The 144,179-nt window shown below is 34.6% G+C and overlaps 1 protein-coding gene across 4 annotated transcripts; it reads right to left on the bottom strand.

The window, feature by feature from the left end:
* Nucleotides 1-52,635: 52,635 nt before the first annotated feature.
* Nucleotides 52,636-141,330, bottom strand: LOC149770913 (uncharacterized). Of its 4 annotated transcripts, none has more exons than XM_089948993.1 (14): nt 141,271-141,330; nt 138,426-138,492; nt 135,135-135,362; nt 124,529-124,774; nt 119,488-119,724; nt 118,691-118,831; nt 112,973-113,095; nt 109,180-110,481; nt 107,037-107,095; nt 104,151-105,084; nt 79,133-79,894; nt 77,754-78,277; nt 66,103-66,320; nt 52,636-55,492 (listed from the first exon to the last, which is right to left on the bottom strand). In XM_089948993.1, exons 2-14 carry the CDS (start codon nt 138,442-138,444, stop codon nt 55,411-55,413), a joined length of 4,875 nt encoding a protein of 1,624 aa, XP_089805119.1. In that variant the 5' UTR covers nt 138,445-138,492; nt 141,271-141,330; the 3' UTR covers nt 52,636-55,410. The 4 variants fall into 4 exon arrangements, 3 of the variants coding, with proteins under 3 accessions (XP_089805119.1, XP_089805120.1, XP_089805121.1); XM_089948994.1 differs by having other exon boundaries at nt 139,181-141,317; XR_016418433.1 differs by having other exon boundaries at nt 66,025-66,320; nt 138,426-141,317.
* Nucleotides 141,331-144,179: the final 2,849 nt, after the last annotated feature.

The following is a 144,179-nucleotide window of genomic DNA, read 5'->3' as shown; positions in this document are numbered from 1 at the left end:
GTGTGTGTGTGATTTGGATTTTTAACATAGCTTTAACAATTTTTCAGTCATATCTCTACGATGTCTGCAGTATGGCGGTTTATAGTGATGTCATGCACTAGGGCATCATGCCGCAGACATGTAGCATGATGTCCCACCCAATCACATTTTCCTGACACCAGGCCAACCAGTCCAAACACTAACCTCTTAATGCTGAGCAGAAAGTGAGGCAGCTATTAATACCATTTTTATGAGTCTTTGGTATGACTCAGCTGGTGATTGAACCCGCGACCTCGCGCATCTGAGGCAGATATTCTAACCACTAAGCCAATGGAGCGTTCCAGATCAATTCTTGAACTCTTCAATTAATATGAATTATCATAATCTTTATCAGCCTTGGTTGTACACCACTTATCAAATAGTCTTTTTCCCATGCAAATTTGAGAGCTTCCCAATTTCTTTTAGACAGTTCCTAAAACTCTGATATGCTTCAGACAACAGCTCATAACCCTTCAAGATACATTTCTTTACCATAATCATAATTATTTTGTTTTTATGACAGTGAAGTATAGACTTACCAAATGTCACAAATAAATACACTTTTTTGTCACAATAAAGTCCAGTGATCTCTAAGCCATTGCATATTTTTAGCAATGTCTCATTAAAAAGTATTGATTTTACTTCCTTTTCCTTTAAAGGGGGTACTGACCTAATATTTATGGTAACATCTAAACCAGAACTTGTGTCTAAAGGGGAAGAGTGCTTTCCACTTGTCAGTTCTTATTCTTTTAATCTGAATTGCATTTCCCTTTCTTCTTTTGCAGTTGCATTTGCCTCGCTTCTCTCTCTCTCTCTCTCTCTCTCTCTCTCTCTCTGCAATTACATTTGTCCTTTTTGATTTTGGATTTCTCTCCCCTCTCTGCATTGGCATTTCCTTTTGAAACTGAACCTTCTTAACTCTAAGTCCTTCTGGTAATTTAACTCTAATTCTTTTAATTTCCTTTCCAAACCAAATACCGACTTACTAATCAAATCTAAACACATTTATCCGGAAAACTCTTTTCCACAAAATAAGAAACAAAAATAGTATGTATCTCTTGCTTTGTTAAAGAACCCTCTACTTCAGAAAGATCATACTGTCTGGCATGCAAATGCAACTTGTCCTTTTTTAAAGATTCAAATCCTTCCATGATATGATTTAAATAACATTCTGTACTGTATATGACAGTGTGAAAGCTTGTTGGTTTCACTAAAGATTTCTTAATATGTGACATTAAAATATCAGGGACTAAGCAAATTATGAAACAAAGTGAATTTAAATTTCAGAAGCAACTGTAATTTCACAGAAATATCTTAACGAAATTTGTATCCCAGAGAGGGGCCCCCAATTTTCTGTTACAGGTCCATGGTCCTAAACTAAGTAACAAAACAAAGTGAAAACCAACAAGTTTTGTGAAATTCAACAATTATTTTATTTCCCTAAAATACAAGGTGAAAACTTTATAAACAACTTACAGTATTATGAATTAAATCTCAAATGGTTCTAAACATTCTATAATGAGTCCAGAATTATAGATTATTCCAAATGAGTTCTAGTGGTGTTCTGAATGAAATCTAATCTATTGCAATGGTGTGCCAGTAGGCTTGATGTATCACAGTGATATAATCCAAAATGTCTTTAAATGAATTCACAGTACATCCAACCAAGTGATTTTATCCTATAGTCTATATGCAGTTTGTAATTCCAGTGACTAATTGAAAGAAATCCTTTCAGATAATAATGAGGGCCATGAGTTCATTTCCAGAACATTTCAACTTGTCCTTCACTGAATTTTTAGCAGCCAACCAATTAGAAATAATGTAGACCATATAATTTCCAAATAAACATGTTTATAAACAAAATGACATTGTCTTAAAATACAAACCCACAGTAATGGACAAAATGACCCTACAATCTATAATCATGAAGAAAAAGAAACACAAGATATAGATTTACTTAATACTAACCCACCGTCCTCAAGCAGTAACTAGCAGGTTAGATAAGGTGTTTTCAATCATGCTTGTAACCAGTATTTTGTTGCATAATTATTATTTTTTTTGTGATTCTATATTATAAGGTAGTACATAATTAATGATTGCATTCCGTTACAGAATGTGTTATTTGACCATGATAATTTGAGATATTTAACATTTTCTTACCACTTTCTCTCTACCCTTGTGTAATAACAAAATATTTGGCAGGGATATTGTTTAATCAATGCATTTTCTTCATTTTTTGCCAAGTAAACGGTCTTCTTGTGTTTTGTCATACTTCTATATTAATTATCAAGAATTATTTTGCTGCTTCTTTGGGAATAATTGTCTCCTTACAGTTTCCCTGTTTTTTTTAATCATAACAGATTTCACTTGCTTTGATTTTCCTTCTTGAAGCCAAATCACGCAGAGCCAGGGAAGTTTTTTGGCGGTATAAGAAAAGTAGCATATCTACCAAATACAGCAGAGGGAAGGAAAGTTTGTGAGTTACTGAAGATTGCATTCAAAAGAAGACTGATCTTCAAATTAGGTAGATCTTCATGGGGAGTAGATGTTGTTCCAGTGTGGAATGATATTCATCACAAGACAGAACTCTCTGGTGGACAGTAAGTATATGTAACTGTATTTTCTTCATATCTGTTGTGTACAGCATTAGCTAAGTGTGAGCTTTGTTTGACAGGCTCTTACACGTGTATAATGTGCATCTTCTGTTTTCAATTTTTCTTTGCAAAGTAAAAGTAAATTGTACTAATTCTAATTAATTTTTATTTTTGTTGAGCCAGCATTGATGGACGCTTGGCATAAGGATAACTCTGGTGTCCATAAGTGCATGTCCATCCATATATGTCATATTTCCTTGTCATTTAAGCACATGGTCAAAAGAAAGTCCATCCATCCCACTTTGAGAAACTTATAGCAGATAGGGGCATCTCCCAAAATGTGGCCAACTCCAACATCTGACTTATGAGTGAATGAACAAAAATGTATATGAACTGTCATAATGTTTATGTAATTTAATACAAGAGGCAAGACATTTGTCCTCTTCCTTGTGAAGGAAAAGTTGTAAAATATGAGTCTCCATATTTCCATCTACTCATCACACTCTCATTTTTGCTTCCTAACTTTCAAATCATTTCTGTTTAAGGTTTAAGGTTAATGAATAGAAGTTATTTTGCCTAGTATATGAGATGACCTGTCTTCAATGTCAAAGTTGCAGCATGATATTTTAAGTTTTCTATTAACTATTCTTTTCTGCTCAATAACTCTACAGTCATTGGAAATTAAGGGATGAAAACTTCATATACATCATCAATAGGAGTTTGTTGCTTTCCACACTGAGTGCAATCTTCAAGGTTAAAATTACATCACAATATTTTACATTTTCCATCACAACTGTCCCTTCCACATACACGTTAACCTGATGCTTTTGGCATAATCGTTATGCTTTTTTCAAATAATTATGTCTTACACTCACCTGTATAAGGATTATGCATTTCTGGTACATTAAAAAATGAAATAAAAATAAACCAATGCAAAGTTTTGTTTGTTATTTATATCATCATCTCTTTAAGCCCATTCTGGATATAAACTAAGAATATTTTAAGATAGAAGACTGCTGCATTAAGAACTAAGAATATTCTAAAATTGAAGACTGCTGCATTAAGAATAGCATGAAAGTACATTTGTCCATCCTAGATGCACATTTGCTTTCCTTAGTTTCTTTTTATAGCAGCTGTATCTGACACATTTTCAAGACCCACAGGTTTCTTCAGTTTGATACTTTGCCTGACAAGTTTGTTATATTTGATAAAATATAGGATGTTAGCAGAGCAGTCTGTGATTTTACAGAAAATGGTGCCAGATGTTAATCAAAACTGGCATTCATGGTGTGACTTGTGGATGTTCTGTGACTAAAAAATGTTTGAGCAGATGAAGCTTTTCAAACTTCAAAACATGTCTCATCAGGAAAAGGAAAAATCAACACTAATTTACAAGGTGGAAAAGAAGAATTTGAGAATGATAAAATACATCACTTCGATTGAGCACATCGTCATGCTCATTGCAGAATTTGTGGACTTCACAATAATTCAGTGAAGTTAGACATGTAGACTAGTTAAAGTGAGTGTTGAATATAAATAATTTGTGAATGTGCTTTTTTGTGTTTGTATTGTTTCTAATCCACTTGGATTTCACCCATTTGTAACAAGAATTTTGACCAGCTGCAGAACCAGGTTAGTTGTACAATGTACTATATGTACAGATACAGATTGCTTTTTTATTCTGAAATTACGCTTTTTGGCCTTTATATTAGCAATAATTACAATTGTACTTTCTATGATATCTAGCTGGTTTTAAATTGAAATGGTGCCAAACTGACTTCCGACATGACTAACATGATGGCCATTTTCAAGCTCTAGTTGCTGCTGCTCCACCTAGATGGATGGTCGTATTGGCATAAGGTTTTCACCAGAGTACTTTTCATGGCGCTTACTTGGTCCTAAATGAAACAGTGCTGATTTGACATCCACTAATATAAAGTATAGCACAGTCTTGTTAGCACAACTGGCCCCCACAACTTATCTTGTCAGCTGTCCCTGATGTTGATATATTTTCCAAATTCTCCCTCCCCACCTGTTGCTAAATAGAAACCTGATGCTGGTATTGACTGTCAATTCCTACCCATTCAACCATGTACATCTTCAACTCTTTCCCAACACTACAATCCCTTTGTTCATATTGGTATTAAATACACTATTAGCACATAATTGGCTGTATCATGATGAGAACACAGAATTGAGTGTATAGGCAAAGCAATGAATATTATGCTATAATCTTGTTCGCCAGCCCATTTGTCTGTCCAGACAAGAGAAGGATAGTTCATTTGGTTAAGTGTCTGACTCATAACCAATGGGTTGCAAGTTAAATCTTCATGCTGAAAGACTGTTTCAGATATCCTTGAGAAAGGTACCTTGCTTCAGCTCAGCTTGTTGGTCAGTTACTTGTGGCAGAAATAAGTGATAGCAGCTAATGTTATATTATGAAGAAATAGAAGTAACATATTGTTATCATTATTTGTCCAGACACTCTTTATTTTCTGGGACAGGTACAACTAAATTAATTGAATGTTTAACCTACCTTTTCATAATATATTATTTAAGTAAAATGATAACTAAGAGCAAATTATGTATCAAGTAATATTATTTAATCTCATGTTAATGAACAGGTCAGTATACTGTTTCTTTTTAATATTATAAGTGTTGTAGCTCCACTGATTTGTTTATCTTGGTAGATTTTGAGTACTGCTGTTCGGTTATGTTCAAGAGATCTTCCTCTTTTAGAGATTTGAAGAGTTTTAGTTTGTAGTCATCCTGATGATCTGCAGGGATTACTGAACTGATGTTGGCTCATTCAAACTGCTTGATAACTCAATTTGTGATACTTTGTTCACTTGAAAAGTCTCGTCAAATTTGGATGGGTAAAAGTTTTCAACATCTTTGTGCATGAAATTTAGCTGATAAGTCAAATTTAGTCAATTCTCCAATTTCTGACATTTTGTTTTCAGCATTAGATACCTATGATACCGTAGACCAGTAACCTTGACCTAGTGCACTTCAAACATTCTCATCCAGATTTTTTTCCAAAACATTTTGACAAAGAAAGAATGATTTTCTTCAGAAAAGATCAGAAAGATCTCTTGCCTTAGTCTTTCAAGTTCAATTTAATCAATTGTTTAAAAAGAAATTGTAAGAATGTTATTTTCCTTTGAAGCTTACATTATAACTGCCTTGACTGGTAGTGTTTACCTTTGCTATACACGTGACTGTATTTATAGAAGTGGGTATTTTTAGAACAGTAGTTTTCCTCATAGTTTATACAGAAATAAATGCAATTCATTTTGATCATGTGTTAACATTCTGACTACTGGAAATCTTAGTTACCTTTACCAACTACTGCCATTACATTTATAAGTGTTTAAATACTTAAGCACTGCGCCCTAAACTTAAATCAATTTCACATTAAGAATTTTAAGTCTCTAAGAAAACAAATCTGTCATCAGGAAAATACAGCAGTATCTTGGATGTTCAAAGGCAAACTTAAAGCCTATCCGCTTGATATACATATAATGTAATAATGCATTTAATAAAACAACTCAATAGTTTTATCTTTTTTGAGAATAATAACTAAAGACCTCCTTGGCATATACCTATCATTAGATAATTCATTCAAAGCTCACAACTATAAATTGTATGACAATATTATTAATTTATGGGATTAACAGATAATAACAGAATAAAAAGGTGTGTACATTTGTCATGGTAGATAAGATGAATTTAACTAAGTACACAATATTTGTTTCTATTTGTCAAAAATGAACTTTATATTTCACACTTGTTAATATCACATCGCTTTTATGCAGAAATAAGAAGATATAGTATACTCAAGGTGCCATTAGATACACTACAATATATGGTTCTTTTGCAATGACAATTGAAGGGAAAAGAACATAGTGCTTAAAAAGAACCTATGGCTTTAGGATGTAAAACGCCCCCACTCTTTGTAAAGGGTATGGGTTGATTGGTGGATTGTACCTTCTTTCAAGTGTCCATTTTATTCGGTTCTCGTTATCTAGGAGATGATCGCCTTCGGTGTTATTGCCTGGTTCAAGTAAACTTATAGGTAGAATAATTAGAGTTCTGAGCAGATATATAGAACAGAACAACTTGAGCCCCCAATCATAGAAAATCAAAATTTAATCAATTACATAAACAACAGTGATAACACAAAACGTTAGGAAGATACACTTCTTTTTTAAATAAATCTTTCACCAAATTTCAAAACACAAGTATATTTATAAAAATGGCTGATATGTGTTACTGATAGAATTAGTTCATCATACGATCGAGTGAACAACCAAAGGCGTTACCTTGTACAGTTGCATAACCTGCTTATCTCTGGTTCAGTCCAATTTCAATGTACCTGAACTCTGTCCTTTTGCCTTTGTTCCTTTCTTTTTCTCTCCCAACCTCCCTACTGTTTTGCCTCCCTTTGGCCCTCCAACTTTCTGTGGGTAGCTGGATCTAAGCATGTAGATACACAGATACGTGGATACATCAGGATGATCGGAGGATACTTCTGAGAATAAGCCTGAAGAACTATTTTCCCCTTTTTGTGCTTTCAAGCGTTGTTCATTTATACCACCAAAATTGTGTTCGTCAACTTTCCAGAATCCATTCTTTTGGACAAATGTTTTAAAAGAAAATTTCTTCCAAATTGGCTCTCGGAGTCCCCTGTACCTTTACTCTTGCAGCAAAGCTTAGGCTTATTAGATCTTTTTATTGCGGGAATATTTACAGCGTGAAAATTTCGTACGGGAAACACGCCCCTATTTAGCGTAACCAATCAGGATGTAATATATTTACTGCCTTTTAATTAGGTGCCAAAATTAGAGTCAACTTGACCTTCCCAGTTTTCGACTAAATGTTTCTGGAAATTTTCCAAGTTTGACAGTGCCACTATAAAATCGAAGTTAGCTGTGTCCCTAATAGTCCGTCTTGTGGTTAAAGAAACGAATGCTTAATTTAAAAATCTCTACCACTACCACTACGATCAGACATTTGCAATCACTGCAGTATAGCGATTTAACAAGCGCCTGTCCCCATAAATCTAATTAATTGTTCTCTGGCCCAAGCTAATGTGCTTTTCGTAGATCAACATATATTTGCCTCATCGCATAGGACAGATCTGTATGTTAACCTCAGGTATATTTACTTTGAGATTATGATATTACTCAAGCATTTCTTATAATCTCTCTAGTGGATAAGATATTGTATTGTTTTGGTTTTTTATTTTTACCACATTATTAACTTTTTTTCAAGAACAAAAAAAAAACTATATATTTTAATGATTAGTATATTTATTGTACTATTTCTTCAAGTACTGGACTAAACCAGATTTGTTACACGCACAAATTAATTTAGATCAATTTTGGGATTTTGGGGGGAGAATTTTGTCTTTTTTTACCCCAGGCAGGTGGGAAAAGTGCTAGGGTTTTAAAACAAAACATGGACAGTCGTCTGACCAGAAACGTATTTTTTCTTAGACCTTACTAGATTTCAAAACTAGTTATAACTAAAACTGTTTCTTGTGCTTCATATGTAAACAAAACAAATATGTGTACTTATAAGACTGCTCAGCTAAAACGTAATTAATGCTTAACATGTATTTCTGTCTTTATTTATTTATTTATAGCTATCTACTGTTCGTCTAAGTTATCTACTGTCTGTCTATTTAAAACTGACTTGATTTGGTTTGATTACTTCAAAATTAGTGGATGGGAAAAGCATAGATAATTTTGTTCATATCAGTTTTGTTTCGATTAGCGTGTACTTTTACAAATAAAACATCTAAATTTTAGCTGAGGATCAAAAACCTGTGTTGTTAACTATTAGATATAAAGAAATTTTCATCAAAATAGTTGTCAGTTTATGATGATGGAATTATTATGATAACAACAAATCAATGTCCATTGACAGTCATGCAGTGAATGTTTTCCGAGTGAGATCAATCAAACCCGGACAAAGGTTTTGCCCATAGTTTTCTAATTGGCCATTTGTTGAAAGCATTTTGCAGTTTATATTTTTAAAACCAGGTTGACATTAGGAAAGACAGAAAATGTGGATATTTTTTTATAACCTATATAATTTTATTTCCCCAGATATTTTAGTAGAAAGTAGAAAAATTTGTTTTTTTCTTTATTCTGTAACCAACTGATCCGATTAGCAGTTTTGGGGGTTTAGGTGTAAGCTTCATGGAACTTGCGCATTACATGTCAATATTTATGATGAACAAGCAAGAATTAAGCTTTACAAATAAAATCTGAAGTTACTGAACATCAGCAATAAATAAATTTTTGACAAATCAATTTGTGTAAGCCATGCTTAGGTATTTGTACTTTTTCTTATGGACACTTGAACACAACAGGAAATACCATCCTGGCAAGTTTGCTCCTTTTTCATTTCTGTAATACATGGAGACCCCCTTTGCATCCCACTATGCCACCAATTCCTTCCATTATGGCTGAAAACTGTGTGAATTACTTGATACATATATATTGGTGAGTGACGTTTGATATATGATAAATGTGCTCTTTTTTTCTTCCATGTTGTTAATATTGGCTAATCTATGTGTTGAAGTACATACAAATATGGTAATTTTTCCTGTATTTTTTTATACCCTGTGCCTGTTAAGATCCATATAATTTTTAAAAGCATGGTGAGGTATATTTCTGTTTATAAAAAAAATATATTCTTGAGGTCAAAAGGTACAAGATCTAAGCTACATATGTTGCTGATGATTTGCTCTTATAGTTAGAAAGAAATTTGGTGGGGAACGGGGGGTGAGGGTACTAACATCATAGTTAAGTTTCACAATGGCTACAAAAAAAGAAAGTGGTTTCCTTGAAACAAGTTGATTCTATATGATATTGTAAGTCTGGAAAAAAAGATATAGCTGGCTTACTGCACCTGGGATAAGGAAGAAATGTATTAATTCTGTTAAAAAGGACAAATGTGATTAGGAGAGGAAAATCAAGTTTCTGCGCCATAGGTTATCCACAGAGCATGCACCTTGGCCAGATTTTGATTTTTTAGTAACATAAACAATAAAAAAGTTCTTTCAAATATCTTTGATTACAAAGCATATAATGGCACCAAACTTTATGGATGGCTTTCTGTTATGGGAAGAATCAAAATCAGATGTTAGGCTAGATGGCTCAAACATCAATAGATCACAAAAACCTTGGAGTCAATGAACCTATTTTGCTTTTAGGGTCTAAAGGTCAATGTCATGGTGACCCATTGGTCAGTTTGTTGGTATTTAACAGCACATTATCTCATGAAAGGTTATATTGTAAAAAGGGCAATCTGAATAAAATGCCTTACCCAGGGACATACCACAGTGACTGACTTTGACTAGTCAGAGTAGATTTTGAATCTGCACCCTTCTGGTCAAGAGTATGGAGTATGGTATATCAACCAGCCACTTTTTCTCCTTTAAGGCTCACAAATTCCAAACATTTATATGACCATTGGAACATGAAATGATTTCATTTAAGTGTGATTAATCCACTTGCATGCTAGAACTGACATGTGGTGCCAAATGTGAGTTGTTTTCATTAAAGGTATTGATAGGAAAAGTAGGTTTCTTAATAAATGTCAAAAATAAACAGTTTGTGTATTAATTCATGACATGATTGGATGATTTACCTATTGACCAAAGCATCTGCTTCACGTTTCACCGAACAATGACTGCTACATGCATCAAGAAACTTCAGCAAGACTTGGGTGTATTATGGAATATTAAGAACTGATTCTTTGCTCAAATGCCTTAAAGATTTGAAATATAACATTAATATTATGAAGATTAAAGCAGTAATCAAACTTCCACATTTACCTGATCGGAATCTCTCTTGGTACATACATTTCCTTAAGCATCAGTTGTATGTTTAGACCAAAGAGTATGAAGTGCGTTTGATGATTAAGCTATTAAAACATGTCAAGTCCACCACAGTATCACCTCAAGACTGAATGCAAATTCATTCACCTAGAATGTACAAGCAAACAATTAGACATTTTCTTTATTCTCTTTCAGTTTTCATGATCAGTCCAGATAAGTAGAAGTCAGTCATCATTAATGCCATTATTTTAAAAAAATAACATTCACAATAACTTTATTCATCAGTATAGTTATCTGTTTGGCTCTCTTCAAACAACAGGGGTCATCTAAAAATTTACCCCATAGTACAATTTCATAGCAGACAAGAATATATTTAGAAACTGTTATTTTCTCAGGGATATGTACTTTGTCCAAGGGGTTTTAAAATCTGATACAAACTTTTAAATCCCTCTCCCACAATACTGAGTGATCAGAGATCACATGCACACAATAGCCAGTGTTTTTAATAGTATCACTGCTACTTCACTGTGAACATTATGTTTACTATTGGTGATCTAAATGTGATAATGGGTGGTTGGGTGTTTATTTTATTTTTTATTAGAGACAATATACTCTTTTTTGACGGACTTCTTTCAGGAGGCTTGTTTCAAGTGATTGGTCACCACACTGGTGATAACCCCATTGTGGGAAATTGCTGTGGAGCATAGGTTGTTATATTTAGCTTCCTGTATCAATGGTTGAGACATATTTCCAAACTGGAGATTATTTGCTATTGCTTACTTTCAGCCACTTTGAATAACACCAGCATAGATAGTTGCATCATTTTCCATGTACTTAATTTACGTTTTCAGTGGAGGGCAGATTTTGTACAAGGGCTGGCATGAAATAATCATGTTTACACAAATAAAAATAACAGCCTTCCCCCCTTCCCCAGACGCGATCTGTCAGGAAGTACAGTCCTAGATATTACTGCAGTAAGACATGCCCTACTAGTGCCTACATGCAAAACTTTTTAAATATGCGGCAGATATATAGCTACTATTTACTATTCTCTTTTAACAGTAAGGTGATGTATATAACAATATTTGCAAATCAAAATGTCCACTTATCTCTGCAAATGGGTATCTCCTGAGCAGTTTGGATCAATGGACTTCCATTTTAAATGATTTACATTCTTTCCAAGCTTGTCAGATGATAAATCATGATTTTGGAACAAGATATACTGGTCAGTCTCCTATACTTTCATTATCTACTTGACCCAGAAGGAGGCTTGTACTTTAATTTGAGTAACGTTTTAATTATGTCATCTTTGTAGGTACGGATATCCAGATCCTGATTACCTGAAGAGAGTTCAGGGGCAACTTGCAGCTAAAGGAGTCACTGAAGCAGATCTTAAACAAGAAACAGCGTTATAGGTCAGGCTAAACTATAAGAGAGAAGTCTGTACACATTTTTGACCAAACTCACAAGGAAAATGTTAAAGTATGTTCTTTTATCTTTAAGAAGACATTTAACTTGGTGCTAAAGTCAAGGATTCAGAGGTTAATTTTATATCATTTAAATGTGAATTAATCATGCCCTGCATGACTGGGTATATTCAAGATCGACTGTTTTGAGGTAGTCAAGGTTTGTATGTTCTTGATACATATATATATATATATATATATATATATATATATATATATATATATATATATAACAGCACAGAGGTGTTTCTTCTTGGCTATTGAACTTCAGGCTGTTTGCTAGCAATGCAAAGGATCTTATTTGGTTTGTTACCCCCAAGATCAATGTAAAAGCAGGTATCTGATGTACTTCTTAACAATAACCCTTTACCTCGTGTAAGCGCCTTTGGACGCTTCTACTTCATTCACATCGAAGCGCCTTCTGACATCTCTACTTGGCATGGAAATGCCCTTTGACGCCTGCTGTAAACATCAGCCATTTTAAGCGGGTTTTCATAGCGCCACCTTGGGGGAAAACCCCCTATTAGATACTACATTCATTTCTGCGAATGACAATTACATCAGATCACGTGGTCACTGTTTATTTTCTGGTCGAAATCTGCTATTTAAAGTAACTGGGTCGTAATCTCCACTCTCCAAAACGGAGGTAGTTGATTTCATTCAGGACGTACGAAGTTTTCACGATTAGAATCACAACTATGAAAGCTTGAATAACTTAGGTAAAGGCTCTGATATTGATGTAGGCAGCAATTAGTTTTTATAAATTATCAAATTCAGATGACTTAGTGATGTAGACGCGGACAAAAAAGCATGTAAATTTCGAGCATGAGAAATGGCAGCTACGGTTGGTTGCACGGCTTCACTGACTTGATGGTGAACGAGTTCTCTCAAGATTTTAAAACACATAAAATATTCTTCCATGAAAAATTACACAGCTATAAAAATCGGGCTTTACCCTTAAATTTGTCCACACGTAATACATGTGTACCAAAAATATAAAATGGTTAAAATTGCTGTTAAACGTAACATACACTACATTGCTTAACAGTTAACAGGCAGGCTTATGCGTATGGAGTCGAATAGGTAACAGGTATTCTATTTATAGCGCACTGCACTGGGTAACTTTTCTCCACGAGGTAAAGGGCTATCATATAGCTCAGTTAATGACTTGCCATTTCTGTCAGCTTGCTAGCTATATAAAAAATGATCGATTCAGTTGAAATTTTCCTAAATGGCTGCATTTTTCATTTATCAAAAGTTGTTACAGTAATGGTCAACACAAATTAGCAGCAGATCAAAAATTTTCGCTTGTAGTTAGTGGATATATACCAATAGAGATGTATATTTGCTACACCATACATTTGCACCTGATGTGCAGTGCATCTTGTTTAGGTATCCACTGCAGTTTGATATAGTTTCAACGTTGGTTTTTTTTAAAGTTGCAGATAGCATCTTAAGAATTCATAGAAAGCTATGGACAGATTCAGATGATTATAGCTATCAGGAGGATTCTAAAAGCTCTTTGTTTATATTGCAACAGAATGCATATTTTTTATCACAAATGTAATGACTATTGTCCTTAATTCAGCTTGCATAGAATATGCATATATCAGAATGTATTCAATATACATTATTTTGATGTACATGACTTCTCTGAGTATAAAATTGATACAAATCAAGCTTGAGTCGGGTTAGAAACACACCGTTGTATATTGCCATAATTCCAAACTTTGCCATCATGGTTGTGACCTGTTCCAAAGGCCAGTGTTGCAATATGGGGTTGATGCCTTTTCATATCCAGTATATATCGTTGTAGAATGGGGAATCCTGATCATTTTGAAGATATGACCCAGGAACAGATCCCATACCCCAATGTTATGATCTGTGCTCTGTATTAAAATTGCATGTAAATTTATCTCCTCATGCCATTTGAGTGATAGAATTTCTTCTCTGTGCCAAGATGTAAATATATATTGTTGTAAACATATCACTTTTTTATGCGTGTTTGTCTCTGTGTATTTCTTTATCCCCAGAGAAACGTTGCTTTATATTGAAACATTGGGAAACTTTGTTCTTTTCTGTGCCATTTTCTAACTTCTGTGTTACCATATTATATTTTTAATGATGATTTGCATTTGCATTCCCATTTCATTTATTTTAAAAATTCTTGGGAATATGGTGCCTATAAAAGCCTTGGTCATCAGCTGTCGGTGTCTTTATATATATATATATATATATATATATATATATATATATATATATAAAGACACCGACAGCTGATGACCAAGGCTTTTATAGGCACCATATTCCCAAGAATTTTTAAAATATATAGAATATTTAGCTGTGTTTTGAACTTTTTGAAGTTTCTGGAGCAGATATTGAGATGAACCAGATAGAATTGATTACAATAGTCCAGTCTTGAAAGTACTACTGAACATGCAAGTGTTTTAGTGGCATCAACTGAAAGATATTTGCGAACTGAGCTGATACGTCTCAGGTCAAGATATGCAGCCTTGCATATGTTCATGATATGTTGGTGCAATGTGAGATTACTGTCCAGAGTAACACTTAGGTTTCGCACTGATTGTGTGAATTTAATGTTGGTGTTGTTGATATTTATTGTTACATGTCATCCATGATTTCACATCAGAAATGCACCTCTCTACACCTCAGATGGTAGCATCAACTTCACTTGGGTGGCTAGATTTGTATATTTGTGTGTCATCAGCGTACAATTGGTGAGACACTGGATGATGTTCTATGACACTTGAGAGCGACTGAGTGTAAAAATGAACAGAACAGGTCCAAGAACAGACCCCTGTGGAACACCACAACATAGATCAACTGGGCTGGAGTGTATTCCATTTGCAAATACAATTTGTGTCCTGTTGACCAAGTAGGACTTAAACCACAGTAAGGCTGTATCATGAATGCTAAATACATGCTGGAGACGGTGAAATAATATATCATGGTCTATTGTGTCAAATGCTGCAAACAAATCAAGGAGGGTTTGGAGTGTAATCTTTCCGCTATCCAACGCAGAGAGAATGTCATTAACTACTTTAGAAGAGTAGTTTCAGTACTGTGGCAATGGTGATATGCAGATTGTACATTGCTAAAAAGACTCTTTGAAGTTAGATGAGATACAAGTTGTGATAGGACGTTTTCTAGGATTTTTTATATGAATGGTTCATTAGAAACTGGGCGGTAGTTCTTTGAATCATTATGGTCTAGTGTTGGTTTCTTCAGCAGAGGCTTAACAATGGCAGTTTTAAAAAATGATGGGAATTCCCTGGATGAGAGAGCAGTTAGTGAAGGCAATACTGGATCTAAGCACTCAAGCAGCAGTGATGTTGGAATTGGATCAAGTTCACATGACTTTGGGGCACTCTTCGTCAGGATTGTACTTACGAAATCCATAGAGACAGGTTCAAATACTGCTAATGGTTGCTGCTCAAATTCTGTATCCCAACTGTATGGTGATGATGAGTCAATTGAAATTGTGGTGTCAAGCTTATCTCTAATGGTTTGTCCTTTGTCACGGAAGAAATTTGCAAACATGTATGGAAGGTTGACTGGAGAGAAGGTAGTTGAAGTGGTGTAGATTTGTTCTTTGACATTAGCTTGTTAGTAATCTTGAAGAGCTTTCCATGATCTTAGTAGTGTAGTGGGCTGATATATATATATATATATATATATATATATATATATATATATATATATATATATATATATATATATATATATATATATAAGATGACAGAGGTATACTCTACCTTAAGCACCATGAAGGGTTTTGAAGATACTGTGCGGGCGCATGTATATGGTACAAAAGGACTTAATTTGGTAATATTATAAATATATGTAGATTTATTGGGTTGTATGCAAATTATTTTCCACAGTGTAAACTTCATCCATATCTGTGGCAAAAGCTGCAGATGCAGTATGTTTGATCAAAACTCAGTATGTGGTACACAAATTATGTATATGTTACTTATTTATTGGTGGAATCTGAAAGCACCTATATTCTCAGAATTTTTATACATACAAATCTGCATGTTGAAAATTATGCTTACTAGTATATTAATATTAGACTCACTCAGAAATGTCTGACTTTTATTTCTTCCTTTCCAAATAGTTCAACAAACTCTCACTTGTAATCAACACAAAGTTTTAATTGTTTTAACTGCATCTTTTAAAAGATTCTTACATAAAAAATGTCTTCAAGGTATTGATTTTGGAGTACTTAAATTTTTTAATGGTTGTAGAGTATATTCACTTTATTTTTTAACACTACTATGAATACTTAAAGTGTATGTGTTTGCAAGAGAGAGAGAGAGAGAGAGAGAGAGAGATAGTTTCATAAATGTATTTATGCAACAGTAAAGTGTACATGCCCTTGTTAATAAACAAGAAGTAGGAAGCAAGCCGCAAAATTTATTGATTTTATTAAGAAAAGGAAACAATGATTATAGATGTGGCTAACACAAATTGCACTATAATTGTAGTCATGAGGTGTCAATGTTACGTATCCAACAAATAAATTTAATGCTTATTAACAAATTAGAGCATCTCCCAAACCAAAATCACAAGCTTATTTTTAAGGTTGCAGCAAGCTTGTTATGTAAGCTTGCAGCAAGCTTAGATTTAAAACCGTGGCTAGCTTGCCTAATTGCAAGCTTGCGTAAGCTAGTAATAGGGAAGCTTGCAATAAGTAAGCTTGCGCAAGCTTGTCATGTAAGCTTTCAGCAAGCTTGTGGCAAGCTTGTCATGTAAGCTTGCGGCAAGCTTACTAATTACAAGCCTGCAAACAAAGCTGACCTGGCTTGCTGCATCAAAAGAACTGATATGGCATCGAAAAAATTATTGTATTCATGGTCACATACCTCAATTTTTCTAGCCCATGATGTGCAAAAAGAATGTAATATTAAATATTAAAATGAAAATGTTAATATATGGTGAACATTAATTAGCATGAGATCTTACTGTCCAATGGAAAAAAAAAAGAATAAAGTCATCAAATCATTTAATATTTAATCAGATAAAAATATAAGAGCATATGAATATGTGTGAGGAAACTCTTTATACTTTTTGTTCTGTATGGCTGTATAAATTTTCTACTAATTTACTTCCATGAAGAATTCCATTTGGGGGAGGCTGGTGTCAAATGGTTAGGTTCCCTCTCTCATCTGTCAAAATGATAAACTATTAGGTGAAAACAAGAAAGTTTGCCATTTGAATTACTCTGAACAACCTCTTATAAACAAACTCCTCAGAATACAATTCTGCATCCTCCTCTGCTTCTGGTGTAATTCCAGAATCATCCACTGAAACTTGTACAGCAGCAGGTACTATGCAACCGGTGGGGGGGGGGACGAGCATTTACCTCTTTGGCAAAAGCATTTCATTTTTAGTTCCAAAATCACTTATGAAGTCCAAAAATATCAGTAAATGTTATTCATGATCATCCTTTAATGAGCTCCTAAATTTTAGTTTTACCATCCATTTTGAAAGGCACATGTCAAACGAATGGCACTTCAGAGCTATAAACAACCACAAAAAAATCCGATGAAACTGATTAGGTATCTTATGAAATTTTGGAATAAAATAACTGCCATCTTATTTTAGAATGAAAAGAATTAACTGTAACAACCTCTGAACAATTGTTGAATCTGATATGTGAGAGGAAATAAAGACCCTAAAAATAACGGAAATGAGATTCATAAGCGTGCGTTTCATTTTATCTCATAACCCTATTGTCGATAACTGCCAGCACTGCATCGATTACTGCAGTTTATTAAGCACAGCAATAAATAATAATGATCTTCAGAGTTGTCATCTCAGTCATTGGATGAAGCAACATTACAAATTCATTTTTTGACGTATTTAAATCGTAAATGTCAAACAGAACACTACCGCCAACCTACAGTCCCAAAAACTGGCAAAATACAACACACTCAGGTTTACTCACCAACATGATAACTCCGTGATTTCAAATTGTTTCTCGGGTTATAGGATCGATTACTGCACAACTATTGCTTCAGCGGGCAATGAAATTTACAGAATTAACATCATAATTGTGAATTACAGTGACCGTTCAACTTTGAAAATTGCTCCTGATTTTTGAACGTGACGTTACAATGGTTGTTTTATGTTCTTGCGACTCAAATATGTTGTGTGCATATTTAGAGTTCGTAAACCAGTCTGCTGACCGTAAACAGGGTAAGTAACCGCCTTTAATGACTCAATACCGAATTAAGTCTATGTCGCGGAAAACCACGTTTCATCGTCCATGCATGGTTTGATTTGATTTCTTTTTAAACAAGCAAAATTCACAAAGCTCAATTCTTTAAAGAATGTTGACAGAATGGGTTGCATCTCTCTCTCAAAGAAAACAAATATAGTATATATTTTAAAATTTTTATTTAGTAAGTAAATAACTGACAACTTTTTGTCTTCTTCTGGAAGCAAAATGTCATTGAAACAAATATATGACGATTCTTTCAAAAACTCAATGCCACAAGTTAATATTACAAGAGACTATATTTGATGGTGCAGTTGGTAGCATTTACAAGTATTTGACATAAAATATATTGTTGTAATAACTTTGCAATCAGCAGTTATTATCTATTTTACAAGATTTTACTAAATGGAATTCTCTATTCAGTCTTGACCATATATGTTCTCCGTTAAAGTTTATCCACTGTGCTGCTGCTTGATGAATGACTGCAGATGCTTTCCTTCATTCTTTGCAATTGTAAATAAATTCACAAAAGATGACAAATGTGCATTTGTAGATGACACCACATTGGTTCATACATGTTTGATTCACATTTATGCCGGGAAATTGTCAATCATTTTTTAGCCATACCTCTTGAAAACATTGTTGATCTGGGTTTATTTATTAATTTTTTAAAAGATAAGAGCTGTATCATACTAAGAACTAGTACTGTGGAAAGTGACTGAATTAGTTCTATAGTAAACATTGTATGGGATGACTTTGATAATATACTGTGGAAAGTAACTGAACTAGTTCTATAGTAAACATTGTATGGGATGACTTTGATAATATACTGGCTATGTGTATTTGTAAAGACAAGTTTTTGTATAGTTTAAAACTGTTTTACCTGTAGATTGAAATATTTTGATTTTTAGGAACATAATCAGATTAAAGACAACCAATGGTTATTTTATGATTATAATCCATGTCACTCACTGACAAAATAGCCAATTTAGTGTACAATCACTTAAAGAAATTCTTTTATATGTAAAAAGTTCAATTGTTTATCTAAAATGGCTAATATTTTAAACAAGATGTATCATTAAATTGGAAAAAACGATATTTGTAGAAATAAATTACATTTTATATCAAACAAGGACAAGAAATCAGTTTAATTTGAAATATATATTAATAATATTCCTATTTAAGTTCAGACAAAGAAATGTTGGAATAATACATTTTATCATGTAGCAGCTAAATACAAATGTTTAGTGCTTGTGCAAGAATTGAAAATATACATACATACATATATTTATAAAGAGTACATTATCAGATGCTATGAATCAAACACGAAATAACGTTTAAATTTGACTTGTTTCTTACTGCACATTATATATAGTGAAAATGTATATTCACCATTTCAACAGGTACTGCATGATCTCATGCAGGTGCTATAGCTAGCTGCAAACTTTCAACTTTCATAACTTATTAAATTATACTGCAAGCTTGCATGTAGGCTTATGTAGAATTTTAGATCTTGCAGACTTAATGAGAAAAATTCCTTTTGCAAGCTTGAATTTAGATTTTCCAATCTTGCCAACTTGGAAAATTTCCTTCTGCAAGCTTGAATTTTAGATTTTGCAAGCTTGCAGACTTTGAGAAATTCCTTTTGCAAGCTTGAACTTTAGATTTTGTGAGCTTACATCAAGACTTGGAAAAATTCCTTTTGCAAGCTTGTATATATATATATATATATATATATATATATATATATATATATATATGAAGGATTTATTTATTTATTTGATAATAATAATAATTATAATAATAATAATGATAATAATTTAAATATGAGAAGTTATGCATGATGGGTTGATTTTTAATAATAATATAGATTCAGTCTATAAAACACACAAACATGTGTACACTTATTTGTTAATTCAGGTACTCGAGTTTTTGAACAGACCTACAGTGAATTTCAGCTATACAACTTTTTACTTTTAGATAAACATTTTTATTTTTTATTTTTTTAAAAATTATTGTTAACTTCTTTTAAATTTGAGCCAGATCTTGAAAAACAGTGTGACCATTTTCGTTTTCATCTTTGGCATCAGATGGTATGATCTATACATTTAGAAACAGCATATAGCATATAGTTATAATTTATGACTTAATAAGAATCAGAACCTAGGTAACAGAAAAAATTCATTTTGGAATGTACGTTTTTAATTCAGTTTGGAAAAAGTTAATTTTTGAAGACACTATCATTATATTCACATGGTTCATAAACAGCAATTAAAACATAATTTTCAATTTATTCAAAGAAAACAAAATATATAACAAGCCTCTTAATTTGCCATTTAAAGCTTTAAAGTTGTTAAAGCCTATATTATGGGCTGTTACTATAATATGCACATTTAATTATTTTTGTCCTCATATAGGTTAAATGACATTTAGCACACCTTCATTTTCTGATGTAAACCTATTATATTTACTGTGGCAATACAGATAATTGAAAACTATGAATGTTTTCTTATTAAGGGATCACATACTTAAGATTTAAGAATTGCTAGCAGAGCTATATATTGTGGAAGATACAGTTTGCTTACCCAGAGCAAACTTATGATGAATGATAAATTTTTTCTGATCAGAGAAGGGTAATACATTTCTTATGGTCCTTGTACAAGACGTTGCTTTATAATATTTTCTGTGATGCTGCTTGAATTCATTGTTGGGGGAATCAGTGGCTTACCATGATTCCTGATTGAAGGAATTTGTTTTGTATGATTAATATTTTTTTTGCTTCTTCATTCTTTGTATATGTGAATCGTTCTGATCCCAGTAATTAAGGTTAACTTTAATCTAATTTGCTCTTATTTCCTCTCAGAGTTTAGAGGTGTGTTTAGTTTGTATCTCATATGTGTTTGTGTGCTAATTTGGTTTATATTTAATACGTGTTTGTGTGGTAACAGAAGTTTAGCTGCACTTAGTTATTTACATAAAAATTTAACTGGACAAATTACAAAGCAATCAAAGAATGTTCATTTGGGTGTTTGGGTCTTATGAATCAAACTGTAGTTCTACATAATGAGAGAGTGGCCATAATGCAGAGCTTACATAGATTTGTGTAATTGGTATAGCCATAACAGAGGTACGAGTTACAGTTTAACAAAAACAAGTTATCTTTTAATAAATGTCAAATATTGGATACAGATAATTTAAGGATAACAGTAGTTTAGCAGATTTTAAATGGGTGTTTTGGGCGCATCAAGGTTACACAGGACAAAGTTATTACAGTCCTACCCATTTAGACCAACATCATTTATGTCATCAGACTGTCTATGTCAACAGAAAAGCAAAGTTTGGAATCCTGGGTTCTTGGTCTTTTGTTACAATCAAATTTGTCATGCTCATGTGGACATTAAGATTAAAGTCAGAAGCCCTACTTTTTTCTACAATTATTTGATGTTGTCACCAGGCTTTAATCATGGTGTTACACTTACAAGCCAGCATTTGTTTGGTACTCCAAAGCTGGCCATTCTTGGCAACTTCAATATAATGCAAAGACCCATTGTCAAAGCAAGCTAGCTACAATCTTCAATACAAACAATGCATCATTCATCAAAGGAGGGCATTAGCAAACTCGAATAAAAGCAGTTGATTATGCTATAGATAATAATCTTAGTCATATGTATTTCTCTGGAATTCTGGAATCCTGGAATATTTTACAACTACTACTTCTGCCTGATTAAGATTATTTTTAAATTTGTCATTAAATATTTTGGAATCTTATGTCTTAATGATTTTATTGCTATTTCAAGAGAATTCATAACTTTTTGGCCAGTTTTCATTTCCCCCTTGTTAGCCTCATTAATATGATTGTGTATGTTACCTCAGTCAGACCAGACTCTTCAATTAGAATGTAAATGTTACTGGCAACAATAAATATCATAGTGTGTTGTTTAGTAATGTTGGTTAATAATAGGATATAGATCATTATGAGGATTATAAGTTTGTATGTCTTTTTTAACAGGATGTGACCAATACATGAATCTTCTAATATGTAACCTATATGCATATTCATTGATTTTTTTCATATACATGCACTAAATGCATAATAAATTTTATTACACATAGGTAACAAAATTATAAGTTGTCAATATAAAAGTGTATTTCATTTGTCTTTTTTTTATTTAGTCAAAATTTCCATTTTTTACTTTCTCAAAGAATAAAATCATACTGACGACAGGTCACCCCTTACATACAAATTTCATTTATTTGTGGGTCAAAGTGAGATTTGTTTTCTAAAGCATACCACTCCTCATACTTACCTGGACATCTGCTTATGTTGACAATATTATCTTGGGCCCAAGGATGTCAATATAAGTGGGTAGGACTGTACACGTTTTTACTTTTGCTTTATTTATCTCAGTATGTTTTATCAGAATTAAAACAATTTGTTTGTAATGCTAGTTTCCATATGCTATGTAGGAGAATACAAGGTTCTAATGAGCAATGACACACACTGGATTTTTTAATTATCAGTTAATGTGCAGTTGTTGATATGTATTAAATATCAGAACCAGTCAATGTTCATGGAATCAGACTCTGGCAGAACAATGGAGAAGTGAATTTAACATTATTCAAATGAATTGTTTATGATGTGTCTCAATGTTTATAATCTGAGCCTTTCAAATATGCTGAAATATTTCATTTCCATGTTAATTATTTATGCTATATTGGTATGTATATGTTTGATTATTTGGATATTTTGTTTTTTAAATGTATTAATAACCAGCTTTTTAAAAACAGTTACACTTGATCATTAATTTATGACATTCAAGAAGATTAATAGTGCAAATCAATATTATTTGATTTTGAATGGATACAACTTAATGTTTATAAAATTGATTAGGATACAGAAGCAGTATATTTATTCTTTGCTTTACTTGTCTGCAACTTATAGGAATTTATAAATTGTGAAATATTCTAAAATATGATTGAAACATATCCACCATTTGTAAGTGCAAACTCAATAGTAATAATCTTGTATAATTCTGTCACTTGTACTGAACTTCATGTTCTGCTTGAATGTCATTACAGGGATTTCACATAGTTAATTCACATAGTTCAAAGAGTATCATGTAAATAGAAGTTCAAACACACAACTGAGTTTTAGATATCACTGTAACAGGTCCTTATTATAGGTATATTCAGTGCATATAGTTGGTTTCTTTGCTAGATTTATGATTCTCATCTTGCTTAATAGCTTCTTTTTATGACATAATATATGGTATTTATTTTAACATTATGGATAGAATTAGTTTGGGTCATGGAAAGAAGATAAATCATTCCAACATTTCATTCTGCAGCTCAGAAGATGTTAATTGTGATAGTCAAACCTGTCAGTATCAGCAACCATTATTATTATTATTATTATTACAGTTCTGTACACAATTCTGCATATATGTTTCACACAAGATTACCGGGTCATACTCATTTGAACTCATTCTATAGGGATCCCATGTGGCCGAGTGGTCTAAAGTGCTCACGCTATGGATCATTGCCATCTCACCTCTCTCTGCATGGGTTTGAGTCTCAGGTTCAGCCAATGTGGGAATGTGAGAAAACTTGCCAGTAGCTTCTTGTGGGTCAGTGGTTCTTTCTGGGGTTTCCCCAGGTTCTTCCTCCACCATTAATACTAGCTGCCATATACAGCCTATCTTATGTGCTGAAAAATGGCATTAAATCCTACAACAACAACTCATTCTATAAATTCAATCATCACTGACTCTGATTTTGAATCATAGGAATGACTCTATTTGGCCAACTTATATAATTTGGCTTAGAAACTGCTGTTCACACTTCAAATAATATTTGGATTAACCACTATGTGAACTCACCAACAAAATGAAAACAAGTCTTACATGGCTGTAGTTATTAACAAGAATCAAAGTTTCATCTGCGTTTTACAGACTAGTTTTTAAATATTGAATGGCCAAATAAGAAGGCATGTAACTCATGTCTCTCCTCAAAGATGAACTTTTTCACCTGGGATAGTCTTAATTCACAAGCTAAAGGATATGGATATTGAAGCATAACTCTTTCTTCTTAAGGATGATGATATTATAATATACCTGTCACACTGGCACAAAAGGCTTTTACTGTGACAAAATATGTGATTATCCAATCGTCCAGCAAACTATTTGCTTAACACTCTCCCCTAATGATAAAACTGTCTTGTTTTGAATTTGACACCATTTAGTTACATAGACAAATTGACAGGAGTACAGGAAGTACAAATGAAATAAAACAGGAATGTGGTAGTTGTCAATCACAGTATCAAAGTTTTAGGCCCCAGGATAGTAATGATGTCCAAAGGACATTTTTTCCTGAATAGAGAAAGTGTATGATATACCAAAATATACTGTATTTCAATGAATAGTTCCTTGGCAGGAATTTGGTCTTTGTTATCTATTGAACCCTTAAATAAAGTCATAAAATATTATATGAAAACACTCATATCCTGACTTGTAAAAAAGAAATAAGATTGCACATGACAGCACTATATGTTTATGAAGAGTTTGTAAAACTGCATTTCCTTATTAAAAGTCATTTTACTACAGATGTCTGTTTGCCAGAAAATTAAAGTATCAATCTTTGCTATGCAATTTCTTATTCTATAGTTTAAAAAGAAATATCCTACAAACAGAAATGTACCATCATGATTTACAAATTAGATATATAAATTCTAAGATGTCTTTGAAAATTATAATTTATGGGTTCTATAATAAATGTGAATATATTTATATCAAGTGGAGGTAGTGTGTGCTAAAATAGTGGAGCCTCTCATTCTTTTAATTAGTATTTCAGTAATTGAGCCAACAATATGTTATTGCATCTTATTGTATTCCCTAAGAAAATCAGTATTTTTTCTGTCATTTTTCCTTCAGATTTGCTAACCAGTGAAGAAAGTTAATTGCATTTAACAGAAAGTAGCATTAAAGTTATTTAGGTTAACATGGGAAATAAATTCATAGCACAGCTCACAATGCATCTTAGATATGATTAAAAATACAAATTAAAATCATTATTGATGTAGTAATGAGGTTTTAAAACAAGGAACTAAATAAGATGTAAAGTTTTAAATTTGGTCATGTGTTTAACAGCATCAGCATATGTTAGACTTATAAAACATATACACCTACCATAATGCAGAACATATCATGTTATGATATTGTCCCTCTTGCTGTTATCAATTTTGTTTTACACATTAACTATTTGTTATCTAACAGCTTCATTTAGAAAACTTTGAGGTTCGCTTGCAGCTGGGGAAGGAAGAAGCTTATTAATTTCAGGATAAAAGAAAACCAAGGTTAAGGTCACTGTGACTGAAAGAAGAAAAATGATTCTTGAAAAATAACATCAGTTCTACTAAGCACACCTGGATCAAACTTGGTGATGGCTTGCACTTGGGACATGAAAGAAAATTGTGTTCAGAGGTTCATGGATGAAGGTCAAGGGCTTCTTTGTAATAATTTTATTTATTCAGCATATAACGGCACAAAAGTTTAAAGAAAGCTACTAAATTGGGCAGAAAATGTGCTTGAGCATAATTTTGCATCTGTACGGTCAAGGTCACAGTGACAGAGTACAGTTAATTTTATACACCATCTTCTTTCAGTAAGATTCATAAGCATCAAATGAGGAGAAAGTTTAAAGGTCATAGTCAAGATCATTGAGAACATACAGTCACTATAATCCAAAGTCAACCATTCCCAGCTTGTACCTATGTGCAGGACTATTAAACACTAGGCAGGCGGTTCATGACACTCTTGTTAAAGTTAGCAAGTATAATGCTATACACTTCTAAATCATAACATATTTCAAGGAAATGCAAGATTACATTTTAGTTACTGTAAGTATGATTGGAGTAAATGTACCTTTCAGTGTTGTACTAATTAGATGTAGTAATTTCTTAAATACAGTTTTCTTAAAATGAGTACATTTTCCTATCTTTTTTTCCAATCCTTCATGTTAATTATCATTGTCAGTCATTTTGAGATGCAGGAGTTCTGTATATATATAAACCAGCTGCTTTATGTACTCATCTGCTTGTATGTCTGCTCAACCACACAGTGTAGCCAGGTAATCAGTTGCTGTAGTTTAGTAATATGTTAAAAGAATTGTCCAAAGAATTAAATGTTCCATTTGGAATAATATCAATCATACTCTTGTTTTCTACAAAGTTTTTGCTCTTTCCTAATCTCTTATTCATTTAATAGGCAAATTACATAATTGAATTACAAACAACAGTGCATCTCTAATTTAAGATGCATGATTATCTGCCATTATTTACAACTGAATTATGGCCCTTAATTATAATATTTTCAATCTGACATACTGAAGCCAAACTATTTTTATCACCACAGCCATTCAACAGCGTTGTTTCTAATATAAATAATCAGATGCCAATATGGTGGTTTATGTTGGAAGATACAGATGCAATCAGTTGTACTGAGGGTGTTATAATTGCTGTTTTGTATTTTGTTAATGATTCAGGTGAAATTCCCACATGATTTTGTCATTTTATCATATTCTACTCCTCAAAATGTTGTGTCAGCCTGGAAATGAAAATAGCATCCACATTCCTATGGCGCACTCCCTTATTGCCCAGGATATATAAATTCTTCTTGGTAGGTATTTTTCTTCTCCATTTCCACTAGACGTTTCTCATCCATTACTTGTTTGTGGTTCCAATATTAAATTTATTTTTCCTAGCTATTTACTATATCCACTTGTTTGACATTTTCTGTGACCAATCCATTTCAGTTGGACTCGTAATGCAAGGTTTGTGGGTTTGATACCTGCTAAGGGCAGCAGCCTTAGAGAGTTGTTTTGACTATGAGGTCTTAAACTATGTAACTAAAAGAACAAAACTGACAAGTTTAGTAAAATAGCAAACCTACTACCCAAAATTATCTTATGGATGTTTCATGACTTGAGTAGAGAAGTTGGTCTAGTGAATCATTTTCGTCTGTCTAAAAACTATTTTTAAAAATCATTAACTTGCATCATCTCTTGCACTATTTGCCATAAATAACTTTCAGTCCCATTTTTTTTCCAAACTCAGATAGTCTTCTTTCTGCAAACCAATTTCTTTGGGGCGTCCTTCACATTCATTATTTTTAGGAAGCCATTCTTGAAAAGCACAAACTATCCTTCATACAAGTGGCTATTCTAAGAATAGATATCAAAGCCAAGAGCCAACTTATTTTGAAACCAAATGGAAGTGAATTTCTACGAGGAGAAATTATGTTTCCTTTTCTGATGGGATCTCACTACAATAATCAAAATCAAGACAGTACAATCCATGAAAAGGACAACGATGAAACTGAGAGTAGTAGTGAGTTCGCAGTCCACATCATGCTTTTCAAGATGAAGACGAAAAATGTTACCACATCACCCCCAGCATAGAGAGGTACTTCAGCTTGAACGTGTAGGTATTCACAGAAAACTTGACATCAATACACAATAATGACATCCTCTTCTTTATCCTTCTCGCATCTTACTATTCTCCCCCACACCCTTGAGTGATGATACCAACTAGACCTGATTTAAAATAAATGTTCCCCAATCTGTTGAACTTATGGAAACCCGTCTTCAAAGGGAATCATATACGCTTTTCTTTGTCTTCTGCTGCGGCCAAAATGTTCACTCCCCACTAAGAAGAAAAGTACAAGAAAGATTAGGAATGTTATGATGTTGATGAGATGTGCCTAGACAAGAATTTACACGATTTAGTTGACAACACTTCTTTATCCAGTGATAACCAAAGGTAAGATGGTATGAAGTCCTGACAAATGGAGATGAATTTCAGTGTAAAAAAAGTAATGTTGGACAATAGTCCCTTTAATTCTTCTTCGTCCAAGAGCTGAGAGTGACGAGCATCAACGACATCCAAAGATTCCTCCATTATAGACAAAAAATAACAAGTGTCATTGTTTAGCCAAGCACTTTTATCCCAAAGTGTTGCAACCCTGTTGACATCAAAACAATCATTAAAGTCATCAAAAAGATGTTATCCGCATCTGGATGATCATCAGTCCAAGTTCCTAAACATTCATCTTCAATGGGCAGATTATAGCTTCCACGGTGATAGATATACGTGTATATATTTGTGTCAAAGTAAAGGACTCAATATTGTAAAGATTCCAATATGAGCAACCCTCACTTCCATAATTACTATAATGAAATTATGTAATATTAATTGAAGTGGGTTCAAGAAACAAAATGGAATGATGAATTTGAATTCCAAGTGGCATAAACTGAAATAAAATGATTTGAGGAACGAATGGAATGATGACAGATTCTGAATGACATGGTATTAAATGATTTGAAGAACAATACGAGTCGATGAACTCAGATTCCAAATGACAGACTGAAATTAAATGGCTTGAAGAGATTACAAATGAAATAACACATATGATATAAAGTATAATAAAATTAAATGCCATAAAAAGAAAGTTCAGAAAAGAAAACGTAATGTAAATAAATCTTTAAAAAAAAAATTACTGTTGAAATGATATGACAAGAAAGAATGTAAATTGATGCAAATTGTATGGAAAACAAATGGTTTAATCAATTCTCACTGGGAACAGAACAACAGTTTAAAGTTGAACTGCATATTATTTGGCAAAAAAAAAGAATACACAGAGTGTATTGCTGTTAGTATGGGGTCAGCACACCCAAACTTATAATCTTCCAAACTTAATAAGTTTTCATTTTTTTTAAAAAACAGATCACTTCTATTTAGGCATTTTGATACTCCGAATTACAAGGAAGATTTACTTACATCCGAAATTGAAGTTTTACAACCTCCAAACATGATGGAGATTTGACAACAGAAGTGCTCCGATAAACATCGGCAATTTTATGCTTTGCAAAAGCATGTATTAACACACTTTCTTTGAAAGAATTTTGCTTAGTTTAAAATTGATTCCAAGAGATGTACTAGTTCTATGGATCGACTAAGGGGAAATTTAACATGGGTGATGTAATCAGCTTTATAGGGACAGAAGAGTTTATAGGACGGAAGGTTTTATAGGGACAGAAGTGTATAGGGTCAAAAGGGCTTATGGTGATAAACATACACATACCACATACACAAACAAACATATACTAATACAACATAAAGGCAAATTTTATTAGCAATGATTATATCTTTTCAAGGCAACTGAGTGTCCCTGAAAAGGGTTGTTTGATTCTTTTTTTATTTCCTCCATTTCTTCAATATCTCCTCAGTTTGTCTAGGATTCTTCCTTTCTTTTTCTCTTCCTCAGGCATCCAGTCTGGATGACCCATAGCTCTGAACTTTTCTTGTATCTTAATCCAGTTGTTATTTAACCTGTCAAAGTTTTCGTTTATCTTTATATTTTCCTTTCCGTCCTCTCATTTGCTTAGGTAGCCCTGATCTTTGTCACTTCTTCCTCACAAGCATATGTACCCCATCTCACACTGCTTATGGTTTGGTAATACCAATCGATGCTGGCCTTTATCTTCTTTAAAAAAATACCTAGTCTATACCATTAAATCCACCCCTCCATCAATTTTCTCATTCCACAAATTTGAAAAGTGAAGAATCGTTTGATCTTTATTTCTTTTCATCCATCAAGTCTTTCACCAGACCCATAGCTCTTTTTAGGGCTGAAACTTCCTTTGTCACTTTGTGCATGGTGACTGGGTAACATCAAGACTACTTTATCTTTTCTTAAACATACTTCGCCTCCACCACCCAATGCCAAGCTACTTTCAGATCATTAACGGAGTTCATTCAATATGCATTGATGAGTCAACGATGGTGGCCAGACTAACTTTACATTTAAGTCGATTGCGCCCATTTGGACATGTCCAACTGGTTAATGACCACACCACGGACTCCTTAATTTATCGTAGGGTCGGGGATCAGAGCCACCCATCCCCCCATGAGTGGTAATGCATACATAGTATCATGTTCAACTGTGTCCGGATTCTGGGTAATAAAGTTCCACAGGACATAAGATGAGTGTGGAATTGAACCACGCACATACTCATCTTGACACAGTCTGTATCAACTTAAGACGCTCAGTGGGGATTGATACCCCACTCAAGACAGCATCCCGGTTTCGCGCTTACATGCACTTCAGAGCATTAGATATGTCCCACACCCTCATCTATGCATGTCCGTGGAGGAAAGGTAATGAAGGACCCGGACAGGAGGCACGATGCCACCAAGAATGTTAACTGAAAAGCTATGGTTATACAATAGTCAAATTCTGCCTAGTTGTTCTAAGCCAAAATGTAACCCGTATAATGATAAGCATTTGGTTAGAGCCCTGAAAAGGTCTGTTTTATAGCGTCAGACAAAATGCATTGCGGCATTCCTCATCTTTGCGTTCTGACGCACTTCGTGTTTCTTCACATTGCTGAACTGGGAATGCCTCTAAACCAAAAAGTTCAGTCAGTTGTTCCGCTGCTTCAACCAGACTAGATGGAGGCGATGATTGGAGGCATCTTTTTTTGTATTGGTGGAGCATCCTGTCACCAAACTACCACTGTTGCAACCTTGGCTTATGGCATTCTCCATGGTAGATTTTACAGTGCGGATGTAGTGGTTTGATTATTTAATATCATCTAGTATGGGTCCTAACCCCAGATCCAGGAACCGTTGATGGTCCGAGATGCATTTCTTTCTTCTATATTCTCCTCTTCTTCTGCCCCTTCTTCTGTCTTTTCTTCTTCTGCTTAAAGCTGATTTCAGTTTGAGCCTCACAATATGTTGTAAAAAAATTGGCAGTATTGTAATTGAGGGGTGGTGTGGGGTAGTGGTTCTTGTCTATTCTTGTGTTGAAATTTGGGTAATTAGTCCCTGCTCATTAACTGGAATAGCTGGAGAGTGGTCACTATCTCTGACCTAGAACTTTCGTTACCGCTTACTGCCTCACTCGTATTTTCCCACACAAGTAATAAAGTGGTTCTCTTAACACCAGCTCTCAGGCTCCAGCTACTTGCCAGTGCTTTACCTAGGGCCCTAATGACCCGTAATGCTGGCGTTGTTATAACTGCAATATTTGGCAGTCTGTGTGGTGCCTAACCTTGCATTATAAAGTTAGAGTCTCTCCAACCGCTGATGTGCTACTAAGCTAGGTCTCATGAATAGTAGCCAGACTGATACAATATGATGTGAATTAAAGTCGCCTTCACTCATTGGGTATTTGCGTCTAGTTTATTCTCACAGTTGCTAGATATTTAATTGGTCGTACGAATGGTATGGAGCCTTCCTTGCATAAGCGTTATGCATACATTGTATGCTTTTTAATTGTAGTCATCTTCTGGGGTCATTGGCCCCCAGTGACTGTAAAAACGGGTATGATTTGAACCAACACTCACTCATTACAAGCCGTATTTACACATTATCAAACGTCAGGTCAGAAACCCAGACCCGAATGATGCCACTTCGCGGCACTTGGTTGGTAGAATGCATGGAAGGGGTTCGGCTGGAGGCTCCAAATGTCTACTGGGATGCTGTACCTGTACTAAAATCAAATCCAGTTCAGTAATAAAAACGGGCTATAACCTATTACCAATTTTGTTTTAGTCACAATCGCAATTATAGTCACGCAATAACTGAGTTATAAGTTTTCCTATGCAATCAGTTGTAATTAATTTGGAATTTCCTACGCAATATGTGCATAACATTTTCTGGAAATAACAATACAAGTAAGGCCTCAGAATTTCCAATCATGTTAGGTAACTGGAGTTTTTAATTTTGAACAGTGAATAAAAAGATCTCATCAGGTTAAATGGAATTATCGAGTGGGGCTATCACACAAAAGAGATAGCACTTACTAACCGAGGCAATGTTGGTTAGCCCTTAAAAAGGCTGAGGTTATCCCTCATGTGGAAACAGGAGCCCCTCCAGGTGCTCAGGTGGTGCATACTTTTTCCTGATGCGTCCGACGGTTTTACTGGGGGTGATTAGGTCAGCTATCAGTAATTCTTCCCACTTTGACCTTATCTTGAGTTTTTCAGTCTCAAGTTTATGTACTGAAATTAGTTCGTTGGACAGTAAAATGGCTAGCGGAAAGGTATCATGCTATACCGTTCTTCCAGTGAACACAAGTGTTCCCTTGCTCTCGCCAAACTTTTTTGATCTGCTTCACTGAGCTTCCCCTCGCAAAACTCCCGTTACCTTATTTCCAATATTGTACGTAAATTTTTCTGTATATTGATATGAGTGTTCTCCATTTACAAGGAAATACACCTTATCTCTTTGTTCATAAATATAATCGACCAGAGCAGCTCTTTATTGATATGTCTGTTGGCTAAAGATCTTTCGTTTCTAAGGTCTTCAGATGTCGATATGCTTCCATTTTTGCAGAATCGAGTGCTGGCTGCTGTTTCGCTTTTTGTCTTGTTTTTATTGTTGACGTGACAGCGGACGCCGGAAGTTTCAATGTAATTGTAGTTGAAGTAGTTGTTTTTGGTTGTGTCCTCTGCTTTGTTTCAGCCTTTTCTTTTGATTGTGCTGTGGTTATTGTTGTTGTTGTAGTTGTCTTTTCTACTGTTGTTATGGTTGTAGTCAATGTAGCTGATACTGTCCATGGTTGTGTAGCTACTTTTGTTATAGTTTTAGGTCTTTCATCAGGCATTGTCGATGAAGTAGATGTAGAGAAAGCTGAGGGCAGTTTTTGTTGTTTATTATTTGTTGCCTCTGACTGCTCCTGTCATATTGCTGTTAACACAGACACGAATGCTCTTCATATTACAAACAACGCATGTGATTGGTCCCCTTTAACTAATATTGTCTGCGTGGCTTGTGATGTTTGAGTTGGATCAGTTGTTCCAGTGGGAGTATTTCCTGTAACTTTAGTGTGGCCTATGTATCTGCTCTCTCATTTCCTGAGATATCAATGTGCCGTGACATGCACATGAATTCTACTGCTTGTTGGTTTAGGCCAAGGATTTTTAGTAGTAGATTTCTTTCTGACAAAATGTTTGTTCTGCTATGTCAGTTTTTTTTATTCGATTTATCGTAGTACAGTTAGTGCGTAACTTAGTATGAATGCTTTCTTTGTGTTGAAACCTCACTTATCAGACCATTTACCTATCATATTTTTGCCCTTTTGTTGTTCACTGATAATTCCAATTTCCGTATTATCTAGTTTGACCTTGACCGATTGGTATTCCAGACTTTCTGGTGTATCAGTTTTGGTTGGCTGTTCGGTAATATGTCACTGGTGTATATAGCCAGTCCTCCTCCCTTTCTCGCGTTAGGAGGTAGGGTAACCTGGGATTGGGGGTATGAACTTGGTGTTAGGGGTGAGTTGAGTTTCCTGTGTGCATAAAATATCAAGTTTGTAAATTTCATTGTTTAATTTGATTATTAATTCTGGGACATTTATTATAAGTCCCTTGCGGTTCCACTGCCAAATGTTAAAATGCTTACGGTTTTTTGTGTAAGTTCCTAAATCAGGGGTTTAAAATTGATGTCTGGGAATATCACCACTAATTTGTGGCTATGATATATTCTATGATATATTTGTTCAACAGGTGATATAATAGTTGACATATCTGATGGATGGAGATGCTGTTCTCTGTGATCAACTTAATTGCATCATCTAGTAGATCTCTAGTGTATAAGATAAAGTTGATTAATGGAAGAAAGTTTCCAAGTGAGCGTCTGTTGCTGTGACGGATTGATTTCTTGCATTCTTTGATCCTTCTTTAGTTGACTTCGTAATAAGATCTTCTTGTCTCTCAATAGTCCTTGGTCTTTGATATTCTTTATGCTTATTCCACGTCCCTTGATGGACTTTACTTTCCAAATTAGTACTTTTCTGTTTTCATTGCTATTTTTCCTCCTGTGATTGTTATTTCTTCTATTGCTATTAATGTTACTGTTTCTATTGTTACTAGTAACGCCAGTTTCACTACTTCTATCGCTGGTGTGGTTCTTTTGGATACTATTTCTGTTACTACTGCTGGTATTGCATCTTTCCTTGTATCCTGTCTGGTGGGATTCGCCTTTGTGAGTGTTTTGTTCGCAAGCGGTGTTTCCCTTTTAGCCTTTCTATACTCTTCATTTGACAATAGTTTGTCTGCGGAGGTACTTACTGAGCTGCTTATTTTCTCTGTTGGGCGTGTTGCTTTACTTGTTTCCTTGGATTTATGGTATGTCAGGTGATTGGAATTCATTGTGTTATTGCTCTTTTCTGTTTTGACTAGATGCCTACTTACCGTGACTGAGATGGACCCAATTCTCTCAAGCTCCAAATAATTGAAAACTTGTTGACTCGTACTACACCAGATAATGATGTAATTCGATTTTGGTTTTATTATTTTGGTTCCTCTCCCTTGGATTTTCGGCAAGGTTGTCATTATGCCGATATCGCCAGTATTGTATCGCTAGGGATTTCTGCTCCTGATGTAAAGGGTCAAGTCATTCTAAAGGTATTTTAATTGTTTTTTTTCATGATTTTTCATATAGGGTTGTGGTCTGTGTCATTAGTCGGCTTGGAGCTCGAGCCTTGTTACAGGTTTTGTTTCTCACCTGTTGGATGTTTACTGTTTCGTTTATCCTCTTGTTGTTTTAATTCTCCTCCTTTGCTTTTACCTGTTAGCTCTGTTGTCTTTTCAGCTTTGTTCTTTCCTTTGAGTGGTTGTTTTCCTTGTTTTCCTTTTACTTGGGTTTCTTTCCAGGTTCTAATAGATGTATGAAACAATGGTCTCAGTGATCTTGAATATCTTTTCTCCCCGTTAGATATTTGTGGTATTGGCCGGTGGTTTTAAAGTTATATTACGTAAATTTCCTATTACGTGTACCAAGAAAAGCATCCCAGCCAGAATGGATGCTTACAAATATATTTTTGTAGCCCTTTTTAGAACGTTGTTCTGACAAAAGTGAAATATCATTTTAAACTGTTTCCTTTTTTGATCTTAGTTTTCCAGGATCCAAAAGGTCAGCAATAATTAGTTCCAACAAGCAATCAAACGACCAGTAGTCCTAGGGGTCATCACGGACATTATGTACAGGCCTCTCCCAATTGCCTGGTGTTGTTGACTGCTTTACGCTAACCTTGTTGTGTTACATTGTCCTCCTAATTCCCTCTAAGACGAGTCTTATGATCCTCTATGAATTGTTTCACAGATTTCTCATTCAGCACGATGTCGTTCAGACCCAGCTGGGTTTCGTCATCAATAACGTATTAAAAGGCTTCCTGATACAGCTCCTTCTTCTCAGCCTCTGCTTCCTTCTTCTCTTTGATGTGGGTTTTCGGGGAGGGTGGTATCGTGATTGTTCTGGTTATTGGCGTCATGAGAAGTTGCTGTTTTCCTCCACTCTCCTTCTCCTTCTCCACTTTTTTCCACCGCTCAGTTCTCTTCTCTTGTGCTCTTAAGCTCTAGCCTTAGGCCAAGAAGTCCTCCAAGCAGAGGAGCAGCCACTCCTTTGAGCATGGGTCCAATCAGCATGGACACAATTCATCCGCGTTGCAACCATATCTTTTGATTTATTGACTGATGGTATTTTCTTTTTTGATCATTTGGCGAAGAACGTTCCTATGTTTGCCTAAGCGTTCTTTCTGGTGTTTGGGCAGATTTACCGTTCCGTTCTAGACATTCAAACAACATTTGCACATTTGCGCATTCAGTGATTTCTTTCGGGGCTGTTTGATGTGTGATGTGATGTGATTTGGATTTTTAACATAGCTTTAACAATTTTTCAGTCATATCGCTACGATGTCTGCATTGTGGCAGTTTATAGTGATGTCTAACACTGGGGCATCATGCCGCAGACATGTAGCATGATGTCCCACCCAGTCACATTATCCTGACACTGGGCCGACCAGTCCTAACACTAAGCTCTTAATGCTGAGCACCAAGCGAGGCAGCTGTTAGTACAGTTTTTGTAAGTCTTTGGTATGACTCGGCCGGGGATCGAACCCACGACCTCTCGCATCCGAGGCGGACGCTCTAACCACTAGGCCACCGGAGCGGTGTTCGGGGCTGTTTGAATGGGATTTTTTCGTATGGGAGAATGAGCTTTCGAAAGTGCCAACAACACGTCTTTTAATGTTTGTCTAAACAAGGAGGCAGTCATTTTCTTTTTCCTTTTCTGGCAGGAGAGTGGTGGTAGTGGTGTGCACTTCTTTTGGTTGACATCTTTCTTTTTTTGAGGAGCAAAAAGCACCGAAGCGAATCGCCTGACAATGGTGTTTATACTGGAATGCATCTCCATTGATTGTTGGTACGCCACATAATCTTCATGACGGGAATCACTCGACATTGAGGGGTTTGCAATTTTGACAGGTTTGACAGTTCTTGTTTGGATAAATCCAGTAAACTCTGTAGCACTCCCGATCTGTCTTGTACTTTAATCTTAGGTGAGGGTACGTTTTTTTGCAACTGCTGATGCCAGAAAAGAACAAAAGAAAGGTCGTCTCTGCTGAATACGTTACTTTAGAAACAGGTTTCAATTTTTTCACCAAAGGGGGAAAGACGCATGTCGAATTGGGTTTGGCTGGCATCACGAGCAACAGCAAAATGGAAGAAGCTAATGGAGACAATGTCAATGAGAGTCGTGGTTTAAGGGGGAAGGGTTTGTTTGAATAGCATTGCTTCTCTTTCGGGTAGAAGCTGTTTTCCTGTGACTTTTCTTTCTCTTGGGACTTTTCTTTGTCTATGGAAATGACTTGGTGATACCACTCTATCTTTTTGCAACGTCTTTTGGAGAGGCTTCTTTCTTGGGGCTGGCTGCTGCTGAGGCGTTTGGATCTCGTTTTAAGAGGGAATGAATGATGACACCTCATAGAGAGCTGCTACCTCTGGGTCTCATGATTATTTGCTTTCTGGTTTTGAGTATCAATAATGGGATCTACCAGTTGGGACAAGCTACTTTATGTTTGTCAAAAAGCATTTGGTTTCAATGATGCCTTGATGTAATCGACGCACTGTCACCGTAAACCATTGTAAAACTTCCTTGACATTGGCTTCTAAGACATGAGCATGCACTTGTGGAATTTGTTGCGACTAATGCCGTACAGGGCTTGAATCAATCTGCTGGAAGATGAGACTGAAAGTAAGTCATGTTGACGATTTGCGAGACAGACAATAAGTGTCGGAGGCTTTTATAGTTTTTTTAAGCTGACGGGGACATATAAACGACTGGCCCGCCTTCTTGGCACCAGTCGTGAAACAGATGGGTATGAAATTGCAAACAATTGGATGTGATGGGTTTTAAATCCACGAGTAAATAGATGTGAGGTGTTTAAGTGGCATAGTCTTATGCATAATTTAACTGAGCAGTTCCTAACTGTTCGCTAACACTTGTACTTGAGATTTCTCTTTGGCACTTTTAAACGAAACCACGGAATGAGCATTGATACTGATGTATGATGGACTTTACTTTGTTTAAACAAATTTTGGGGAATGTAAATGACACTGGCATTATTGTGATGCACATTGCTTGTAAACCAAAGTTGAATTTCTTCTTCGTCTTATCCTAACATGTCACCGAATATGACCAGATATGTTCCACTCATGTCATACACAATCACGTCGTCTTTGCTAGGAATGCCTCGCACAAAGACGAATGATTCTCTTTGACTTTGTTGAAGGATGTGATATGCCGATTTCCACTTTTTGTCACACCACGTGATGCGTTTGGGATCGATTATACGTTTGATAGTCTCTAATTGTTCTTCCCAGAATGGCTTTCCATTCCTGTTGATGTCAACTACAGTACTGTGTCCTGAATTTGGTTTTGCTCTGTGCGAGTTTTGCTACCACTATGATTAATACGGGTTTTAATGTCACATTTATCGCTTGACGTTTTAAATCCAATTTTTTTCTGGGATCAATTACAAATGGCTTAGGCAAAGTCAGCCACTTCTTGTGTCCAGGGATTGAAGCCAACATATTTCCAGTCCAATACTGTTACGTGTTTAGGAACGAATAAACAGTAACACAGTGTGTGTGTGTGTGTGTGTGTGTGTGTGTGTGTGTTCGTGTGTGTGTGTGTGATTTGGATTTTCAACGTAGCTTTACAATTTTTCAGTCACATCGCTAGGATGTCTGCAGTGTGACAGTTTATAGTGATGTCTAGCACTGGGGCATCATGCCGCAGACATGTAGCATGATGTCCCACCCAGTCACATTATCTTGACACCAGCCCGACCAGTCCTAACACTAACCTCTTAATTCTGAGCGCCAAGCTCGAATAAACAGTAACACAGAAAGAGCGAAAACAACAAGCTTTTTAAAATTTTACAAATAATTTAGTTTCCTGGACAATTTTGTAAAAATGAAAAAAAAAAAAGAGAAGAACTTACGGTTTCAAGAATCAAATCCAAAAATAATTTAAGAATATTCCACGAATTAAATTGGAAAAGTCCTAGAAATAAATGTTCTAATAATTTCAAGTTCGAATCCTGATGGAAAATCCAAGATGGATGACGACTTAAGCTGTAGTCAGTGCTGTGCTTATCTACAGTTCCTTGTAGAATTACAAATTATGGCACTCCGGTGTTAGAAATTCAAATTAAATCTGTAAGCAATGTCTTTCCAAATATTCTGTGTGAGCACTCCTCAAAATATTTCTAGAGAATCAAAAATTAATCCTTTTGAAATCCAACTGATCTGAAGAATTATTATAGCTCAAATCTGGCTACAACAAATTAACTTGACATCAGTATGACAAGCCCCAAAACTGAGAAATCTCTCTCAAAACAAAGATTATGTTGTATCATAAGACGGTGTTTCGAAATTCCCCCAAGTTGTGAAATGGGGGGGGGGGGTCACATAATCAGACCAATGATTTGATTCCCAGAATAAAAATAAAAAAGTGTTTATTTCTTAACCCGCGTATTCCCATCAGTACCTTGACAACAACCAATCATTTTAAAATAAAATAGAACTTTGATCAACATCTGTTGTTTACAATCTAACAGTAAAGGTCAAACAATTTTCTGAAAAAGTATTATCTCTAGTAAATTAATTTACATTACAATGGCATGTAAGAAAAATAAAAATTTAAAACTGACAAACAATTAAATTAATGTGTGTGTGTGTGTATATATATATATATATATATATATATATATATATATATATATATATATATATATATTAAATCAGACATACGTAGCAATACATCTTTCCAATTGGTTCGTAGGTCACAAGCTACACACACATCTTCGTAAGCATCCAAAGTCGATAAAGGTTTACGAATCCTTTCTTGACATAGTGGTTGAGAATTATTGATATGAGAACGCAACGCTTTTAACAGAGTGACTGTCTTGTGTACATGTACAGGAGAATCCATGATGTCCTCCTAGGTACTGTTCATAAAAAGTCCACAAGGAATCTGCTGGCAAATGAAATGCCTGAAATCTGGTCACTAACACGCACTCCACATAACATCCTAAATTCAAAGGAAACAGTTTTTGTAAAAGGTTTTGTTAATCCTCCAAGTTCTGAATACTATTATCAACTTCCTTCCACGGAATCTGTTGCAACGCTACCGAGGTCGTGACATGTCAATTAGCTTTTATACCCTCTTTTCTATTGGTGACAGAAATAGCATCTTCGAAGAAACAGTCTTGGCAGTGTCATGGCTAATAGCCTCCTTTATATTTGTGACTGAAGTAGTATCCTCCAAGAATCAATCTTCCTATACTTTGTAACATTGTTTTAAAAAGAAATGGATGGATGAGGTTTTGTTTGCGTTTCTTTTATATGTTGTCAGACTCTTTATAAATGCGTTTTCTCAGCTCCAGAGGTAGATTCTGAATGTGCACTTCGATACTAGTCATTCATATCAATGTCTTTCTTTTGGAGGTAATAGATGTACTTTTTACACAGGGTCTCCACTGTCGAACCAGATTTTCTTTTAGTTACTAACTAACACCACATGTCACACAGAAGTTACCTCTTGAAGCAATACTAGTTCTTGTAAACGTTTGTTGTAATCCTCTAAGTCTACCTCTGGAATTCTGTGTAGTATTGTCGCCCTGTAAGTAGAAGCCATAGTATCAAAAGCATTCTGAACCTCTGGTAGTTCATCAATGTCTAACCATTTGAAAACTTTCAAAACAATCAATACTCTTATAACATTCAGGTACCAGTAGCTGCAACATCGGTGACGTAAAGGATGCAAATGTTCTTTGCGTCTCACTTGTACCTTGACAAACTTTGTGTAAATGCATTCTCTCGACTCCAGAGGCAAACCACAAAAGTTCTATTGTAAAGTATCCATGAAGATAGTACTTAGGGAACACTAAAGGAAGACAGTGACAATGCGGAGATCATCTATAATGCTCCAGGTAAGCCGTGTCCATTTGTCCCCACTCGTGAAGTGACATATCGCAACTGAAGCACTTGACTTTACCCCCTTCTCCCAAGTGGATAATTCTTCGGGCATAGGTCCTCCCAGATATTTAGGCCACTTTCCTTTGAACGTTTGGAATCGACTTTTAAGCTAACAATAGCCAGGCAAAGCTGCAGGGAACAAGTATTCTTCTTTCGCGGGTGCATTTCAATGAGGTGGTGGTGATATCCGAAGCAGTTTCCTCAGAAATAAATAAGATCCATAGGAAATAGCATCTTCGAAGAAACAGTCTCACTGTATCACATCGACAATGAAAACCAGTAAGGAGGCAAGGTGTGCGGTAATGAGTGGCATTGCTTTCGTATCCGTAGGGTTTTACACCTGCAGTTTCACTTTCAATTGTAGTAGAGAAGTTGCCATGTCGTACTGAATAGATGATGTCGCAGAGAACGGCATCGATGCAATCGCAAGACACAGCATAACACTCAAATTTATTACTGAACTTCAACACCTCGTTTTCTTGTGTCTGTGTGAAATGGTTCATCTTTCTAGCTATGGGTTTCTCCTCGTAATGTAGTGCCGGTCTTGGATGTCTTCCCCTTTTATTCCAGTCGTAATAAAGTCTTGGTCTTGTAACTCTTTTCCTTTTTATGACTAGTTTTGGAAGTCTTGCTTTCTTTCTTCGTGGACAACAGTACAGCCAGTACCAACTTCTTTTAGATACCGTCACAAATGTATCGTAGTGTGAACCTTGGAAAAGACATATAAGGGTAAGGACAGTGCGGAGACCCTCTCGCATACACCATGATAGCTAAATCTTTATAGATACATAAATCCATATCTCTGTGCATTTGGATGTCCATTTCCTCTTTATGAAAGTGTATTCCCATCAGGTTTCCAAACTATAATTCCATCTGGTTTTTAATTGTAATTCATTCATTTTCCTATGAAACCAGATACAGACTTACGAATCGAAACCCAAATCACTCTTATCCAAACAATTTTTTCCACAAAATACTGAATCAAAACATTCTTCATCTTCATCTCATGCTTCGTTAAAAAAGCATTCGCTTCAAGAAGATCATTATTTATGGCAAGCTCATGCAATTCGTCCTTATTCAAATATTCTAACCCTTCTTCACTTAAGATTTCATTGTAAATCTTTTTGGTTTCACCTAAGATTTCTCAAATATGTGAAATTCAGATCTTTAGTAGGGACAATGAAAATTCTAAAACAAATGTCAATTTAAAGTGGTAAAGCAATTTTAATTTCCATGAAATATTCTAAAGAACTTCTGATCTTCGACAATCGTCCATTCTATCTTTTCCCCTTCCACTGATTCGTTTGGCTGCAACTTTAAAATATCCAATGACATCATCGCATGATGCAGGCGAAAATCTACTATTCCTGTTTTTATCACGGATTTTCGGTCGTATCTTCCTACGATGGTCCAGAGAGAGAGAGAGAGAGAGAGAGAGAAAGAGAGAAAGAGAATTTGCTGACACTTTAGTATTAAATAATCCGTTTTAGAACCTTGTTAATCGGTTTTATAAAATGGGAGGGGACCAAACAAAAAAGCATTAAATAAATTACAGAACTATGTGCCTCCTAATCAAATAATGTACCATACAATCTTGTCTGAGAGAGAAAGAGAGAGAGAGAGATATGAAATTATGTACCTTGTTTAATTTATTTAGAAAACATAGATTACAAGATTACAAATATTTTTCTCGTTATTTTTTTACGTCGCTATGATTAATCAGTGATTTAGAGCATAGATGTGATAACCTACTGTTGAAACATAGCCTTATGTGAAACAATGTTTATATATGCGTAGTAATGCGCCATTGGTAGTTCAGAATTTGATATCCTTACAGTATTCGTATACTGTATCAAATTTATTTATACCAAAACTTTCAAAGCCTTGACATTTTCCTGTTATATATACAATAATTAAAATTTAAATAGCTCTGAGCTCTTGGTCATCAATGTCGACGGTCTAGGCATATAAATAACTCGAAGTGGAAAGTACAAAAGTTTAATAAAATATAACGAATGTATTCAATAATTCCCTTGAGAAACTTCTCAATCTCAATTTCTTTTTAACAATTACAACCAATGACCTTTTAAGAGCTGCCAAGTCTCATCACAGGCATTTAACAGTCTTAAAAGAGTGAGTGTTTCCATTCCACTGTTGTCTCTGTTACTCATCTGTCTTCCTCTTGTCCTCTTCGGCACTTCTGATACCCTTGCCAAAGGACTCTCATGTCACTTGGACATAGTACACAATTAATTTTACTATATGTTCTCTACATTTATTTCTCAGTACTGACCTTTCCACTGTGTGACAATCAATGCAAATCATATGTTAGTCTAAAATACCTTCAAAGATGACTTCACGGTCAAGTTCTTGTCAAAGGTTGACCTGCTCTTTTTTCAGATGATTACTGTCAACATAACAGCATGTAAACAGAACACATATTTCACTTCTGGATCATCACCAAGGCCTTATTACTCACTGTGCACTGTCGCCAAAATACATACAGACAACAACACCCTGAGCTCATATTATCAAGAATAAACAGTTACCTTTAAATCCCTACCAAAAATGCATAAATAAAACTCTTCTATCACCACCAAAATGAGAGAGGAAAAAATGTTCTAAAAATGGACTAGAACTACATTCGTGGGTACTGAACTGGAAGTATTAATTGTGATGTAATTCCACGTGCCCTTCGCGTCTCATCCATGTTTCCACTCTTTGGGTGTCAGGCCTCCAACTTCGACCCAGAGAGGTTCCTGTATAATTAGAATTACGTATATTTTTGTCTCCTTACAATACTTAGGAAAAATTCACCACACTCTGACATCAGAATAGTGGCGAATAAATTAACAGGTCAACTCAGATTGTCACATCTAAGTATTCTATACACGCATTGTTCTATACTAATTGTGCTATAATAATAGTATTATTAATGAATTTTAATGCATACACACATTACTAACTTCTAGATATACAAAACTATCATCATCAATAGCAATTATATGCATTTGCCATCCTACAAATTATAAAAGACACATACAAGTATATAAATACCATATATATGTGTGCATAAGAAAACAATTACTAACTCTGCGTAATTCGTAATCTAGGTATATGTTCATATACTGATAAGCAATCACAAGTTCAAACACAATTTTCTGATAAATTCAGTTTTGCATTACAATGCAAAATAGTAGCAAATGACACAATCCACGTAGATTTCAGTCCAACAATCTACTATATGTAATATTGTATCAATCTTACAAATTCCTATTTATGAAAGTAATATAAATATTCGAGTGGAGATAAGTTACTTTAAGGAACCTTTGTTCTCAAATTCAAACCTAAAATTCCAACGTGAATTCCTTCCTGCCTTTACGAGTGGCAACTTAGCCAGCTCGGAGTACAGTCTAATGGCTCTAAATTTCCTGTGATCCTCCCTTAGTGAGGTTAACACATGCACTGATTTTAAAATAGATTTAGTTCGAAAATAAGCGGCTTGCTTGATTTGAATCTCTCAGTTTTGATTGAATGTGGTCTAGTCTTTTTGAAACTGCCTTGATTAATATAACACTTGCTTGTTAGTCTCTGGTTCTCATTTTCCTACAGCCTGAAATTTGCTTTATGTTGCTAGGAAAGTCATGGGCTGTTGCAACAAACGCCCTGTCTATGCAAAGGAGTTCTTAACTACGTTCTAAGAAAGAGACTTAGACGAATTGACTTTGAAGAGTATGTATACAGGAGGCATGTGCAAATTTTCCCACAACGTACCACACACACACACACACACACACGTATATATATATATACATGTGTGTGTATATATATATATATATATATATATATATATATACACACACACATTGTATTTAGGCTTTTCTCCATGATTATGACGACTATGTTCTGAATATCTGTATTTTGTACCTAACCTTTCCCCTTAATCATGTTAATGGTGTACCTGAACAGAGGCATTTATTTTGAAAGCAACATAATACATAGTTAATATTTCTCTATGAGTGTGGATTGAATATTCAGATCATTAAGAATTTAAAAACTGCTTACGTCAATTTGAGTTAAAAATTTAGTCTTGAATGTGAATTTGGAAATTTCCATAATGGAACTTTTCTATTAAGTGAACACTGTTTCCAGAAAATGGTAATGCCAACCTATGTCAAGTAAATATGTATATGATCTTGTATACCGAAGAATTATTCATTCTCGTCTTAACATTCGAAGCAGAAGCAGTCTTATTCTTCTGTTCAAGTTTTAATTTGGTTGGGTTTACTGATTTATTTAAATTATTATTCACTTGAATTAAAAAGTGCTCAATAATACCCTGAAGATACATACGGATCATCTACAACCTATTCCTACATTTTTGGAAACAGTTTAGCGGAATAATGAAAGACTTTGTCTGTCCCTTACCAAAGACCAAGTCAGACAACTAATACTTGTTGACAATAATGTATCCATCCACAAAGTTTCCCAAGGTAATTCCTTTGAGGAATATTAAAACACATACAAAAAGCTTTGATAAAGTTTTGTACACAATTTGGCCTTCCTAAATCTAATATGATCATGGGTCAGATTACATGTGTGGAACTTTCCAGTAAGTTGAACATAAACTATACATCCAGCAATTTAAATATTCTGCCTATCACCCTCAAAAGTCAATGGGTTTTATAGCGGTTTGATCAAACATTGCTAATATGATTAGGTCATATTGCTTTGATACTGGAAAAGATTGAAACGAAGATATTCATTTACTGTTGTTTGCTTTTAGGAAGTTAGCTTGAAAATTATTAAGATAATAGTCCTTTTGAACAAGTTTTTGTATATAATGTATGTGGACCATCTAAGTTATTAAAAGTGAAACTTCTTTCAACTGAAGATACAGAAATTAATGTTCTTGACTGTGTTCCTTATTTCAAATATAAGTTGTCAAAGGCTTGTGAATTATCAAGAACTGATCTTCACTCTACTCAGTCAAAACTGAAATTAAAGTGTGAGACAAATACAAATGAAAGGAGTTTTCTTCCTGGTGAAAGAATTCTGTCTCTCTTGTCAATACCTCAAAATCCTCTTCTGGCTAAGTACTATGGTTCTCATACAGTTGAAACGAAAGTGACTTAACTTCTATTATCAATGTTCCTGGGAGTCGAAAACAAAAGCATCTTTGCCATATAGATATTTTAAACGAGTGTGTTAATAGAAATATGTATTTTAATATTGCAGTCATTTTAATTGTACCTGTTGCACACTGTGAGGATTTAAGTAATGGAATGCAATCGGACTGTTGTGAGTTTGGTGTAACCAATCTTCAGAATTCAGAAATATGAAATATCCTGTACCTGAAACTATTACAGCTACAGCCACAAGGAAAGAATGAATAAAAACATATATTATTTGAATATGAGCACTTGTTTTCAGATGTTCCAACACGAAAAAATAAAATCTACCATGATGTTGGAATTGTAGATTCCATACCTGTGAAACAGCGTCCGTACAGGATGAACTATCTCAAATGAAAATGTTTAAGAACAGAAATTCAGTATTTGCTGGAGAATGATTTAACAGAACCTAATAAAAGTGATTCAAGTTTGCCATGTATATTTGTGTCGATAACATATAATAATTTTCATATGTACACCTACTATAGAAATGTGAACAGTGTTACTAAAATATATTCATTTCAGTTGCCAAGAATCCCCAGGCCAGTTTGCTGAGTAAGGAAACCAAATTTCATTGATAAGTTAAAGGACATATTTAAAAGTGCACCAGTCCTTACTGCTCCAATTTCAGTCAATCATGTAAAATGTCTATAGATGCAAGTGATGTTGGGGTTGGTAGAATATTGATTCAAGAAGACGAGAATAGTGTAAATCATCTAGTGTCCTATTTTTTGAAAGAATAAACAAGCACCAGATAACTTATTCCACAACTGAGAAGTAACGTTTGGCTTAAATGTTGGCTTTTCAACACATTGAAGTGTATATATTTTCAGCTCCTTCTCCGATTATTGTATTCAGTGATCACAAACCGCTTTCTTTCATTAGCAAGATGAACAAAAAATCAGTGATTATTAAAGTGGAGTTTGATGTTGCAGAAATATAATGTTGGCATCAGACACATGAAGTGAATATGATCCAACTGCAAATGCACTTTCACGTGTATAAAAGTACGATGCTGCTTCATGTATATTTTGTGTCATTCATTTCCAGTAAATGGTAATTGTGACCTAGGTCAAGCAGAGGGGTATATAACCTTGTTTACCGAAGAATTATTCCTTCTTAACATCCAAAGCAGAACCAGTCTTATTGTTATGTTTACTGTTTAACTTGATTGTAATTATTTATTTGTTCAAATTATTATTTATTGGAATTACAAAGTGCTCAGTAATAGTTTTGGACTAAAACAATCATTTGGAATAATAGTGAATTCAGTCAAGTGCATTATTATGATGTATCAAAAGACTGTTAACACATCGTCACATTCCATGCCATAGGTCCATTAGCAAGTTCGAGACTTTTTCAATCTGTATTTTCTTTTTTAACTTGCATTTTTAATTACTGCATGTAAGAACTTGATCTATTTGAGCGGTAAGTTCATTTTTACAAGTTGCTAAAATCTTATGATTTATTAATTTTATTTTATCACTTCAACCAATCATATATCAATGGTATGAAGTTCTAAAAGATCAGATCATATTTTACTACAATTATTTTACTGTTGTTTTTATTTATACTTTTGGTTTTGTGTGTCAAATCATTGTATTTATTTATGCAACTGTAATAAATTATTGGTCTAAGGAGACAGTTTAACTTCTAACTTTATATCACCAGCTTTTAAGTCATCAACTAACTTTTTATTATCTTTCTCGTAATGTTACTTCGCATTATTTATTTCTGTAATTGTGAAATAGAGATGATTTTCCAGAGACTGGGTCACTTTTTTTCCACATCCCTATTTCAGGCAGATATATAACTGTTTATCTTTTGTTCAATTGGTTACAATTATAATGTTTGGTATTCTCAGGGTGAATCTCAGACGGTTTGGAAGCATGTAAAGTGTTTGATATTTTATCGAATTTCCTTGCAGATTAGTCTTGAGCATCTGAATCCTTCTTCTCGTCTTTTTCTCTCTGCAGTTTGAGATTTTATATTTGTTTTCCGTTTTCATTTGAACTTTGTTCTATAGTTATCAATTTACTGTCTACATTTTCCCTCCATTTTTTATATCTCTCAAATAATAATTCTCTAAATTCATTCACATTGGTGAATTAACATGCTTTTAAACAAGCCGCATGCATTAGCTAGTTTTGATGGATCACTTAAATTGGTAATACTTTCGTTGTTTAAGTTTTGTTCACTATTTACTGATTAATCTAGAGACTTCCTTTCTTCTGCAGATAACTTATCGCTTTAATGACATCTTTGTGAAATATCCTTTAGGCTATTTACATAATATGGGACATGCATTTCATGAAGCTCTACTACTGTTGTCTTCATCTCTAATGCTGATATTTAATCTCACTATTGTAAATGTTAGTACTTTCTTCCAATTTCCATTAGTATCGTATGGAACAAAAATGCTGCAAACATATTTCTGACTGATAAATACTCTAAAGAAGTAAACCAATGCCCAAAAAGTAACTTTTTGCTGTTATTGGTTTGAAGAAGGAAATCAGATTCAGCTGATTTTATAAAGATCTAACAGCTATTAAATGTGAGTAATTTGGAGTTATAGTTTGTTGTAATTATTAATCACAATTACCCAGATTTCTGAACTGTTTTAAGTTCTTATTATCAATGCTTTTGACATTACCTTTATTATCCGTCATTCCTTCCGACCATTTAATGTAGATTTAAGATAGTTTGAACTGTTGTTATATCGAAATATTGTTATAACCAGCCACAAAATCTATTTTCTGTGATGAGATTGATAATTTATTAGAAATAAAGCCTTGCTATAAAATTCTTTCATGCAAGAATAAGGGGACTGTGTGGTTTTGTTCTTTTAAGTATTTTAAGCATTATCTGATTCGTCTGAGCTCCGATATGGCTGGTCATTTATTACCAAATTATCTTATATGGTAGTAAATACTGCGCTATCATAATTAATTGTAAAGTTACTTAATGAAACTGGTATAACCAATTTTATGATTTTATTTAAAGAGGTTTGATGGTGACATTTCTGTCATTTTAATTAACTTCTTTAAAATCAAGCTGTAACCAGTTGTACAAGTCGAAAGGTATTGATGCTTTATAAACAGTGTTAATCATTGCCTTTGTCTCACTCTCTGCCATCTGTGTACTAAAATATAAGAACTATTAGAGCTTGTTTTCCCTGATCTAACATTGCTTACGGCATTCTGTTCTCTAAGACATGGGCTTATCTACTTGCTATAGAACATGCGACATATTCACTACAACTTTTTAGCTGTTTATAGAAGTCTTAAAGTTACTCTTCGAATTGAGTAAATTATTTAATTATCGCACAAATCCAAAGATCGTATGTATTTGTTCCCTGGTTTCCAAAATGTAATACTCATCTGTTTGATTTTTTAAAAAAAAAAAAACTTTTCTGCTTGTGCTTTTTAAAAGTCTTAAGAATGTTTTTCAATTTGTTTTCAAGTTCAACTCTCCGCGGACTGTCCTTAGAAATTCATCCACTCTCTACTTCAACATTTTCTTTGTAATTTACAATAAAATAATGTGGTCAAGATCACAAGTCGTTGCTTTAAGTTTTCTTCCATCAATTTTTCTTACCATAAGACAAACCATAGAAAGATCAGAGGTTAAGGGATCAAAATTGCTATTCATCTAGATCATCATTGGGAGTGTAGCATACCATATCAGACAATCTTCACAGTCAATACCACACATTAATAGTTTTAATTTTGCAACACAACTTCCTTTCTGCATCATGAATTTCAAACTGATTGTGTGTATTGGATGAAACTTAACATCACCTTTATGTTTCTTGAAAGCATGAATCCTAATCATCCAGGTCAAGTTCAAGGTCAGAAGTTAATATTTTGATTTCAGTCACTTTCCATTTTGCTCTATACCTTAAGAGTTGTGTTGCATCAGAAATTTAAAAAAAGGGGAAGTTCTGCCTCTGTCACTGAAAGGCATCTATGGAATACAACTTAGTGGGGAGATGGGGCAAAATCTGTTTGATATAGATTCTCCTAGCTGACTGATCATTGACTGAGCCTATGTGGCATATCAACATAGATGTCCTGAGTTTTACAAAGGACAGTAAAGAGGATTTTCTTTCCTGATTTATAAACAAATTCAACATCATGCCATTTTAAAAACAAATATAGTTTCCAGTGGCAGATCTAGGTGGAATTACCTTTTTAACAATTAGTGTAAAACAACCAGAACATTTCCTATAGTACCAGCAAAGTTTTCTTAACAGCTAGAAATTAAAAATGGTATGATACCCTTGAAACACTTAAAATGCACAAGCTTCTGGAGGCTTTACCATTTATGGTTTTCATCACCCAGACCTCTCACAAACTTGTTTGTGTCCCCCTTTCCCCCACAACTTTCTGGATCTGCTGCTGATTTCAACCTTGAAAGTTTTTTGTCCATGTTAACTTTCCTTAGTAACATTAACATCATCTTCATGTTATCTGCCTCAACCACCAGAAGATTTCTGACCAGTGCATTTACATTAGGCATGGACATCATTGGTGGGACATTTATATATTTCCCCTGGTCAGTACTCCACAGGAAAAAAAATGCATTCATTTAAGGAGTTATAGCACTTGAAATATGCTAAGTACAGCATGTACTGTCATGCCCCTGGCATGTACAACATGACAATAATTAATGCATATATATAAATCTTACAAGTTTGAAAACAAATATTACCAGGAAAATCTTTTGAGTTTTCTATTCTTGATTAGAGTAAACATTTTTTTATTTTACAAAGTACCAGCAATCTGTTAGAACTTCCTTAGAAATCTTCAAAGATTATAAGCTCTCAGTTAAAAAATTAAGTCCATGGTAAATATTTATTTTAAAAAAAACTTCCCAGGTTTTCCTCACTGGTTAGCCTGGTTATTGATGGATGTAATTTAGGTTATAGAGCATACAACTTGGCTTCATTTGATTTCAGATGTATACCTGTGAAAAGAATGCTAGTTCCAAATGGTCATTTCCACTTCCTTGATTTCAAATGTAAAATGGAAGAAAAAAATTAACTGATAAAAATTTACAGCTTTGTACAAGTTTTATTATTGATTTATTGCACATTTAGAAGTACTGTCTACTCTGGCAAAATTCATTTTCTCTATTTTAATAATTGCTAAAGTTAGTGTACTTTGGACAAGTTGAGGCTCATTTTTGGAGCACATAGAGCAACCATTTTATCAGCTATCTACTTTAGTGGTAAGTTTCCATAATCACCACATGTAAATAAATTTCAGTCACAATACATGAAAGTAGCACAGAGGTATGCCAACAAATTTTTTCTCCACTGTGCATGTTGCCAACACAAACAATTAAACCTTGTACCAACTGTCTCTCAGACGTACAAAATATCTGACAAGCAGGACCATGTCACTGCAATTTAATCCTTCAATAAAAGTTGATAGTTGATTGGCAAATGTAACAGTAGATTTCTGTTAACAAGGCAGGAGCAAAAGAGTGATTTTATCATGTTCACTTGCTTCCTGTGTTTGATGTGGATTTAGTGAAACTGGTGCAAATATGAAGGATGAATCTAAGTATATTAACTTGCAATGCTACTTACTTTTTTAATTCATTATATGCTATGGGTAATGTAAAATTGTATTGCTGACCTTATCCAGAATCAGTGACAGTTCTGTAAATAATTGTTTACCTTTCTCTGACTGAAGGACAAATATTAGGATTATTATCTTGGTCTGAGTCATGGACATTGAGTTAACCATGTTTTTTTTATAAATTTAGTAACAGACTTTCTAATTATAACTAAGATTTTATTTTATAAACATGTGGAATCTTTTAGGATGAAATTTTCATTTAAATAATAGTTATGTTTAGAAACTCCTAATTGTGACAAAGTTCAAGTAGAGGAACATAAAATCTTGTTTACTGAAAACATTATTTATTTATGCTGTGAGATCTTGAAGCAGAATCATTGTATTCAGTGCTTGATTTCAGCTGAAATTATTTAATTCAAATTAGTATTCTCTGGAAATACAATGTTTTCTATATAATATTATTGGAAAGACACATGAACTGGGAATTAAAGTGAATTTAAACAAGAAAACCTTGGATGATATTTCTGTGATTCAACAAAAGACAGTTGGCACATCATTACAATTCACATTGAGTACATTAGAGACTACAAGCCACTACAGGCATATCAAAACATTCAGTGATGGAATTTATTAGGAATACCATTTAAGATTACTCAAAACTGTATTTATTAGGACTTGAGTTAGTAATTCTAGGATTATTTGGGATTAAATTCACAATACTGTAAGTTTTTAAACTTTCCATTTTGTATTCTTCAGCAATAACTATCTGCTGAATTTTACAAAGCTTGTTGTTTCACACTCATTTTTATTACTTATTTTAAGACCATAGAGTTCTAATAAGTGATCAAAGGTAAACATCCATAAGTTATCATTTTGCATCTGCAACATGAATAAATCTTCTCTATCTGTACCTAATGTGCTCCATTTGTTGTGATTTCTTTTTCAACATACATGTAATGCTCTGATGGAGAATTTATGATTTAAAAACATAAAACATAAATAAAAATTAATAATTTCTCAAATTTTGATAACTGAACAATAACTGGTACAAATATGATCAAAGGTAAACATCCACAAATTATCATTCTGCATCTGGAACATGGTCAAATCTTCCTTATCTGTACCTATTGTGCTCCAACAGTTTTGAATTTTTTTTTAACATAAATGTAATGCTCTGATGGAAAATGATATGATTTTTAAAAATTACATAAATAAGAATTCATAATTTCTGGCACAAGAAAAATATTTACTTGCATTTAAATAATTATATGCAATTTATTAATGCATAAAGAATGAAGACAAAATGTTCACAATACACAATCAATATTAGTTTTATTTATTAAGCCTTCTGCAGTTACAAGTGGGTTTATTTTTTTTGCAAAGTGCTAAATGAACATTAAAGTTAACATACATAAATGTATCAGTTTTTCAACTGAAGAAAACAATAATATAGACTGATTTTGGAAAACATAATTATTATAAGTATTATCACATAAAAAGGTCATTTTATGTTTGACCTGAAAGGCAACTTAAAGCCATTTTGATTGGTCTGAATTTTTGCTGTTAAAGGAACATCAATCTTCCGCTCATCTTTGCTTTTCATGTCAACATGTAATGTAGGTATATTTACTCATCTTAGAATAACTACTAATTGTGCTAAATTTTAGTATGGTTTAAACAAAGACTATTCAATTCAGATTACTCAATGTTCTCCACATTAAAAGAGTTCCAGCTGATAATTATTGATCACTATGGACTTTTACGATGGTGGCCAGATACTTGATTGGATCATGAAAAGGAAATGTCAGGTCAAATAACAGCAATTAACAAGGTAATACATGTATGAACTTTTCAATACATGAAACTTTCAATGTGACATCAGAGCATGCGACACTGAATCTGGTTTATACTGGAAATTAGGCTGACCTCATCCAAAAATATCCACATACTTCAACATTGATATTTCCATTTCCATTTCTCAAGGCATATATAAAGACCTTCAAAGGAATATAAATCAATGAGGATTGATATAAAGTGAATAATCACCATTTAAATGCACATGTAATCAAATTCTAAAAAATGAAATAGTTGGTATGAAATGCATGCGTAACCTGCATGACGTACTTTATCAAAGTACAGAGCATGCAAAACATGGTAGAACAACCATCTATTTATTCATAGGGGTAGAACATTTAATCATATCAGCTTGAGTTGATTTTATTATTGCCTTCCTCCCATAATGTCATCTGGTGGTACAGTGCCAAAGTTAAAGACAAGGGACAAAAATATGCATGCAGACAATATTAGAAAATGAGGACAATTATAGCATTATAAACTTTAAATAATAATGGCCACAAAACAATGACATACTAGTTAATAATACTATAAGGCTCTCACACCAGTTCTTATGCAAATGTGTGTAAATGAGGTGATACAAATTAAGACACCTGTTTTCCAAAAAGATTTTGAGCAACAACTGGTAAAAGGATTATTGTTCTTGCATGCAAAGTCTGAAATAATGAACATGACCTTCTTTGTAAGCCAAGGTTCTGATATGTTTACCCTATCTACACCTTGGCAGACTGAGCAAATATTTTAGTGAAAAAGGTAAAAGTTGGAAAAATACCAGTGTTGCCAAATCAAAATATATCATCAACAATTAATTTGAATTTTTTTCTGGTGCCCCTGTTGGGCTATTGCCCTAATCATGTACTTAGCGTGCTTAATGGGTAATCTGGCCCTGATCATATCAATCGGATGAAACAATATTTACAATGTTTCAAAATACCAATGTCATATGCATCGTATGGATAAGGAAGAAATCACCTTGCAGACATTGCACACTGGCTTTGTGTTGGTGACAATTCAGGGTATTTTACAGCCCATAGAAAATACAACTGCAGAATACAGTAATGGCTAATTAGGCTTGATGTAATCATTATACAGGTGATCAAATATCAAAATTAATTAGTAAATATCATACTAATATTTACATCACAATTGTTATCCCAGATTTTCATTAATTAGTGACAATTTATAAAAGATACGACATAGTCAAAAATATACCAGTATTGATGTGAACCTACAATGAATATGTTAAGACAAAGTAAAGCTCATGTGACTACAGCTATTGAATTATTTTGTTTGTTCAAAATATTAGCTAGACTTGAATAAATAAAAGAACCTAAATATTTAACAACAAAAATTTAACTGGTCTCCAAAATGTTTTGAACACTTTATAATTAGTATGAAAATAATGCACACAAAACAGGCAACTCCGCTATCAATTGTATGCAGGCTAAATATTCATTGATGAGAAGCTTATATATGTGGATGGCAGGCAAGATATTAGGATTCATTCTGTTTTAAATTTGTATCCTGGGTTATTGTTCCATTAGGGGTCATTTCAGTAAGACTTATTATGATTTGTAAAGGTTGCAAGGTTTGCATTATGAAATTAAATAAACAAGAAAATAATATATTTCAAATACAACACCAACTAAATTTAACAAACATTGCTGCAAAACTAATAAAGTCATATATATATATATATAGATATATATACACACCAGACAGAACGGTAAGTGCTATCCCTGGATTCTATAGGAGAATGCTTGATAAAAGTAGGCAGAATTAATATTTAATACAAATAATACTATCACACAGGTAAGAGAATTTTTAATTCACATTCTATGGAGATTCAAACCCATGTCTGCAGGTAGATGGCACACACACACACACACACACACACACATATATATATATATGATAGTTTCAAGTCTAGTGTTAGTGTTAACTTACAAGTACATTAAAATAAACAATAACATGGACATGTATGCAAAGAATGATTTCCCTTATGATGCATACAAATCATGTATCTATTGTTGCATTCATACTTTGTTATTATTATGAATGACTCTATGTTGTCAGTCATCTGTTCATTACCAAGTTATTTTTCTCCCCCCACCCAAACACTGTATATAATGCTGCAAGTCTGCTTTTAGACTGCATGAGTTTCGCAAGACATGACTGCATATCAGTTCTGAAACCATAAATGATACACATCTGCAATGTCTGATTCACATCCATCACAAGCTTTCCTCTGTGACTCCCTTCACAGCCAATTCCTCCATTACACGATCCAGATAAGTTGCATCAGGATAGCCAAATCTGTAAACAGAATAAAAAGCCACTGACAACTATGTCATATACTGTATGCATGTAATTTTACACATTTCTCAGTGTTCATGAAATTTCAGATGCACATACTTCTAGAAAAACAAGTTACTGAGCAAGTGCATCTTCACTCAGAATACAGCAGCAATAATATACTTCATGAACATTTATAATCTCTGCCCTTTAATTTTCATACCATATTATTGTCTGGATCTGTGCCTATATGTCTATTTTTGGTACAAGATATAGATTGTTAGCTTCATTTGAATGAACACCTTTCATTCCTAATATGTATGTTATCTGCAAAATGACAAGAAAAATGGAAATCATGCATCCCAAATAAAATGCTCTCTCTATAATGCTTTTCATTAGATCCATAAAATTTGGAAGTTTATAGTGAGATAAAACATTTTTAATCATACACAAAAATACACAAATGTGTATCTGCTGATGTAAAATTACATTATAATTCTCATTTAGGACCAGCTAGACATCATCTCTTTTGGTGAAAACTCCATGTCAATATTACTTTTCTCTCATGAGCAGCAGTGGTAACAAAAGTTTGAAAATAGCAACTGCAATGCCAATATTGGACATCAGATCCACACCATTTTTATTTATAACCAACCAGACATCATAGAATGTCATTCAGTGAAAATGCTATATTAATATGATCATACAATTAGGAAGAGTAGCAACCACAATCATAAATATGATCAAGAGAAATGAGTGATGAAGTACCAGAAATCCTTGAAAAATGAATATAATTGGCTGAAACATGACTCAGAAAAGCATGTGGTGTTGTGCTGCTGTGCCTATCTGGCTGGAGTGTAGAGATTAGTGAATTTAGACAGGATCAGTAGAAAATTTATCATGCTGATGCAGAAGATTGGTGAAAAAATTAAAATAATAAAAACAGAATAAGATATGGTAATCTACTGAAAAATGTGAAGCAATCCATGTTCACAAGATTCTGCCATACACTACATCAGACTCCAAAAAGGTCAAACCAAAATAATAGCAACACATTCACATATTAGCATGTTCATCTTCAGATACAGAACATATATACCATTTTTGAAAACAAGTCATCAAACATCTGTGACTAATTGTTCTCTCATACACTGCATTCTGGCAAAAAAAGGTAATACTCCTAGCAACAAGAGTACAATGAATAGCACATTTCATTGAACCTTTCATACCCTCAGTGACCCCAAGAGATGATGTATAGGCCACATGATTGGCCAGTATGCAAGTCCATGGTCAATTAGTGGTTTTAGCTACTAATGAAGTTTGTGTTGTATTTCCTTTAGTTCAGGGTGTTCCCTCACATTTCAAGATTCCTGTAAAAAAAAAACTGGCTGGACTCAAGCTAGTGCAGTTTCCATTATACTGCCAAGGGATTTCTTTCTACAGCAGTTTCAGTTCAGTGGTCAGTACTGCTACCAATATGCAGAAGATCACTGATGAACAAAAGGGTTTCGTTCATGTGAGAAACATTACAACTATATCTAGTATCAATATGGTTTATGTTTGAGAAAAGCCAAATTAATGTACAGGATATCCAATAATAGAGCTCCTGAATATTTACAATTACTATTCCAGTATAGGCTACCTGGAATACTCCCCACCTGTAATCCATGTCTACCAAACAGTATAAAATTCCCGAACCAAATAAGGAATTATTTTTAAAAAGTTTCCAATACTCTGGAACTTTGCTCTGGAATAGTATTCCAGTTGAGATTAGAAATGCCCACTCTACTTCCTTCTTCCAAACCCAATATATCCAGTGGCTTCAGAGATCCAGCTAAAATAAATTCCTTTGTATGAGGGCCTCAAGGTAGATTAGGTCTTCAGCTAATTGTGTTACCCTCTTTAAATAATGTCATTATGACGCTGAGACTGAGAGTGTCATTGGGATGCATAGCAGTCATCTTAATTATCAGGGATGGTTTCAACCTCTTCATTAAAATTATATCTTGTGTTGATATGGTTCATGACAATGAAATTAGGCATGTTATTATAGCTCATGATCTCAAAGTTGGGCATGTTATTATAGCTCATGATTCCAAACTGGGCATGTTACTGTAGATCATGTCAGATGGCTGCAGAACAATTTTTTCAATCAGTTGGACGAGTAGAGTGACACCAAAATAGTCACTTATGGACCACATAAATAACTAATGTGCTGCAAATGAACAGTTGTATCAGCAACAAACTGATTTCCTAGAAATGACAACATGAGCTGGCAAATAAAGATTAACATCTTAAAATGGCGACCTCATTACACTTGGTACTACTTCTCTGTTTTCCAAAAGAAATTCGTTTTTCTGATGATCAGAAAACCATTATTTCCTTATATGCAAAGGAGCAATAGTTCAACCCATATGGGAGAGTAATCAATTTGTTTTGAACATTTTTATTGTTATCAAACCTAATGGGAAATTCCAGCTAATTATCAACCTAAAACAGTTGAATAAATTTGTTCATTATAGACATTCCAAGCAAGAAACATTTAAAATTGTTTTAGATCTTATCCAGGAAAATGATTTCTTTACTTCTTTTGATCTGAAGGATGGTTACTTTAGTAGTCCAATATATAGAGATTACCCGAAGTTTCTAAAGTTTATTTGGAATGGCAAACTTTTTCAGTTTGTGTGTTTACCTTTTCAGCTTTCCTATGCTCCAAGAGTTTTCACTAAGATCCTAAAACCAATGTTTGCATGGTTTAGGCAGCAGTGCATTAATGTTCCTATTATACTGATGACTCATGGAATTTGGATGGTGACAGTGACCGATTTGCTTACAAAATATGTGGACTAGTATTGAAATATTACAATCTCTTGGTTTCACAATCTAGAAAAATCAGTACTTATTCCATCTCAAAGAATTACCTTTTTGGGTTTTGTGTTAGACTGTGCAGTTTAAGGTTTATCTTAATGAGGAGAAAGTGGAAAAAATTTATGCTGTCTTGAAAGCCACAATGCACTACAGGTGTTTGGAACATGATAAACTATAAGGACTTCATAAAAGCAAATATTTTGATAATACAGTACAATTATCTCCACAAAGTATCCAGGAACTGGAATGGTGGTTCCTAATTGCTGCAGATAGGAATGGAAAATCTATCAGACAAGACAAGATTGCCTTTACTATTCAAACTCCTCACTCTCGGGGTTGGGAGCTTATGAAGTTGGTTCTGACAGATCACTCTTGGGCAGATGGAACAAGAATGAGACCATCTTTTCCATAAATGACCTGGAGTTGTGAATTTTTTATATACCTAACACGCTTTTTATTCAGATCATAAAAAGTATATATTAAGATTCAGTCTCACTATGTGTGCTATCTCAAATATTAATGATATGGGTGGAATGGCATCTATTCAATTGGATCAGCTAGCTAGACAGATTTGGGAATGGTGCTTGGAAAGGAATATATTCATTTCAGCAGTCCATATTGCTGGCAAACTTAATATACAGGCAGCTTTCTGTCCTGGAATTTTTCTGGCTCTACTGAATGGATGCTTGAGAGAAAGTTTTTACAGAAGGTGCACACAGACTTTTGTACCTGACATAGATCGTTTTGCATATCAATTAAACTGTCAATTAAAGATATTCATCTCATGGTTTCCAGAACCAGGTGCTTTTAAAATTGATGCCTTTTCTTTCTCTTGGCATGATTCAATCCCATACATTTTTCACCCTTTTAAGATTATTGGGGAAATATTGAATAAAATAGATGCTGATCATGCAAGTAAAGCACTCTTAATTGTTCCACATTCGACACCACAATCCTGGTTTCCTTTAGTCATGTTTGATTACTCTTTTGCACTGCCAAGGCTTAAGGGCCACTGGGTGTGTATGGCTTCTCATGCAGTTAGATCAGCAGCTGGACATATGTAAATGACAAGCCAGTACATGTTCACTGTGGAAATATCAGCCCACTAAACTTCCTAAGCCACCATGAAAGCACTACAGCTGTTAAGAATCTGTCAAAAGGTCCCAGGAATGAATACAAGCTGAGCAAAAATGCCACAGAATACTCACAATAGCCATTGAGCATCAAATTTGAAGTGTCCTTACACATTGCTAAAATCACTCTTGTACTCCGTGGAACAAATCAATTCATCCCCTCATTTGCTATTGCACTCATGCACTCCAGACTGGTCAACTTCACATTACTCTTTTGGTGTCCCTTGGAATAATCCAGGCAATACACATTGAACTGCTGCATGTCTTTTGTCTTCTAGGCTCAAGCATTTCAATGTTGCAGGCAAGACATAGATAAATTCGCTTCTACTTTATGTGGAGCACACAATAGATCTTCAGCAGTTCTGTGTATGTTACAGTGTAGCTACTGATTGTATGTCCTACTTATTACAGGTATCAAGCTTTGTTTGGATAACCAATCAGATTTCCTGCTCTTTAGATGCATGCATAAACCAGGCTTCCTGAGCCATTGGTGTAAGACACACTCAAGTTGAGACACATGCTAGACATGAGACAGATAAATGAGACTGCTCCACTGGAGGTAGTCATTGGCAATCCACACAATCCAGACAATTTGTGAGGTCAAGACAGAAGTAAGACTGCTTTGGAGATACCAGAGGCAGCATGCTAGGGACCACTCACTCTGGGTACTTCAAGAGTATTATTTAGCATGAGTGCACACTACTCAGCCTCTTCCCCAGGTAGTCCATGTATTGATACCATGATGTCCTGATGCCATGTCATGTGGGTGACATTGGAGGCCCTGTCCTGCACATCTGTCAGCAGGATTCCCCCACTCCTCAAAACAACTCCAGTCACACATATTGTCTCTTGTTCACCTTTTCTGCATACCACTTGTTGCAAAGGCACTCAATGAAATAATCAAACCATTCACTGTGTTTGTGTTGGAACTCAGCCAGCAAAGCTTGGAGGATGTTCATGGCCTTATTGTGACACTCTTTCTCAGCCTTGGTATTAGGAAGTTGTGGTTATAATAGCATGTATGATGTCTTATTTAATTAGCATGTTATGTGTCCTGAGACCTAATATTATGATGGTAATGGCCTTTGTTGCATCTCTGAAGTTCAGTCTGCCAAGGCTGGCCAGTTTAATCTTAAGCAGGCATATGGCAACCATTGTATACCTGACCTTTAGGCTTCCAATTTCATAGCCAATGAGGTTATGAGGTTTTTTATTTGCAGTGGTGCAGCCATCATGTGACCTGCACACTTGCATGACTACTATTCCATTTAAAAGGGTCAGGTGCATTTCTAATAATCATTGCAGACCCATGCTACATCTGTCATTCTACCATATTTTTTAAAACACGATAGTGTCAGGAGGGTTTGGGACAAAAACAAATTGTGTTTTTTTTTGTATGACACATTGTATTATGGTAGGTATGCTACAGACCAAGCAGAGACAATTCCAGAAAAGTATTCATTTTGGCCCCCAGTTTAGCTTAATTTATGGTATAGGTCAATCCTACCTCTTCATCACTCATTGCCTATTTCTTTTAAACCTCCAGAAACCACTAGCTCAGGCAAGCAGTCACATTGATGTGCCCCTGTTTCAGCCATTCCAGCTGCACTTGCATGGGCTATTGTTACCTGTATGTCTTCTGGCCTGACTGTCAACCCATTGAGCACCTCCTTGATCCTCAATTTTGTGGTCATTAAAATTTTTTGTCACATGTTAAGGATTTCTATATTACATATATTATTTTATAATATAGCTCTTATTGAGTCATTTGGTTAAATGATATTTTTTAAATTCTTTAATTCTATGACTGGCTTTTACTATAATAAGAGTACATGTACACACTGTTGCCACTCATAAATCATGGTTGAATTGCCATGTTCATGTCAGCATCCTATGATCTAAGGATACTGCCCTTGGCTGGTGATTGATTCAATTATAAAAAGTAAAGTATTGGCTGCTAAAGTATTTCACAACACATAATAATTTACAAATACCTGCAATTATATTGTAATGAAATTGAGTTGTTTATCTGCTGTGTATATGTTGATTATATAAAGGAATTTTATATGCAATGTTCTCATTCTTAGCTGTACCAGTCTTGTGAGTGTCATGAGAGGAATTTGATTTATTTATTTATTGTGCATTGAAACTGCATAGCTGAAGCACTTATTCCTTACTGGATTATTGTGAAATTATTCAATGACTTGGATAATTATTAATTTTGTTGGATTACTATGAAACAATCAAGGACATTTGTTTCATTCAAATTTCAATGGATTTACGTTGAACAAGTAAACTCTTTTGAATATTAGAACAGTGACTCTTCTGTGGTACAAGCACATAAGCACATCAGAACTTTCATTTGGAATACATTTGGAACATTTCTGAATTATTGTGAAATTGAAAGTAAATTTAGGAAATTCTTGGAATTCATACCATACTGTAAGTTATTTTTTAATTCTTTTACTTTGTTTGACTTTATATTTTGAACTATAGAATGCTTGTTGGGTTTTGCTTAATTCTTGTTGCATAGTTTAAGCCCCTAGGATTTAACACATGGCTCTTATGAAGTTTTGGGTATGGTTCACTGACTGCCTGAATATAAGAAACACATAGCCAATGACCACAAGCATTAAACAACAATGTACACTCAAGCAGGCTGCTCAGATAAACAGTAATTACTGTTATCTTTCATATCATGCACACTGTTATACTCTTCTTCTGAGCGCCTCAAGGGATAATAGTCCTAAACCAAATGAATCACCCTTAGTAAATAAAGTATTACTATTATATTATTATTATTATTGTTGTGGTTGGGCCAAATAGCCCTCAAGATCCACACATGACTGAATGGGGCCCTCTCGTTTTTACTGACTTTTGGTGGGGGGCAATTCAGAACCCCTTGTGGCAGCTATTTTTAAAATTTATGGTGACATGATCACAAAACCAGCCTGGTGCTTTCATACATCTAAATTGCCAGAAAACCAAAAATCTCTGAAACAGATACAAGTGGATGCTATTCAAAATAACACAAAAAATTGTGTTTCCTACCCACTTTTTTGGTGACAATGAAAATAATCTCCCAGGGTCAAGTTATGGGGGTAAATAACTCATATCACTAAATTTGAATCATTCTTGGTTATTTGATCACTGGTTCATTAACATTCCACACAAATGAAAATAATAGTACAATTTCAAAACAAATTCTGAAAAATCAACTAACTCATTATCTCCATATGTGCTGTGCTTTTGTATTATGCTGTAGAAAGCTTGTTCCAGTTTATGTGTCATCAGTACAAGTCATGACAGAATATTGTATGGTATTACAGAAATGGGGAAAGGTGTAGATCTACAATATATAATGCAATGTAGACATCAAACTCACATGAAAAAACAAATAGCTGAGAAAACAAATTTTTCAGACCAGATTTTTGGGGATACAAAATTTGCATGTTATAGAACATATTAGACTTCATGCCATTATTTCTAAAAGCTGACAGAGGCTGGTCAGTACAGCAGAAAGATGAACCATTGCAAAAAGTTGAGTGATTGATATTTGGAGTAAAAAGAGGCATATATATGAAAATCACAAGTCCCATAAGCATCAGAAAATGACAAGAAAAAAAGAAAGTAAAAACAAGAAAAGAAGTCATTTTCCCCTATTAGCTTATGCATAGGACAAATAGCCAATTGTACATATAAGCATCAAACAAATTAAAAATCTGTCAAACAAATGAGGATAGATGCAATCAGAAGAAAGAAAATATGTCTTTTCTACCCCATTTTCAGATAAAAATAAAAGTAATAGAGTGCCTGTGCAATAACATTCCACAGAAATGACAGTCATTTCTTGACAAATTCAAAGAAATTTCTAAAAAATCAATTAACTCATTTTCTTTGTATGCTGCATTTTTGCATCATAAAATGGTACACTTGTTTCAAGCTCAGTGTGACATAATTATAATTCAAAATTGGAAATATATTGCTCTATAATTATGATACCAAGTTTGTGTCCAGATTTTAGTTTTTTTGACATTAGATCTAAACAGACTGGTCTGAATAGACAGATAAACATTTGAGAGCAAGACAAGTTAGTCTGAGATTTGGTACAAAAATGGGACCAATAAGCAAACAAGAAGTCCTTGAAGGGACTTATGATGTACTGGGCAAAAAGAACTTCCAGAAGATATTCATGATCAGACAATTCTTCCTTTTAACTGCTGGGTGTTGAAACCATCTGATATTCTTCAGTGATAAGAAGATTTTCAAATTAGCTACTGTAAAATTGGCACCATTTTCATTTGTTACCAAGTACATATCATTAATAGTCTTTAGGTCAGAACCACATGCCAATATGACAATCCACTTAAGGGAAGTAGTGAAAAAATTCCATTTCGATGGAGAAGAGATAAAAATATTTTTCAAGATAATCACCATGGTGGCCATATTGAGGGTCATTCATTTTCATTTAAGACCAACAAGACACCATAAGCACTCATCTATTGAAAACCCACTTTCAAAATGACTTTACATATAAGAGCAATGATAACAAGATTTTCCAGACTGAATATCAGCATCAGTTTAATTTAAGACATTATAGAAAGTCTTTTAGTGATGCTGAAATGGTCGTTCAGTCAGACGAAGTAAAGATAGCAAGACTTTTAAGCTAGCTACTTGAAAATCTGATCTGGTCTCTTCTGGTGAAAACTCCATGCCAATATGAATTTCCTTACTGGAGGAACAACAATAACAAGGTATTCAAGATGACTGCTGTGGTAGCCATATTGAACATCTTATACAGAAATTTCAGACTGAAATATAAGGGCTTTTAGGAGCTTCTTAGGGCCTATTTACCCATTTTTAAGGCCTCATTAAACAAGCAAATCTTACCTTTTACCAATGTGTTTTTGCATGCTTTTGAAACTGCACATGTGTAAATCTTCATCATTATTACATCTGATTCTCCAAGTTAGTTTCTCCAATGCCCTTTATACACATGAACCTTTTATACTCATGAACATATTTACTTTGTGGGTGTCCACAACCAAAACCAATAAAAGTAATATATTTACACATTTTGTCCACTGTCCAAATGCAGTTATATTACACAACACAACAGTCTTTCACTTTTTCCTCAAGTTTCATGCTTAGCTTATTAGAAAAGACCAATTTTCCTTTGACTTTTGCCAAAGCGTGTTTGAATGGGCACCACAGGTCAGCTAGTGGAAGGGTGGGGGTTAACAGTACACAGAATGAGTCACTTAAACTTACCACCATATTATTTGTTTCCAATTTACACTCTGGCATATTCAAGCTACAGTTTCCACTGCAAATGAATCATATTTTTTGTCACAATGAAGAAATGCCAAAATTTTGTGATTTCCTAGATTTTGTAAGTGTTTTGTGCTTTTCTCATTTTTAATGCAATTTCATTCTGCTTTCAGCCATTTCCTCAAAATCTACATTCTTATGAGAAAAAGCACAGCATGTCTTGTACATTTTGCCCTTTACTTTTATGACCAACTATAGTCAGACAACCATTTCCAGTTGAAAACACTTTCCAGTCATGAAAAAACAGCATAATTTACATTCATGCACATTGGCTATTTTATTATCAATTTGAAAATTGCATGGTTTACTCTGTCACGTCAGAATTTTTTAAAAATTTCTTCAATGAATTGGAACATTTTTACATCATAATTTTTTTATAAAACTAATAGGAATATCACTCTGCTCCCTAGAAAAAGAAATGGCAACAGTGACTGGGTATGTATATCACATTTATGGCAGTTAAAATGTGGACATAGTGGTAACCATGCAATGTTTGTTTTCTTTGCACATTTTGACAAACTATGTTATTCTTTATTTCAGACCAAATACTCACAGATTTGTTTAAAAACAAATACGATTCTTTTTGTAGAAAGAAGTTCTCATCATGGAAAAATGCAAGGGTTTATTTAGATCATTGGTTGACATTCAAGGAAGTTTCAAGAATGGGTTGAATTTAAGAACTTTTAAAGGCTGTGTGAACCGTGGATAAGATTTTAAATACGGCTACCAAAATAGCACCTGCAGTAAGATACAAAAAATCTTTTGGTGAAAAAAACACATGTCAATATGGCTTTCTGTTCGGTAGTGGTAACAAAATTTTTGATATGGCTACCATGGCAGCCATACTGAATGTCAGAGTGGCACCATTTTTATTTAGAACCAATTAGACCATGGGATGAATGTGTGTAAAGTTATGGGAATCCACAGAGTAGTTTAGATGCAGCTTCATGCAAGTGATGTAACAAACAAAACCTATGATTCCTACCATCATCTCAAGTTAAAAAAATTTAAAAAATCTCCCAGGAATAATGAGATATGTGGGAATACTGCTCAGTCAGGGTTTATATACCTTTCCATTTGGTTTAACATTATGTTTATGTAATTTTTAATGTAGCAGTAAATACTTTTGTAAGTGTGTATATGTTTGTAATTGTGAGAAAAAGACAGACCAATATTATCTGCTGTTCAATGTGATGTCTGTTATTGCCTTTTATTACTTGCCTGTAATGATATTCAATAAAACATTAGCTGCTTGATCTCAACTGAAACATTTCACTGTTAGCTAAAATCAATCCCTACTTTTGTGGTCCTCCATCTCTATTTGTCTTATGATGAATGTCATTCCATGTAACTGTATCTTCTAGTCCTGTTGTTCGTGATGTTCCGATTGTAAAGACAAGTCGGCGATGGAATGCTTCTCTCAGCAACCTTAGAACCAAGTTACCCCTTTCATTATTTGGAAGATAGGCTTTGCGTTTTATTCCAATATATGGCCTTCCAGGATGTGGATGTTCTGCCTGTTCAAGGAGAAAAGATAAAACATGTAGTTTTTTATGGAGTGGGGTAAAACTAATTTTAATAATTTAATACTTACCTGCTGCTGATGCACCACTTTTCTTTTCAAGGACACCTAGTTCTAAGTCCAAACTACACACGAAACTATAACTTACAGATCATACAAAAGTTCTAATGAAGAACAATTTCTGGATGACCAAATAAAGATCCATGGAATATAATTCAAAATTTGGATGACATAGATGAAGCTCGGAGGGCATGGACTGACTTATTTATGGATGTTGTCCCTAAGCATGCACCACTGAAAGTACATCAAGTAAAGAATGAAATCCAACCTAATTGATTCACTACTGAAATCTGATGCCATGAAAACAAGAGACCAGTTCAAGGATATGGGAAGCCATGCACATTATAAATGACATCATTGTCTCTCAGATGATACAGACACTGCAAATGTTTTCAATGATTTCTTCATCAACATTAACACAAAATTAAAGGAACCAGTGATAGAAAACAACTTTAATGAACTGAAAAAGTTCTGCATGAGCAAAATCCCCAGGAAGATGTGTTTCTCTATCCCACCTGCATCACAAACCTTTGTTTAAAAAGAAAAGTCTCAAAAGACATGATAGCAGGAAAATTAGAGGGCTTGATTAGATTGGTCTATGACTCATAAAAAACATTGGACTCATCATTTTAAAATAGCATAAAACATGCATAATCAATTTAAGTATTGGAACCTCATCTGTCCCTAAAATAAAGGAAACTGCAAAAGTAATGCCTATTCACAAATCTGATTCTAAGGATGATGCTGATAACTATTGGCCAATCTCAATCCTACCAAACTTGTCAAAATTGATTGAAAAACATGTCCTTGACTCATTCATCTCATATTTAACTAAGCACTTGCTGCTACACCTTAACCAATCTGGCTTTAGCCAGAAACATTCATGTCATACTGCCTTGACCTCCCTAACTGACAAATAGTTTCAATCACTTGATCAAGGCAGATTAATATGATCTGTATTTGTAGATTTCAGGAAAGCTATTGACATGGTGGATCATGAAATCATTTTGAAAAAACTGAAAATATACCAATGTGATTAAAGCACAGTTAGATGGTTTACTTCTAACTGAAGTGAGAAAATACTTCATGTTTATATAAATGATGTTCTGTCTGAACCTGGAACATTTAAATATGGAGTATCACAAGGCTCAATTCTAGGTCCATTACTACTTGTATTTATTAATAACCTACCACTTTTACATTTCCTTACAGAATGCCCTAAACAAACTGGACAACTGGTGCACATGCAATGGCATGGTGGTAAAGACTGGTAAAACTAAAATATTACTTATCTCAAGATGGCAAAAAGCAACAAATCTTGAGAGGCCCCAAGTGGCCAAGTGGTTTAAAGCACTCTCCTTCATGGATCACTGCCATCTCACCTATGTCTGTGTGGGTTTGAGTCTCGGGCTTGACCAATGTGGATATGTGAGAAAGCTTTCCGGTAGCTTCTTGTGGGTTGGTGGTTCTTTCCGGGTTTTCCCCGGTTCTTCTTCCACCATTAATACGGGCCGCCATGTATAGCCTATCTTGTGCTGAAAAATGGCGTTAAACCCAATATCAACAATAACAACAACAACAACTCTTGAGGGTGATGAACTATGTCTGACATGGAAGGATGCAAGTTTGCAAATGGTCTGTCATGATAGTCTGTTGGTGTTTTGATAAATAATAAAACCTATCATGGGCTAACTATATAAAATATATCAGTAAAAAAAGTTAATTCATGTTTATGGCTTCTTGATATCATAAGACACTTTCTCCCAGGAAGGCACATAAAACTATTTTATAACAATTACATATAAACCTATTTAGATTAGTGTTAATTGAAATGATAAAAGCATCTCAAAGCTAACATTTTTTCAAAAAGAAATATTTAGGCTAACATTACTGTAAACAGAAAACAGGGGAAAAGTTTATTACCTATTAAAGACTGAATCCAGTAAAGAAAAGCCAAGTTAATATACAGAATATCCAATAATAGTGCTCCTGTATATACAATAACTATTTATATGTAGCCTACCTGGTAATACTCCACATTTGCGATCCATGTCTACCATTACAGTATAAAATTCCCAAAAGAAATAAGGAATTATTCCCAAAAAGTTTCTAATACTCTGGAACATTGCTCTGGAATCATATTCCAGTTGAGATTAGAAATGCCAACTATCTTTCCTTTGTCCAAACTCAATAATCCACTGGCTTCTGTGATGGAGTTAAAATGAGAATTATGAAAACAAAAGAACAGTACTGGTATTCATGAATGCCCCTTGGCATCATCAAAACACTGCCTGTCTATTTGCCATAATTGCACATTGCATGTATATTGACTATGTGGGTTCAATATGTATAGTTGAGTATCCATTTGGTAAAAGGAAAGAAAGTAAATATATTGTTGTCTAAACATGTACATGCTACTTAAATATGTTAATAATGTATGTGTGTATATATGTGCATTGTATATAAACAAGTTCCTTTGTATGTGCTAATTGTGTTACCATCTTTAAATAAAGTCATTATTATTATTATTTTCTCCCTCCTCCAATTATGTATTGGATTAAACTAGAGCTGAGAAGAACCCAGTCTGACTCCATTAGTGAGAGTCAACATATGGAACATCTTTCTTCATTATTTGGACTGTTGAGCTGGGAGAAGGGAATCTTAGCAGTTATGTATTACATAATTAGAATTAGTTTTACACAAACTATAATTAAACAGCAGTATATCATCTATTACTACTGCACTTCTGAATTTATCAGTAAGGCAGGAGGCTGACAACCTTGATTAAACTGGTATAGAAACAATTGCAGCTACCCTTACCAATTAGGAGTGTCCACTATTGTAGGTTAGTATAAGGTTTGGCCAATGATGTGCCATCAATCTATGACCCAACAATGCCTTTGTTCTGACATGCCAAAGATCAAAGGAAAAAGGAAGTGAAGATAGTGTTAGATCACCAGAATATTCCAATCTGACCTAAACTGAATTGCAATTCTGGCTTCAAAAGCTCAGCCCATTTCATGCAAGATCAGATCATTCATATGCATGGCTCTTCCTCATTAATCAAACGGTCCAAAATCCTGGTATAAAAATATATTCCAAGTTTGGTAAAAACTGGATCAAAAATTAAACCTCCAGAGTGATAACAAGTTCAGCTGATCAGATGCAAAACTACCTCAATTGTATGTGTGGATCTCATAACTACATCCATCCAAGGTCCTGAAGATATTTCAAGTCTGATCAAAATCAAATCAGAAATGTGACTTCCAGAAGGATAAAACACAACCAATCAGATGCAACATCTCCTAATTAGTATGCATGGATCTTGCTTATTATTGAGCCTTTCTGAAACCTTACTGATATAAACATATATGACAAGTATGATCAAAATTAGATCAGAAATACAGCTTCTAGGGAGGTAACAAACTCGTCCAATTAAAAGCAAGAACACCTAATTATGGATGTTACTCATTACTGTACTGAACTTATCCCAGATCTAAATAATATAAGCAAATATTTCAAGTTTGACCAAAATAAGACTTCCAGTGGTAACAAGTGCAGGCATACAGATACAAGATTACATTATTATTGAATCCATCCAAGAGTCTGATGATATAAGCCCGTAAGTTTGGTCACAAATACAAGATTTATAGTTTACAGCATTTGTATGGGAAAATATTAATGAGTTTTTCAGCTGGAAATACTGCACGACCTTGGGAGTGCAGTATCTCCATCCGACAAAATGAGTTCATATTTTCCCATACAAATGCATTAACCATTTTAAGATATGCTCATTTTCTTATTCTACCAAAGGCTTAATGATATAAACAAAATACACTACACGAAACATTAGGTAACTGAATATATGCCATATTCCAAAACTAAATACACAAGCGCAGATTCATCAGTACACAACAAAAGCATTATTAATGCACACATAACTCCACCCAGATAAATTTGAACTTAAAAGCAAGAACACCTAATTATGGATGTTACTCATTACTGTACTGAACTTATCCCAGATCTAAATAATATAAGCAAATATTTCAAGTTTGACCAAAATAAGACTTCCAGTGGTAACAAGTGCAGGCATACAGATACAAGATTACATTATTATTGAATCCATCCAAGAGTCTTTAGATATTATTTAGATCTGCGAGACATAACCTTCAAAAGAAAATGGCATTTTAGTCTATTTAAAATTAAAATTTAGATTCATATTGTGAATGAATGCGCATTGCAACTTTTCCATTTAGTCTGGAATGAATAGATTTTGGTATTTTTGTTGATTCTGATAAATGACTGGATTTATGTGTCAATTCTACATGAAGTACATTGGATTTCTGCAGTGAGGAATCAGTGTGTTGACATCTGTTAGTGTTTTTCTGTTCTGTCATTGGATGTTTGAAATCATAATGTTGGAAAAATATGAAGTCTTTAACTTGCAATTATCAAAAGGATGCTATGGAATTTAATGTTTATTTCATTTATAATGCAGTAAGGAAGATGTAATCGCACTTGGAATATAGTTGAAATTAAAGTAGAATTTGAAAATGTATAATCAAGCTTGAGAACCCATGATATGGCTCATGTAATTTGGATTTGTGAACACTGATGATCCCACATTAGACTGAAGGCATCCTCTGTCTATTCTTATCTAGGAGATGTAAAATGGGAGCTTGTTGTTCAGTCTCATCATGAATACGTCCACCAAGGGTCTCCACCAGTCTGTACAGTAAATCTGCTAATGATTGGTGCAGAGACCATTATATTGGGACTGCCTCACTTCTCCTCGACAGACTGCCTACCAAAATATCCATCTTGCCAGGAATATGAAAAACATAGATGGTAATACTTTTGATGTTTCTCAATGAAGGAGGTTCCAAGCCTACATGCAAAGAAATTGAACTTGTATGCCCCTCTGTCACCTGAGTATGTTTCAATCAATGGAGACCATCACACAGCAATACTACTTAGCTGACACAAGCCTGATGAGTTAAAAATAATGCCCTCTTTTGTTTATGTGGAGCGAGGTTTCTTCCAGGGATCATGAACTAGCCCTTCTGGTTTCAAGTGAGCACATCACTTGGAATCTAATGCAGGTAAGAGATGGGGTTGGGGGCATGCATGGGGACTCTATTCAGAAACCTGTACTGATATGCCCACCAACTCAAGCACATGATAAATATGATTTTGACTCACAAACCTCCTGACATGGTCATGTTTTGAAAAACAAAATTTTCAGTAACCTTAGCAGAGTTTTGACTACCATGATATATTCCTGTAACCCGTAGTATGTATAAACAGTAGACAGTCCTGCATAGATTCATGTCAAACAGTCCTCTGGGCAATTTAGACAGGTAATCTCAAGGTGGTCAAAGATAAAAAAACCACCATTTGACTGACAATTTAACTGGCTGTCATAAAGGCTAGGGTGATGTTATGTGCTTTGAAAACTGTTTTGACAATGCACAATCTGAAAAGTAACAAAATGTTTAAAGAATCAACAAAACATGTCACTTGAGCTGAAGAGCTTTCTGCAGTGCACAGCACAATCTACCATTATCAATTGCAAATCATTTTTAGATCATTGATACCACAAGGGAAAATGTTCCAAGATAGTGATATCACAAAGAAGCCTTTACACAAGAGGACAGAAAATGAGAATAATATAAATAATGCAACTGCACCAATGTTGGACAAAAAGGTTAAGACAAAATAATACAAAATTCTCAGACCTGATTGATTATTTTAATGACAAGGAAGGTAACAAGACCATCACCATCTTGATTTGGGTGTAGAACCATGCTGTGAAGAAAATTTGTCATCTACCTTTAGGAAAACCAGGATTTGATAATAAAATATGGGACACCATTACATGTTTGAAACTAGCTCATAGCAATTTGGATGTAGAAATTCAACAAAATCTTTGGGCAAGTTTGAACAACAGTCCCATCCAGTCTCATATAAGCACAAAGATAAACACAAGTGATACTTGCATGTGATTCTACTGGTGGTAGGCCAAAAATACCACTTTGTTTATTTCACATACTATTTAAAGCTGAAATGTACCTATTTAGAAAATTAGAATTTTGTTAAAAAATTTATTTAAAAAAAACCCAAACAGTAGTTTTATCTGTTCTATTAACACAGTAGCGAAACCACCCAGAACCAATTTACTTCTGGCTGGAAATGTTCCACAAGTGTTATGACTCTATGGTCTTTAAGTAACAGAAAGAAGCAAAACCCAAAAATGTTGTAAAACTTAACAAATAATTTAATTCTTTAAGTTACATAATCAAACTGTAAGTGGAACTTACAGTATTATGAATTAAATCCAAAACAGCCCTAAAAAGCTCTGCACAAGTCCAAAAGAACTGAGTGTTCCAAATGAATTCCAGGCCCTCAAATGTGCTGATGTGCCAACAGTCTTGATGTTTCACAATGGGCTTGTCCAGAACTCCTTTGAATAAATTCACAATAGTCCCAGAATAATATTATAGTTCAGAGTCAAAGAACACTTTCTAATTCCAAAGAATAATCCAAACAAATTATATCTAAACAACATTTATAAATACATCTGCAGACAAATATTAAAACATTAAAACAAGAACATAGGAAATTAGAATGAATTAATTGATTACCTCTTTGCCAGCCTGATTTATTAACTACAAGGTCAACAGAGCATGATATTAAAATTGGTCTTAACTGCTTTCTCAAAACAGCTTTGTCTCAAATGTAAATGTTTTTAATGGAACTGTCATGTTTCAAAATTTGAGAAAAGGATGCATAAAATGAACAAGAAAACCAGAGAAACTTTGCCAAAATCAGAGATGTTCACATCTCTGCTGCTGTCTGGTCACTACTTAGTATTAAGATGACTTCTGAATTCCCTCACCAACACAGAATAAGAAGCAATGAAAGATCTAATTTACACCGAGCTACAGACAGCCTAGATTTCCAAAAAGTAGAGGCATACCTGCCATATTCCCAGATAGTGTTGGTTTGTTTTGAGAATCAAAAGGTGTGTTCTGTGGTCCCAATGACAGTCAGTGTGTTTGACCCTCAAAAAAGCCATGTCAACCAATTCAGAATATGCTATCTTTTCATAAAAGCCCATAGAAAATGATTTTAAATTCAAACCTGAACAAAAAATTAACCTGTCTGTTATCTTCAAAGTATTTAAAACACTAACAAAAGAAACACTTGGTAGACATTAAACAAAAACATATGTCTAGTTTTTGTCTTTAAAAAATCCATCAGATGGAAAATATATGTTTAATTTGATGCAGTCTTTGCTGCTCTCTATAGTTCAATGGGGGGATTGAAGGTAATCCAAGTGTCATTAGTGTACTTCTTTGATTAAGATAACAAATAATAATACAGAGAACTAGGCTGAATGTTCAATTCAGTATGTCAAATAGTCAAATATGCTACATGCAGGTGGTGCAGACCAAATATGATGCTACATGCAGGTGGTGCAGACAAATTTTGACGCTACATGCAGGTGGTGCAGACCAATTATGACGCATGTCATACACTTTAGAATGACATGTTAATATGTTGTTTGCAATATGTGCAAAGAATTAATCCTTCCCCTTGATGCTGTGATGCTGTGCTTGACAAAGTAAAAGCCCATTAACCTGGAGTTTTGACATTTTTTTGGCTGGGCTTAGCTTGCTTTGCTGATAGTGTATTACTTCCTGAATCATTCTCTTCCCAAAAATCAATCACACTTGAACACTATTCGATAACTGAAATGATCCTGTTTTGCATTTTGTATGTGGAGTCAAAGTCCAACTTCAAAGAAATATTGCCCCTGATCACGAACTTTATTAAAGTTGACTTCAACATGCTCATTCAATGCAGTGATGTGTAATAATATATGACCTTTAACATGTCTCTTGTATGTACTTAACTTCAGATGAACCGGGTTGTTCTACTTTTGTGTACTTTACTTATGCAACTTAGCTAAATGAATTCTCCCACAGCAGAGTTTGACATGCAACATCACCCTAGTTATTGTTAACCAATTAAGTAATCTCTGACAGGTGGCTGCTCATCTCAGACCACATTACCTTTTAATTGCCTCTATATCAGCTGTATATCCCAAGGATAGGTTTACCTGAGCTTTAAGCAGGGCTGTTTCCTGTTCATACATACTACAGATTACAGGCATATTATCACAGTGGTCAAAAAGTATTGTTTTGTTGTTGAAGAAACTTGAGGGCTAAGATTCCTGAAAATCATTTTGTTCAAAATCAAGACGAGGTATGGGTGTCCAGAATTGTGTTTTTTTGGGTGTAACAATGCATGTTATGGCAGGTATGGAGACGATTCTAGCATCTGAAGTTCCCAAGAGATCTGGACACAGATTTGAAGAAAAAGGTGAAAATATGACCTTTTATTGCCTCATCAAAGATATAAACACCCTCCTGAGCTATCACCTGACTTGAGGTGTGCAACAAAGATTGAGACCCCAAAACAGGTGATGGGCCAGACATAACTGGGTCTTCTGTATACTCATTTCCATCTTTGTCATCTTGTCTTCAACCTTGAAGCTTTACAGGATTATCACTTTTATCTCCCTCTGGGTGGCTGGATCCTCAAGCCCCATATTGGTTGAATGTGAATGTTGAAGAATGAGAGATGTTGACTTAAATGCTTTCCCAAGACAGGTGATCAAAACCCTGGAGCCCATTCCTCTTAGGAACTGAATGGTAACATAGAGGTGTGTGGAGGGGGATATTGACCTAAGCCCTATTCCTACACTGGTTGTCAAGACATGGTGCTTGGCTCTTAGCATCCTGTGAAAGAGACAAAGATCAGTACCAACCAACATACCTACTAACATGTGAGAACTATACAAATTTCAAGGAAGAGAATGATGAAAATAGCTTAAGAATCTGACTTTGATCATGCCGTTTTTCTCTTCTAGGAGAAAATATTGACTGAACTGAAGACTAGTGCCAAGAAAAGCAATAGCAATGCAAAATAGCAATTAATTATTACTTCTGTTAAGGCAGTTTTTGAAAAGAAGTTTTTATAAAGGATTTTTCATTTCTGACAATAGTGTAGTCCTACAATGTAATACGCCTCCCCAGATATGTTTCTTATGTTGCCATCTTACTGCCTAAATAATGATGCTGTGTAGTGTGTTTCAAGGTTGACTAACATTGGAACAAGAAGGCAAATTTTCAGGATCTGACACACTTGGCAGCCCATATTGACACTTTTCTACAAATTAAAGTCATATTGCTTAAGACATTCTTTACTTACTCTGATGTCTTTTTTCTAATAAATTCAAATTCTGACACAAACAAATGGATGTATTTTCAAGTTCCATTAACCTACATTTCAGTTGTCTGGAATGTGATGTAAACCTGGAATGCTGAAATCAGTTAAAAGGAGATAGGTATCTTGAATGAAACGAAGCTATCTAAACACTTTCCTCAATATTAGTATATTTTTATTCACTTTGTTAAAGAAACATACTTCAACTTAATCCAATTTTGGCATTCCCTGCTTCCATCACATGCCAGCCAACTGAAAATTAGGTTAATGAAACTTGAAAATAAGTTCAATTGCTTGTGTAAGAATTTGAATTTAATAGAAAAAAGATATCAGATTAAGTAAAGTCCTTCTACAGCAATATGACTGTGACTTACAGAAAAGCATTAAATTGGACTTCAAATTGTGTATGAGATATTCATGACAATTAGGCTTCTCATTCCAATGTTATACATCAGAACTCACTACACAGAGCTGTTATTTAGGCAGTAAGACAGCAACCTAAAAACAGAAACACCAGGATGGTGTCTTATGTTGTTGGATTAGTTACAGTGGACACATTTAATTTAAATCATTTGTGTAAATCTGAAAGCCCTTACTACCAGAATGGTTTGCCTTTCCATCATATTTGGTCAATTTCTGCAAAGCAAATTTTGAGGAGATTTCATTTAAAAGTTTTGTCTAATTTTAGTAATGTCAGCCATATTGAATAATAGTTTGGTATTATCTGTACCAATCTGAAGCCCTTTGTGCCAGGATGCTTGCATCAAATTTGGTCCAATTCTCTGAGGAGTGTTTGAAAAGAAGTTGTTTTAACTGAGGTTCATTTTTTTCAGTAACTGTGGCCAGATTGGATGGTGAATATGCATCATATCTACAAAACTGAAAGCCATGTATGCCATAATGGTGTCACATTTTAACAATTATCTGCTGTGTGGTTTTTGATACAAAGTCATTTAAAGGTTTACTGTGTTCAGTAACAGTGGCCATCTTTGATGACATATCAATATTAGATGAAAAAGTTCTAATTCATTTACATTTCCAATCACTATTGGCTAATACAAGTACATAACTTGTTGTTAATCATACAGAACTGTTTATTTTGGTCCTATTCACTGCCCTCCCCTACACACATGGGAACATTTTATTTAATTCACTGAAACATCAAGCCCAAGCTTGTCATTTTCGCCTGAAATTTGAGTAGGAAACACATTTTGAAAGCTATTTCTAAATACATCCTATCACATCAACTTCCAGGTGATCTTCCAATAACATAATGCCTAGTTGTGTTAGAAACATTGTTTTTCATTGGCTATTTGGCTCGCGCAAGAGCAGAAGGGTAAAAGTTTTATTTTTTTATTTTTTTACCTAATGGACCCATTATTTTCCTACTGAGACCACTCATTATTCCAAATGCCCATCTTATCCTACTTTTTGCAAAGGTTCATCTGTCTGTTTGCAGTTTATACCAGTCTGCCTTAGATCTGAGACCAGAAAGTCTAAAATCCGGACACAAAATCAGATTCTGACCACGGGTGAATTTTGGATGGAAAAAATGTGGGTCCAAAAAAGGAGGTTTTTCCCTCTTTATTTTGTAGTGCAACTAGAAATTCCAGATTATCTGGTATCATTGTAGAGCTACATCTGTCATTGTTTTGACCTTGATGCTACAGAGCTTGGCAGTAGGCTACTACTTCCTGCCATGTAAATTCATCACCAGGGGTTAATGTGCTAAGACCAGTTACAGGCACTAGGTTGTGCTGTATATTGTGTCCAGTTATAAGCTGAAAAGGACGCAACATGTAACAAGTTTTGCAGCAAGCCTTTAAATCTGCAAGACTGTCCACAAAATTGTGGTACATGATATCAAGCTGTCAAGTTCAAGTAAAAAGAATATCTCCTACAACAGCATAAAGAAAAGATATTGACCACAGTATATACATATATTCCTAGATCTATCAAAACTGCTGACTAGTTGCATGCAAAAGATTGCAAACACCACAACAGCATGAGGACACCTCTCTCACATAAACAACAATAATTTCAATCAGTCTATGGTAGAACAATTGCTTCTTACCTTTTGTGTACCACCAGTAAATTCATAGAAGATGACAATTGTTGTACACCTTTCAAATCCAGGTAAACAATGCTTGTCATAGAAAACTTGCATGGTTCCTTCTGGCTGACTACCAGTGATTTTTCCATACACCATTCCACAGCGAGGACAAGCTGGCTTGTACAAAAATTGTTGATCAATGCATTCCTCGCAAAAGGTATGGCCGCATTTGGGTAGTACTTTAGGATTTGTTATGGAATCCATGCAAATAACACAGTTCTCTTTGTTCTGGATATTTGATGAGCTTATAATGCTATCTGATTTGGATTGCAATTCTGATGATTTCAATGGTCTTCGTCCTTCAATATCTTCCTTTCTATTTGCAGAAAGTAGATCTGCAAAACACTTGGATGCTACTGGGTTGCCGCAGATTAAAATCACCTCCTTCAACTGATATTTCTGTGAGTGTGATTGTATCCATATAGTGAGACCAGCAATCATAGCATCACAGCAAATAGTCAATGGCACTTCAGACGTTTCATCAGCTGAAGATACAACAATGCACAAGGTTAATACATTGATGAACAGCCTAAGAAATAAAAATGTCTTCCACATAGTTCTACTCTATGTTCAAATGTTCAATGATATGTCATTGATATATTTCATATTTTCAAGTTTTGTTTTTATTTAATAACAAGTTCTATAAAAATAGTTGCCTGTATTGTTTACAATCCAATAATTGGTATTTTTGCTATTTTTGCTTTTGTTTTGCATCCGAGTATTTACTAAATGGAAATTATATCAGCCTTCATCAAACCATCATTATCAGTAATTAATGCTCTTTAAGGCACAATTCCAGATGTTGTAAAATAAAACAAATGCATCTATTTGGGAAACAGGGTTTTACACAATCCTAAGACATATCATTAGAGCTCTAGAAAGAGATGTTCTTTGATCTTTCAAAAATCTACACATTTTATAAAATTTCTGAATATACCTTCTTGTTAGTTTCTTTTTAGAACAAATTCCTGAGTTGTAAGAATTTTATATCTTAATTACTGATTTTCATAAAACTACACAAGGGTCCAAATGTTTCCATTCATATACATTTCTGGGCGAGAAACAGGCAATTTTACTTGGCTAACAAATTCATATATTCATCTTGTGAGCCAAACAACTACAACTATTGAATTTCAAGGTGAGTTATTTAAAAGCTGCCAAGCCAACAGACCCATCTTAAAAATGGCCAAACTGGTCTCTTTTTATCCCTCCAAAACAAGCCTCCAATGTTACCTTTCATCTAAACATTTTCTCCTTGTATCTGAAGTTATCAAAGAGTATGATATGAAAATGTGAGCTAAAGCTAAAAAATGTTTATATGTGATTTTATGTTAACTTACTGAATATTCCAATCAAAGGAACTGCAATACACTTTACTTTCTTCTCAAAGGCAGCATCCATAATATTCATCATTGTTTTTACTACATTTTTTTTGAAAGTTTGATTCTCTCTTGTGGTTTCAAAGCTCCACTCTGGAGCTATAGCATGCAGAATGAACTCACATTTCAGTCGACCAGACCCTGTGACAACAACTTCAGTTACTGATCTTCTTGCCATCTTCACTTTAGAATGCTCACCATCCTGGTATCTGCTGCCAGCTGCAGCTAAAAGAGCTTTAGCAATTCGACCATTTCCTGACCCATTTTCATCTTCTATACTCACCAAAGCATCAGTGTCAATGTCACAAATGTCATCACTAACTAGTTTGATAGTAGTTTTTTCACACTGATAACAAAACATTCCACAACTACCCATTATTCCTTTTCCAGAAGACAGCATGCTATCTGTACTGCTCTCTGCTGAATAAAAGTATTTTCCTGTGGGTATAATGGAGTATTTTGTGTGCACCACGGCATCTTTCTTCAGTGATGGTAAAGATGTGGCAAATGATTCACTACCTTTAATAGGAATGCTCAATAAATTTGTTGTCTGCGAGGGAAAATGCTTTGCAAATGTTGTTTGTATCACTTTTGTGATCCTTGTGTTGATTTCTACAAAATGGATTTCTTTCAAATTCAGCAGACATTTTGCCTGTTGGCTAAACCTCTTCACAGCTTTACAATATTGCTTAGCACATAGTTCAACCCCAAAACCAGAAAGTCCTGTAAAAAAAATGTCATATAAAGTCAGTGGTATCAAACATTAAATGCCAGTACAGAACATAACATTTGCAGTAATCCGCTAGCCTGAAGCTAGTATGTTTCAAATGTCATATACCAGTATTTATATGAGGTGAAGATTCTGCAAGAGTAGTAAATTTCTCAGTCTGCTGGTCCTTCTGGTTACATAAAATAAACCAAAAATAATAAACTTGTGTTAAACGTCACATGCATCCTTCTTTCAATTTCATCTATTTGATTAAAGGCCTTATTATCTTTTTCCCACTTTTTCTCTAAATATTCTGTCTCATATTGGTAAGATATGAATTGTTTTCAGTCCCATTGAAGAATGTAATATTTATCCCAATAAATATCCATTGGTTTAGAAGCTGATCTACTGATTGAACATTTTAAATCTACTGGTTCTGTCACATGTATTGAGTCAATTTTGTCCACTTTTTAAAAAGTAATCTAGTTATTAATTTTAATAAGTTCATAAAACTTGACTGAAAATAAGTTTCTTATGTAGAACATAATATAGAACATAATATACATCTTTAGATTTTCACAAACTTTATGATGTGGGTTAGAATGTTTGCCAGTAACTTCCTGTTGGTCAGTGGTTCTTCGTGGAGAAGATGAATGGTTCCATATGAGAAAAGGGAGACCACCTGAGGTACCTGCTGGTGAAGAGTAGTGAGTAAGCTATCAAATTATTGTTCCTAAGTTGTATAGAAAAGAAACTTCATAGTCAAGCCCATGAAACTCCATTGGCTTGTCATTAAGGGTCAAAAAGACCTATCACATTAGATCCTGAAACATTTTTATTGGCCAAAAATGAACAGTGATTATTTCAATATCCACATCATCACATACTGATTGGTGTCAATATTTTGATAAAATTTCAAATGAAGAGAAAGAATTTTACATTCTAGGTGATATAAATAGAGACCTTCTCAATGATCAAATTAAAGAGAATTGGATGGATTTTATTGCTTCATTAGGATTGGAGCAACTAGTAAATGAACCCACCAGAGTAATATCTACCTCTAAAACACTTTCAGATCATATTTATACCAATGCAAAAGAAAATGTTTTGGAAGTAATGGTTCCAAAGATTGGTATAAGTGACCACTTTGCAACTTTTCTAACACGTAAAGTCATTGGCAAATAAAAAGAAAATAATGTCCTGAAACAGATTCCATGGAATACAGTCCAAATCTCTGAAGATATTGATAATGTTTTAGAAATTTGGGCATAGTGAACAAACATGCCCCTTTAAAAACACACAGGATAAAGAAAGACCACCAGCCAGGCTGGATCTCCCTAGAAATTTTAGAAGCAATAAAGTAAAGAGACCAACTAAAATCAGCAGGAAATCAAACTGTACATAGAGTTTGGAGAAATAAGGTTAACAAAATGATACTTCAAGCCAAACAAGCACACTGCAAAAAAGTGCTGGATGAAAACCAAAATAATCAGAAAACTATCTGAAAAGTGTTTACAGGGTTTGGTGCAGGCAAATGTAAGAGGAAAACTGAGGGCATTTATGCTGATAATCCAACTGACATCTCAAATATTTTTAACATTTTTGTTTAAATTGCTGAAAAACTTAAAGAACCCAGAACTTCATCTGATCATCTGGAACTAAAAAGTTTTGTGCTAAAAAAACTACCAAACAATAAAAAGTTTGAAATTCCTGAAATGAGTCCAAATTTTCTGTTGAAATATATTTAAAAAAATGGATGATTGTAATGCTACAGGACTTGATATAATTGGACCAAGGCTACTAAAGGTAGCTGCACCTGCAATTGTAGAGAGTATAGCTTTCATTTGCAATGAAAGTATTAGGTCTAATAAATTTCCACAAACATGGAAAACTGCCAAGGTTATAACAATGCATCAAGCAGGAACAAAAGATGATGTAAATAATTACAGACCCATCTCTATCCTTCCTTGTCTCTCCAAATTACTGGAAAAACGTGTACATGATTCTTACCTAAACTCTTTGAACACTTATGATTTTATTCATGATAATCAGTCTGGCTTTTGCCAGAATTACTCCTGTGAAACTGCACTTTTACCTTTGATTGATAAACGGCTGAAAGCATTAGATCAAAGGGAAATGGTGGGCACTATTATGGTTGATTTTTGTAAAGCTTTTGATCATGCAGATCATGAAATTTTGCTTGAAAAACTAAAAATCTATCAATGTAGTGAAAACTCCCTAAACTTGTTTACTTCGTAACTGATAGAGTGCAGAAAGTATCTATAAATGGTCAACTTTCTCAAAGCAAAAATATTCACTGTGACATACCATGGGACTCTATCCTTGGACCTCTGTTATTCATTCTATTTATCAATGACTTACCTCTTAAGATTGGAACTTCAGCTTCTTCCACTGACCTCTATGCAGATCATACTACACTGTCTGATATGGGTAAAACCAAAACGGTACTTGAAAATAACTTTATAGGTGCTCTTAATAGACTTCAAGTGTGGTGCAAAGAAAATAGTATGATCATAAAGACAGAAAAGACAAAAGCCCTACTCGTTACAATGCAACAAAACTGAGCAAGGCTAGTTAGTGACATACTCCATGACTTTGTTCTATTTGACAATGCAAGCCTTAATATGACGTCTCATGATACAATTCTTGGTGTATTTGTAGATAACAATCTTACTTGGTCTATTCACATTAAACATGTTTCAAAAAAAGATTAATTCTTATCTGTGGCTACTGAGGAAAATCAAAATGTACATTCCTCTTCGGTATAGGGTAATCTTTTATTAAAGCTATATTCAGCCATATCTGGGCTATTGTAATGTATTTGGGGTAATACCTCTAATTCAAACATAACAATACTTTTAAGACTCCAAAAGAGGGCTTCCCATTAATTCTAGATCAATGTATAGACAGTTTCCAGGATGCAATCGACAATATAAAGATGTTAATAATACAAGAAAGAATATTTCTTAGAAAGGGCCAATATGATGTATAAAGCATCCAGAAAAGCCATTCCTGTCTATCTAAGCAATATCTTTTATCAAAGAGATGCTGATGGTGCTCCAAATTTAAGGTCCATAAGAAGAAAAAAATTACATTATACCAAGGCCACATAAGGAATTGTTTTAAAAAGCAGTTTTTAATATACTGGTCCACCGGTATGGAACAACATTACCAGTGACATTATAAAGGCAGGCTCAAAGTATTTCTTCTTTTCATAATCAATGTAGCAGCAGAGAGGGTGTACAGACTCTAATTGACTTATCTGTCAGATCACAAAATAAGCCTTCCTCTGAAAATCGCAAAAACTCACTCTCGAATCGCAAAAACTCACTCTCGAATCGCAAAAAAAGCCTTTCTGAAAATCACAAATAAATATCGCGGCGGTGACTGGGGGTGCCGAGACAGCACCCTCGCTGATGCTACTGTCCAAAATATTTATCAAGACTCGGTATCTCGACTGTGGATCATGTAAGTTTTTTGTTATAAATCCATGCAGGGTTGACTGAGCCTGACTAAATAAATTCTTAAACTTAATTATATCCATATCCCCACTACAGCAAGTCTGATGAATATTTCATAGAGTATGTGTATCAACACCATTAAATACAGCTAAAATATTACAATTATCTCTGATCATTTTTGGTATTTGTGTATTTTCATGTCTACCGCATGAACATATTCTGGCAGGATTTGACTGTTTATCCAGCATTACATTGTCATATACAACTAAATTATTAATAAATCCATCAATATCATCTACAGATGGTGCTTCATCGATATCAGTAATAAATTCAATAACATCATCATCATTTTTATCCAACAACTTTGCATTTTCATTAAAATCCTTAAGTACTTTGTAACATCTCTGATCATCTACAGAGGGAGCTACTAAATACAACTTGTCTCACTTGAGCCATCTCATTATTAAATTAAGCAGCAGTTGCATTTTACCACTTCCAGATTGCCCAATTACAATCATTCAGATAGATTTTGGTAATGCTGGATGATGTTTGACCAGTTCTCGCTTTTTTGTTGACGAAAAATCAATTATATCCATGATGTAGAAATGTAATAAATAATATGGATTTATGTTGTTTGAAATACAGGACGAGTACTCCCACAGGTGGACTAACTACCACTACAACAACAACAACAAAAAAAAAGATCAGCAGTTACAGGTACGTGTGAACGATGTGGTACAAAAAAAAATTAACTTTATTTCTAATCCAAACAATATAATAAAAAAAGAGGAAGGGATGTTGCCGCTCAGTTAGCAAAACTACCAGGAACACCATGGGCTAAACACCCAGGAGAAAAACACCTTCCCGGGTATAACTATTGCGGTCCTGGTACTCAACTTGATATATGGTATAACGGTACCAATTGCGCAAGTCCAGGTGGGCGGAGCTTAAGGTGTATGGAACATTGTATTCAGAATTAAAGAACAAAACTAGCTGTGATTGGTGCATTATGTAAGACTTGTACTTTCTGTTTGGCTTAAAAAAAAGTTGAACCTCTTGGCAACATGTGAGTTTGTGTTAATTTCTATCTAGATCATATTTTGTATTTTTTATGATTTTTTTAAAATATGGTACACATGACTGAAAATGTGCTTGTTGTGACTAGATAACTCTTACCCCTGTCTAGTTCCAGTAGAGTTATCTCTCTTAAATGCAATGGAGTACCTGGTTATGTCATTGTCAAATTGACAATCTAGCATTGTTCTATATGACAGCATGTGACATGCATGCCAAAGTAGGACAGAAAGTATATTTATTTCACAAAACATTAGCATTGAGGTATATGGAAAAACAATTGGTACCGTGATACCTAAAGGAAAGAATAGCCTCGCAGTGTTTCCATAGAAACGCATACATGTGGGCGGCATTTATGAACTATACTAGTTTGATGTAGGAAAACAAATGTATGCTGAACACTTTTGGTCAAATATTGAAAGTTCTTTAAGAATAAAATGTATGAAATCTTTAGAAAATAGCACAAGATGGCTTTGGATGGGGACTTTTGATAACTATAGCTATGATAGATATAGACTTGTGTTACCTGATGCCTTTATGTATGTGCTGTTACCTCCTAGATTGGAATGCATGCAACAAAATAAGTTATGTAAACATAATATAGTTGATTTTGGCCAAATATTGGCTATTGTACCTGCAAAAGATGAAAAATCATGTGTACAAAAACAACTATCTTGTTCTTGTAAGGCATGCCATAAACCAGGATAGAGAACATTCTAAGTACACTTGTAGATAGATCACTTGTACCATGTGGGATGTTCTGGCATGAGTAATTTTTAGGTAATTTATTAAGGATTTGGTATTCCTTCCCATTTTGATTTGAATTGTCCTGCTCTAATTGTCCCTTTTTTTTTAAAACTCTCCTGCTTTGAAATTGTTCATGTAGTTAATTCAGTTCTCTTGCATTCCCTTTTGTTGAAGTAGCAGTGAATACCAACAAACAAGAACAGTTTCCTTAAGTCAGCATTTCCCATTGGCACTTGTATAAGCCCAATTATAATCTACTATTGACTTTCAGTTAATCCTATTTCTTTCTGTCAAGCTGCTCCTGTGGAATTTCCATGTTTGGTCCAACATTACAGAATGATAACCATTTTAGTCACACAGTGCGTATTCATTCCATTCAAATCCACACTGTTCTTGAAACTTTGCATCCCATCGCAAGAATCCAAATTGGCATGAGATGATATCTGCATGGTTATGGAAGGCTGCACTCTACATGCCGGCATTGTAGAAAATATGAACTATGTGATATGAAAGAGCTGCGTCATCTTAGAAATTAAAATTACATGACTCTTGAGGTCTCCACTAAACATAGGAGTCTAAATGTTAGGTTCTCACTTTGTCAGTAATGTATTTTGAGATAATTTAATTGCAATGAAGTTAATACAGGTTGTTGATGAACTCATCTATATTACATGGATAATGTATTCAAGGTTACCACACCTTATGTATATCATTCAGTTATCTCCCTTACACCAGTCATAACATTTCAAGGAAATAAAATCTCACATTTTCAGTGACTGATTATGAAAATAAAGAGAAGATTTGTGAAATATTATATTAGCCCTCAATCTTGATGCAAATGTAAGTAGAAGCAATTTGGTAATTTCTCACAGTAAAGTTTACAAGTTTAAAAACTGATAAGGTATGTTCTGCTTGGCTCTGAGATAAGTTTCTCTCTATCTTATGCCAATTATTATTAAATTCTTATGTAGAAGAAATATACTTTCTATGTATCTATATTATCTAAATTATTCACCCTTTTATATTAGATGGAAATGAACACAACTTCACTTGAAATTTGGGTCCTGTAAGGGATGTTATAGCACAGTTGCCTTTGGGCTGTCCTTGGACCTGTTGGGCCCTGCCCCATATATTTGTCCAAGGTAAGGTCATCAAACTTTCACTTCTCATTTTTCGCATTGCTGATTTTGCCACCTTTAATTCCTTTATCATAAGCTACCTCTCCCTTTTAGATAAACACTTTCCTCCTGTTTTTAACTCCATTTGATGTGCTATACTTAGTGTTTATATTTGGCATTTTTCTGTACTTTATTCCCCTAATTTCACCTCCCAATCCAAACATAACCACTTAGAAGCTGCAATTTACTATATTTGGTGACTGACTGGCTTATTGAAACAATTTTATTCACATTACAAAGGAGGAAAGCTTACTATTTGTGTTACAAAGAGGATGGGTAGGTGGACCTTTGTGTGAGGACTGGTGGTTAGTGACCTCTTGTATCTGTAGATAGTGTAAAGTGGTCAAAGCTTATACTTTATAATAAGATTGGGTCATGTCCACCTGTCTCTGATGTTAAGTTCTGCACCTACCAAACAAATATAAATTCCTTTCTTTTAGGTGAATTGTACATTTTGAAGTAGGACAGGTGCATACTATTTGGTACATTGACCTTTGACCTAGTTATTATATAATATGATATAATGTGATTTATCCCATATCACCTATGTGAAGTTCAATAATTGCTGATATGAATAAGATACAACTCATAGTTGAAAGAATTCATTTTATTTCAAAAGATGATTTTGATGGTGAAGCAAAAGTATGAAAACAATAGTTAAACAGCTCAATGACATTTCTATACACATTCATATAAGACATAGGTTAGTACCTCATCAAATTGTTTTTCACAAGTGAGACTAAGTATATTTGTTACTTATACAGTCCCAAACTATTTCACAGATTATTGGAAAAATTAAGGTTTGCTATAGGTATAACGGTACCAATTGCGCAAGTCCAGGTGGGCGGAGCTTAAGGTGTATGGAACATTGTATTCAGAATTAAAGAACAAAACTAGCTGTGATTGGTGCATTATGTAAGACTTGTACTTTCTGTTTGGCTTAAAAAAAAGTTGAGCCTCTTGGCAACATGTGAGTTTGTGTTAATTTCTATCTAGATCATATTTTGTATTTTTTATGATTTTTTTAAAATATGGTACACATGACTGAAAATGTGCTTGTTGTGACTAGATAACTCTTACCCCTGTCTAGTTCCAGTAGAGTTATCTCTCTTAAATGCAATGGAGTACCTGGTTATGTCATTGTCAAATTGACAATCTAGCATTGTTCTATATGACAGCATGTGACATGCATGCCAAAGTAGGACAGAAAGTATATTTATTTCACAAAACATTAGCATTGAGGTATATGGAAAAACAATTGGTACCGTGATACCATATGACTTGACAGCCAAGATCAACCAAAACCCGGTGAGTATCCAGTGAATGCTATTGATAAAGCGTGTCACGCTCATGATGTAGCTTATCAAAGTATAAACCAACAAGATAGACATATTGCAGATGTAAAATTAATTCATGCATTAAATTCCATACAAAAATAAATCTTTTAAAGAATCATTGGCTAATTGTTTGGTGAGATCTGCGATGAAAAGTAAGCTTGTATTAGGAGCTGGTAATTATTCAATTGATTATTATTATAATGGAGTCGATTTATTATAGCCCAAGAGGATATTGGAAAGGTAGAGCAGCGATTACTATACTCGCCGAAGCAGCAGGTGTCGAATGTTCTACTACTGAAAAATCGTTAGCATTGACAGGCAATATGGCAAATTTGCCTACCACCACCTAAAACAATTCAGTACGCACATTTTGATGTTAGCGTTCCTAATGAAGTTCATCAGGCTGATATTTTAATTTTACCACATGATACTATTAAAATCGGTAGACGTCGATTAACATACAAATACAAGTTAATTATCATTGATGTTGCAAGAAGATATAAAGAAGCAGAGACGTTATCAACAAAGACAGCAACTGAAGTAGCTTCTTCGTTTGAGCAAATTTATCGACGTGGTTGTCTACGATGGCCACACCTGCTACAAGTTGCTCCTGGCAAAGAATTTTAGGGCGCAGTATCATCGTTAATGAAGCAACATAATGTCAAAATCAGACAAGGACATACTGCAATTCATCGTGATCAGGCAATTGTTGTTGAATGATTTAATTGAACGCTTACTAAGTGGTTATTTGGATATCAATACGCGAAGGAAATAATTCAAGATACAAGATCTCGCTAGTGGGTTGCAATATTACTAAGTGTGATAGCTGCATTAAATAATGAAATTACTCAAACAACTGCCGTGAAACCAATTAATACAATTACAAAAAACATATACCCGTACAACGACGTGATTTTTCAAAACTACCAGTATTGGGTAACGTGACTGTAAGATATTTATATGAACTCTGTGAACCTGAAGGTGGTAAAAAAAAAGCAACTGATTCTATCTGGAGTATTACGGCACATAAAATTTTCAGCGTGGTAAGATCCACGGGTCAACCTGCAATCTACACACTAGTTTCAACTGCTCCTCAACGTGGATATACACGTGAACAATTACTAGTAATTCCTGAAGACACACAATTACCACCGCGATCACCTAACTAGCACCCCTACGTCAATTACATTCAAGACAGGTCAGCATCACATTTTCGCGTGTACGACCAAGACTACTATCTTTTCTATCGATGGTAAATTGTCTTGGATCATTATCTGAATATCGCCACAACATTATACAATTACAACTTGCACAATGATTATTCTGCTGCTGTTTTAGCGCTATGACAAATTCAACATCGAGATCAAAGTCGCGTTCATTGTTTTCATCACTTTGTTTATAACCAATTAATTTCTTTCTTACTATATCACTGTCATCGAGGACATCATTGATGGTTTCTGTAGTGTCTATGATAATTCTCTGCAGTTGAGATATTCTTCTGACTCGAGACACTGCAAAATAAACTAAGTTTGACCACTCGACACGATCATCAACAATCCAAACTAGAGCTTCAGAGATGGTTAACCCCTGACACGAGTGACTTGTCATCGCGTATCCCAGTGTCCATGGAGTCTTATCTGCGCTCAGCGTATCCTCAACAACACTGATATCAACCAACACAACATCATTTAATACAAGATTCTGTACCTCAGTCTGTCCTGTTATATCAACGTCGATATTCTATTGTCAGATATCAGCTGGTCTATAACACAATGGTACACGTAGGTCTGAAATTTTTTTTTATGTAACTGAAATAATCGCTGTTGAAGTGTATCACGAACTATCTTTCTACTTGCCACTATTAAATCATTTGGTCTCCACACTTGCAGAAAGTCGCTCACGGAAGTTTCTGAAATCATTTTACGCATTATTTCACACTGAATTTTATTCAGTTGTAGTCTGATTAATTTTTTTAACTCCCTTGATTCTACATCAAGAGATCTATGATCATCAGTTATCTCCTCGTAATCATCACACAATTCTTTAACCACGCGTGTGGAGATAACCCAACAAACGGCGGTGGTTGACCATGATCGCCGCACATTATCACAGCTGTATTTTTTAATAATAGCTAATCGAGAAACATTTTTAACGTATCTAGCGACACTGTAAATATCTCATCCCAAATAATAATTTCTGGAATATATTTGTCTCCCATTCTACCAGGAGTCCATGCGTCTCCCTTCCATCGAAAAAAGCTATGATAAGTACACGATTTTACTGCTTGTTTTCTCATTTCTCTTGCAAGTCTGTGTGTAGGTGTTAAAACAATCATATCATCCGAACTCTGCTGAAATAATTCAATAACTCTGTTTAGATAGACCGTTTTGTGTCTGGATACTGGACCATACACAGATGCCGCAGATGATACTTCTGATATCTGATTATTTTTGTAATAAATATCTTTGATTTCATCATCTGCGGATTCAAAATAGTTATATAACATTTCTTGTTTTATTCTCCATTCGCCTCATGATGCATCAGTAATTGTAAATTGAGTCAGTAATTCTGTATATTTTTTTTTCGATATAGAATGAATCCGTTGAAACTCTGACCATGGTGTTAGGGAATCTATTTCTCATCGATAATAAATTTATAGAAACATAAGCGAGCATTGATGATCTTAAATGAGGTGAGGTGACTCACCATCAACATAACCAACAACTGTACCTAATCGTGTTCCGTTAGACAAGTAGGCGTTTTCTCGTCTTACAAATATATCTCTCTTTGTTGCATCGGCGATTATGAAGTCATATTCATCATCATCTAGAATTAATCATGCATAATGTCGTTTATGATCATATGTCCCGCCTTGAGTAAATTTATCAATTATTCTTCTACCATCAGGTGGTGGTAACCAAACTTCGGTCTGATGATGGTATGATATAACTGCCTCACTTACAATCAACGATATTAATATTTTATAATCAAGCATATCTCGTACTAAAACTATTGCTGTCCAACGTTTTTCTGAAAAATACCTACCAAACCAAACGTAACAGATTGGATGAAGACCCTTAGCAAACTCGAAAGATACACTACGAGTGAATCCGGTTAGATCAAAATCAGGTAGGGGTCCATTTATCGATACTCTAGTCATCTCGTGTGTGGGGTGTTCAAATCTTTTAAAATATCCAGAACACTCTCCACAAGCAAGAACACTTCCCGGATAACACGCGACCATATCAACTGTGATAACATCGTTGTGGCCATATTTGGTATTCCACAATCCACTGTGTCCATATTCACAGTAACTTAGTTGTACGTCTTCGAGAAATTCAAATCGTTTTGGCTTCCACGAACTTTTCTCTCTTGCAAAATGAGCTGCAACAGATGGAACTGTCAGACAATTATTTAATAATTGCTCAGTATTTTCTGTTGAAAATTTCTGCGCAAGATTTTTCATTTCTTTTGGAGCGATTCTTTACGATATATTTCACCGTTAGGTCATATAAATTGATCATATTTTTCATCACCAGAACTCTTAATTAGCCATACTGATACAGGATCGTTTTTACTTATTTTGTAAATAAAATCATACATGTTTCTCACAGAGTTCTCGGAGGGGGGAGGGGGTAAAATCTTAAGGTTCGAGCTCATGGAAATATTGTTAATGCGCTGGTCCAGGCGTGCGCATTATGATCAATAATTTCAATTGGGGCTCCTCTCGATTTATTCTTTGATTCGTATAAAATCTATCCCGTTACTAATATTGGAAATTTTAATTTATTTCCTAACTCAGCGACATCATTTATTGTAGTTCTGGTATCCTTAACTAATTCAGCCCATTTATTTATTTTGTCCAATCGTAGATCCGTTTACCCATTTCCACGCATCGCGTTTGTAAAATGTCGATTACTCGTTCGGCTACACAGTTCAGCTTTGAAAATCTCATTGGCGCAAGATCATTAATGTTGGGGTTATCATTTAGCTGATAAATTCCATAAATAACCACGGTCATAGGATACGCTCGAGTGTAATATGGTTTATCAATACCAGTCAACATTCCTGGCTTGGAATTTTTACTTAGCACAGCGGTTTTTCCATTATGAAAAACACGATCACGTTTGTCACCGATAATCCAGTCAGTGGAATCTGTTTCTGATAGCACAATAAACTTTATTCTGAAAAATATCTTTGATCATTGAGATAATCAATAATCTTTTTCGCTCGCTCATCGTTCGTTGTATCATTGATGACTTTGTTGACACCTCTGGTGTTGCATATAATTTTGAATGTCGACCATATGTGAGATGCCCATCATCACGAATTTTTTTTTTTAGCATTCCAAATATTATTAATCAGATTATTTGTCGGATCAGCCAGAACTCGCCTCTGCAAGTCAGGGGATATTCTGTCAAGATCGAATCTGGATTCAGTAAACGAAGTTTTCCAGGGCTCGATTGTGGATAATCTCTCAAACTCTTCCATTTATATTTTAGAGAAATATTTATATAAAAAATATAATATGTACAATGACTCAAATAAGGAATCATGCAAGTGGTTGATGATAGGGTCTTCAACTCCTTGTAACAAATCTTGCATAAATGAATTCTGCAGACATTTACAAAGCGTGCATCGAGGAAGTCTTGGTCCTAAACCGTGTTTACGGTGTGGTGTTGAAGTTAGAGGGAAAACGCAGTTGTGTGTGCAATGTGGTAGTAAAAGATATTGAGAACTAAAACGATATTATGATAATAAAATAAAAACGTCAAGGACTCTGCCCTTGATACAGCTATAAGAACCCCTGAAGATTATATAGCAGGATTTGTAAAGACAAATTATAATTTAGGCAAATAATATTACATATAAAATGGAGCAAAAAGAATTTGTCAGACATCCTATCATCAGGAATTATTAAGCATCCCGTGATGATGTAATCAGACACTGTCAGCAGAAAAGGCCAGTTGGTTTTGTCAATAATGTCGGTTATCTAATGTTCACTGCCGAAGGGAAGAAAAAGTATCTCTGTCATAAATTTATATACGGATGTTTCTTTGGGGTGATCAAAGACGGTCTTGTGATCGATCATATTGACGGATAAAAGCACAATAACTCCTTGAATAACCTTCAAGCTATCACACAGAGCCAGAATGATGCACGTGGTAATACTCTAAGATGTAAAACAGTTGCAAGGAAGGCAGTTAAATCCATAAATACTGAGACCGGTGAAGAAATAATATTTCAGTCAATCACTGCAGCTGGCAAGTATTTCAGTATTCACTCGCATGGGGTACAACAAACGTGATGCAGATAAAATACAAAAATCGGCCTTTTTGCAGAAGAATGAACAGTGGATTTTATTTTATTATGTTCCAATCGTGTTAGATATGGACAACATCTTTGATAAAAATCAAGAGTTAACTCTGCCGAGGATATGTAACGTGGTTGATAGAGTTATCGTTGTCCTTGACTCATGGAGATAGATTTCAATATACTTGCAAATAAATATTTTTTGTGGTTAATTCTGTCTTCTGGGGTGTAGCCTGGACTTGCTAAAATGTCATATGGCAATCGTGGAGTTCACATGAGAGTGTAAACTATTTTTCTTTAAAACGTATATTTAGCATATAATGAATTATGAAAATATCAGTGATATTATTTCTGCTATTAAAAAATTAAAAACAGACGGCATAAATATATCTGATGAACTAAATCCTGAAAAAATTATTTCTGGTTTTGAAACATTACAAGAATGTAAATAGGAAGGTGGATACAGACTACCATCAAATACAAATTTGTAAAAAGACTTCAAAATTCCATGTTTCAATCGTTAGCTACAGTAAAAGAAACTGATGTAGAGGAATTCGTTCCTCCCTCTCTCTCGCAATAGAAAAAATTAGATTAGAACGAATATGAGGCAAAAAAGACAATCAATACTCGCATAAGACAATTAAGAAAAAATATGTCAGAAACTGACAGTGGTAATGAAAATGAAAGTTAGAATCATTCGTGGAAATGAAAGTGAAAGTGTCAGATTTTAGTCTGTTTTTTTATAATTATTTTTAATGTGCCTGATCTCTATAACGCCACAGTGGCATTTTTCAGGTATGTACTGTTATCAAGGGGGAAACAACACTCTACGATTAAAAATCATTAAGATTTCATATATAAATTCAGATTCAAAACTTCTCCAAGAAGGTCAAGCAAAATATTGCTCTGGCTAGTTATGTTGAAATTTATTTTTGATAATAGCGAATTATGACATCGTAGATAGACCGGATTGATCGGTTCTTGCACAATTAGATATCCAGGTGGGACTTGTGGTGTAAAAGTATATAAGATATATCCCTGTTGCGCTTGATTTGATATATCAGTATTTGTCTGATAACTTCCATTAATTGCATCACAAATAAGATTGACCGCGATCGTCGAGGATATATTTACAATTCCAGAAGAAATATGATGGCCTTGTCTGCATGGATCATTCTTGTGCCTGAGAATGTTATCCTGCTGTGGTTTTATCTTTCTCCATTTTTCATGTATTTGAAAGAAATACTCATTGATAATATCGTCGAATGATCTAATGATTTCAATATTTGTGTGAATATCAGAGTTTCATGTCAACTTTCAACGGAGTGTCAAAGAATTCCTCTGCATTTTATTAATTTGTCTAAAATTTCTACAAAGATTCGTGAACATATTTGCATGCACGTCGTACTCGTCTCGCAGGGTGCATAATTTACCATCTATGTTGTCCACGTATTTTTTCGTCCCAGGATTCTTCGTCGGATGTTTGATCTCTTATCACGACTATTTTATTTCCGTTCATGCTGAGTTCACCTCTCATTTGTGTCACCGGTATTCTTCAAACGTTTAGCAACGCTTCTTGCAATTTCATTTCTGATTTGCAATATGGATATACTTGAGTCTCTGATCTTACCGTCGCTGGTAAACACAGGGATGTTATCCATGGTAGCACCGAGAAATCTACGAACTATATCATTCCATTTGATACTACTCATTTTTAAAACGCCGTATTTATCCTGAAAAACAACAACTTCATCTTGGTCAACTCCAGAGAGGTTCATAATATCAGCGAATTCGTCTTTAGTCGTGTAATTTGACATATCTATTTCGTCGAATTTTTTTTACTCTTAGTAGTATTGCCGCAGGATCATCCGTAAATATCTGCCATTATTTTCTTCTCTCTTGATCTAAATCAGTAATTTCTCAAACTGTTGACTTGTACAATTAGATACGATTTTGTGAGGTGGCAACGATGGCATCTTTGATACAGCGTCAAGTACCGCAACTGCTTCACGGCCGCATATTGGTGGATCGGTTAATGTTTGTGTTGGTAGCGTTGAGTACCTGATTGGCACTCTGTGGCCGACTTTGTACACAGAGACATAGTGCATAAATTCCTGCGGTGGAGCTAACCCACACGAATCGAAATAAACAATTCCACGTGGATCAATTGCATATACTACCCAATCAGTTCCAACCCCGGTGAAATTATCGAGATTAATAATACCAGTTTCAGTGTTGTTTGGTTGTTGTGGTAATTGATTGTGCATAAAAACACCTCTAAAGTTTTTTTATTTTTAGTTGCCTGGCAGCATCAAGTAAGTCAAAATCTGATATCGGCGAAATTAATGAAATGTTCCTGGAAGTCTCAGACCTTTTCTTCGATGAGTTAACAGAAGTCTTAAGTCCTGTCCCATTGCTTTTTTTAAATGCCATTCCAGCAATGGTTTCAACAGCACTAACACGGCCGCTTTTGCAACAACTGGGGCAGCAGCAGCTATCAGCACTGGTATTGCCGCGAGAAGTGGAAATATACCGCCTGTCTTAGCAGTATCTTTGATGGTGCCAGCAGAAAGTTCAAGTCGTATTCCAGTCCTGGATTGTTTGGCTTTATTAAGATGTTTAAGTTAGCATTCTGTCAGTGATAACTTGTTTTCACCACCTGTCATCTGGCTGTGCTTTAGCGTTCTTGTGGTTCCGGATTTTTTCACTGATGCGGATTGCAGATTTTTAATCTGACCAGGAGTCAGACTGACACTAACATGATGATATGATGACATTTTATGAAAATATTCGTATTTTTAAATCATCGATAGTTACATGTTTTCTACTGGTGCATCAATGACTTTCATTTGACCACCAACACCTTCAAGTAACATTGCTTTGTCACAAAGTATGACCGCAATTGCTCTAGCACCACCAGGAACAGCCGGTGGACCAGCTACTGCTGCTGCTATTCGAGCTACACGAGCTCAGAAGTGTATATCAACGACAAATTGTCTGAATAAATCCAAATGTTCCAGTGAAAAGTAACAGCTTGGATACAGTGTTGTGAAATCGCACTGAGATATTTGCAAACCAGTGTCTACCTTTTGAACACGTCCCATATATGACATTAATCGATAATATGCACGTGCAACATGATTGTGTTCAAAATTCAGCAGTATTTCTTCAGAAGGTTCTTGACGTCCATTTATCCTCAAAGAAACTTCAGAAACTCCAAATGAGTCAAATACCATTGGATTTCCTTGTTGTCTGCCAACTTTTGGTATTTGCCTGAAGCACAACAAATATATGTCATGGTGCTGACACCCCCTGCTGTGATGCTATATACCACGTTTACAAACCAGCGGCATTACCGGGGCACTATCTGTGGTCATTGTAAACCATGATAACATCCATTTACCACCTGTCTTCATGAAAGAAAGTAATCGCTGTTCTTCAGCAAGCGATGGAGTCATTACTGGCATCCACAGTGACAGTTTTGTTAGTTTTACTTCACTATCATCAACTCCAGCAGGATGCCATATTGCATCATCGTCAGTGGGTTTTCTAACAAGTACTACTGTGTGTTTAGCATCGAAAATAACCTTTCTAACATCTCTGCAAAATCCAAAAATATGGGTCAGCGGAATTGCGAATGAAAACTCCTCATCGGCATTTAACATTGCTCGACGCGCAGCAAAACCCAAGTTGAATTCTGGACTAATATTTATGACCATATGCTCTACATCTGCATCATCAGCGGGGTCAGAGTGCTTTTTTGTCGTCTTATAGTATATTGATTACCATTAGGGAAGTCAGCTGTGTCTTTTGCAAACATCATTGTTGGACCAGACGATCTTGTATAGTCGTCGGAGTATATTGCAAGAGCAAGTATCGTCGTGGCAGCATCGACATTGTCAAGGCACGATTCAATATCTTTTCCATCAATCGAGTATGTGGGTCTGTTAAATAATGTCATTATTAACAAAACCAACTCAATCGCCTGCTCAGTATGCTGTATCATCTGCTTTTGTGAGCCTACCTTCAACTTTGATAAATGCCTCAGAGGGTAGGAAATATCTGTTTGTATCCTGAACTTGTAATTCAATTCTTCCACGTGCGTTTGGTTTGCATGCATCATAAGAATAATACTGATAATCACAGACTCGTCTTTGGGAACTGGTGCATCTACGTCAAATGCTGGGTCAGATATGCACTTAAACATTTTATTATAATAGCGTTTCTCCAAAATGGTGAATGAACTATATACCGTCTGTGCTTTGACCTTGTCAAATGAGTACAAAGACCACTTCCAGCTATCAGATTTGCGGATATATTTTTTCTCTTTCTTTTTCTGTTAGTGGCGACACATCTTGATTTATCAAGGCTGCTAGTTTTTTATTTGTGGCCTGGTTTATTATTTTACTGACATCCGTCGGCATAACCTCAGCGGATGGCAATTTTACTAGTTGTTGTGGTTGGACCGTCTGCCGTCTGCATAATAGTCGTGCTATTCTGTCTCTGATCGCCGTGAAGGCTTTCCCAGCAGCACTGGCAAATGCACCAGGAGCTTTTTCACAAATAATGTCGATAGCTTTCATTGTTAATTGTTTTGCAATTGGTCCTGCTTTTGGAGATATTCCTCTGAATAATCCCTGAACAACATCACCAAGTCCGTCTCCATAATATACTTCATAAACAGGTAATTGTGAGTTTACTGCTCTGATCATTACAGGTCTGCATTCACCATCGTGTATGATCATCTTATTTACTTACCATTTCTCTAATCAATTAGTCACTGTAATCAGTGTCATCGATAAGTTCCTGATAAATGTTAATATTCATGACACCACCTGTGAACAATCGTCGACAAATATCAGCTGCTTCATTGATTATTTCTGGAGAATTGTTACTGGCTCATTTTCCTCCAATGAGAACTTCTAGTTGTTCTACATCGGAGAGAATATTGTTAGGGCATTTAGTAACAAGACCACTTCCTGTATTAAAACCGCTCCCAGTAGCACCAGAAAAATCATCTGAATATGTTTCTTCCTCTTCTGGAAAATATTCTTCTTCCATTTGTTGCAATGGTGGAGGAAGTTGATAGGAAGGCTCTTGCTTGGGAGGTTGTCGCTGCAATTTTTTTTGTTCTTTATCTTTTTGTTGTTGTTCTCGTCTTTGTTGCCTTTCTTTTCGCTTCTGTTCTTTTTCATGTTCAATTTGTTCTTTTAGTGTTTTATTATCAACTTTTTACTCCTTCTGAATAAATTTTATAATTAATATTGTCTTTGTCTATATGATCAATATTTTGACTTATTTTAAACACCCAATCGTTCTATCTGTCACTATCTACTTTTTAGTGCATTTGGGTTTTAAAAACTTATCTCTTGAATGATAATTTTCAGCAGCAAACTCACCAAACTTGGCATTTTCCTGTCTATTTTTCAATTTAAGTTTTTGTATTTCTTGTATACCCTCTTTAGTAAATTTTTCCCTAAAATCAACTCTTTTCCTCTTTTTTGGTTCTTCACCAACAGCACCTTCAAGTGTTTCTTCACCTTCTTCTTCAAATTGAGGAAATGGTTGAGGTTGAGCTGCAGCTATCTTTGCAATTTGTTCAGCAGTTTGTATGACTGATGGAAGAAGACCCTTTCTAATGACTGTTGTAACTACATCGGTAGCTTTTGTAATGGGTCTAAATAATTGTTATGTGCCTTCTACATATTCAACTTGAGATTATTGTCATGCTTGTAGTTTTTCCTTAACAGCATCTCTCAGTGTTAGATATTTATTAATTGCTTCTAGTCACTCTAGACATGTTGTATAAGCTTCTCCTATTGTCATTATTTGATATAACTTTTTTTAATTGATAGCAGCAATGAAGACTCTGTTTCTCTCCCCCCATCACAGCTGTGATTATTTTTTTTTTGTTGCGATTTTCAGAGGAAGGCTTATTTTGCGATTTGACAGATAAGTCAATTGAGTCTGTTCACCCGTTCTGCTACTAATGTCTCAAATGGATGAAAACTTTATACAACTGAACAGTTCTTAGGCTAGTACAATAAACACTGCCTGCTTTTCTGTAATTTTGCATCATTTTCACAGTTGAATTTTTCAATGCAGGATGACATTTTATATTTTATATATGTTTATGTGTTCACAGATGCCTGTGCATGTGTTAAAGGCTTGATACTTTGATTTTTAAAATCACTTAATTATCTAGCATCAAGCCAGATTCTTCAAATCATGTTGTATATACTGTACATACTGTACATAACAGAAAGACGGCCTCAAGGTAGATTAGTTCTGTAAATGAGTTCCCTTCTCTAAATAAAATCTTTATTATTATTATTATTATTATTATTATTATTATTAAATACTCTAGATCTTGTCACACTTGTCAAATGTTAGGAAAACCCAATTACAAGATTTTTAAGGCTCATCTTCAACCTATTCCTGCATTTGATTAACCATTTAGCAGGATAGTGGCAGATTGTATTGGTTATTGGCCTAAGACCAAGTCAGGTAACCAACACTTATTGACTATAATGACTGCACTGACAACACCTGAAGAAGCGATTCCTCTTAAGACTTAATGAATAGACCTATAGTAAAATCTTTGTTAAATTTTTGTTTTACACTTTTTGGCCTTCCCAAATCTGTCCAATCGGATCAAGGGTCAAATTTTATTTTTGGAAGTTTACAACAAGTTATGTAAGAATTAGGCATCCAACAATTCAAATATTCTGCCTATCTCCATGAAAGTCAAGGGGCATTGGAAAGATTTCATCAGATTTTCAAGAACAGGATTCTGTCAGATACCAGAAAAGATCGGGATGAGGGTGTTTCTTACTCTTCTTTGCAATTAGAGAATCAGTTAATCATCAACATGGAGGCAGAAACAGAAACAACTTTGCTATATAAATATGTTATAGTATGCTAATAAAGATATCCCTTTCAATCATTCAATCAATTTAGTTTTACCTGTCCCACACATGGAGGATTTAGACAAGGGTGTGCAATTGGACTGTAGTGACTGTGGTTGTTGTTGTTGTTGTTGTGGGGTTTAACGCCATTTTTCAGCACAAGATAGGCTATGTATGGTGGCCAGTATTAATGGTGGAGGAAGAACCTGAGAAAAACCCCGGGAAGAACCACTGACCCACGAGAAGCTACTGGCAAGCTTTCTCACATACCCACATTGGTCGAATCTTAGACTCGAACCCACACAGACAGAGGTGAGATGGCAGTGATCCATAACGGGGAGTGCTTTAGACCACTCAGCCACTCGGGGCCCCCAGTGACTGTGGTGATTCTGGTTTAACTAAGCTTTGGAATTCAGAAACTACTGAATCTACAGCCACAAGAAAAGAGTGAATTAAAACAAATTTTGTGTGAATATAAGCAATCATTCCCAGATGTTCTAACATGAACAAATAAAATCTGCTGTGATATTGATACTGTAGATTCTACATTTGTGAAACAGCATCCTTACAGGATGCATCCTCTGAGACAGGAATATTTGAAAAGGGAAATTCAGTAGTTGTTGAAGAACGAAATTTTAACCAAGCGAATTTAACTGGAGTTTGTGGTGTATTCTTGTGCTGAAACCAGATAATACTTTCCTTATGTGTACTGATTATACAAAAGTGAACAGTGTCACAAAGAAGATTCATTTCCAATGCCAAGAATTGATGACTGCATTGACAGAATTGGAAATGCAAAATATGTCACCAAGTTTGACCTGTTTTAGGATTTTAGCAATTTCGCTCATGGAAAGAGCAAAAGAAATGTCAGCATTTGCAATTCTGTATGGACTTTACTAGTATAAAGTATGACAAATTCTACCTCAAAATTTCAACATTTGAGGAACATGTTAACAGTTGGTATAGATGGTTGTGATGCATTCCTCGATTATGTCATTATATACAATGACACTTGGAAAAATTACCTTGAAACCAGTTCCTTGCATGATTTATTTATGCAAATTTGACAATCTCGAGTGAGTTTATCTTGTGTTACACTTTTTTGGGTTGTGTGCGAAGTCTGGGATAGACATCTCGCTCGCCAAAGGAAACTGAAGCGTCTCTCATAGCCTCTCCTTTCCCGGTGTAGTCATTGCATGGGGCCACTGTCTGGCTCTGCTGGGCAGGAGGCTACTTGCATATTGCCTCTCCTATACTATTGTGTCCACAGCAGCACCTTCATGTGGGGCCCCCTGTTTTCACAGAGCCTGCTGTGTGGCATGACCAAGTGCCCAGCAGTATAACTGGGTGGGCAGACTGGCCTCGTTAGCCTTGGCAGGCAGCCAGTCTAAAAGAAGGAAAACTCTGACTCCAAATCCGGGCAGATGGAGCTTGTTAGCCTTGTCAGGCAGTTCATGTAGGAGAAGGAAACTCTGATGCCAAAACCACCAAGTCCACTGCCTTGTGGATATCTTCGAGAGAAGGAAAGGCTACAGGAGTAAATCCAGACAGAAAATCCAGAGCAGAGCCCCTAAGGCATCTGGGTGCCAACTACAACTTCATTCTGGCAGCTCCCGCATCCAAACTGGTGCCAAATGTCATGCTCAGTATTCCTCTGGACCCCACCAGCAAGGATGAGAGGAGGATCCTGACGTCTGGGAAGCCCAGGATCTCCATACTCCATGTCCAGGCTTGCACCCTGGAGAGTCCACTCCAGCCTCGCTCCTGAGTGAGGAAACAACACAGAAGCTGGCAGTCTATGGGTTATAAATCCCACCCGATTGGTGTAGGGAAGGGGCGCCACGGGTCAACTTTGACGGTGGAAGGGATCATTGTGTTCCACTGGCCGACTACCACCCACCTCAAGCCAGGCAGCCCCTGGTCAGTAAGGTGTTGGCCCACCAATGTCTGCCTGCTCCAGTGGGTACCTAGAGCTCAGTGTGTTGCTCAGTATGACAAGCAGATGGAAATTCCGCACCAGACCAAAGAAACAAGAGACCAACAAAGAAGACTCCAGCTCTTCGATTTGCAAGCTGGAACATATGCACCATGTGCACAGGTATCTCTGATGCCCTCAGGGAGGTGGACAACACCAGGAAGATGACCATCATCGACAGAAAGTTCACCAGACTAAATATCAGCATAGCTGCCCTCCAGGAAACCAGGCTGGACTCCAGTGGCTCCCTCAAAGAGGAAAACTATAATTTCTTCTAGAAGGGTTGAGAACCTGAGGAGCCCTGCCAGCATGGAGTGGGCTTTTTCATCAAAAACACCCTCCTGGCCTCAGTTGAGTCTCCCTCAGTGGGGCACTGAGCATCTCTTGTCCATGCAGGTCCTGTCAACATCCTCAGTGTCTACACCCCACCCTCATGTGTTCAGAAGACACAAAGGATTAGTTCTATGGGCAGCTGGATGAACAGATCAAAGGATGCCCTAAAGATGAGCCAATATTCCTCCTCAGCAACTTTAATGCCAGAGAAGGTGTGAACCACAATTCATAGCCTACCTGTCTCGAACATCATGGCACTGGAAAGACCAAAAATACGGACAAAGACTGTTGGAGCTTTGTGCCTACCATGACCCATGCATTACAAACACCTTCATCAAGTGTAAGCCACAACACAAAGTGTCATGGAAACACCCCAGATCTCATCACTGGCACCAGTTTGACTTGGTCATCACCAGGCACACTGCCCTGAACAGCATCATATCCATCAGAAGCTACCACAGTGCAGACTGTGACTCCACCACGTCCCCATGATCAGCAGGGTGTGCCTACAGCCACACATACTACACCACTCAAAACCAAAAGGTCACACTTGCATCAACACTGCACAGATGTCGGTCCCCACCAAGGTGGAGGAGTATGTGTCTGCCTTGGACCAGGCTCTCCAGGACCTGCCAGAGCACAATGCCACATCCAAGTGGAATGCCATGAAGGGTGCCATCTACAACACAGCTATTTCCACGTTTGGCAAGAAGGAATGGCCCAGTCAGGACTGGTTCAATGCTCATCTCTCAAGGATATAACCAATAACTAAGGACAAATGAAATCATTCATAGCTTACAAAAAATACCCCAATGAACAGATATTTGCTGCCCTCAGAAGTGCCTGAAGCATCCCCCAATGCATCGCTAGAGAGCACGCGAACAAGTATTGGCAACAACTGTGTGAAGGAATCCACCACAGTGCTGAGTCTAGAAACATCCAAGGTATATATACAGTGGCATCAAGAAGGCTTTAGACCCTACATTGAAAGGGGTTGCCCCCCTGAAATCTCTGACTGGAGAGAAGATCACAGACCATGAGCAACAGTTGGCCAGATGGGTGGAGCACTACTCAGATCTATACTCCCAAGAAACATCAGTCACTATTATTGCCCTTAGCAACATATGGAAACTGTCCACCATGGTGGAGCTTGACAAAGTGCCCACCTTAGAGGAGCTCAGCAAAGCCACTGACTCCCTCCCAAACGTCAAAGTACCAGGTAGTGACAGCATCCCACCTGAAGCTATCAAACATGGGAAACCGACATTGATTGTGGCAAAAAGGTGGATACTTTTACCCTTATCCCTTTAAAAGTAGTGACATCATTGAGATTATGATGTCATAACATACATGGCAAAAAATATTATGTCAGGCTGATATACAAGTAAATTATTCTTACAGTCATTTTCCCAAGCATTAAATGTGTGAACTAGATTGGTTTGCTTTGATTATTAATCTGATTTACCATATATGGCAAATAGATATGTAGGGAAGAGGAACAAACAGGGAAGCATGGGGATAATTTATCACAAAAACTGTCTAGTTTCTTTATTTTTTAAAAGAAGCCATAGAAGGGATACCAGAATTCTACTTTTAGTAATGCTGGTAATAGTTTATCATGGATTGCCATCATTGAAATTAACATGGGATTGTATGCCATGATGGTCTCTTTCAAATTTGGTAAAATTTTATTCAGAAAGTTTCAGAAGTTGTGTTCTGGCATTATAAAAATCATTAGTAATATCAGTAGTACAGTAAGATGTGGCCAGGCTTATTTAAAGTTAAACCACAACAAATATTGATGGACAACATACAACAGAAGACACTTGGTAAATGAAAAGAAAAGTGCACTTGAGACTTAGTTTTAGGTACTTACTCTAATCTGCAATTAAATAAAGGCAAACAAAAAATGGGACAGATTACCTGAACTAATTGCAGGCAATGCAATTGATGAAAGTCCTTTTTTTTCAGCTTCAGTGAAACATCCATAGACAGTTGCATACAAGTCTTCCTCACAATCCTTGACCTTTTGGAGGTTATGAGGTTGATAGTCTGACCAGCATGGAAACACTGTGTGGATTACATATTTGCATGTTAGTCTACCTGCAGTTGTAGTCACCGGACAACCAACTTCAATATTTCCCCTTTTCCTAATTATTGCATCTCCTTCCTGGACCAGTTCCGGGCCCGCATTATCTGCTGTGATCCTGGAGATCCTAGGACCATGTTGCAGATTGTCATTTGTAGCATTCACAATACAGTCGACTGGAAGTGTGAGAATATTTGCTGTGTACACAGCCACTTTAATATTTTCCTTGGTGTTGAATACTTCTAAATCAGATGCATCCATAGACCAAGAAAACTGTTTTTCTATTCCTGCCGCTGGCCTAAAATTTTCCTGAGACACCTCTGTTAATTTAAATTCACTGACAGCAGTGAATCTTTTCCTTCTCATTCCACTTTCCTTGAATTTTCCACTCCTAATTTTGAGCTTGTGTTTAAATCTCATGATGTCATCTTGGTCGTCACTGTAAACCACTACCCGACTATTCTTTTCATCAAAAATGCACACTGTGTCCTTGGACTGCACTTCTTCTATCACGTCTCTCACAACTTTCTTCTCCAATTCATCTATGGAAAACTCCTCAAAATGTTTATCCCTGTAAGCCACTAACAAACTACTTATGACTTGTCTGATAAATGGTTCAAGTGTCGCTGGTGCAACTATTAAAATGTCATTGTCATTTCCTGAAAACTGTATGTTTTTCATCCAATCATTTTCAAGAATCTCTAAAACCCTAAATTCAACTTCTGACAGATTGTGTATTGTTGCAATGCAGATGGATGATTCCTTTTTCTGTAAAACCAGAAAGAACTGTATTTAATAATAAATCTGGATAATGTATAAATACTTATTTTTCAAATGAAAACTGTATATGCTTAGTATGCTTATTGATAGTGACGTAGGTAACAAAACAACAATATATAAAGTTTAGCCGCTCTGGTGACCTAGTGGTTAGAGTGTCCGCCTCAGATGCAGGAGAGATTGTGGGTTCGATCGCCAGCCTAGTTATAACAAAGACTTATGAAAATGGTACTAACAGCTGCCTTGCTTGGCACTCAGCATTAAGAGGTTAGTGTTGGGACTGGTCAGCCTGGTGTCAGGATAATGTGCCTGGGTGAGACATCATGCTACATGTCTGCGGCCATTTAGAGGTGGATGTATTCACATGAAACAAATGGTGGGTTATTCAGCATGGAAAGGAAAGCTAAACAATAATGAAATGAAGAAATCTACCTAGCAGGCTTAAAAAAGATGAATGATAATAAGGTTAATTTTTAATGTAATCAGTCACTAAAAAAGGCATAGAACAGATGTTGCAGTTAATTTTGATAAAAGGATACTGGAACTTCAATGTCTATGTGCACACTTATTCTACATTCATGTATGTTAATTTTCATGTATGCACTTCATCCTGACAATACATAAGAACCATTAAATATTTGCTCCTTCAGTAAACATTAAGCACATTTTTCACAAAACAAGACAACTTATTTACTGGCATTATACACATTGTGTAACCATTTTATAAATGTGAATGGTAGTTTGGCCAAAACATATTTGCTGCACAAAATTATTAATAGATTCATGGTCATACATTTTTCAGATTCAAATTCTGTCTACATGACTTTTTTATGTGGTCCATTGGAGACATTAATTATAATCAAAATCAGAGCTAATTAATGAGAAAGGGTGCAGGGTTGATTTTGCTCAGACTGGACCTGATTTGCTGTCATTTTGTGTGCCTGAGAAAGCTGCTTTAGTCCAACTACCATAGGATTATACAAACTTTTATGTGTTTCTGTTCAATTAAGTGTCAAACAACCAAACAAACAAAATGATAGAGTGCATATTGGGAAAACATCTTACATATCTGTATAAATTTCATTCTTTCAAGAGATGAAACATCTTAAGACATAAGGATGGGAATATTTTTAAACAAGTTTTTCATAGTAAAATCTGAGCATAAACTTAGTAACATATGGACAGTATCAAAGTAAATACCAAATAGAAATTTATTTTCAGATTCAATTTTGTTGTAGGCAATAGGAAATTATTAACTACTAACAATATTTACTGCAAAAATAACAGAATCTCTTGAATTGTACTACATATCAACCTGCACACATGAGATAGTCTATTATATTGTACTACCTATAAAACCCCTCTTGTTGCCTTGTGGTTTGAGCATCCGACTCGGATGGAGGAGGTCGTGGGTTCGAACCCTGGCCGAGTCATACCAAAGACTTATAAAAATGGTACTAACAGCTGCCTCACTAGGCACTCTGCATTAAGATGTTAATGTTAGGACTGGTTGGCCTGGTGTCAGGATAATGTGACCCAGTGCTAGACATCACTATAAACTGCCATACTGCAGACATCATAGGTATATAACTGAAAAATTCTTAAAGCTACACTAAAAAAAAAATCACACATACACACTGTACTACCTATATACCTGCAATCATGACAGATTCTCTTGTATTGTACTACCTAAATACTTGTTTACTGCAATCGTGAGAGATTCTCTTGTATCATACTATCTAAATACTTGTTTACTGCAATCATAAGATTCTCTTGTATTGTACTAAAAGAATAAATACTTGCTTACTGCAATCATAACAGATTCTCTTGTATTATACTACCTAGTAAATACTTGTTTACTGCAATCATGAGATTCTCTTGTATCATACTACCTTTGTACCTGCAATCATGACAGATTCTCTAGAACTGTACTACCTACGTACCTCTTTATTTTTTGTATCTCCTTCATATTGTTTGCATTTTTGCTCCTGTAGTGTTGTACCTGAAAAGATAAACAATAGTACTGTTACTACAAATGGCACAGGGTACACCCAGCTTGTGACCTTTCCAGACTAATTACCATGATCTTTGACTAAAGGACTTTATCATAGCAACATAAGGCATTTACACTGGTAAAGCTTCATCTGTGGTGGTTAAAAAGTGATATCCTTGATACACTATACATGTATCTTGTTGTGACCTTAACCTTGAGGAAATGGTGACTATGACTAAAAACGTAATTACACTGTAAATTCAATATGAAATATCTTAATTGGTACAAAAGTTATACTCCCGTGAAGCACACAAATCACTGAATTATATTTTCTCTTGACCCTTACCTTGAGGCAGGGAGATGGCTACGATAATAAATACATTATCTATTCATGATATGTACTTAGGGAATCCCTTAAACTGTTACAAAGGTATGGCCTGGACAAACCATTGTTAATGAATGGATAGTGCACATTATATCATTAATGATCAGGTAAAAAGAGAAGTTACTATCTACTATTTTTGTATGTCAGTAAAACATGTATTGCAGTAGCTGATCTACTACATGTGAAATATTATTTAAATGGATTTTCTAAGTAAATGACATACACATTTCTAAACAATTTAATTTCATATAAGCAAACTATTAATGGAATTTGAGACTACAATAGCAGACTTTATGAGACTACCATCAGTTTTTAAAAGACTTAATAAATAATAAATAAAAAAATTCTGAACTAGACTGTATTTGTGCTTGTTAAATACCTTCTAAGACTAAAGGTGAAGTATGATTCTTGCATCAAAAGCTGACTATAAATATCTTCAGCTGCCAAAGTCAATGTTGGATACTTTAGTCACCCCAAATCCCTGGCTTTTAACATCTCAATGCTTTTTGGACAAATAAATATTGGATACTTTAGTCACACCAAATCAATGGCTTTTAACTCTCAATCTGATGTGTTTCAGAAAAATAAACATAGGATACTTACTCACACCAAATCACTGGCTAACACTCAATTCAATGCTTTTTGGACAATTAAATATTGGATACTTTCGTCACACCAAATCACTGGCTTTTAACACTCAGTTTGATGGTTTTCAGAAAAATAAATATAGGATAGTTACTAACACCAAAATCACTGGCTAACACTCAATTCAATGGTTTTCAGATAAATAAATAATGGATACTTTACTCACACCAAATCACTGGCTTTTTACACTCAATTCAATGCTTTTCAAAAATCCAAACCTGAATGTGGCAGCCATGGTAGCTCAGTTAGTTCAGAGAGGTGGACAATGGTCACTGGTTCAATATTTAACAGTTTGGTTTAGGATTTATTTACTTTAAATAATATTTAAGTACAAAGTAAACATATTCAATCTGCAACAGTTTGCATAACAACAATCATTAACAATACCATACATACCCAGTTTTACATGATCATGTGAACCAGTTCAAGTTTCAAGTTTATTCATAATCATAATCAATACATGAATAACAATGTTTACTGATATATAATAAATTGACCAGCACTTTTAACAATTTTTAGCAGTACAATGAGATTTTAATAACAGTGCTGTACAGTTTAAGATTACAATTTAGCTCTTTAAAAAGTATTTAAATAAACATAAAAAACTGAAAGAATTTGAGAGAAAAATGCTTCAGCAAACAATAACTTTTGTGTTTCTTGTATGAACTTTCAAACCAACACTGAAATTAGGTCAAATGGTCATGGTGACAAAATAAACAGAATTGTATATCTTACTGTAAACAGACACTACATTTGAATATTCCATTAATTTAACTCAACAAACTAAATTTACAAATTTTAATGCAGTTTTTTTCTTCTGACTAACAGTTGTTATCTGTAGCTGAGGAGGCAACTGTCTTAGCTGTATTATAAAAGCCACTGTCATGTCAAAGACACTATTTATTAAACAGCCTATGTAAACCAGGTAGCCAATCCCACATGCACCATCCCTCTCTCTCTCTCTCCCTCTCAATTTGTAAAACCCAAGAAAAAGGTACCCCCCCCAAAAAATAACAAAAATATTTTTTACACTAAACCCAAAGATGAATATGTTGCCACTCACCAGGCATTTTCTTTTCATCCGCTGCACTGATAGTACTTTGCTGAACTGTTGTCTCTTGAGAAACAATCTCTTTCCTTAAATTTAGTTCCTCTTTTTCCTTCAAGCTCTTTGGGGCTTTGAGGTCAGGCTGGGTAATCAACTTCTCTAGTAGGCAAGCAGACTGACTGCTTTGAGCTTTTACATTTTTAATGATTTCCAGTATTTCTGCATCAAGACTTTCAAATATATCATCTGCAGCAGTTACAACCAGTGTGTGTCTTTCCACTGCATAGATAATAGTCTTACCTTTGTATTTATCTTTCAAATCTTGCACTGATTTGCTGTTCACTACCTTAATCATGTCATCCTCTTTTGCAAAAACATAGACTTTTTCTTTGATGCAACCCTTAATTAATTTATCTAGACCCCTTACCACCTCAGATTTTCTGTAAAATATGTGCACATTTTTGGTCTGAGGATTCGGCATCCAGATGAAACTTGAGGGCATTGTGATGCAATTATTAATGTAGTCCTGCATTGCAGGATAAGTCAGGATTTCAAAATGACAACCTGGTGAGAAAATGTCCTCTTGTACCTCCATATGTGCGGTTTCCAACAGTTTTGTAAGGTTATCTGCAGCTAACTTGGAATCTTCCCTCAGACCCTTCAACACAAAGGAAGGTGATGTTTCAACAGTTGTGATTGTCAAGTGTGGAAACTTGTCACTTATGTTCTTAACATATCCAAATTTTGTCACCACTCTATGCCATACAAGATCCATAAAGACTACTTCCTCATGATTTTCAAAGCATTTCTTGGCATCAGCTATGATTTCTGTCACAACATGAAGAACCGCCATTTTGTTTTTATCTGTGCACACAACACACATGCCATTTGTGCCATGTTCACCAATTAACTCGATCCAAGCACAGTCCAATTCTTTTTTCTGTTTTACTCTTAGTTGGACATCCTCTTGTATTCTATGATCAAATAAAATGGCATCAGAGAACAAAGACTGTTGTGCACACTTGTACACACTGTACAGCACAACATTAATAAAGTCTTCAAAATCAGATTCTTTTTCAAAACATGTGCTCTTGACTTCAAACAGGAACATATCATCCATTTCACAAGATACAGTCACTGAGCAGCAATGAATTTGGAGAATCTCATTCAGCATTTGTTGTCCCTGCTTTTTTCTTGTGTAGAAGTTCCAGAATGAAAGAAACTGTAAACTGCATGGAACTTTTTTCATGTCTCTGACAACCTTCTTTCCATGAGTTTTTCTATACTGAACCAAGAGAGAGATGACACAGTCTTGACCTGTGGGCAAATTTTGAAAAAGCATTGTTAAAGAAATATCATTTCAACAGAAGTATTTTGAATAGAAATGCAAGTAAACTTGACAAAATAGTCTATCAGAAACAATCTTCACATCTTATTACAAAACAATCACTTTTATCAGCATCATGAAATGATATCATAACAAGACACCAATGTGGATCTGAGATGGCTCATCTGGATGACACCTGCCTAAACACCCAAATGCAAGAGCAATTGGATAAGAAATCTGGGTCCGAAGAGTGCTTTCCATAGAAATTTCCATCATTTCTTTTGTTGCACATCTTATTAAAACAACTCTTTTAAGGTTTCTCTTGGCTTTCAAACTTGGTTGCTTTCTGTCAAAGGGCAAATTTTGTAAAGTTGTTTTAGAGAAAAAGTTGCCAATATTGTTTTTCCATGTTTAGTAACATAATTTGAAATTGCAGGCAAACTGGCATAATTTGTACAAACCTAAAAACCCTTCCTGCCAGGGTGCTTTCTTTTGCACATGATAAAATTCTGTTTAGTACTTTTGAGAAGACATTTTATGGATTTTCTTTTGTAATAATAGTGGCCATATTTGGGATCAAATAAGCATAATTTGTATCAAATTGAAAAGTGTCATGCAAGGATGCTTTCTGTCAAATATGGTCAAGATTTCCAGAGTGACTTTTGAGAAGAGATCATTGAAAGGCTTTCCCAGTTTTAGTAACATTAGCTCATTTTGATGCTGGACTGACATCACTTGTAAACAAACTGAGAGGACTTAATGCCAGAATATTTTATACCAAATTGGATAAAATTCTGTTGAGTGTTGCTTTTTAAAAATTCATTTAAAGGTTTTCTATTTTCAGCTGCTTAAATAAGTATTATTTGTAGACAGTTACAATATTTGAAATGCTAAAAGTAAAAATGCTTTGTAAACACTGTCATGCAGAATCTCTAACATCCTCCTCACAGCTGATCTGAATCCTAATTAACCACATGTTAGAAAGTCTGGAAGACCAATAGTAAATTGGAAAATTTGATATTCTTTATTCATTTGTTCACCTTGTCCCTGACAGCTGACACAAATTATTCATGTGTACTCAGTATCAGTCTGGTTCTATGCATATGTCCTGCTTCATCATTACATCTACATCTATGTTAAAGGAGGACAAAATAATGACAAGTAAAGACCATAGGCAAACAATGAATGAGTATTTGAATGGAATAAATGTATATTTGATGCCTACAAAAAAAAATTGCAGCATTTGAGAGGGGGCAAAAATCAACCCAAAAGGTCTGTCATTCATTGTCCTTTCATATCAAATGAACACTTGTGTATTTACCAAATGAATACATGATTGACCCAAGAAAAGTAAGTGGTCAAACTTAAATATGATTAAAATCTGACATCAAATATTAAAGTTACTCACTGCTGAAGAACCTGACAATTTATATTTATATTTTGTGATTTTTTTTTAAAGATCCACAAATTTTGGATATAACCATAATTGTTTGCAGCTACGTTTATATAAATATTAAATAAAGTGTGACCCTACTATAGCATGCTCTGTTATAACATGATTTTGCATATATCACAATTGTGGCATAGCTCCTGAAATTTCACATACATGTATTTTCCTCATACACATTTATATAAATAATAAACATTGTGAATTTCTTTAAGATCATGTGTATTCACTTTCATTGTTCGGTTAAGAAATTCATATTTATAGCTACTTAATTTTATGAATTTGTTCTTTACCCCAAAAAGCATGATAAAATAGTTAGCAATGATTTATATATCTCTTTAAAGGATTATGCTGTCATTCAATTCCATGCATTTCCAAGCATTCAGGCTTAATCCCTGCTGCACAAATGTAGGCTGACTCAAAACACTTATCATAAATCTGAACATTGAATAAAAAAATATGCTGACATCTGTTTGCATGTGAGTAAGAAGCAAAAAAGTTACATTTCACCACTGCAATTATGATTTTTGATGTTTTTAAAGACTCTATTAAAACATAAAGGTTTTGACAATTAAAATTTGGCACAAGTACAAAAGCCAATAACAGTTAATCAGGCTTTTTCAAAACAAGCATCTATCTTTTCCATACATAAACAGTTCAGTAAAAATTGAGTTTCACTCTCTCTCAACTATCACAACACTGCTGACACAGTGGTCAAAGCATGGGAAACTTTAAGTAAAATCTACCATTACAAGCCTGCCTACTCCTAAAGAATCCTGTTGGCTGACCAGTTTCTGATACCATGTGAAATATGTACATGGCTCATTGCCAATTAATGTCAACCTAACATGTTAACAATCTTTCATGTTTTCAAAGCACAATAGACAGAGGCTGCAGACTCATTTAAAGGAAAATGGCATCATATCATTATTCGAGCCACATACATGGATAAAATGTGACCCCAGATTTATCTCTTAATAAACTCTACAAGAACAAACTCGAATTATGCTTTCATGAGTGGTGTAATAGTATACCATCATTTATTTGCCATTCTGGCACTTCAACAAAGTCACTCTCTTTATCATGGTCACTGGAAATACTGCTTGAGGTCCCCTTTATGGAGCTTTCAGTTGTTTTGTCATCAAGTGTTGCAGTGTCTGAAATTGACAGCAAAGTTTTTATTCAAAAATGCATGTATCCCATGACCCACAGGCTGCATGCAGCCCAGTCCTTTAAATTTTGCTGCCCACTGAGCCATGTAGACAGTCCTTTTGAAATTATAATTTTAATTAATATACATAATTAGTAATAAGGAAATGTTCTTACTCATGCAGCCCATGACCTTAAGCATTATATTGATTTTGGCCCCAGCCAAAAAAGGTTGGATACCTCTGATATAATGATATCAGGCAATACAAAATAGTTCAGGTCATTAATACTGTAAAATTTATTCAATATATCATATTGATTGCACTCTTTAATTTTCCATGTACCATCAATCCCAAACAGATAGTTACCATCAGTTCTGCAACTTCTTGCATACAGCATTTTATCTGTATCAAAGATTTGCAAATTGTACATATTTAGAATTTGGAAAAGGTTTCCTAACATAAATATACCCCACCTCCTGCAGCCCACTCCCAACACAATGAAGTAGATGAGACTAGAGAAAAGTTTCAACAGAAAACAACTGAGAGCTTTGCTGTTATTTATTGACTTTTATTGAAAAATAAATGTATATCCAAAGGTTTAAAGATAAATAGAGAAATGATCTTAATGAACTTAAGTGAGTGCTTTTATCTAGAAGAACAAATATTTATTGGTACCTAAGTACACAAATGATCCTTATCTTAAATAATTTCAATTTATAAATTTCCATAGAATTCTCCCTACAAATGTTCTTTTACACAAAATGGAAATGAGAAAAGACAAGTTATGTTGTTTTAGAAGAATCACTATTTGATTTGTTGAATGTTCGTGCTATAATTACATATAATTACAACTATTCAGGTGGCTGCAAAAAAAGCATACACTTTGTAATTTTAACTGCACAGCATTAGATACAATATTAGGAACAAATAAAAAAAAAATTCTAATTAATGTTAAATTTAGAAAAGAACTACATATTTAAATAGCATGTTCATCACAAAGCACCAAACATGGAAACTTGTAAGAAATATCATATAGGTAAATAATAGAAAATAATAAAGACTACAAAATTTGTTATTGGGGGAAATTCAGTCATAGTTGGGCAGCTTATCAAAGTATAACTGATATATCACTTTTGTTTAAATCATTTACAAGCTATTTTAACATGTAAAATATAATACATGTATCATCATACAAGAAATATGAGGAAATGTCTTCAGTTATCTGTATTAACCTTCAGACATTAAGATACTTTGATATGAAACTGCAAATAGAATCCAGTTGAATTCAAACAATCCAAGGTAAAATTATGCTGAGGAAACTACAGTAGAGAATTCTGTAAAATCAGGGACCATAACTCTGCAAATTAAAATAATTAAGGCTGAATATTAAACTCATCTGAGGTCTTATTACTATAAAGCTGCATAACAAATTTAAATTCAGCAGTCTTTGGTATCATGCTACAGAAACTCAAAGTTTAGTGAAATAAGTCATCAGGGATGATAACTCTTGTAAATGATGCTTTGGAAGGTAAGAAAACTTTTGGACATTTTTTTTCATTAACAATCTGCAATGCTTGGTAATGTTATGTTGGGGAAGTAAAGTAAAGAGAACAGTCTATAAGGGGCCATAACTCCTCTAAATACATAATACACCATAAATCAAATTCATTCAAGTCATAGAAATATAAATATACATACTTTTTATGGTTTGAAATAAATAAAATAAAATAAAAACACTTGATGAATTTACGTTGCATAAACCAAAGTTAGAAGATGGGCAATCAAGGGCCATAACTTTCTATAACAAATGTTGTGGAATGCTGTAAATCCAACTCAAGTTCATCAATATAAGGGTACATATAAAACAGACCTTTCTGACATGTCTATAAATCATGCTTAGCACCTAATTATCAGTTTAGAACTGCTGTGAGTAAATTCATCATGTTACATAATTTGGGATATACATGACATGTTCCACAACATGGACAATAAAATATATGATATATATAGTAACTTTAAGCCAATTTATTTCAAAGCATATGCTTTGATTTTGCTTCAATTTTTGATACGTCTTTCTATAAATTCATCTGGTAAGTCTGTAAAATGTCAGCATTTGGCATGTAAGTAAAGATCTTTGATGCAAAAGAGCATAGGCAGGGCTTGCAGAAAATTGAGGAATGATCCATCTCATTGAAATATTAAAAAAATCTGCTGCAGAATCAAAATGAAGACAATAAAAATCAACTAAGGTCTCATTGAGATATAGCTCCAATCCAAATTTGGTTAGTAGAGTTTGACACCTGAAATAAGCAATCAGGGGCTGCAACTCCCATAAATGATGCTGTGGAATGCTAGAAATTGCTCTTTTAATGTCTAGTCAATATATGAATGCAAACCAGATTTAAATGAAATCCATCAAACCTTGGTAAAATGAAAGTGGAAATGAAAGTCATGAAATGGACAGTTAAGGGAATAAATGAAGATATAAATGTCTGAAACTTAAATTATCTGAAGTCTTATAATCTGCATTCCAAAATTTGGTAAATGTCTATCCATTCCAAGTAACTTAACTTAAGGAGCATTTTACAATCTTAACAATGCCAGACATATTCTGTAGTTGTGGATGTGTCTGTATAATTGTACATGTGACAGCTATGATCTTTATGTTTAAAATATTTTTATATTTTATAACTTAATTTACATGTAAAGACTATGCAGTCTTATATAAAGAATTCTTATCTTATCTCTTACCTTTTATTCTTATCTTACTTTATCATAACTTGTAAGAAACACTGAAAATAAAATTGACCTAGAACTGTTGAATTCGATTTGTTTGGTTATTTTAAAGTTATATAAAGATAAACAAGTCATTAAAAAGTGAAAAGTTTAAAAGAGATATTAAAAATCAAAACTTTACCAATAACCTTATCTGTCCTACTACTAATCTGAAACTAGGCTGAAATTCATGCAAGCTTGACAAGCTAAAGAGCAGAAACTAAACATGAATGAACAGAAGATGAACCATTAAAAAAAATCTTTATACCCCACCTTCCCTTAAAATATCCTGGAAACATAAAAAAATACTTTTCTTCTCAATAACATAAATAATGGTGTAAGAAAGTTATTGCAGAAAATTATTGCTACATGAACAATAATTTGTCTTGATCATCAGGACTGATTCACTACCACTGATTATAAGTTTTATTGACATGCACACACACACACACCCCACCAGGTTATGGCAACAAAACTATTTCAAAAGTGAGATACAAACCTTGTCAGCTATCTTTCTTAATTTAAAAAAAATAAGATCCAGCCTTATCTGAAAAAATGTTTACTGATAGCAACTTGACAAACAAACATAAAATAAAATTAAGGCAAGTAAAAACCTTATTCAGCATCAAAATCTTTCAAGTGTTGTAATGTTTCTAATTATCTATATATATTATATTTGCTATCTTCTGTAATAGTCCATTTGAAAGTTAAACTACTGATAAAACATTTTTCATAAATATGTCCTACCTTACACAGTACAGCAAAACCTTCTTTAATAGCACATCTATATAAAGAACAATTATTTCGAAGGATCCTTATTAGTTCCTTGTTAATTAATTCTACTTGCTTATTAATTAATTTTACTTGCTTATTAATACTGCCTATAAAAGACAAAAAATGTTAGTCACTTTTTATTTATTGGTATGTTTCACTGTTGTGTTTTCTGCATGTATAAGTGATACATTCCAAATATAAATATAGGATATTTGCAGTGCTGTGTAGGCAATTTGTGTTTATAATGCATGACATATGCAGTGCAGTGTAGGCAATTTGTGTTTATAGTGCATGACATATGCAGTGCAGCATAGGCAATTTGTGCATGACATATGCAGTGCAGTGTAGGCAATCTGTGTTTATAGTGCAGGACATGCAGTGCAGTGTAGGTGATTTGTGTTTATAGTGCATGACATATGCAGTGCAGTGTAGGCAATTTGTGTTTTTAGTGCATGACATGTGCAGTACAGTGTAGGCAATTTGTATTTATAATGCATGACATATGCAGTGCAGTGTAGGCAATTTGTGTTTACAGTGTATGACATATGCAGTGCTGTGTAGGTGATTTGTGTTTACAGTGCATGACATATGCAGTGCAGTGTAGGCAATTTGTGTTTTTAGTGCATGACATATGCAGTGCAGTGTAGGCAATTTGTATTTATAATGCATGACATATGCAGTGCAGTGTAGGCAATTTGTGTTTACAGTGTATGACATGCAGTGCAGTGTAGGCAATTTGTGTTTGTAGTGCATAATATACGCAGTGCAGTGCAGGCAATTTGTGTTTACAGTGCATGATATGTACAGTGCAGTGTAGACAATTTGTGTTTACAGTGCATGATATATGCACTGCAGTGTAGACAATTTGTGTTTACAGTGCATGATATATGCAGTGCAGTGTGGATAATTCGTGTTTACAGTGCATGATATCTGCAGGATAGTGCTGGAGATTTTTAATCACTTATCAACAAATTCCCAATAGAGCTTGTTGTTACCAAAATTTGAATCAGTTGAAAACTTAAAATGAAAGACAAAACTAAATAAAAATTTATTTTAAGCTATTGATTTCTTTAAAACTTTATGGGGAAAATTACAGAGAAATGAGCAGTGGATTTTGAAATCTATATGGTACTATTTTGTTACTTTATCTAACGCTGTCAGATATCACTAAATAATGACAAATATGAGAAAAATATAACTGTAAGCTACTAAATCTGCATACCCAAGAAAGCCTGATATTTAACTTAAGATGACTGTACATCTTGAAATATAGAAAGAAAACTTTTTGAACTTGTTAAAAAGATGTATAATTTGTAATAATCATTTAGGTCTACATTATTTACTCCAAGAACATCTCAAGATTGTATCTTTTTAACATGTTAGTATTTAATTAAAAAAACATTTATTTTATGTGAGTGGGTGATGGCAACTAATTAATTAGCACAAGTTACAGAATTATAATGGTCAATTTCTTAGCTTGGAGTTTTCAGGCAACCATGGGTGTCACAAAGCTGTATATCTGGCCCAAGCTCTTTGGAAAAGATTTATAACTTCAGATATAATTTAACATCAGCTGGGATCAATTATACACAATGCCATTAAGTTCCTAAATGGTATTCAATGTGTCCTTATGGTTCTGCCAAATGGAATGCCATGTATATGCAAGTATTCCATAATGAGAAGGAAAAAAATGGTAAACAGTATATTTTGGTTCGTAGCATTTAATAACAAGTATAAAGCTGATTACCAATGTAACACATGCATCCCTGAAACTAAACTTTTGACTGAAAGATAAATGTATAGCCTGGTATCTGAGACTTATCTCGTTGCTAAGTACATCTTAACATTTCATAAAATTAATGAAAAAAAAAAAAATGAGAGATTAAGTCTCCCAGGGTTTTACGTCTTTTCCAGGTGACCCCTGGAAAATCCAGAAAAGTTGCATGTATGTATCAAACACATACAATTATTAAATTTAAAAGCACATTATTACAGCTGAATTTACAGACATATTTTTTTATCCCTGAAAAATCGTTTACACAAGATGAGTACCTTTATTTCCTATATTTGAAATCTTAGAGCACAAATGAGACCTCTCAGTCGAAGATCTTTTCCCCAGACACTCATGGTGGAGGTGAACTTTTACATCATCACCATCAATCTTGTGTGTCTGACTCAGCACTCTGTCAATGACTGAAAAATGATTAAGAACCCAATCATAAGCTGGAACTTAAATGATAGATCATGTTGTTTTTGCCATGGCAAAATATATTATTTAAATCTGAAAATAATTATAAAATATTAAAATCTTCAAAATCAATTCTAAAAAATAAATTGGAAAAATCCTTGCTTTGTATTGTGAGATTGTTTTCAGGAACAAATTAGACATTTATCACGAACCTTAGTTACAATCTCTATTAAATTTTTATGATAAATATTAAGGACTCTGCTGCGAATTGACAATTGAAATTTCATGGGGCATCAATTTTCATGAATTTCAACAAACTTCAAATTTTAAAACTCAATAAATAATGATCCTACCTTGGACAAAAGAACCTCCTCCCCCATGAATGAATTAAGGTGTAGATAAAATTTGATTTATTGCAAAACTGCAAAAATTTAAATCCATAAAGATACAAAAATATGTTTTGGGGGAAACTTATAGTCAATAATGCATCTAATTATTATCATATCAGTCCCAGGATCAAGTTTTGTTTCAAGTACAAAAAAGTACACAAGCAATAATAAACTTTGGTAACCAAGATTTTAATATAATTTTTTTCCAATGACTACAAAGAGAGAAAGATGGTAACTCTAGCTCAATAGTTGCTAAATTTATAGAACAGTACCACTATTATCTTCAAAATAAACCAGACAATATCTCTCCTCTGGCACCCTTTCAACCCTTACAACGTCTCCACCACCACTTCTTCTCTTGTTCTCAAAATATAACAGTATGACTTCATTGGATGCTGACAGCTGTATATTCCACACAAGGATGCAATTAGAAATCACAACTTTGGCAACCTGAATAAATGTGCTTTTAATTCTTGTTTCTCTGCATGCTTTTTTAAGTGCATCAAAATCTGGAAGAAATTAAAAAGCAGTAAAACTCACAAAGTCCAGAGAGAACAATTCAGTCCAAATGATAGAACAAGTACTCAGTAAAAAGAAACACAAATTCAGGTAAGTATTGTTAAATTGCCATTCCAAATCTTTCCAACAGCAGCCTAGCAAGAATAAGTAGAATTATGTGCCCCATATACAAAATTTGCCAGATGTGATATTTTTATGTATACATAAATTCAAAATTTAGATTTAAAATCTTATCTGATTATTCCAGTCATGTAAAGTTTATGAAAATAATTAAATTCTGTTTTGGTTATTGATTGACTGGTGTCTGAAGGCAAATCAGTTCATGAATGTCTATTTAGAGCCATGGTAATAGGAATAAAGTGCTCTGCCCAGAAAGGAGCACCATGGCAGCCCACTGGGTCATGTTTGCATTAAACATACATATACTCTAACTCAAACCCTTGATATTTTGATGAATTGGGAAATTTGCTCAAGTGAGTTTTATAAAACGAGCCCATCTCAACCAGTAAACAATGAGTTTCTCTTTTGAGATTTAGGTCAACGTTTGCTTTCTCTAATGAAAAGCAGCTCTCATTGAAGTTGCTTCCATACATTAATTTGGCAGCTATTTCAGTTGCAAAAACTGTTTTTAATCAGCCCAGTTCATTTTGGTTTGCAAAATGCTTTCTTATAATCATGCATAGTTTGGTCTGGCAAGTACATAAAAGTGAATGTGTTTTAGCTTTAGTAAGTTATCAGACAACTTTGCTGCAACTTCTGAGAAGATTTGCCAAAATAAACAATATACATCAGAAATAGTGTCTGAAAAATAATGAATAAAAACTAAAAAGAATAATTAAAACTCAATGTGTTCTGGAGTGCGTGGTAAGAAGAAAAAGAACAAGAAAAAGAAAATGGTGATGAAAAAGGAGAATAAAAGGCAGGGGTGGAGGAGAAAGAAACTGCAATAACAAAGAAAACCATATATATATAGCAATAGAGAAGGCAAACAGAGTACGTTATTTGAGCTAAGCCTGCTGCATCCAATCACCCAGGCCCACTTTTCACCCCCTCCCCATAAAACAAACAGCCAACAAATGAGAATCCTCCATTTTTTAAACATCCTGTCAAAGATATCAAAAAGTAAAACAAAAACAGGCATACCCCCCAGAAAGTGCTAATCTCAGGAGATTACATAGGGATGACCCAAACCTCTGTCGCAAGCAATACTCCACTCTTATTTATATCTTATATATAAACAACCACATTTTTGTTCTGTGTGTAATGGCTACCAAACAACAGGTTACAAATTCAAAACTCAGTGTGGTATCCCAAATTTTTTAATAAATTTTATTTTATTTTTTATCTTCAAACTTTCTTTTAAACTAACTCAAACCAATTTATTTTATGCCTTAATACATGTGTCTGGTTAATAAATGGAAAGACATATCTGTGTAGATGAAGACATTTTATGTTCCAGAAGTTTCTAATCTATTGATTGCATCAGTCAGATGTTTACTGACTTGTACCTGCCTTAATGCAGTATTAAGGTAGATCAGAACTGAAAAAGGGAAAAAGAGATCATATGAAGGAGCTAGAAAATACAGAGAGATAAACAACATGATCAGGAAAAGCATGAAAAAGGCAAAGGAATCCTGAACAGAAAGACAACACTGCAAAGTCAAAGACAGTCTCAGTCGAAATGACAGCTAAATATCATATCAACTGGTGAAAGTTCTCACATCTCATACACAATGGAAAACAACCACCATCCAAGACAAATCAGGAAAATGCCACATAGAAGATCAAGAAATCCTCAAGCGATGGATAGAATACTGCTCAGAATTGTACAATCATAAGACCCAAGGAGATCCAACAATACTAAACTGCCTTCAGGCAGAAGAAATTGATGACAACCCCATTCTTCCTGAGGAAGTAGAAATTGCAGTTAGGTCACTAAAGAAAGGAAAGTCAGCCGACATTGACAACATACTGGCAGAGCTCATTCAAACAGCAGGAGAAGAGATAGTCCTGACAACAATCTGCAACAAGATATGGCAGACAGGAGAATGGCTCACCACATGGACTCAATTCTTGGTCATTGTGTTCCCCAGAAAAGAAACATACAGCTATGCCAAAACTACAGAACCATCGGTCTGATCAGTCACCCAAGCAAAGTCATGCTGAAGATAATTATCAACAGACTAAAGCCTCAAGCAGAGAAAATTATTGCTGAAGAGCAAGCAGGCTTCCGAGCAGGAAGGAGCACCACAGAACAAATCTTCAATCTCAGACTCCTTTGTGAGAAATACCTTCAGCATCAGCAGAATCTATATCACATCTTTATAGATTTCAAAAAGGCCTTTGACAGTGTACTGACATGTGGTCTTATGGGCAACTATGAGAAAGTACAACATCAGCTCCAACCTGGTGCAGATTGTTAAGTACCTCAAATAACAAAGCCAACAGTGATGTCCTCATCAAAAGCAGCAGAGGAGATTGGTTTCAAACAACAGTTGGAGTCAGACAGGGATGTATACTGTCACCTACACTCTTCAACATTTTCCTGAAAATGATTATGGAGGATGCCTTGCATGACCACAAGGGCACTGTCTGCATCAGAGGAAGAACAATCACCAACCTTCGCTTCACAGATGATATTGATGGTTTAGCAGGAGAGGAAAAAGAACTGGCTGACTTGGTTGAGTGCCTTGACACAATAGCGCATGGTATGGAGATTAGCACCAAAAAACCAAACTGATGACAAGCAACACCAATGGCATCAGTGCAGAAATAATGGTCAGTGGACAGAAGCTGGAAAGAGTCACAAGCTTTAAGTACTTGGGATCAATTATCACAGATGAGGGCTCCAAACCAGAACTACTTTGTAGGATTGCCCAGACAACAGCAGCAGTAACAAGGCTGAGACCAATATGGAAAGATACCAACATAGCTCTTGGTTCCAAAATAAGGCTGATGTGCTCGATTGTCATATCCATCTTTCCGTTTGCTTGTGAAATGTGGACGCTCACACCAGGTCTACAAAGAAGGATTCAAACCTTCAAAATGAGATGCTACCACAAGATCTTGGACATCTCATACATTGACCATGTAACCAATGAAGAGGTCCACAACAGGATCCATCAAACCATCGGACCCTATGAAGACCTCCTGACCACTGTAAACAAAGTGCAAACCGAAGTGGTATGATCATGTCTCAAGATCATCTTGACTGGCAAAAACAATCTTGCAAAGCACAGAGCGAGGGTGCAGAAGAAGAGACAGATAGAAAAAGAGAACAGGGAAAGATGGAGAGAATTGGTTGCGAAGTCAACTGTTGTGCCCCAATGACCTCTTGGTTTAAGGGACTGATGACGATGATGAAGCTATATCAGTTCCAGACCAGATAAAGTAAAGTGCTATAGTAAAAATTTACTGAGCTCCATTGTGCCTCAGGTGCAGTCACCAGATAATTAGTTGGTTTGCTCAGCAAATTGTTGTTGTTTTGAGGTTTAATGCCAATGCTCAGCACAAGATATGCTATATCAGCTGGTATAACTGGTGGGGGAAGAACATGGGAAAACCCAGGTAAGAACCACTCACCAATGGGAAGCTACTGGCAGCTTTCTCATGTACCCACATTGGCCAAGCCCAAGTCTCTAACCCATGCAGACAGAGGTGAGATGGCAATGATTAGTAAAGGCATGCAGTTGAGACCACTAGACTACCTAACACACACTGCTCAAAGTGTGAAGCATTGACCTTCTATTTGAATAGCTGTTTCAATCTTTTTGTGTTCATTTAAGACAAATGCAGATTTCTTTTGGAGATCATGCTGTTAAGTAGTGCATCTTTAAGAGTAACCAGGTTCATCTTTAAGAGTAACCAGGTTCTGAACATAAAGGTCATCAAATGTGATTGTCTCAAAGAATGGTAGCACATTAACATATTATCGTTAATAAAAGATATTTTATATACTATCAACATCTTAAAAATTACAGATTTTTCATTAAGCTTTTTATCCATATTTCAACTGTTGTTGCATAACTATGAAAATTTGGAATTGGAAATAAAAATGATTCTTGATGGGTTATGTGGGGAATTTTCCTTGGATGTTTGAGATCAGTCAGCAAGGACTTGAGCTGAGATAAACAAATAGAACAAAGGATAATAACAGTCAGTTGGAATACATTCTAATTGGTAAGTAGTACACTGTGATCACAGAGAAGCCATATGTCACTGGGCAGAAGTCATCAATGACAACATTGGTTATTTTCAGCTATTCAGAAATTGAAAAAGCTCATCCTATGGTTAAATAGCACATATGTCTGTATAAAGCTATCTCTCCAATTACAACAAGGATCAGACATTAGCTTTATAAACATGTGTTGGAAATTGTAAGACAAACTGCTCAGACTTTTTATGATAAACAAGGAACCTATTTAAATACACCTGTGAAAGCTGTCATGAAAACAGTGTACATTCAACACAGCAAACAATTCAAAAAGAAACAGTCCTGAATGATTTCCTAAATAAGAACTCTAGTAGGGATCTTTATTTGAGATCTACAAGTAGAGACTTGTCAGTTTTGTACAATTTTTAAAGTTTAATGCCTCATAAATAAATTTTCAGATTTTTTCAGTGGATCAAACTTTGACTTTTTCTTAAACAACCAATACAGTATGAGAGTATCACTAGATGCACCAGGTATTTTATTTGTTCCTGACATTAAGCAATGGGAGATATGATCAGCCATAATGACAGTACTGAATCAATCCAACAAAAATATTAGAAATGAATTTTAAAAATCGTTACCAATACAGCTTGAGAATGTTACAACAACTCTTCCCACTTCTTCCCCATAAAGGATTTCGGTGACCTTTGCCCCAGTCTTTGTCACCAGGAAGTTTGTTAGAAGTTCTTCAGTCAAAGAACTGTTCATTTCCTGAACAAGGACCCTGTTGTCATAGCAAGGTTTTGTAGGTGGAGGATGGTACAGTGTCACAGTCAATGTCTGGCCTGCCACCTGGTGGGAACTACAGGAAACAACTCTCTGGGCAGCTGAGGGAATAAAGAAAAACATCTCCTTAAAGGCATGATTAATGAACAAAAAAGAAATTTGTCAATCAAATACAAAAAACAAGGAATGCATTTAAAAGGTGTATTATCCTCCCCACAGGCAAAAGTTAAATAAACTAATGTAATGACCTGAAGATCTAATCATATCATCTACATATGAATACAACTATGTACAATAAAATTCAAATGTGCACAATTGTGCTAACAAGCTTCTCAGGACGGACTGATGGTCATTAGGACACACAGAACAAATCAAGACTGTCCTACTGTATACACACTGAATCGGTGAATTCTGAAAAAGCCAGTGTCGTTACAACTAATCCAAAGCACGAAATGTGGCAAAACCAGTGAAGTAGTATACATAAGACTACTGCTGCAACTTCTGCATGTCTTCATGGGCTGGCTGTTTTTGGACTCCAACATTTGTTCACAGAATTAATTTTTAATCCCCGATAACTTTTCTACTATAATTTTTTGAGACCTTAAATTTTCAAGCATATTCCAGGGAAACCTGGTGTCTCATTTTCAAGCAAATGTTTGGCAGCAATTAAACAGGGACAGAATTCGCTTCAATCAGACATGAATACAGTAGGTATATAATTATCTCAGAAAATACTTCTGCTTACAAGCATGAAATATTCAATGTAATCAAAAACTTATTGGATGATCGAAGTGTTTATTATGGACAATCAAACTCTTTCTCTATAAAACATATTACCAAAGTTTCTGGATTGTCAGTGGTCTATTGCTTCCCCTATCACAAAGATATACTTTTGTAAACTGCTACAATTTCAATGTTTCACAAATATGATGAAAAGGAAACTTTAAACTAGATGCCTCTAGACATAAATATTTCTATGATACTGATAATGGTAATAGTATGGACTATACTTTCATTTCACTTTATACAGTATCAATATTTCTATGATACTAATAACTGTAATAGTATGGACTATACTTTCATTTCACTTTATACAGTATCAACATTTCCATGATACTAATAACTGTAATAGTATGGACTATACTTTCATTTCACTTTATACAGTATCAATATTTCTATGATACTGATAATTGTAATAGTATGGACTATACTTTCATTTCACTTTATACAGTATCAACATTTCTATGATACTAATAACTGTAACAGTATGGACTATACTTTCATTTCACTTTATACAGTATCAATATTTCTAAGATACTAATAACTGTAATATTATGGACTATACTTTCATTTCACTTTATACAGTATCAAAATATGAATTGCATTCATTTTCATTATCACTAATTATACAACAGAGACAACATGGCATTTCTCCTGAAAAGTGCACAAGTTATGGCTCTAATACAAATATGGTTGGGTTTTTGTGTTAAATGGACATGTATCAAATGCAACAACTGGGCAAGCAGTGTGTGTTTTTCATTGATTACAAGACATGAAAAAGATAAGATAAGTTCTTCATGGTAGCACATTATTGTCAGTGTTAATTTGATTGTAGGGGCAGAAATTATATTCCTTTTTTTGCTTTTTAGACAACAAACAAAAAATATGAATGAAGTAGATATCTTCTGTGACATAAAAATATATATATATATAGAGAGAGAGAGAGAGAGAGAGAGAGAGAGAGACAGAGTGAGAGACCATTTTGTTTAACTGTGTATTGTGAATCTGTGATTTGTGTTGTTTTTTAGTTCTTGTTTATTCATGTTTTAAAGTTTGCAGAAAAAGCTCATATGATGACTCTAAAGTCCCATTAAGATTCTGTTACTTTACTCTCCAAAATGAATTTCCAGTGATCCAAGAGAAGGCTTTTTCTTTTTGTTAACTGCTGAGAGTTGAAACTAAATCTTTGAATACTGAACTTATCAATAAATTATCTAGGCATCAAGAAATTGACAGTGCATGGTACTTTAATGGATCTGTGTATGGTAAAACCAAATCAGGAAAAAGGATAAAATTTGACATCTATGATGAAATTGATGAGAAAATTAGATTATAAGTGTAATATGCAATTCTGTGAACTTATGAAATTGACCGAATAGGTATGTGAACTTTCGTTTTTATACTCCTTTTCTACTCTAATTTGTTTCAATATTTTGTTTATAAGACACTTCTTTCCCTCACCAATTTTATCCTAATTAATATGTTTGTTTATTTGCTGGTCCACTGTCATATCTCTCCCTAATAAATTCTCTCACTAGTTTAGAAATCATCTTTCACTCTTATACTCTCATATACACATTTGCTCAGTTGTTTACTCACTTTTCTCAACATTACTCATCCACAATAAATCTCTCAGTCTCACATTTTTTGCTCATACATTCAATCACCCACCACTTTCATGTATGCGCTCTTTCACCCTTTCTTTTTCTTCCCTTTTACCCCCTTCTTTCATTCATTAAGTTGTAATTTATATTCTTTTTAATCTGTGCTGTTTGGTTTACAAAACTGTCTTAGCTCCGGAAAGGTCTGTCAGAGGTGCATAAGAGTTATCGCAATAGAGTTGTTTCACTTGTTGTCCATAGTATACTGTATCAATGTTAAACGCAGCCAAAGCTACAGCATTTACTGTAACACCATGGACGATTTTATTATGGATGTTTGTATTCTGTGTGAGTGTGAGTGTGAAAGCCATGCATATGAAAAACTCAAGGTGATAATTACTTCATACATTCCTGTACAAGAATATGTATGTGTAAAATTTCTGCTGTCTTCATGGATAATAACATAAAAATTATATCTGTTAATGTTAGAGGCCTGCAAGGTTCAGTCTTAAAACGAAGGGATATTTTCCACTGGGTAAAACAAAAGAATGTATCTATAATATGCTTGCAAGAAACTCATAGTACAAAGAACGATGAAATATATTGGGCAGCTGAATGGGGATACAAATGTATATTTAGCCACTGCTCTAGTAAGAGTGCTGGGGTTGCAATATTTTTTAGAAATACTTTTGAATTTATAATTCATTGAGAAAGATGTGACAGTCAAGGGAGATTTATTATTTTAGATATTACAATTAATGGCAACAGAATAACATTCGTGAATTTGTATGGTAATAATAATGATAATCCTAGCTTTTTTAGAAAGTTAAAGGAGGAGACTTGATTTTTTGAGAACTCATCAATTATAATGTGTGGAGACTGGAATACTTAGATTTGGATACTTATAATATTTTACATGACAAACACCAACAGTCTAGGGCAGCGATTCAAGACCTGAAAAACGAATTGGAATTAATTGATCCCTGGCGAAATTCCAACCAAGACTTAAAGATGTATACCTGGAGGCAAAAATCTCCCTTGAAACAAAGTAGACTAGATTACTTTCTTGTATCGGATGACATTCATATGAATACAGCAGATGCATGTATCTTACCAGGGTACAAGACTGATCATTCAGCTATTGTTTTGAGTGTGGCATTTTCAACGTTTCCAAGGGGAAAAGGATATTGGAAATTTAATACCCAACTGTTGAGGAACATTGAGTATACTGATTTGGTTAAAAAGTGTATTATAGCTTACACTGTAAATGAATATTATGGAGGGGGAAATAAAGATGACTCTCTCCATGTTTCTCTTTCCTGTAACGACCAAATGTTCTTTGAAATTTTGAAAATGAAAATAAGATCTGAAACTATATGTTATTCTATTAGGAAATCAAAAGAGAAACGGGAAAAATTAAAGAAAATTGAGCAGGAAATAATAGAAATTCAGGGAGGACTGTCGAATAACATAAATGGGGAAATTCTGGAAAATTTAGAGAGAAAAAAAAGCAGAATTAGAGGAATCTAGGAAAAAATACACAGAAGGTGTTATATTAAGATCTAAAGCTAGATGGTATGAATTTGGGAAAAAAAGCACAAAGTACTTTTTAAATCTTGAAAAAAGAAACTATGTTAATAAGACAATAAAGGAAATTATTTTAGATGATGGGACAAATATATCTGACCAAATAGATATTTTAGAAGCACAAAAACAGTTTTATATGGAATTGTTCAAAAGTAGAATTGCTCAGCTTGATGAAGAGGCTACTCAAGAAACTCGAAATAGATTTTTTAATCACAATATTAAACTTAGTCGAGAGGAAAGAGAATCATGCGAGGGTCTGCTTACAACTAATGAATTCGGTATGTCTCTAAAACAGATGGACAATGGAAAAAGTCCTGGCTCGGATGAATTCACTGTAGAGTTCTATAAATTCTTTTGGAAGTCTCTGGGGGGATTTATATGTAGATCAATAAATTACGGATATACTGTAGGAAAACTTTCAGATTTTCAGACTCAAGGAGTCATCACATGTCTACCAAAGGAGGAAAAAGACAGAAAATATTTTAAAAACTGGAGACCTATATCACTTTGAAATACTGATTATAAGATTGCTTTGGGAGCAATTGCAGCTAGGATTAAAAAGGTTCTTCCATCAATAATCAGCGATACTCAGAAAGGATATATGAAGGGTAGATTCATTGGAGAAAACACCAGACTATTATATGATATCATGGACCAATATGAGAATGAAAACAGATATGGTTTATTATTGTTAATAGATTTCGAAAAAGCCTTTGACTCAATTAACTGGATCTTTGTGGAAGAAGCTCTACAATCTTTTAATTTTGGTGATTCTGTTTGTGAGTGGTTTAAACTGTTTTGTAATGACTCTAATAGTTGTGTTATAAATAATGGAAATATGTCATCTTTTTTTAGACTTGAAAGAGGATGTCGTCAAGGAGATCCCCTTGCACCTTATTTGTTTATCACTGGGGTTGAGATTTTAGCTATAACTTTAAAGCAAAACGTGGATGTACGGGGAGTAATCTTTGACGCCAGTGAATATAAATTGGGTCAGTATGCCGATGATGCTTTTATTCTTCTTGATGGATCTAGTTTTTCTCTTGAAGCAACTATGAATATCTTGCAAGTTTTTTTTCTATTATCAGGACTTAAATGTAATATAACAAAAACAAAAGCTATTTGGATTGGAAACAGGAAATTTTCTATTGAAAGAATATGTCCCGAAATGGGCCTAATTTGGTCCTCTTCTAACTTTACACTCCTTGGCATAGAATTTTCTCCAGATTTACAACAGATGGTGGAAATTAATTATATGAAGAAACTAACAAAGGCAAAACGAATACTGGCAAGCTGGAGTCAAAGACATCTGTCAATAGTTGGTAAAGTAATTGTTGTAAAGACTCTTGTTCTGCCCATATTCATACATCTTTTTTCAGCACTTCCTAACCCATCAGCAAAAGTTGAAGCAGAACTAAATCGCACGTTATTTAAATTTGTATGGGGTGAAAAAGTAGAGAGAATAAAACGTGATATACTAGTTTCCCCAGAAAACGAGGGAGGGCTAAATATGATACACATATTTTCATTCATTAGGTATATTAAGATAAGATGGGTTAAAAGATTGCTGGAAAAGGAAAATGGAATGTGGCAGAACTTAGTCAATACAACTATACTCAGAAATAAAAAGGATATTTGGAATTTAGGGAGAAGGAAATTAGAAGAATTTAGTAAGTTGATTAAAAACAGTTTTTGGAGAGATGTAATTTTGGCAGTATCTAAATGGAAAGAAGAACCGCAAAGTCCTAATGAGTATCTATCCATGAGTATTTTAAATTTTGTCCCCCCTAAAATGATCTATCAATACAAATCCTGGACAGAAGCTGGTTTTGAAATTCTGAACGATCTAGTAGAAGATCACGGTAATTTAATACCTTTTGAGATAATAAAACAAAAAACTGGAAGTGATGATTTCTTGAAATACTTCTCCTTAATATCCAGAATTCCTAAAGCATGGAAAGATGCCATAAAAAACCACCTAGTACATAATAATTTTGATAAGCAGGAGGATAAAATAACGAACTTGTGAAAACAAGATTCACTCAAGTTTGTTTACAAAGATCTTTTACAGGAAGCTAAAAGGCAACACACTGCGAAGCAAGAAACTTGGATGCAAGTATTTAATAAAAATATAAGTAGTGAGGAGTGGTCTGATATATATAGCTGGGCAAAATGCTGTACCAAGGATACCAAGTTGATCTCTTTTAACTTTAAATTAATCCATAAAATAATCGCTACTAATGATTTTCTTAAAAGAATTAACATATTTGATGACAACAAATGTACTTTCTGTAACAGTGAAACTGAAAGTATTGAGCATCTCTTTTATGACTGCAGTATTACTTCATCACAGTTTTGGTACCATTTTATTGAAGTTTTTGCACCTTTTTGCCCAAATATTGTACATCTGTCCCAAAAAGAAACATTTTTAGGAAGTGAACAACTGGACAGTTTGGGTAATTTTCTGCTTATTTTGGCAAAATATTATATTTATACTTGCAGATTCAATATGAAAAATCCTTCTATTTTTGCTTTTAAGCAAATAGTTGCAATGCATAAGAACATTGAAAAATACACTGCTAAGGTAAATAAAAAAGAGGACCAATTTCTTCAAAAATGGACCTCAACAATGAACATTTAACTTGTCTCTGACTTGATGGTAAACAGGAACAAAGTACTGTAATATCACAAAGGCCATGTCACCTAGATTGTGTGCCATATGCATGTGTATATGCATGTGTGTGTGTGTGTTTTCTTTTTTACTTTCTCTGTAGATTATATGTATTATCCCTAGATTATCTGATAACCAGAAATGTTTGACCGTAAGGTGACCCTGGGATGGTTCCCCGACCCATTGGTCAACCTATTACGGGGTTAATAAAAAAAATAAATTAAAAAAATAAAAAAAATCTTTGATATTCTTTAATGACAACATAATTTTTAAGACGGCAACCATGGCACCCATACTGGATGTAACATCAGCATCATTTACATTCAGTACCAAGTTCATACAATAAAATGTCTTTTATTGAAAACCTGAAGTTGATATGACCATCCACTGAGGAGGAGTAATGACATCAAGAATTTCAAGATGGTCACAGTGGCAGCATACTTGCGTCATATTTGTAACAGTTTCCGTTTGAATTAACTAGATATCATACAAGTCATTTTGGGAAAAACTCATGCTGATATGACCATCTCTATTCACAATGTTCCAGTTAGGAAGTTTGTACAGAAGGAAGGGAAAGAAGGAGCACTTATGAGGATAAAAAGTCCACATTTTGTAGCAAAAGGGCATTTTTTGGAATAAAAAAACGTACTGTCTTTTTGGAAATAGAAACAGAAAAAAGCACATTCATATACTTATCATACAATTAAACAGCAGCAGAACATTAAGTGGAATAAATATTCAACATTGTAAGAAGGCGTTTGAGTAATATGGGGGGGGAGAATGAGGGAATAGAGAATGAATGAGGGCTAAAGGCAGAGGGATGAATGCCCCAATACTTCTATCCAGCTAAATCAAGATGCGTGGAGATAACAAGATTTTCAGACTGGCCACCATGATGGCAATATTGGATATAACATCACTGTCATTTTGATTAAGGACCAACCAGACACCACAAGAAGTCTTCTGTTGAAAATGCCATATCAATATAATTTTGCATTTAAAAGTAAATAAGCAGATAAAACAAGATTTGCATTATCATTGTCTTGGTAACCATACTAGATCTCAGATCATAGTACCAATATTAGTTTGGACTGACAGTTATCAAAAGAAGTCTTTTAGTGAAACGTCAATGTTGACATGGCCATCCTTAAAGCAGGAGTAGAGATAATAAGGTTTTAAAGCTGAGGTCAGAATGGCTAATTTCCATTTAGGACCGAGTATATATCATAAGAAGTCTTCCAGCGCAGGTACAATGTGGACATAACCAGCCAACTAAAATGTCAGATTAACAACATTTTTATTTTAGGATCAACAAGGCATCGTAAGTCTTCTGGTGAAAATGCCATTCTGATATGACATTCTGTTCAGGAGGAGTAGCAATAATAAGATTTTCAAGATAGTACCTCTGATTGGCACCATTTTCTTTTGAGACAATTGTAAGAAGTCTTTTAGTGAAAAACCTATGTTGAGCAGTAATGATAACAAGATTGTCAAAATAGCTACTGTGGAGGCCATGTAAGACCATCACCAATTTCATTTAGAATAGAACAGACACTGTAAGGAGTCTTCCACTGAAAATACAATGTAGACATGACCAGGCACCTATGAAGCACCATTTTAAATAAGGATCATTTAGACGTCATAAGTCTTTGAGTCAAAACCACATGCTGATATGGCAATTCATTCAGGTGAAGTAGTGACAACAAGATTTTCAAGATGACACGGTGACAGCCATTATGGATGAGAAACACCATTTTTACTGAGGACCAACTAGACATCACATGAAGTCTTTTATAAAGAAAACTCCATGATGATATGACCATCTATTCAGAAGGAGTAGTGGTAACAAGATCCTCAAGATGGCCAATGTGGCAGCCATATAGGATTTGCAAGTGGAACCATTTTTATGTTTACTATCAAAAATATATGGTCATATTATGAAAAACAGAACTGATGTTATTGACTATTTCTCTCCTTTCAGTTTGTGACTTTGACCTTTGACCTCAAGATCAAGAGGCTTATTCCTTACACAAAATGCAAAGATATCCAGAAAGTTTGGTCAAATAATATGATGAAAAACTGATGTTATTTTATAGAAACCATTCTTTCTTAAGTCCTAAAATGTAAAATTAATCACAGAAAATCAGGAAGGCAAACCTTTCCAAATAAATGTAAATAAATGGACATGACAAATTAAAAACATAAAGATGTTTAAATTCTGTAAAATGTATATAAAATAAAAGATTAAGATAACACACATAACATATAAAAACATGGTAAATATTTGTCATAGAAACTCCAATCACATAAACAGTGCAATATTTATTCAGATGAAACATCATACACTTTATTCATGCAGTTCATGTCAAATACTTCAGTTTCCTATAGTGTAGATTGACAGTCTCATCAGCCATTGCCCTTGACCTTTAGACTCTGAAATCAATAGGTTTTTGCCTTAAGCCACTTGCAAGCTATCAACAAAGTTTTATGAAGGAACTTGTTCTTATGCAGAAATGGAAATATTCTTGGACACACAGACAGACATCGTCATAGCATAATATGCCCCCCAAAATGGCAGATTTATAAAAACTGAAAAAAGGGTTTTAAAAACTTGGATCCTTCGATGGAGTTTTCCCACTCTATACAGTTGTAAAGGAATTATTCTATTATGCTACCTGCTTTTTGGCCTATGGGTCTAATTAAAAGACAAGGTATCAAATGTATGTGCATTACATTCCCTTATGTCATAAGGACATTCATGCTCCTCAAAAATCTAATCACGACCTCTTTCACATCATCTGGAATAACAAACAATATGTCCAAGTGGGCCTTAAATAGCTCAACTGGCTGAGAAAAAGCATGATTTCTGCCTACAAGTCAAATCCATGAGAAGCTGGCAAGAAATCTTGGTTAGATACTCCCAATCAAAATTTCTTCAACGTTTGTTTATTGAATATGAAAAGAATTGTTTGAAAGTATCTCAGTCTCTTCCAATATATTTGACAGATCAGCATCATTTCTACAGAATAAAAAAAGCTTTCAAACCAGTCTGGTTTCTATTACATTTTGTCAAATCCAATTCTGCAGTTTTTAAGAAGTCATTTAAAGGTTTTCCTTTTGACTATATTGGATGGCAAATCAACATTATTTGTACAAACATAAAAGGTCTTCATGCAAGGATGTTTTCAATCAAATTCTCTCATTTTAATTTTTTATACTTTTCGTATCACCAGCAAATGTTCATATTCTTTTACCAGCTTTTTGGAGGAAACTGATGAAACATTTTTCTATTTTAGTAACATGACCACATTTGACAGCTGATTAGCACCATTTATATAAAATTGAAAGGTCTTCAATGTTTTCTGTCTGGTTAGATAAACTTCTGTTGGACAGGTTTTGACAAAAAGTCACTATAATTTTGTTTCTATTTTAAGTAACAGCAGCCATTTTGGATGGTGGTTCTGCATAACTTAAATAAATTTAAAAGGCCTATTACCAGAAAGCATTTGATCAAACGTGGTGAAATACTGGTGAGTGGTTTCTACGAAGTCATTTAAAATGTCCATTTTTAGTAATGGCAGCCATATCTAATGAAGGATCAGCATCATTTGTACCAACATGAGTCACTTTGATGAAAATGTGACTTTTTTAAAACTGACAAAGTATATAGTAGAAAACTGGGACAGATACTTAACTTATTATACATAACATACAAAGGTCAAAAGGTCATATTATAAGCTAACTTTGCCTCAAGACCAGGTGAGCTCAAACCTTCAAGTCACAAAATGGAGACTTGTTCAAATTCATCTATGTTATACTTACTTTCAGCCTCCACAAATGTTATGTAAGCTATTCCATCTTTAATCTGAACATCCTCTATATCACCTCCTCCGGATCGCCGGGAATTCTCAAAATACAGTTCTACAACCTCCTGACTAGTGTCTGCAGATAAACCGTGGACCTCAACAGTGTTTGAACTGATCCCTCCATCACCTGCTTTCCTCTTCTGGTCTCCCCCACTGTTTAATTTCTCTTTAGATGAGTAATTTCCTGAAAGGGTAAAATAACTTTTCTAACACAAAGGTCTTTAAGGTCTTTTATTACTATTTTGTATGATTCCTTGTAAGATGTTAAAACTTTAACACAAAGCAAGAGAACCAAGTAGGTCATATTTACCAACCCAGTTGAGATTGGCCTTATTGCCAGGTAAAAGCAGTTGACCTGAATGAGTACAGGTAATCTGGGTTAGTAATGGCTGTCATGCATTGAAATCAATTATGGCATCCCTTTTAGATTCCATCAGCATCATCTATACAAAATCATTCATTAATCAATGACTTTGATGCTGCAGTGTTTTCTATGAAATGTGGCTAAATTTTGTTGAGCTATTAATTTTCAGAAATATATTTGTCACATGGATATTTTCAATAGTCTGTTACACTCACAGTGTTAATAAAAGTATTTTCAGTATGTGTAATGTATAAATTGCTATCCATTGTTGCATTTCAAATTCCAACAATCAGAAGTTCTGAATTTTATTTTTCCTGATATCTGCTTGATACAGTTCAACATTTTGCCTTCAAAAATTATTTAGACAATTCCACAGTGACACTACTCCTAACTTTATCATTCCAACTACTGAAATAATCATGCGTGTTTTTCATGTTATGTATGGAGTAAAATCAATTTCACAGAAACTATACTCTGAAAAAAGGACTAGCCAACAACAAGAATAAACATTCTCATTCAAGGCACTAAAATATGTAATAAATTTATTTCTTCAAACCCCATCTCTAAAGAAGGTTGTTCCATTTGTATTCTTACCAATGTAAATTAACTTGATGAGCTCTCCCACAACAATAATGAAAGGACTATGAAACACAAAATCACCCCAGTTATAGTCCGTCAGTTAAGTAATCTGTGGACTAGTGTGAATTTATTTTCTTTTAATTATCTTTATAACAATTAACAACATAAAATGTCCAATGGTGATTGCTTTCAAATAGCACTGAACATGAAGCTATGCATTTTTTGTTCATCAGGTGACAAGTTAAAGGCTTTCTGTGGCAGAAAGGTCATGGTGTATCTCTTTAAAAAATAATTTATTAAAACTAATGGTAGATATAAATTAACACAATATGAATCATGTGTAAGATGCATTCACATAATTATAATTTAAATAATCTTTGGTTTAATCATCTACAGTTTTACTCAAACATGCAATTTATGATTAGAACACCTTCAAAGCATGTTCTCTTTGTTCAAACTGTGACCAGAAAGAAAAATATGCATGAAAAATGTATTATTTTGTGAGAAATGTAACTCAGATAGTGCAAGATCTATGGTGATTTCCTCCAAAAATACTGAGAATGTATTTTCACAGTGAAGTATCAAAGGCACTATATTCTATGTAAAGTCTGCACACTCCTAAATAAGCAAACATCACTCTTTTTAATTGAAACTGCTTTTAAAATAAGTCTATTGTAAGAGAACCAACCTAATATATTATTGCTACTTAAATTTATAGCTTAACTCCATCTTTAAAAAAAATTCCAGAATGGCATCCAAAGTTGTTGTTGTTGTTGTGGGGATTAATGCATTTTTCAGCACATAATAGGCTATACATGGTGGCCAGTATTAATGGTGGAGGAAGAACCCGGGAAAACCCTGGAAAGAACCACCAACCCACGAGAAGCAACTGGCAAGCTTTCTCACATACCCACATTGGCTGAATCCGAGACTCGAACCGGCGCAGACAGAAGTGAGATGGCAGTGATCCGTAACAGAGAGCGCTTTAGACCACTCAGGGCCCCTGGCCTCCAAAGTGATAAGCTCCCAACATACAGTGATCTAACTCTTCTAGTATGCACATAAATGTGACGGATACAATCAGCATGATGGTGTAAACATGCCTGTATTATTATAAGCCTTATCTTCATAAAATAAGCCCTATTATAAAGTTTTAAGTGCAGTGTGAGTATTTTGTCAAGAGTGAACCTGTCACCCACAAAATGAGTAACCAAAAGAACTGTGAACAGCATATTATATCCCATTCATATTTAATAGTTCTCTGTTTCTGTGTGTTGATAATATAAACTTGTATACAGGCGCCATGTTTCTTCTTTACTTGAAAATAACTTTGACGTTTGACATATTAAGCCCCAAGTCAATAGGCTTCTTCCTTAAACAATCCAAAACGTTTTTTTTTGGTCCAAATCAGTATTATATAACTATTGTAATTGTGCAGAAACCATCTTTCTTCTTTCTGTCACAGTGACCATGACTATTAGACACAAAAATCAATATGCAGAATTCTTCCTTATCTGAATAATGAATTGCAAGACATCCATGGAATATCATAACTGCAGATCATGAAGAGCTCTAATTATTGTGTGGAAACCTTTTTTCTTGCAGTCACAATGACCCTGACCTCTGACCTTTTGACCAAAATATTTATAGGGTCCTCCCTTAACCCAGCCATCCATTGAGTTTCTCACAGTGAATCTGTGTTCTTGAACTCAAAATCTATAGGGTTCTTCCTTACCCTAAATGCAATCGATTTACAATGTTTAGTAACTGTACATAGCGGACAACTCAAGTTATTGTGCAGGAACTGGAACAAGCAAAAGGACAATATCATAACATAGTATGCTCTGCCTTATGATATGTGTATATAAATGCAATAAATATCAACAATAAATAGGTAATCATATATATATATATATATATATATATATATATATATATATATATATATATATATATATATATTCAGATGCACCAGTTTATCTTATTTTACATCATACCACAGATTAAAGGACAACTGTATTTCTTTCCTTTATTATAAACCCAAAACCACAAAAAAATGTGACTGTCCAAGACCTAGAGTTTCAGAGAAAACATCTTTTGATATCTTGTCAATTAACTAAATATGTTACCCTAAACCTGAAAACAAAATAGTTATTACAGAGTTATTCTCCCTGAGATGCTGCCATGTGCACAATGATTGGCATGAGTGTAGGTGAAATAAGGTTAAAGATAATGAGGAAATGATGTTTGGACCAATGAACAATCAATATTCCATCCCAATATTGCTGGCAAGTGAATAATAACCTGTCTCTCCTTCTGCCATTGTCAGGAATTCATAATATTCAAGTTTTGAACATCATATTTCTTATGCCTGAAATGAGATAATAATAAAAATTAGGTAAGGTACTTACCAGAAATCATGAATAAAATACGAAACCATGACAAATAAATCATTACTTTAAAAGTAACTACATTGAGATGATGCTTACTATGTCCCAATAAAGTCATCAATCATTTATCAAATTCTCAGAAGTTTCATTGAATTTCCTTTCATTTACAAAGTATACTCAATCATGTCCTCGGTTTTACAGTTTCATTTTGCATGGTAATGGAGGAATTACAGATCTGTGTCTGAGTTAATCTTCCACATGATGGGTCTGGAAATACAGGCTACCTGAAAATAATTTTATTCACTGCCATTTGATATCTCACTCTAAGACATTTCTGTTTGGTATTTCTTATAAACAAGGCAGGCATTAGTGCTGAAATGAATACCTGACTTTACTAATCAAATATTCATACCCTATATATATATATATCATATTCCAATATGTATTGTTATGCCTATGTCATGTTTATCATTGTTACCATCAACTTTGTTTTCAATCAGTCACCACAAAACCAGATTTGTGAATGAATGCTGTAAATATTTGCAACCTATCTGTCTTGTACATAGACTTATCTTGCCTACCATGTTGCAACATAACCCTTATACAATGAAAACAGTAGACAACATTTAAAGAAAACAAACACTTAAAAGACTAGTGTAATGTACCCACATTTACATCCTGTTTTATAGTTGAAAAGTCAAATTCCTGTATATATTTTCCAATCAGTTGGAGATGTTCTTATCCAAAATTTCAAAATTTACACCTATATTTAGCCGAGTGATTGGATTTTGGCGACGGTTTCATGAAACATTTGTTATATCACCATTGACCGACACATGCCCGGGTGCCTTTTATACACCATTAGGAACAGTTGGAACCCTGGGTGGAAAATTTCTAAATCAACCCAAAATCTTGTCCAACAAGATGAATAACGATACTTTTTGGTGCTAAACGTAAATAATATTAGCATAAACCAACAAGGGACACAACTCCTACTGCACTAAGAAACCCAGCCTCACTTTCATGTCCACATTGACTGGCCACTCAGGGGTGTTCTATTACAATGTTCCTTACCTTTGTTTTCATTGGCTAATTAAAATTAACAGTGAATATAAACTCTTGATACATTAAACTCATAGTGCAATCACATTAAGTTCCAAAAACCCACTGGAATCATTTATTCTGATCGTTCTGAAAAGTTTAGAAACTTGATTTCCATAGTAATAGCTTCTGCACAGATTTAATTTTAGCATAGCTCTGAAGCACAATCAATGAACAATATATGAATTCAAGGATTTTATGTGTAATTACTGTCAAGTGTTTGAAATTACTTTGATTTCAATTGAGGGGTCATGTATATGCAAACCAGAAGTTGATAAATCAAAGATGTCAGCCGCCTGCGACATGTTGTGTTTTGGACACTGACTTTATGTTTCTGCATCAAATAACATTTGACTGGTTGAATATTACAGGGAGAATGAAAGGTTAAACAAAGTCACAGTATTCTGTATCTAAGTGTAGCATGAGACAACACAAATCAACATTATTGTTAACATTACACACTTACATTGCTGTTTTAAAATAAAAAAATTAAAGCAGTGGAAGCCCTTAGAGTGGCATCAAAAGAAACATTCATTCTGACCTTTGATGTGTGGGTATATTTAAATTAAAAGAGTATTAATTCATTGGTAACTGTCACATTTAGTATTTTGCAAAGGAAAAATGTCTTACTTATGTATCCCACTGTAAATAGACAAAAATCCATTTACAGGTTTTACTGAATATTGCATTTCTTCTATAATGACATGCTATGAAATGACAACTTTTGTCAGATAAGAAGGAGACAAACACAAAGAGACTGTTTCTATGTCCTGAACACCATTTGCTTGTTTTTTCCATGGATTGTTAAGTAGTAATATTGTAAATTTTGAAACAATGGAAGTTCACGTATTGTTGTCATAATTTTCTCATTCTTTGAATACAGGCCCTGTAAATTAAAATGTTGCTTCACAAAAAGTCTATGTGAAGCAATATTTATGTGGTTATCTCTCCATATTACAATTTTGTGTCAGTCTAGCTCATTTGCCCTAAACTAACCAAAAAAGCCATTAAAAATTGCTATAATCATAATATATATATAAAATCGAGAAAATCTATTTTGGTCCAAAATTACAAAACATAGCATTTTATAAACAGCTAAATAATCTTTATGAATGTGCCAAATTTGGTTTTGATATCTCTACAAATAAAAACGTGCTGGGTATGGTATCACTTTTTGGCACAAAAGTAATTAATTCTTAAACAGTATTAAGTCGACGTTGTTTGAAAAAAAATTCATTAAAAAATACAATTTCTGACATATTTTCATAAAACAAACTTGTATATGCTTCTTTCTACTAGCATTACATGTGTGCAAAATTTGATTGAGCTATCCTTGAAACAATAAAAAAAAATTGATTGGTTCCTGCTAATAACATGTGATAAGTCTTACATTATAGGAATACCCAAAAACGATATCACACACACACACACACACACACACACACACCGCCCCCAAGTCGCTAGTCAAGTGTCATCGAACCACTTCGTTAGAAGCGATGCGAACGAAATGGATCAACGATGTTTGGATTGCAAAGATGCCGTCGCCCCAGTCTGATTCTTTTGAATTATGTTACTAGATTCAAGTGTTTGAGGAATCAATTGCATTAATATATTATCAAATGCAAGTAGACAATGGAAGTTAACGGAAGTTTAAAAACATTCATTGTCCTGCTACCATCTTCGAAAACGAAAGTGGGCTTCTTCGATTCTTGTGATCAATATACGCAATCTGAATGACTTGGTCTTTTTCGTTCAGTAGAGAAGAAACCAAACTCGTACTATTGCATTTGGAACAACTTCGGGTATTTTCGCAGGACAAAATAATGCATCGGCTGTGTGTCGGCGCAGTAATTTAAGGAAGAATTGTACAGTTTGTTTGACGTGTGTGTGTGTGTGTGTGTGTGATTTGGATTTAACAATTTTTCAGTCGTATCGCTAAAATGTCTGCAGTTCATAGTGATGTCTAGTACTGCGGCATCATGCCGCAGACTAACTACGATATCGTTGCCTCAACTTGATTTGTCCACGAGGTACGAGTAAGGGTACTAATATTAGTACTAGCCGCAGACGTGTAGCATGATGTCCCACCCAGTCACATTATCCTGACACCAGGCCGACCAGTCCTAACACTAACCTCATAATGCCAAGCGCCAAGCGAGGCAGCTGTTAGTACCATTTTTTTGCAAGTCTTTGATATGACTCGGCCGGGGATCAAACCCACGACCTTCCGCATCCGAGGCGGACGCTCTAACCACTAGGCCACCGGAGCAGTTTTGTTGGCCATAAATTGTGGCTATAGGTAGCACGGTACAAGTTGTGTCTCCATAGACCTCAGTACTAAAGTTTGGAGAAATTAGTATACCTTGTATCCTACCTCAGCATGTGTATCACACACTGTCACAGAGGACACTGGATTATTTATTGTGTTTCTACAAGGAACTATTTCTATGTTATGCGTTTAGGCTCAAGTAAACAGTAACACAAGAAAGAGTGAAAACAACAAGCTTTGCAAAATTTAACAAATAAATTATTTCCTTGGAAAAACTCTGTAATGAAAAAAAATAAGAACTTATAAACAATTAAATCATATATAAATTAAATATACGTAACACTCCGCCCCCATAAAGAAAAAGAAAGATTTATATGATAAAGCTTTCTTTTTACCACATACTAATTATACATGAGGTTAAAAAGAACTCGTATAAATTACACACAGTGTACATGAAATAACACATTGTTATACACGGGAAAGTGCGTCTGCTATTAAATTATCTTTTCTCTTGATGTGCCTGATGTCAAGATTATATTCCTGTAACAAAAACCTCAACCTTAGTAGTCTTTGATTTTTATTTTTCATCTTTCCGATGAAAGTAAGGGGGTTGTGATCACTAAACCCAATAATCGAAGAAGGAGCTGAACTAATGTAAACTTCAAAATGTAATGCCAATATCAAAGCCAAACATTTCCATCTCGATTGTTGAATAATTTCTTTGGTGCATATTTAATTTTTTTAGAAAAATAACAAACTGGATGATCAATACCATTTTCATCTTCTTGAATCAAAACTACTCCAACCCCATCATCACTTGCATCAACAGACAGTTTAAATGATTGGCTGAAATTTGGAGCTGCAAGAACTGGTGCGCTTTTGAGTATGGCTTTTAACTTGTCAAAAACCTCCTGACATTTTTCAGTCCAAATTAACTTGTTTTTCTTACTCAATGAATATGCATGGGTTCAGCAATTATAGAACAATTTGAAAAACATTCCCAATAGTATCCAGCTATACATAGAAATCGCACCAGTTGCATTTTATTTACAGGCACAGGGAATTCAGAGATAGCCTTGACCTTAGCATCTATTGGTTTAACTTGTCCATATTACTTGGATTCAAAATGATTAATTCTGTTATTTTTCTGAAATATACCTATGCTCATGTAATATTGTGGAACAAGAACAGTTTTTTTAATAAAAATTTATTCAGCTATCAGAAACCGGAGTGATCATTTTTATTTCTACAAGAAACTGTAGACTTCAGCATTACAGATTGCAGCTTACGTCATCGCCTTCCATCTTGGATTCTTCGTCCGGATTCGAACGTGAAATCAGTAGAACATTTTGTTATTAGGACTATTATAATTTTATTATTGGATTATTCTTGGATTATATTTTGGATTTGATTCTATAAAACCATAAGTTCATATTCTATCATTATTACAGAATATTTCCAGGGAAATTTTCACTCTTTTTTGTGTTACTGTTTATTCGAGCTTAAACAAGTGACAAAAGAGTATCTTATAATTTCTCTCCCCGTTTTCCAAGCACACCATAAAATACTAAATTCTCTCAGTGAGAATGTACACATGTTCCTCCATTTGATAATAATAATAATAATAATAGTTTTTTATGTATTTATTAGTAATATAGGCCACTGGCCCATGATACATATCCATACATCATGCGGTACAAAATGATGTTATAGTGCGTAACAAAAGAACATTGTATTTATAAGAATATACATGAAAGTAATACTTATTGCTTTTTCGAATAAAGGCAAGATACAAGTATATACTCTTATGTATATTTGATTTGATTTTATCTGATATAAAATATATTTATATCAGTTTAATTGTTTGTCAGTTTTTTTATTTTTTTATTTTTCATTACTTTAATGTAAATTTATTCACTTGGGATTTTACTTTTTTTTCAGAAAATAATTTGACTTTGTTAGTTTATAAACATCAGGTGTTCATCTAAATCCTGACAGTAGTAAGGTGGGACGGTCTAGGGACTAGGGGACTTTAATGTTAAATAGGGGTATATCCACTCTGGGGACTATGTAAATTTAACATGGGAAGCAATATCCACTCTGGGGACTATGTAAATTTAACATGGGAAAAAAAGGTATCCACTCTGGGGACTATGTAATTTAACATGGGAGAAAACAATATCCATTCTAGGGACAAGGGGAATTTAACATGGAAGAAAAAACTATCCACTCTAGGGACAAGGGAAATTGAACATGGGAACATAGTGTGGGGCTGTCTAGGGACTAGGGGAAATGGAA

This window comes from Sinohyriopsis cumingii, unplaced genomic scaffold (genome assembly GCF_028554795.1).
Source record: "Sinohyriopsis cumingii isolate HCF-2022 unplaced genomic scaffold, ASM2855479v2 utg002220l, whole genome shotgun sequence".
Classification (NCBI taxonomy): domain Eukaryota; kingdom Metazoa; phylum Mollusca; class Bivalvia; order Unionida; family Unionidae; genus Sinohyriopsis; species Sinohyriopsis cumingii.
This window is presented reverse-complemented; position numbering and strand designations above follow the sequence as displayed.

What these genes read in the sequence shown, in the direction of transcription:
- LOC149770913 (XM_089948993.1), bottom strand. An exon ending in ATTGCCTGCAATTAGTTCAG is followed by an intron (nt 79,895 to 104,150) that starts GTAATCTGTCCC and finishes TTTTTTTTACAG; the next exon opens with GACTTTCTGGTTTTGGGGTT. An exon ending in TTACTGGTGGTACACAAAAG is followed by an intron (nt 66,321 to 77,753) that starts GTAAGAAGCAAT and finishes CTCCTTGAACAG; the next exon opens with GCAGAACATCCACATCCTGG.